The sequence below is a fragment of the Zea mays genome, chromosome 3, assembly GCF_902167145.1.
Source record: "Zea mays cultivar B73 chromosome 3, Zm-B73-REFERENCE-NAM-5.0, whole genome shotgun sequence".
Taxonomy (NCBI): Eukaryota; Viridiplantae; Streptophyta; class Magnoliopsida; order Poales; family Poaceae; genus Zea; species Zea mays.
The window spans coordinates 157,233,308-157,377,486 of NC_050098.1; positions in this window are offsets into that span (position 1 = coordinate 157,233,308).

Genomic DNA, 144,179 nt, shown 5'->3' on the forward strand with positions numbered 1-144,179 from the left:
CTCCCTTTGTTTTTCTAACGCCTTAATAGTATTTTGGTAGTATATACTTGTACTTCTACTAGGTTCACTGTCTGACCCTTTTTTACAGAAAACATCTGACATTATTTATTTAATCACAAGTGCTCTCACAGTAAAAATACAAGAAAAATAAAAGTAATAATAAATACAAACCGTAGAAAGTAAGGTACTTATGATAGATTTCTACTGTGAGAGCACTTGTGATTAAATAAACTGTAGAAACTTTATATTAATTATTAGACACAGCATGATATCTCTACTAATCCGTAACAAATGGAGGTTGATGGCGCTGAAAATAATGAAGATGACACAAAGGATGCCGATGGGGAGGGGCAAGAGGCGGGTTCAGGTGCCACTGAAGGCAGTGACAGGAGGACTTTCAACACTGGCGGGTTCAGAAGGGACGGGAGCCTGTGGATGCAGAGGAGGGTGGTGAGTACTGACTAGAGCAAAGTGTGAATGTACTATGGGTTTTATATTCATTGGGTTATATATGCTTTTGTGGAGCTTACCTTGTTTCGTTTGGTTATAGGACTATAATTCGCTGCCAGAGCCAGCTCCAAGGGAGCTTCCCAGGAATGAGGACCCGAGTTTGGTGAGAAGGAATAAGAGGATGCTGGGGCAGCTTCTTGTCGGTACATTAGAGGTAAAGCAATTCTCTGCATACTGATGAATCTGTACTTCTGCAAGAATGCATATCAACCTAATGTGATAGTTAATTTCTATTTCTGCCTTGCTCATCATAGAAGAGCTGCTTGTAATCATGACATAGTTTGTATTGTGGTCTGTTTTTCATCTGGCCAGAATGTCTTTGAAGAGTAAATAACTGCATAACTTTTATGTCATTCTTTTACCAACTGTCTGAAGATACATATGCATGGTTACTCGGTATCTCGCTACTAATAAACGAGCAAATGCAGAAATAAGCTACACACTAAGCAAATCCGGGAGGCCATCGATCTTTGCAAGAGACACAAACATGAACGCGCTGTAGTTCACCCAAGTGTAGCAACTGGAAGCCCCCTTTCATGTTAGAGTATCTCATGGATACCTAGAGGTCCTAGACTTTGCTGCTTGTATAGTGTAGTTGCTACAAATTAAGACCTGGCAAAATAGATATTGTTTGTACATATATGACATATCGATCAAGTATTTAAGCAAGTAAAAATAAAGACCTGGCTGATAAATTGAACTTGAGAATGTTTCTCTTCTTTTTTGGAGGAAACCCCGTATTTATAAAGCAACCACAGAGTCGTTTCAATTTGGCAGTGGGAAATATATGGTCAATCGTTTATGTTTTATACTAATTTTTTACTCTATAGCAAAGTACTGATACATACCTTATTAATCTTTAAAAGATGCTAATAAATGCATAGAACGACAATTCATGCTTGTAATTATATATGGTTGTCGGCATATTTGTTTGTCATTAAAAATGCTATATTGACTTTAGAAATAATTTGATATTGATAATGTTTGTCACACAGATTTTGCATATCGTAGTGATGTTTATCGTTTCGTATCCATATTTCATACAAAGTTTTTTTACTTCCGTAGCAACGCACGGGCACATACCTAGTGATTAGGTTAAGACAGTTATATGACTATCACTATCGGAAACGTGTTCTTTGCCGAATGCTCAAAGCTTTGTCGAATGCAAAATTTTGAGCACTCGACAAAGAATATTTTGTCGAGGGTCACTCTCACCGAAAAATGACACTCAACAAAGACCACATTTGCCAAGAGCCAAACACTCGACATATAAAGACGCTCGGCAGAGGCAACTTTGCCGAGTGTCCGGATCTCGGCATAGTGTGGCATTCGACAAGCTCCGTCAGCTTCCGTCTACAACTGACAACCTTTAACTATGTCGAGTGCCCAGGGAGGACACTCTGCAGAGTTATGTCTTTTGGCGAGTGTCACTAGCACACACTCGGCAAAGAAGATATTTGCCGAGTATCTTCTCCTGGCACTTGGCAAAGTTTATTTGTTTTTTCCCAAACTTTTTGTAATGTGTTCAAACAGTCTCTAGGCCTACATGTTTAATTTTGGCACAATTACCAAAATATTTGCAATACCTATTAGATTTAGTTCATTTAATTGAATTTTTTGGATAATTCATATTTGAATTGGCAGTCACTCGAAAATGGAAAACAGTGAATGCAAAAATGTTATTCATGTTATTGAGCACAAGTTACAACTTAATTCACAAAGTGACCGGAAATTTCGAACACCATGTTCACGAAACATGACCGTCGATGTCACACCCGGTTTTAGAAGGTAAACCGAATACGAACCATGTACGTGTCAGGATCAGAAATTCACGTACACAGCGATTACATAAATGACTCATCATAGCACAATGCTTCGAATTACAATAAAGAGTAAGTAATAATATTACAGACTAGAGCCATTTACATAATATAAATCAAAGTACACAGAATCGAAATGTAGCCAACGTAAATAAACCCACCACAGGCAGCTGACTGGGGGAGGTCGCTAGCCTAATCCTCGAACTTGTCGAAGTCCTGGAACTCCTGGAGATCCACCTCGACACCTTCTTCTTTACCTAAGCATAGATTGCACCAAAAGCAACCTGGTGTTTTGTGAAAGCAAGGGTGAGTACACATCAACGTACTCAGCAAATGTCCCATTTGGCAGTAGTGGACTAACTTTATGTGGGGTTAAGTCAAGCAGTTGCTTTTAGTTGGTCAGGTTATTATTACTAGTAGAAAGCCAGGTTTTAGCATCAACCCAAGTTCTTAACCCAAAGTACCCTTTCCAAACGGAAAGAATACCACTTACCATTACCATAATCATAATCAAAACCATCATCCTCATCACCACCTGCAAACCAACCATCTCTGATCAATGTGTCTCTAATCAATGGAGCTCCCTTGGCCGCTCATAACCGCGAGCACGGCTGATATATCAGTTTCATAACACTCTGCAGATGTTGCGCACTTTACCCACAAGCCGTGATTCCCTCTCTAGCCCGGGCTTGCAAGACCCTTATTCACTCCCGAGGTGAATGGCCAGGGATTCACTACGAAGCCTTTACAAAGATTCTCTGAGGCTGTAGCCGCCCGTTAGGTTTCCTAAATGCACCGCACTCCTCCCCAAGGGGCGAACCAACTTTGGCATAGCGAGCCGCATACACCGAGCCCCATTAACGGCACAACGGCGAAGCGAACTACACCCCAGTTCCTCTAATTATTCAGCTAAGGGCGTCCCATTCTACCCTCATGGTTGCACTGTTTTCCCGGGCGGTCATCCAACGAACAGGTCCTTACGGAGAGGCACTCGAGAAACCGCTCGAGCCCCCTAAAGTATCACCAGTCCAACATCATAATCATAGAGACAACATCGTATCGTAAGTGTTCACATCATGTTCATTGATTAAAGTAAAGCAATAGCATGAAGCTAACCATAATAACCCAAAAGGTAATCAAGGACAAGGTAAATACAAAGCTAGTCAATCCTTAGGTTGATCATGGTATGCGGGTTGATGAATTATAAAGTAAATGGGACATAATAGGTCAGAGGACACTTGCCTTCACCAAACAGATGCTCAGAATCTTCAGCCTTGTAGAACTCGAAGAGCTGGGTCATTTGGTCGTCGAAGCTTGACCGTCGATTCCTCGAAGCTCAGAAACGAATCGCGATCTAATCGCAACGCGACGCGAAGACGAACAGGCACAAGCAAACAAACATATACATATGCATAAGAACATTACACCATATAAGATAAAAAGCGAGCAATATAAAATAGAGAGCGCCTCTACGGTTACGCGAGGAAAAGAACCACGATAGTCGAAGCTACAGTCGAGGGGTTAGCGCGTTTACGTTAAACAAGTACTAATTAGAACATCCAATTCAACATAATTATATTAATTGATATTAATCAAATGTAAATTAATACTACTACTTAGTTTTGACTAACTTACTATTTTAATAGTTGACAGTTAAGCAAGTAACTTAATGAATATGAGTGATTCTAAGCGAGACAAATTAACGACGCACGACGTGCAAACACGATGTGCGCAACGCGTGGACACAAACGACTTAGTGCGTGGACAACACGCGATACGCGCGAACGGCACGCGGCAAGGCGCGCGACACACGCGAACGGCACATGACAACGCGTGCGAACAACACGCAAGACACTCGCGAACGGCACATGACAACGCGTGCGAACAACACGCGCGACACTCGCGAACGACACGCCACGACATGCGCGAAACAGCACCGCAGCACGCGCGGACCGACATAAGAAACTAATAAATAAACAACGTGATTAAACTAAATAATTATTAATAAATAACATTTTAGTTAAGGTTAATCATATTAATGACTAATTATAAATATGCAAATCGAATTCCTAAATTAGGTTTTTAAAATTGAAACGTCGTTCTAGTAGCCGCTGGTTAAACAAACGTCTAACTAAATTAAATAAAATGTGCCAAAATTGGGATAAATATTTCTAAATCAAGATAATTTTAATACGAATCTAACGCAACTTAAATGAATCGAATCGGATTTAAAACACAAAAGTTATGAATGTTTTAAACCATACTGTAATTTGCGCGTACTAATTTACGAAATTACCATCATCTTCCTCTCTCTTATTGCTCACGTTCAAATTCCATGGCCATGGGGCTGCGCAGGGGAGGGGGAGCTCGACCGCCGCAGGGAGCCGGCCACGCCACGTAGGGCACGCGCGCCCGCGGGTGGACGCCGTGGCCGGGAGGGGCTCGCGCGGGCAGACAGGAAGCCGCGCCCGACAGCGAGCCAGCCGGCCACGCCATGCGGATGCGCCGCCGCCGGAGGCCGCGCCCGCAGGGGTTGTGCGCGCACGGGCCGGGGGCAGGGCGCCGCGCCGCCGGGGCAGGGGTGCGGGGGAACGAGGTGCTACCTCTCCAAACCCTAGAAATTGAAGAAAACGAAGAACAAGAATGGAGGAGCTCACTGGGGAAGAAGACCCTTGCCGGAGCCGAAGTCAAATCCGTCGATTGCCGGAGATTCGGGGGTCCAATCGACGAACCGAACGCGCTGCGACGAAGCCCTCGACGAGACGAACGCAGCGGTACCCTCGGATTCGGCAGACGATGCACAGATTGGGAGTAATTGCTCGTCGGAGTTGTCGCCGGAGTTGGAACCGCTCCGAACTTCGGCGAGCAATACCGGGAGCTAGGGATCGGATTTGGAGAAAATGTTTCGTGTTCTGGAACGGGCTCGATGAGATGAAGCCGGACATATATATATATATATCTAGGGTTCGGATGAGATGAAAATTCGGTTAAAATTCGGAATTTACTATTTTTAAAATTCGGAAAATCCTAGAAATCCATATTTTGTGCTCAAAATATTATATATGGTTTAAAAAATTCCAGAAAAATTCCTATAAATGTTTTGGCACCTAATGAACTCAAAAACATAATTAGAATTTTTAAAAACATTTTAAGTTCCTCAAATAAATAGATTTTGGTTTCGAGAAAAAATAAAAATATTCCGAAAAATATGAAAATTTACCAAGCGCTTCTATAAGATATGTTAACATGTTTCAAACACATTTTGCACTTAGAAACACCATGCAACGGCATGAATGCAACAACCAAAGTGCCTCTAGGGCTCATTCCACTAGGTTTACGCTAATATAAAACAAAATAATTCTCCATTTTTAGGAAAAAGAGAAAGGAAAGAGAAGAACTGAGAGAGTAACACCTGAATTTGGTGGATATTAGAAAAGAAATTTTATACCCCAAATTCAGGGTGTTACAAATCTAACCCCCTTAATAGAATCTCGCCCTCGAGATTCAAGAAGAGGCTAGCAAGAAATTGAGATTGGTTTATTGGTATTTCATAGCTTCTTCTAACTCAACTTTGACTCTGTCGGCTTGACTTGTGGATTGGTTGCTTTGACCATCAGATGCTTGAGACCGATTGATGCAATTCTTGAGGATCTCCTAGACCTGTGGGTTAGGACCCACACACGCTTTCGCTACGCCACTCTGATCTTGTTGGTTGATGTTGATCGCATTGTCTTCATTAGGGTTTGCGGGTAACTGAGAGCACCTAGAGGGGGGGTGAATAGGTGATCCTGTAAAAACTTGAAACTTAATGCCACAAAACTTGATTAGGAGTTAGCACAATAAAGCCAAGTGGCTAGAGAGGAGTTCTTGCAAGACACGATAACCACAAGAAGATCAACACAGATAGGCACAGTGGTTTATCCCGTGGTTCGGCCAAGTCCAACACTTGCCTACTCCACGTTGTGGCGTCCCAACGGATGAGGGTTGCAATCAACCCCTCTCAAGCGGTCCAAAGACCCACTTGAATACCACGGTGTTTTGCTTTGTTTTACTATATCCCGCTTGCGAGGAATCTCCACAACTTGGAGCCTCTCGCCCTTACAATTTGATGTTCACAAAGAAGCACGGAAGTCACAACTCGAGCTCACAACACAACCCGAGGAGTTTTCTACTCAAATGGAGCTCTAGTTGTTATTACAAAGAATCAAATGCGCGGAATTGGAGTCTTGGTGCTTAGGAATGCCTAGAGAATGCTTGGTGTGCTCCTCCATGCGCCTAGAGGTCCCTTTTATAGCCCCAAGGCGGCTAGGAGCCGTTGAGAGCATTCCAGGAAGGCAATTCTTGCCTTCTGTCGACTGGCGCACCGGACAGTCCGGTGCGGATTTCTTTCCTATTTTGGCGCAGCCGACCGTTGGAGATTCAGAGCCGTTGGCGCACCGGACACTATCCGGTGCACACCGGACAGTCCGGTGCCCCCTTCTGACCGTTGGCTCTGCCACGCGTCGCGCGCGGATTACGCGGCCGACCGTTTGCCCGGCCGACTGTTGGCTCACCGGACAGTCCGGTGCACCACCAGACAGTCCGGTGCACCACCAGACAGTCCGGTGATTTATAGTCGTACGCCGCCAACGAAACCCGAGAGCAGCCAGTACGCCAGAGCCAGCCTGGTGCACCGGACACTGTCCGGTGCACCACCGGACAGTCCGGTGCACCACCGGACAGTCCGGTGCACCCAAACTGCGCAGAGTCTTGGCTTCTCAGCCAAGTCTTTTCCAAATTGGTCTTTTCCTGTTTCTAGCACTTAGACACAATACATTAGTCTCCAAAATAATGTATTAAGTCTTAGAAACATACCTTTACTCTTGATTTGCACTTCTTAAGTCTTTGGCACAAATATTACTCAAAGCATTTGTGTGGAGCACTTAATCACCAAAATCACATTTCCCTTTCAATCTCCCCATTTTTGGTGATTAATGCCAACACAACAAAAAGCAACTAAAAGAAGTGCAACATCAATTCAAATGAGAACACAATTTTGTTTTGATTCAAATTTGGCATATATGGATCATTCTTTACCACCACTTGGTTTGTTTTTGAAAATCAAACTCAAATTCCTATCTCTAAGTCAAACACACTTGTTGAGACATAAAGAGAGGTATTTCAAGAGAAATTGATCAAAGATTCAAAAACTCCCCCTTTTTCCCAAAATCTAACATTCTCCCCACAAGAGACCAACTTTTGACAAAAAAAGAGACAATAAGAGAATTTTGACAAAAGCTCTAACTCTACTATTTTCAAAATTCTCAAGCGGTAGCTGATCCATTTCTTGCTTTGGCCCTTAATTTCTCCCCCTTTGGCATCAAGCACCAAAACGGGATCATTTTTGGCCCTTGAACCCCATTACCTCACCAAAATCTGAATTAAGAGTAAAAAGGCAATAAGAGCATGAAGATGAACTTGGAATAAGTGACCCTCTCATCGGAGTGCAGTGGAAGTCTTGCATGGTCCAAGTCCACTTTTTCCCTTTCAATTCACCTTTGAGACTAAAGCAAGCAAACTCAAGCACACGGTTAGTCTCAAGGGGTCAAGTTGTAGCATGCCTCCCCCTAAATAAGTGCATCACTTGCAAATGGACTTGTGAGGTCCGGGGATTATGAGTACAACTTGAGCACCATTAATAAACAACAATATGCATAAAGGAACATGATCAAAGGCATAAAACACATGTATGCTTTAAATCAATCCAGGTTCCGCGAATCTAAGACATTTAGCTCACTACGCAGCCTGCAAAAGGTCGACTCATCTAGAGGCTTGGTAAAGATATCGGCTAGCTGGTTCTCGGTGCTAACATAAAACACTTCGATATCTCCCTTTTGCTGGTGGTCTCTCAAAAAGTGATGCCGGATGTCTATGTGCTTAGTGCGACTGTGTTCAACAGGATTATCCGCCATGCGGATAGCACTCTCATTATCACATAGGAGTGGGACTTTGCTCAGATTGTAGCCAAAGTCCCTGAGGGTTTGCCTCATCCAAAGTAGTTGCGCGCAACACTGTCCTGCGGCAACATACTCGGCCGCCGCGGTGGATAGGGCAACGGAGGTTTGTTTCTTTGAACTCTAGGAGACCAGGGACCTTCCTAAGAATTGGCACGTCCCCAATGTACTCTTCCTATCGACCTTACATCCAGCATAGTCAGAGTCTGAATATCCAATCAAGTCAAAGGTAGACCCCTTTGGATACCAGATCCCGAAGCAAGGCGTAGCAACTAAATATCTAAGAATTCGCTTCACAGCCACTAAGTGACACTCCCTTGGATCAGATTGAAATCTAGCACACATGCATACGCTAAGCATAATATCCGGTCTACTAGCACATAAATAAAGTAAAGACCCTATCATAAACCGGTATGCTTTTTGATCAACGGACTTACCTCCTTTGTTGAGGTCAACGTGTCCGTCGGTTCCCATTGGAGTCTTTGCGGGCTTGGCGTCAATCATCCCAAACCTCTTGAGCAAGTCTTGTGTATACTTCGTTTGTGAGATGAAGGTGCCATCCTTGAGTTGCTTCACTTGGAACCCAAGGAAGTAGTTCAACTCGCCCATCATTGACATCTCGAATTTTTGAGTCATCACCCTGCTAAACTCTTCACAAGACTTTTGGTTAGTAGAACCAAATATTATGTCATCGACATAAATTTGGCACACAAAAAGATCACCATCACAAGTCTTAGTGAATAAAGTTGGATCGGCTTTCCCAACCTTGAAAGCATTAGCAATTAAAAAGTCTCTAAGGCATTCATACCATGCTCTTGGGGCTTGCTTAAGTCCATAGAGCGCCTTAGAGAGCTTATACACGTGGTCGGGGTACCGTTCATCCTCGAAGCCAGGGGGTTGCTCCACGTACACCTCCTCCTTGATTGGTCCGTTGAGGAAAGCGCTCTTCACATCCATTTGGAACAACCTGAAAGAATGGTGAGCAGCATAGGCTAACAATATGCGAATTGACTCTAGCCTAGCCACAGGAGCAAAAGTCTCCTCAAAGTCCAAACCTGCGACTTGGGCATAACCTGTTGCCACAAGTCGTGCCTTGTTCCTTGTCACCACCCCGTGCTCGTCTTGTTTGTTGTGGAACACCCACTTGGTTCCCACAATGTTTTGCTTGGGACGAGGCACTAGTGTCCAAACTTCATTTCTCTTGAAGTTGTCGAGCTCTTTATGCATGGCCAACACCCAGTCCGGATCTAGCAAGGCCTCTTCTACCCTGAAAGGCTCAATAGAAGAGACAAAAGAGTAATGCTCACAAAAATTAACTAATCTAGAGCGAGTAGTTACTCCCTTGCTAATATCACCCAAGATTTGGTCGACGGGATGATTCCTTTGAATCGTCGCTCGAACTTGAGTTGGAGGTGCCGGTTGTGCTTCTTCCTCCATTACATGATCATCTTGTGCTCCCCCTTGATCACACGCCTCCTCTTGATGAACCTTGAAAGTCGCCTAGAGGGGGTGAATAGGGCGAATCTGAAATCTAACAACTTAAGCACAACTACAAGCCGGGTTAGCGTTAGAAATATAAACGAGTCCGAGAGAGAGGGCGCAAAACAAATCGTGAGCGAATAAAGAGCGAGAAACGATGATTTGTTTTACCGAGGTTCGGTTCTTGCAAACCTACTCCCCGTTGATGTGGTCACAAAGACCGGGTCTCTTTCAACCCTTTCCCTCTCTCAAACGGTCACCTAGACCGAGTGAGCTTTCTCCTTAATCAAACGGGTCACTTAGACCCCACAAGGACCACTACAAACTTAGTGTCTCTTGCTTTGATTACAATTGCCTTGAGAATAAGAGTGGGAAGGAAGAAAGCACGATTGCAAAAGCCAAGCGACAAGAGCGACAAATAACACACGGATCACTTTCTCTTTCAAGTCACTAATCACTAATGGTCACTTGTCTCAATTGTGGAACTTGGAGAGATTGGAGGCTTTGATTGTGTCTTAGAATGGATTGCTAGATCTTGTATTGAATGTTGAAGGTTGGAATGCTTGGGTGAAGTGAATGGAGGTGGTTGGGGTTGTATTTAAAGCCACCAACCACTTCCTAGCTGTTGCTCCTTTCTGCCGACCACGGACGGTCCGCCTGCCTGGTCCGGACGGTCCGCCCCTGCAGATCAACGGCTGAAAACGCAACGGTTAGCAGTAACGGCTATATCATCGGCTATATTGCATTTAATGCGTCGTCAGATGTCAGATAAAGCCAGTCGCGGACGGTCCGGTCGTGCACCCCGGACGGTCCGCGAGGACGCTATAATTCATTTGGCCGAACCCGTCACCTTCGGGTTTTTCGGTTCCTCACCTACCGGACGGTCCGCGCCTGAGCCCGGACGGTCCGCGCGTGGTCTCGGACGGTGCTTGCTCTTCCATTGGACGGTCTGCAGTAGAGACACATGTTTTTGCATTGGTTCTGTTCGAGGGTTATTTAGGTGTCGCGGACGGTCTGCCGCAAAGGCCCGAACGGTTCGCGCTTGGCCTGATTTTCCAAAAAGCTTCTCCTGTCCGGAATAATCTATGGTATTCCGGACAGTCGATTTAGTATAGTTGTAGATGAACCTTTGGCACCTGTAGAACATATAATCTAGAGCAAACCAATTAGTCCAATTATTTGTGTTGGGCAATTCAACCACCAAAATCAATTAGGAAAAGGTGTAAGCCTATTTCCCTTTCAACCCTGTTCATCGTCTTGAGTTGGGGGATGCACCATTGTTGAGGAAGAAGGTTGATCTTGCTCCTTTTGTTCCTGTGGCCGCACATCTCCAATCGCCTGGGTGCGTATTGCGGTCGTTGGAACGTCTTCTTCATCTACATCATCAAGATCAACAACTTGCTCTCTTGGAGAGCCATTAGTCTCATCAAATACAACGTCGCTAGAGACTTCAACCAAAACCGATGATTTGTTGAAGACCCTATACACCTTTGTATTTGAGTCATAACCTAACAAAAACCCTTCTACAGCTTTGGGAGCAAACTTAGAATTTCTACCTTTCTTTACTAGAATATAACATTTGCTCCCAAATACACGAAAGTACGAAACATTGGGTTTGTTACCGGTTAGAAGCTCATACGAAGTCTTCTTGAGGAGGCGATGAAGGTACACCTGGTTTATGGCGTGGCAAGCCGTGTTCACGGCTTCCGACCAAAATCGCTCGGGTGTCTTGAATTCTCCAAGCATTGTCCTCGCCATGTCTATGAGCATCCTGTTCTTCCTCTCTACCACACCGTTTTGCTATGGTGTGTAGGGAGCGGAGAACTCGTGCTTGATCCCTTCCTCCTCAAGGTACTCCTCCACTTGAAGGTTCTTGAACTCGGACCCGTTGTCGCTCCTTATCTTCTTCACCTTGAGCTCAAACTCATTTTGAGCTCTCCTTAGGAAGCGCTTGAGGGTCCCTTGGGTTTCAGATTTATCCTGCAAAAAGAATACCCAAGTGAAGCGGGAAAAATCATCAACTATAACAAGACCATACTTACTTCCTCCTATGCTTAGATAGGCGACGGGTCCGAAGGGGTCCATATGAAGCAACTCCAAAGGTCTTGATGTGGTCATCACATTTTTGGTATGATGAGAGCTTCCCACCTGTTTACCTGCTTGACAAGCTGCACAAGGTCTATCTTTTTCGAAGGTTACGTATGTTAGACCTATCACGTGTTCTCCCTTTAGAAGTTTGTGAAGGTTCTTCATCCCCACATGTGCTAAACGGCAATGCCACAGCCAGTCCATGCTAGTCTTAGCAATTAAGCATGCATCTAGATCGACCTCCTCTTTTGCAAAATCAACTAAATAGAGTTTGCCGTCTAATACACCCTTAAAAAAGCTAATGAACCATCACTCCTTCTAAAGACAGACACATCTACATTTGTGAATAAGCAGTTATATCCCATATCACATAATTGACTAACGGACAACAAGTTATATCCGAGCGATTCAACTAAAAACACATTAGAGATAGAATGCTCGGAAGAAATAGGTATTTTTCCTAGTCCTTTAACCTTGCCTTGATTCCTGTCACCGAATACGATTGAGTCTTGGGAATCTTTGTTCTTGACGTAGGAGGTGAACATCTTCTCCTCCGTCATGTGGTTTGTGCATCCGCTGTCGATAATCCAGCTTGAGCCCCCGGATGCATAAACCTGCAAGGCAATTTAGGCTTGGGTCTTAGGTACCCAACTCATGTTGGGTCCTACAAGGTTAGTTACAATGGTCTTAGGGACCCAAATGCAAGTTTTATCTCCCTTGCATTTTGCCCCTAATTTCCTAGCAATCACCTTCTTATCCTTTCTACAAATTGCAAAGGAAGCATTGCAAGCATGATAAATTGTAGAAGGTTCATTAATTTTCCTAGGAACATGAACATTTCTCCTAGGCACATGATTAATGACATTTTTCCTAGTCACACTTTTATCATGCATAATAGAAGAACTTGAAGCAAACATGACATTTGAATCATAAGCATTACAACTCCTATCATAATGAACATTTCTAGAATATCTCTTATCACCATAAATGAAAGCATGATTCTTTTGACTACTATTAGTCATAGGAGCCTTCCCTTTCTCCTTGGCGGGAATGGGAGCCTTATGACTTGTTAAGTTCTTGGCTTCCCTCTTGAAGCCAAGCCCATCCTTAATTGAGGGGTGTCTACCAATAGTGTAGGCATCCCTTGCAAATTTTAGTTTGTCAAATTCATTCTTGCTAGTCTTAAGTTGGGCATTAAGACTAGCCACTTCATCATTTAACTTTGCAATAGAGACTAGGTGTTCACTACAAGCATCAACATTAAAATCTTTACACCTATTGCAAATTACAACATGTTCTACACAAGAGTTAGATCTATTTGCTACTTCTAGTTTAGCATTTAAGTCATTATTAACACCTTTTAAACTAGAGATGGTCTCATGGCAAGTAGATAGTTCACAAGAAAGCATTTCATTCCTTTTAACTTCTAAAGCAAGAGATTTTTGTGCCTCTACAAATTTATCATGTTCTTCATACAAAAGATCCTCTTGCTTTTCTAACAATCTATTCTTATCATTCAAGGCATCGATTAATTCATTAATCTTATCAATCTTAGTTCTTTCTAAGCCTTTGAACAAACTAGCATAATCTATTTCATCATCGCTCGATTCATCATCACTAGAAGAAGCATAAGTAGTCTTTCGAGTGTTTACCTTCTTCTCCTTTGCCATGAGGCAGGTGTGATGCTCGTTGGGGAAGAGGGACGATTTGTTGAAGGCCGAGGCGGCGAGTCCTTCGTTGTCGGAGTCGGATGACGAACAATCCGAGTCCCACTCCTTGCCAAGGTGTGCCTCACCCTTAGCCTTCTTGTAGGCCTTCTTCTTTTCCCTCTTCTTCTCTTGTTCCTAGTCACTATCATTATCGGGACAATTAGCGATAAAATGACCAATCTTACCACATTTGAAGCATGAGCGCTTCCCCTTCGTCTTGTTCTTGTTGGGATGCTCCTTGCGACCCCTTAGCGCCGTCTTGAAACGCTTGATGATGAGGGCCATCTCTTCCTCATTGAGCCCTGCCGCCTCAACTTGTGTCACCTTGCTAGGTAGCACTTCCTTGCTCCTCGTTGCTTTGAGAGCAACAGTTTGAGGCTCGTGGATTGGGCCATTCAACGCATCATCAACGTATCTTGCCTCCTTGATCATCATCCGCCCACTTACAAACTTCCCAAGTATTTCCTCGGGCGTCATCTTGGTGTACCTAGGATTCTCACGAATAATGTTTACAAGATGTGGATCAAGGACAGTGAAAGACCTTAGCATTAGGCGGACGACGTCGTGGTCCGTCCATCGCGTGCTTCTATAGCTCCTTATTTTGTTGACGAGGGTCTTGAGCCTGTTGTAAGTTTGGGTTGGCTCCTCTCCCCTGATCATTGCGAACCTTCCTAGTTCGCCTTCCACCAACTCCATCTTGGTGAGCATGGTGACGTCGTTCCCCTCATGCGATATCTTGAGGGTGTCCCAGATCTGCTTGGCGTTATCCAAGCCGCTCACCTTATGGTATTCATCCCTGCACAATGATGCTAGAAGAACAGTAGTAGCTTGTGCATTTTTGTGAATTTGCTCATTGATAAATATGGGACTATCAGTACTATCAAATTGCATTCCACTCTCTACTATCTCCCATATGCTTGGATGGAGAGAGAACAAGTGGCTACACATTTTGTGACTCCAAAATCCGTAGTCCTCTCCATCAAAGTGAGGAGGTTTACCAAGTGGAATGGAGAGTAAATGAGCATTGGTACTTTGAGGAATACGAGAATAATCGAAAGAAAAATTAGAGTTAACCGTCTTCTTTTTCTCGTGGTCGTTGTCGTCGTTGTCCTTTTGGGAAGAAGAGGACTTGTCGCTGTCGTCGTTGTAGACGACCTTCTTGATGCGCCTCTTCTTCTTCCCTTCCTTCTTCTTTTGACTCGAGCCGGAGTCAGTAGCTTTGTCGTCCCTCGGCTCGTTGAAAATGGTCTCCTTCTCCTCATCGTTGACCACCATCCCCTTTCCCTTAGGATCCATCTCTTCGGGCGATTAGTCCCTTCGTGAAGAGAACGACTCTGATACCAATTGAGAGCACCTAGAGGGGGGGGGTGAATAGGTGATCCTGTAAAAACTTGAAACTTAATGCCACAAAACTTGATTAGGAGTTAGCACAATAAAGCCAAGTGGCTAGAGAGGAGTTCTTGCAAGACACGATAACCACAAGAAGATCAACACAGATAGGCACAGTGGTTTATCCCATGGTTCGGCCAAGTCCAACAATTGCCTACTTCACGTTGTGGCGTCCCAACGGACGAGGGTTGCAATCAACCCCTCTCAAGCGGTCCAAAGACCCACTTGAATACCACGGTGTTTTGCTTTGTTTTACTATATCCCGCTTGCGAGGAATCTCCACAACTTGGAGCCTCTCGCCCTTACAATTTGATGTTCACAAAGAAGCACGGAAGTAAGGCTGAGATGAGCAATGCACTCAAGACACAAAATTATAGCACAAACACGCACACAAGTCACAACTCGAGCTCACAACACAACCCGAGGAGTTTTCTACTCAAATGGAGCTCTAGTTGCTATCACAAAGAATCAAATGCGCGGATTTGGAGTCTTGGTGCTTAGGAATGCTTAGAGAATGCTTGGTTTGCTCCTCCATGCGCCTAGGGGTCCCTTTTATAGCCCCAAGGCAGCTAGGAGCCGTTGAGAGCATTCCAGGAAGGCAATTCTTGCCTTCTGTCGACTGGCGCACCGGACAGTCCGGTGCACCACCGGACACTGTCCGGTGTGGATTTCTTTCCTATTTTGGCGCAGCCGACCGTTAGAGATTCAGAGCCGTTGGCGCACCGGACACTGTCCGGTGCCCCCTTCTGACCGTTGGCTCTGCCACGCGTCGCGCGCGGATTACGCGACCGACCATTGGCTCGGTCGACTGTTGGCTCACCGGACAGTCTAGTGCACCACCGGACAGTCCGGTGATTTATAGTCGTACGCCGCCGACGAAACCCAAGAGCAGCCAGTACGCCAGAGCCAGCCTAGCGCACCGGACACTGTCCAGTGCACCACCGGACAGTCCCGTGCACCCAGACTGCGCAGAGTCTTGGCTGCTCAGCCAAGTCTTTTCCAAATTGGTCTTTTCCTGTTTCTAGCACTTAGACACAATACATTAGTCTCCAAAACAATGTATTAAGTCTTAGAAACATACCTTTACTCTTGATTTGCACTTCTTAAGTCTTTGGCACAAATATTACTCAAAGCATTTGTGTGGAGCACTTAATCACCAAAATCTTATAGAAATGTCCCAAGGGTACATTTCCCTTTCAGTAACCCCCTTAACAGGAGCATTGATATGCACTTGGTGAAGATGCTGCCGACTCTGATCTTGACTGATTTGGAGGAGTTGGAGGTTGCCAAATGGACAGGTGCGAGAGGAAAGAATAGCGAGAAAAGGTAAGTATAGACGGATTAGAGAGAGCAGGGGGAGAACCCCACTACTTAACCCTATGGAACTCACCTAGTAAACAGATTCCATTACGGACCAAGGGCCACAACACATCAACACTCATTCCAAAGAAGCAAATCAGTCATAGCAGAAGGACAAACATCATGAGCACACAACAAGAAACATCTCGTTGCTATACGTTCATTTTAATTAAATGGTGGTCTTTCCTTAAAAAGGGATACTACTCTAAGGCCAACAAAAGGCAAGGGGAATAATAAGACATGGAGGGTAGGGGCATGAGCATAATAAAGGATGGAGGTAAAGCAATGATTGTAACCGACAAGGGAGAGAATGCAACCAAGGTCAGGATAGGTAAAACACCATTCTCAAATCGAGATGGAAAAGATGATATTTCAAAATGTAGGCATAAGATAACATCATGGAAAGATCTAGAGATTACAAAGGTAAGGGAGGTGAAAGGCAAAAACACACCAAAAGATAGAGTTAGGAGAAGGCTTGCAACACGACAGAGGAAAAAGGGAACGAACAAGAGCGGGATAGGTAAGACATCACTCTTGAAATGAAATGGGAGAGGAGGCTTTAAAATGCATGTGCAAGTTAAGCATCATGGTAAAGATCAAGGGATGACAAGGGTTAAGGTGATAATAGACAAACACAACCAAGGATGTATTTTAGACAAAACTTGTGAGGCATCAAAGAAGGGGAAGCAATCAATGGTGAAGTAGGTGAGGCATTATCCTCAAACAACGATGAAAAAAGGTGGCTTTAAAGGGTAGGTTCAAAGTAGGCAAATGGTAAGGGCATAGGTATCACGAGGGTTTAAAGATAATAATGGACAAGGATGTAGAAGAGGAGGTAAATGGGTATAAGAACCAAGGATATAAATACCACAAAGGATGGAGTTAAGACAAGACCTGCAAATGGAAAAGGAGAGGGTACGTCCAAGGGCCAGATAGGTAAACTGCCACTCTCAAATTGAGGTGGAAGAGAGGAGATTTTTAAAGAGTAGGCATAAAGATAAGTATCAAGGCAAGATCGATGGATAACAAGGTAATGGTGATGGCAAATAAAAACACATCAAAGGATGGAATTAAGACAAAACTTGTAAGATGATAGAGAGGGAAAAGAAATCAAGGGAGAGATAGGTAACTCGCAGCTCTCAAACTGGGTTGAAAGAAAGGGGAGGCCTATAAAAGATGCATTCAAGGTAAGAATTTAGGTAGAAGACATCAATATCGCAAGGTTCAAAGGCGATAACAAACAAGGGTATGAGAGGAAAGATGAAGGCATTGAAGAGCCAGCGGTACAAGTACAACCAAGAATGGGGTCACGACAAGACTTGCACATGGCAAAGATGAGGTTACGAACAAGGGCGGAATAAGTAAAACACCACTCTCGAATTGATATGGGAAATTAGAGATTTTGGATAATAGACATAATGTAATCACAAGGTAGGATAGAGTGCTGAGAAGGGTAAAGGAGATGACAAACAAAACACAACAAAGGATAGAGTTAAAAAAAACATGCAGGTGACAAAGAAGAGGATACGACCAAGGGAAAAGTAGGTACAGTACAATGATCAGATTGAGATGGAAAAGAGAATATTTTAAAGACTGGTATAAGATAAACATCAAGGTAAGATATAGATGTGATAAGGATAAAGGTGATAATGATGAAAAGCATAACCATGGACAGAGTTAAGGCAAGACTGACGAAGTGGAGAAAACAAGCAAGGGTAAGATAGGTAAGATTCCAACAAAATGGTTGAAGTAATCAAAATTATTACCGAGGGAAGTTATAAAGAAATGATGATATCACCAAGGATGTGCGAAATAGAATGGACGCTCATGGATCACCAAGAAATAAGGGTGGTCAAAAGCATGTTAACCGGAATGTCTTAAACAAGCATTGAGATATAAAGGTAAGCATGTATAAAAATAATAGTATGCAAGATTCAAATGGTACGAGCGTACCAAGACCTAGAGAATAGAAAAAGGCAAAAGGTGACGGCTTCACGATGGAATAGGAAGGGGTCTCAAAAGACGGGAAGGTCATGAAAATATAAAGTGGAATGTTTAAATAGGCCACAGAGTTTTTAGAGTTAAGTATTTGAATTAAGGGATATGGAAGAATCTAAAAGATGCATCATGTCAATACCAATGGAATAGAGATGGTCAAATGGTAGCAATTTAATAATGGAAAAAGAATACCAAAAGACAAGGCTATGGTCAGAGTCATCTACAAAGATGTCGCAAGCACAAGGGTGAGATCAAATCTAATAGAATGAATGAGTAAAGAATAGACAATACTAGAATAAAAATACATTTAGCAAGGTGATATATAGAAGCATAACATAGAATTAGTCGAGGTGACTAATATTTTGAAGCAGAATCAAGGATGAGGTGAAGTAATAGTCAAGAAGTCCTTAAAACGGCCAATGCTACTCTAGGCTAGCGGTCCTACACTCAGCACGGCTCCGATACCACTTATGTCACACCCGGTTTTAGAAGGTAAACCGAATGCGAACCATGTATGTGCCAGGATCAGAAATTCACGTACACAGCGATTACATAAATGACTCATCATAGCACAATGCTTCGAATTACAATAAAGAGTAAGTAATAATATTACAGACTAGAGCCATTTACATAATATAAATCAAAGTACACAGAATCGAAACGTAGCCAACGTAAATAAACCCACCACAGGCAGCTGACTGGGGGAGGTCGCTAGCCTAATCCTCGAACTCGTCGAAGTCTTGGAACTTCTGGAGATCCACCTCGACACCTTCTTCTTTACCTGAGCATAGATTGCAACAAAGGCAACCTGGTGTTTTGTGAAAGCAAGAGTGAGTACACATCAACGTACTCAGCAAATGTCCCGTTTGGCAGTAGTGGACTAGCTTTATGTGGGGTTAAGTCAAGCAGTTGTTTTTAGTTGGTCAGGTTATTATTACTAGTAGAAAGCTAGGTTTTAGCATTAACCCAAGTTCTTAACCCAAAGTACCCTTTCCAAACGGAAAGAATACCACTTACCATTACCATAATCATAATCAAAACCATCATCCTCATCACCACCTGCAAACCAACCATCTCTGATCAATGTGTCTCTAATCAATGGAGCTCCCTTGGCGCTCATAACCGCGAGCACGGCTGATATATCAGTTTCATAACACTCTGCAGAGGTTGCACACTTTACCCATAAGCCGTGATTCCCTCTCTAGCCCGGGCTTGCAAGACCCTTATTCACTCCCGAGGTGAATGGCCAGGGATTCACTACGAAGCCTTAACAAAGATTTCCTGAGGCTATAGCCGCCCGTTAGGTTTCCTAAATGCACTGCACTCCTCCCCAAGGGGCGAACCAACCTTGGCAGAGTGAGCCGCATACACCGAGCCCCATTAACGGCACGACGGCGAAGCGAACTACACCCTAGTTCCTCTAATTATTCAGCTAAGGGCGTCCCATTCTACCCTCATGGTTGCACTGTTTTCCTGGGCGGTCATCCAACGAACAGGTCCTTACGGAGAGAAACTCGAGAAACCGCTCGAACCCCCTAAAGTATCACCAGTCCAACATCATAATCATAGAGACAACATCGTATCATAAGTGTTCACATCATATGTTCATTGATAAAAGTAAAGCAATACATGAAGCTAACCATAATAACCCAAAAGGTAATCAAGGACAAGGTAAATACAAAGCTAATCAATCCTTAGATTGATCATGGTATGCGGGTTGATGAATTATAAAGTAAATGGGACATAATATGTCAGAGGACACTTGCCTTCACCAAACAGATGCTCAGAATCTTCAACCTTATAGAACTCGAAGAGCTGGGTCATTTGGTCGCCGAAGCTTGACCGTCGATTCCTCGAAGCTCAGAAACGAACCGCGATCTAATCGCAATGCGACGCGAAGACGAACAGGCACAAACAAACAAACATATACATATGCATAAGAACATTACACCATATAAGATAAAAGCGAGCAATATAAAATAGAGAGCGCCTCTACGGTTACGCGAGGAAAAGAACCACGATAGTCGAAGCTACAGTCGAGGGGTTAGCGCGTTTACGTTAAACAAGTACTAATTAGAACATCCAATTCAACATAATTATATTAATTGATATTAATCAAATGTAAATTAATACTACTACTTAGTTTTGACTAACTTACTATTTTAATAGTTGACAGTTAAGCAAGTAACTTAATGAATATGAGCGATTCTAAGCGAGACGAATTAACGATGCACGATGTGCAAACACGATGTGCGCAACGCGCGGACACAAACGACTTAGCGCGCTGACAACGCGCGATACACGCGAACGGCACGCGGCAAGGCGCGCGACACACGCGAACGGCACATGACAACGCGTGCGAACAACACGCACGACACTCGCGAACGGCACATGACAACGTGTGCGAACAACACACGCGACACTCGCGAACGACACGCGACGACGTGCGCGAAACAGCACCGCAACACGCGCGGACCGACATAAGAAACTAATAAATAAACAACGTGATTAAACTAAATAATTATTAATAAATAACATTTCAGTTAAGGTTAATCATATTGGTGACTAATTATAAATGCGCAAATCGAATTCCTAAATTAGATTTTTTAAATTGAAACGTTGTTCTAGTAGCCACTGGTTAAACAAACGTCTAACTAAATTAAATAAAATATGCCAAAATTGGGATAAATATTTCTAAATTAAGAAAATTTTAATACGAATCTAACGCAACTTGAAAAGATCGAATCGAATTTAAAACACAAGAGTTATAAATGTTTTAAACTATACTGTAATTCGCGCGTACTAATTTACGAAATTACCATCATCTTCTTCCTCTCTCTTATTGCTCACGTTCAAATTCCATGGCCATAGGGGCTGCGCAGGGGAGGGGGAGCTCGACCGCCGCAGGGAGCCGGCCACGCCGCACAGGGCATGCGCGCCCGAGGGTGGACGCCGCGGCCGGGAGGGGCTCGCGCGGGCAGACAGGAAGCCGCGCCCGACAGCCAGCCGGCCGGCCATGCCATGCGGCTGTGCCGCCGCCGGAGGCCACGCCCGCAGGGGTTGTGCGCGCACGGGCCGGGGGCAGGGCGCCGCGCCGCCGGGGCAGGGGTGCGGGGGAACGAGGTGCTACCTCTCCAAACCCTAGAAATTGAAGAAAAGGAAGAACAAGAATGGAGGAGCTCACCGGGGAAGAAGACCCTCGCCGGAGCCGAAGTCAAATCCGTCGATTGCCAGAGATTCGGGGGTCGAATCGACGAACCGAACGCGCTGCGATGAAGCCCTCGACGAGACGAACGCATCGGTACCCTCGGATTCGGCAGACGATGCACAGATTGAGAGTAATTGCTCGCCGGAGTTGGAACCGCTTCAAACTTCGGCGAGCAATACCGAGAGCTAGGGATCGGATTTGGAGAAAACGTTTCGTGTTCTGGAACGGGCTCGACGGGACGAAGCCGGACATGTATATATATCTAGGGTTTGGATGAGATGAAAATTCGGTTAAATTTCGGAATTTACTATTTTTAAAATTCGGAAAATCCTAGAAATCTATATTTTATGCTCAAAATATTATATATGCTTTAAAAAATTCCAGAAAAATTCCTATAAATGTTTTGGCACCTAATGAACTCAAAAAACATAATTAGAATTTCTAAAAACATTTTTAAGTTCCTCAAATAAATAGATTTTGGTTTCTAGAAAATAGAAAAATATTCCGAAAAACATGAAAATTTACCGAGCGCTTCTATAAGATATGTTAACATGTTTCAAACACATTTTGCACTTAGAAACACCATGCAACGGCATGAATGCAACAACCAAAGTGCCTCTAGAGCTCATTCCACTAGGTTTACGCTAATATAAAACAAAATAATTCTCCATTTTTAGGAAAAAGAGAAAGGAAAGCGAAAAACTGAGAGAGTAACACCTGAATTTGGTGGATATTAGAAAAGAAATTTTATACTCCAAATTCAGGGTGTTAGAGTTAACTTGTGATGCACTTGTTTTAAAATTGTATAAAACACAAACAAAGTTAGAAAACCATGAAACTTATCAAGATGTCATGATATTATATGTAGATTTGTGATAAAAAGTTGACAGTGTTTCATAAAAGTTGTCACGTACGATGTGTACAAACCTAGCCTGTCTCCGTAGAAGTTTCTTGATTTCATGTGAATGACTATGAAATGATTGATAGTGATGATGAGACTTATGATTCAGCTAATCCTAGCCATTAAGATTATTTTTAATCGATGAAATATTATATTTTGTTTATTTCGCATATGTTTCTAAATACATATTTTTATCTGTGCTTATTTGCTTACTTAATTGTAGTTGATTGGACAAAGATGGTGGGCGGTGGGATGAGGCCGAGGCCGAGGATGGGGATGGGAGGAGGAGCACATGTAGGACGGAGGAGGAGGTGCAGGTGCCTCAGCAGGACGAGGACATGCACGTGGACGACGCAGCAGGACGACGATGATGATGCACCTTTGTCCAACGACGAGGCGCAGTAGGATGCCTCTGGTTCTGGCACCTCTGGTTCGACGCGAGTCTACTTGCGAGGTCACGTGAGTCTCCCTCAGCAACCGATACTTTGTGACAGACGCCTGATGATTCGACCAGAGGGAGAAAAGTATGTGACTTTAGATATTCTTACTGCTTCTTCATATTATATGTTCAAATTCAAAATAGAAGATAATACTTTTTTAATGACTTGAACATGTCTTGTACGGTTGTGGAGAATGCAGGTGGTCACAAACACAATCCCAATGGCATTCTCAGTCTTTTGGTCAAGGAACACTTCCCTGGGTTTGTTCAGTACGACGGACAACATTCTCTAGCCCCAATGCAGTAGATCGGGACGGTAGGAAATTCAACAACAAGGCAGAGGAGGTGAAGCAAGAGTTGTGGGGTGAGTCCTCCACACATTATATTGTAATATGTTGCATTCATTGCACATTCTTGAAATAATGTACGGTCGCATCGTGTTTGTATGCAGGATTTCTACAGATGCGAGCCTGGATATGAGGCCAAGGCGAATGTGGTGGCTACCACGTGCTGTAAGAAGCTCGTCGTGGACATGCACTACGAGGCACACATCCAGTCAATCATAAATTTCCACGCCTCCATCCTTGGATAGAAGGTGAGCAAAAAGGATGCTAGAACCATGTTGGTGACCTGGGACCAGTACTTGCAGGTAAATACAGAACATTAATATTGATATTAAATATGCTAAATTTTATCTTCTTATATATCGTGTACTTAATTTATTGTAGATGATTCCTTTTTGTTGTGTCGCGTATCCTGAGTGCTGGGGCGAGATGGTAAAAAGGTTGTGCTCCAACGAGTGGGACAGGGCGCACAACGCTTGCCGGGACCGGCGGTTGATGATGCGAGGTGCCTCCCACCACCAAGGCAGACGCAACCTCACCAAATACGCAAAAGCATGGGTACACGATTTATTTTATTTAGTCTAACTTTTGATTATGCATGATCTCTAACCATATCGTTGGTTTTCTCGTAGTCGGCGTCATATGGTGGCCAGCAGTGGTGGAGCTCTATAAAATTAACCCCCTAGGCCACTCTATAAAACTTGAAGGTTAGTTTAAACAGCCCCTAATATATTGTGCGGCTAAATATACCGCTAAAACAAAATATACCACAAACATAGACTAAGATAGTATTTACTTCAATTCAGCATCTAAAAATACAATAAACTTGATTAAAAATATAAAAAGTACCTAATTAGAGACGATTTGGTCCTTCCTCGCCTCTAATAACTTCAACGTTAGCACATGAATTTGAACCTACACATTGCAAGTTAATTATTTGTATAAAATGAGAGATACAACATGACAATATAACTAATGAATGCAAAAATGTATAAGTGAGTATAAAAATATACCACTTGAACTTTGTGAAGGTAGCTTTTTCATTCGACTCTTCAATTCTTGAAAATGGTATAAAATATCATCACTTTGAATACTTGCAAAGATATCTCTTTCTATATAGCATACCATTCTATGATTCAACCAATCATTTCCCATCTTATTTCTCAATTCTGTCTTGATGATTTTCATAGCTGAGAAGGCTCTTTCAACCGTGGCAGTTGTAACAGGCAAAATTAAGGCTAATTCAATGAGACGATAAACCAATGCAAAAACAAGGTGTCTCTCAGTTTGCACCATCTTAATAACCAGATTACCAAGGTCTTCACAATTTGCAAAGTCAGAATTACCCCTCTCATCAACAATAAATATATCAATCTGGTCTATAAGGATCAAGAGGTCATATTGAGAGAAGTCTACATAATACATCTTAGCCAATTCTATCAACTGAGCTTTGTCATAGCTGGCAAATGAATTTCTTGGATCTAGACACGAATTGCATCTCAATAATTGAGTAGATCTTTCAGTGAGGTAGAGGATTCATCATGTCCATGAAAAGCAAGTGCTTGCAATAAAAGGAATCTTACAACTCCCAATATAACAAGCAAGCGACCTTTATATTCCTCTTCCATCTTTTTACCCCCTCGATTCATCACGAGACACACTTTGCCTCTGATTTTTGTAGTCCTCATAGGACCTTATAAACTTATTGTGATCTATGCCATTACCACGAGCTCCAATGGTTTCACATCCATATTTCCATCGACGAAACCCAACAACCGTGAAGGCATCAACACCATAATTTTCAGCTATTGGTTGTTTAAAAAGATAGCAATAAAAACAAAAGGCCACATCCTAAGCAATGCTATATTCCAACCATGGATTATTTACATACCATTCATCATGAAAAGACCTATTGCGATTGCCTATCACTCTTTTAGGATACTTATGACCTTTTGGTTGGCATGGACCCTTCGCAATATATGCTCTTCTGACAGCATCCCTAATGTTTGCATCAATTTGATCAATTGGCATGCGAAGACCCGGATCGGCTATAACTTGATCGACATTATTGGTATTGCTATCTCTTAAACCCACCGATTCATTTGCATTGCTACCTTCTATCTCTAATGATGCTTGTCCCTCCTCAACACCTAATGTTTCTGATTCTATCACAGGTTCTTCTAGAGACGGTTGGTTTGGTGTTTATGAATCAGTTCGTATCAAAGGTGTAAGAGCCGGACAATAAAATGATCTCAATGTTTTTGTTCTCTTCATTCTCTTGTTTTGAGGTCAATCTACCATCACATAAATATTTAACAATCTAGTATTTAGCTCATTGTTCACTAGTGACAAAAAACTGAGAAAATGAGAAGTGCTTACCATAACTAGGAGTCCAGGATTGGCTAGCGGCTAGAGTGCTGGACGCCTGGCTAGCTGGCTGGAGACAGTGCTGGAACAGTGGAACTGCTGGACGCACGTCGTCACGCACGGGCGGACAGGGAGGCTCTACTGCTCTGGCCTCTGGACGCGGCTGCTGGATGCACGGCCAGACGAGGAGAAAACTGGCTTGGCTAGGCGTGGATGAGCACGAGTGGACGACTAGACGACTGGATTGGACGCCTAGTCGACTAGCTGGGCGCGGACGAGTCACGAGTGGAAGGCCGGACAGGACGCCTGGACCGCTGGACGCACGACGGCACGAGCAGGGAGGCAGTGGTAGCCGCCAGCCGACACGGTGCACGGACGCAGAACATGAACATTGTGACCTGGACAGTTAGGGTTTCATTTGGGCCAAAATCTCTACTACATTTTTGGGCTATGACCTGGGCCACGGCCCAGGTGGCCCAAGCCCAATATCTGCCCCTGCTGGCCAGCCTTGCTGCATCTTCTCGATGTACGCTATGGCCCGCAAGGGCGCCGAGACGTTCAATGTTACCTATAACTCAGAGGACGGGGCTGAGATGTACAACAACCCCACTGTCTAGAGACACCTCAGTGAGTACACCACCATGGCAAAGGAGGTCCATGGGCCATATTACGATCCATGGACCGAGGACATCGACGAATATGTCATCATGAGGGTCGGAGGAGACAAGAGGCATGAGCGGTGCTGGATTACCGACAGGGTAATCGACTCGTCCTCCACTCCCACTCAATCTTTGGTGCGATCAAGGAGCACGAACGCGAGCCCAACCATACAACCTCTGCAAGACAGCTCACAACATCGCATACAAGAACTCTAGGTTAGTGCTTATGTGCCTCGTCATTCATGAAGTTATATACCTTCTCTTTGCATCATCATAACATTAGGGTGAAATATTATAGGCCCAACTAAAAGAACAAAAGAGGGAACATTTGGAGATGGAGGCGAGGATGAGAGTGGAGCGGAGGCAGAGTAGGCTGCTCTATTAGCGGATCAACAGAGGATGATGGAGATGTTTCAGTACATGCACATCCTTGGTGCCACATCTAGTTTTACTCCACCACCTCCATTGTTCCCTGCAACTGCGCATTCTCAGTTTTCTACTCCTGTGAGTATGTAAATTTTAGTCGTGTATGATATATATTCATCTGAACTCACACATGCAATCTCTTCTATGTGTAGAATCTATCTGTCGGGGACCATAATTAAAGGTACCCCCAAGACTCCTAAACTCGGCTGGTAATCACCATCAGCACAAGCTGCAGAAGCCTGATGGGCGCAATTCAGGTCAAGGCTCCATCCACTTAAGGGACACGATCTCGCCTCGCCCGAGCCTAGCCTCGGGCAGGAACAGTAGACCCAGGCGGATTCATGCCTCGCCCGAGGGCCTCCTCAAGCAACGGTCGCACCTTTGACTCGCCCGAGGCCCAGCTCAGGCAGGCTTCACAGTGAAGCAACCTTGGCCAGATCGCCTCGCCAACCTACCGTATCGCAGGAGCATTCAATGCAAGGATCGCCTAACACCTTATCCTGATGCGCGTTCCTCAGTCGGCAGGGCCGAAGTGACCGCAGTCACTTCGCCCCTCCACTGACTGACCTGACAGGAAAACAACGCCGCCTGCCCTGCTCCGACTGTTGTGCCACCCGCCAGGGTGAGACTGACAGCAGCCGAGTCCAGCCTCAGGCGCCATAGGAAGCTCCGCCTCGCCCGACCCTGGGGCTCGGCCCCCGCCTCGACCTCGGAAGATGGTTTCCGCCTTGCCCGACCCCAGGGCAGGGCCTCAACCTCGACCTCGGAAGACGATCTCCACCTCGCCCGACCCCAGGGCTCGGCCTCAACCTCGACCTCGGAAGACGGTCTCCGCCTCGCCCGACCCCAGGGCTCGACCTCAACCTCGACCTCGGAGGAATCTTCGCCTCGCCCGACCTTGGGCTCGGACCGACCACGCTACAGGGGGTACATCATTACCCTACCCCTAGCTAGCTCAGGCTACGGGGAACAAGACCGGCATCCCATCTGGCTCGCCCCGGTAAACTAGTAAAGATGGCACCCCGTGTGCTCCCATGACGACGGTGGTCCTCAGCCCCCTACGGAAGCAAGGGGACGTCAGCAAGGTCCCGACAGCCCTGACAGATGTGCTTATACAGGGCTCAAGCGCTACTCTGACGGCCATGACATCACATGCACAGGGCACTAGCACCTCTCCGACAGCCACGTTAGCATGTACATAGGGCTCTGGCTCCTCTCTGCCGGACACGTTAGCACATTGCTACACCCCCCATTGTACACCTGGACCCTCTCCTTACATCTATAAAAGGAAGGTCCAGGGCCCTCGTACGGAGGAGGTGGCCGCGCGGGAGGACGGGCTGGCGGACGGGCTCTCTCCCTCTCCCTCGCGAACGCTTGTAACCCCCTACTGCAAACGCATCCACCCTAGGCGCAGGACAACACGAAGCCGCGGTTTCCCCTCTTTGTGTCCCGTCTCACGCCGACCCATCTGGGCTGGGGCACGCAGCGACAATTTACTCATCGGTCCAGGGACCCCCCCCCGGGGTCGAAACGCCGACAGTTGGCGCGCCAGGTAGGGGCTTGCTGCGTGTTGACGAACAGCTTCCCGTCAAGCTCCAGATGGGTAGTCTCCAGCAACCTCTTCAACCCGGGACGCTGCTCTATTTCGGGAGTCTCGAGTTCATGTCCCTCGACGGCAGCTACGACATGGTACTCCTTCCTCCGCCGTGCGACAACGACAACGACGGCCGTCAGCCTGCCCGGCGGCGGCGGAATCGACGACGTCTTCCCTCCATGGCGGAAGAGCAGCATCCGGGTCTGTCCCGTCACCTTCCCCGCCGCAGGAGGCGGCACCTCGCTGGCTGTCGAGCGAGTCGACGACGCTGGCGCCCCAGCGGGGGACACGTCGGGCGTTGACCTCGCGTCTGAGACGAAGACGAGCATTGTTTCCCCGCAACACGCCAACCCCAAGCGGACGGATGACACCAGCATGCTCGCAAAGGACTTGCTGGGCGTTAGCCTCGTACCTGAGATAACGGTGTAGTCCGTCCCCGACGCGACTTCGTCACCATCCATCGATCAAGAGGTACCATTCGTTTTCCACCCTGTGCCTTTTAGATTCAGCTTCGATCCGCCAAGCGACCCCGCTTCGGTGGACGCTTTCATAAAGGCATATCCTAACCTTCTAGGGTACCATATGTGGTCAACCTGGGACCGACTGACGGTCGTCTCGACCTACGGGCCTCCGGGCTCCGAGGAAGGAGACGAGCCCGACTCTGGTTGGGATTTCTTCGGGCTCGGTAATCCTAGCGCCATGCGAGACTTCATGACCGCATGTGACTACTTCGTCTCCGATTGCTCCGATGATGGCCACAGCCTTGACAACGAGGGTTCTGGCCCAAGTCGCGAATGTTTCCACGTCGATCTAGGGGGTCACGACGAAGGCAACCGCCTTGGTATGCCGGAGGACGACGATCCCCCTAGGCCTGCGCCTCGCGTTGACATCCTTCGGGAGCTAGCTGTGGTCCCAGTCCCTGCGAGGGGTCAGGACACACAGCTCGAGCAAATCCACGAGATGCAGGCCAAGCTCGACGAGGAAGCAGGACAACTTGTGCAGCTCCGGCAAAACATCGGGCAGGAGTGGGCAGGCCGAGCACTAGCCGGAGAAGCACGTCATCGGGCCCAGGACGTCCAGCACCGCATCGCTAACGATGCCAGAGCAAGGCTGCCCCCGGATTCCAGTGGGGTCGGCCAGAACCTGGCTGCAGCGGCAATACTACTCCGGGCGATGTCGGAGCCATCCACCACCGAGGGGCGGCGTATCCAGGGAGAACTCAAGAACCTCCTGGAGGATGCCGTGGTCCGACGAGCCGAAAGCTCTGCCTCCCGAAGGCAAGGGTACCCTGGAGCATCGCGCCGCGACTTCCCGATTCTTGCGGGAAGCCTCGGTCCACACCGGGCGCACGCGGGACGCAACGCCTGCAGCCCCGGGTCGCCTCGGCAACGAGCACCACCGCAGCGACCGTCGAGCCCATCTCGACGAGAAGGTGCACTGAGGCTACCACCCCAGGCGTGGGGGACGCTACGACAGTGGGGAGGATCGGAGTCCCTCGCCTAAACCACCCAGTCTACAAGCTTTCAGCTGGGCCATACGACGGGCGTCGTTCCTGACCCGGTTCCGAGCTCTGACTACCATCACTAAGTACTCGGGGGAAACAAGGCTGGAACTGTGGCTCGCGGACTACCGGCTAGCCTGCCAGCTGGGTGGAACGGACGATGACAACCTCATCATCCGCAACCTCCCCCTGTTCCTCTCCGACGCTGCCCGAGCCTGGCTGGAGCATCTGCCTCTTGCGCAGATCTCCAACTGGGACGACCTGGTCAAAGCCTTCGCTGAAAACTTCCAGGGCACATACGTGCGCCCTGGGAACTCCTGGGATCTCTGAAGCTGCCGCTAGCAGCCAGGAGAATCCCTGCGGGACTACATCCGGCGATTTTCGAAGCAGCGCACCGAGCTGCCCAACATCACCGACTCAGATGTCATCGGCGCGTTCCTCGCCGGCACCACTTGCCGCGACCTGGTGAGCAAGCTGGATCGCAAGACTCCCACCAGGGCGAGCGAGCTGATGGACATCGCCACCAAGTTCGCCTCTGGTCAGAAGGCGGTCGAGGCCATCTTCTGGAAGGACAAGCAGCCTCAGGGACGCTAGCAGGAAGACATCCCCGAGGCGTCCGCTCAGCGCAGCACGAAGAAGAAGGGCAAGAAGAAGTCACAAGCGAAACGTGACGCCGCCGACGCAGATCTTGTCGCCGCCGCCGAGCACAGGAACCCTCGGAAGCCTCCCGGAGGGGCCAACCTGTTCGACAAGATGCTCAAGGAGTCGTGCCCCTATCATCAGGGTCCCGTCAAGCACACCCTTGAGGAATGCGTCATGCTTCGGCGCTACTTCCATAAGGCCGGGCCCCCGGCGGAAGGTGGCAGAGGCCACGACAACGACAAGAAAGGGGCAACAAGGCAGAGGAGTTCCCCGAGGTCCACGACTGCTTCATGATCTACGGAGGGCAGGTGGCGAATGCCTCGGCTCGGCACCGCAAGCAGGAGCGCCGGGAGGTCTGCTCGGTGAAGGTGGCGGCGCCAGTCTACCTAGACTGGTCCGACAAGCCCATCACCTTCGACCAAGACGACCACCCCGACCGCGTGCCGACCCAGGAAAGTACCCGCTCGTTGTCGATCCCGTCATCGGCAACGTCAGGCTCACCAAGGTCCTCATGGACGGAGGCAGCAGCCTCAACATCATCTACGCCGAGACCCTCGGGCTCTTGTAGATCGATCTGTCCACGATCCGGGCCGGTGCGGCGCCCTTTCACGGGATCATCCTCGGGAAGCGCGTCCAACCCCATGGTCAACTCGATCTGCCCGTCTGCTTCGGGACTCCCTCCAACTTCCGAAAGGAAACCCTCACGTTCGAGGTGGTCGGGTTCCGAGGAACCTACCACGCAGTGCTGGGGAGACCATGCTACGCCAAGTTCATGGTCGTCCCCAACTACACCTACCTCAAGCTCAAGATGTCGGGCCCCAACGGGGTCATCACCGTCGGATCCACATACCGACACGCGTACGAATGCGACGTGGAGTGTGTGGAGTACGCTGAGGCCCTCGCCGAGTTCGAGGCCCTCATCGCCGACCTGGAGTGCCTCTCCAAGGAGGTGCCAGATGCGAAGCGCCACGCTGGCAACTTTGAACCAGCAGAGGCGGTTAAGTCCGTCCCTCTCGACCCCAGCAACGACGCCTCCAAGCAAGTTCAGATCGACTCCGAGCTCGACCCCAAATAGGAAGCAGTGCCCGTCGACTTTCTCCGCGCGAACACCGAGGTTTTTGCGTGGAGTCCCTCGGACATGCCTGGCATACTGAGGGATGTCGCCGAGCACTCGCTGGATATCCGAGCTGGAGCCCGACCCGTGAAGCAGCCTCTGCGCCGATTCGACGAAGAAAAGCACAGAGCCATAGGCGAGGAGATCCACAAGCTGAGGGCTGCAGGGTTCATCAAAGAGGTATTCCATCCCGAATGGCTAGCCAACCCTGTGCTTGTGAAAAAGAAAGGTGGGAAATGGAGGATGTGTGTAGACTACACTGGTCTAAACAAAGCATGTCCAAAGGTTCCCTACCCTCTGCCTCGCATCGATCAAATCGTGGATTCCACTGCTGGGTGTGAAACCCTGTCATTCCTCAATGCCTACTCAGGGTATCACTAAATCAGGATGAAAGAGTCCGACCAGCTCGCGACTTCTTTCATCACACCTTTTGGCATGTACTGCCATATTACTATGCCATTTGGTTTGAGGAATGTAGGCGCAACATACCAAAGGTGCATGAACCACGTGTTCGGAGAGCACATCGGTCGAATGGTCGAGGCTTACATCGATGACATCGTAGTCAAGACGAGGAAAGCCTCCGACTTCCTCTCCGACCTTGAAACGACATTCAAGTGTCTGAGAGCGAAAGGTGTGAAACTCAATCCCGAGAAGTGTGTCTTCGGAGTCCCCCGAGCCATGCTCCTGGGGTTCATCGTCTCCGAGCGAGGCATCAAGGCCAACCCGGAGAAAATCGCGGCCGTCACCAACATGGGGCCTATCAAAGACTTGAAAGGAGTACAGAGGGTCATGGGATGCCTTGCGGCTCTGAGCCGCTTCATCTCGCGCCTCGGCAAAAGAGGCCTACCCCTGTACCGCCTCTTAAGGAAGACCGAGCGCTTCACTTGGACCCCCGAGGCCGAGGAAGCCCTCGGGAACTTAAAGGCGCTCCTTACAAGCGCGCCCATCTTGGTGCCCCCCGCTGCCAGAGAAGCCCTCTTGATCTACGTAGCCGCAACCACTCAGGTGGTCAGCGCCGCGATCATGGTCGAGAGACGAGAAGAAGGGCATGCATTGCTCGTCCAGAGGCCGGTCTACTTCATCAGTGAAGTATTGTCCGAGACCAAAATCCGCTACCCGCAAATTCAGAAGCTACTATACGCGGTAATTCTGACGCGGCGAAAGTTGCGACACTACTTCGAGTCTCATCCGGTGACTGTGGTGTCATCCTTCCCCCTGGGGGAGATCATCCAGTGCCGAGAGGCCTCGGGTAGGATTGCAAAATGGGCGGTGGAGATCATGGGCGAGACAATCTCGTTCGCTCCTCGGAAGGCCATCAAGTCCCAAGTCTTGGCGGACTTTGTGGCTGAATGGATCGACGTCCAGCTTCCAGCAGCTCCGATCCAACCGAAACTCTAGACCATGTATTTCGATGGGTCGCTGATGAAAACAGGAGCGGGTGTGGGCCTGCTCTTCATCTCACCCCTCGGGAAGCACCTCCGCTACGTGCTGCGCCTCCATTTCCCGGCGTCAAACAACATGGCCGAGTATGAGGCTCTGGTTAACGGGTTGCGCATCGCCATCGAGCTATGGGTTCGGCGCCTCGACGCTCGTGGCGACTCACAGCTTGTCATCGACCAAGTCATGAAGAACTCCCACTGCCGTGACCCGAAGATGGAGGCCTACTGCGACGAGGTTCGGCGCCTGGAAGACAAGTTCTACGGGCTCGAGCTCAACCACGTCGCCCGACGCTACAACGAGACTGCGGACGAACTAGCTAAGATAGCCTCGGGATGGACAACGGTTCCCCCGGACGTCTTCTCCCGAGACCTACATCAACCCTCCGTCAAGACCGACGACACGCCCGAGCCTAAGGAGGCCTCGGCCCAGCCCGAGGCACCCTCGGCCGCCGAGGGCGAGGCACTGCGCGTCGAGGAAGAGCGGAATGGTGTCACGCCTAATCGAAACTGGCAGACCCCGTACCTGCAATATCTCCACCGAGGAGAGCTACCCCTCAACAGAGCCGAAGCTCGGCGACTGGCGCGGCGCGCCAAGTCGTTTGTCTTGCTGGGTGACGAGGAGGAGCTCTACCACCGCAGCCCCTCAGGCATCCTCCATCGATGCATATCCATCGCCGAAGGTTAGGAGCTATTGCAAGAAATACACTCGGGGGCTTGCGGTCATCATGCAACACCTCGAGCCCTCGTTAGAAACGCCTTCCGACAAGGTTTCTACTGGCCAACCGCGGTGCCCGACGCCACTAGGATTGTACGCACCTGCCAAGGGTGTCAATTCTACGCAAGGCAGACACACCTGCCCGCTAAGGCCCTGCAAATAATACCCATCACCTGGTCGTTTGCTGTGTGGGGTCTGGACCTCGTCGGTCCCTTGCAGAAGGCACCCGGGGGCTTCACGCACCTGCTGGTCGCTATCGACAAATTCTCCAAGTGGATCGAGGTCCAACCCCTAAACAACATCATGTCCGAACAGGCGGTGGCGTTCTTCACCAACATCATCCATCGCTTTGGGGTCCCGAACTCCATCATCACCGACAACGGCACCCAGTTCACTGGCAGGAAGTTCCTGGACTTCTGCGAGGACCACCACATCCGAGTGGACTGGGCCGCCGTAGCTCACCCCATGACGAATGGGCAGGTAGAGCGTGCCAACGGCATGATTCTGCAGGGACTTAAGCCGAGGATCTACAACAACCTCAACAAGTTCGGCAAGCGATGGATGAAGGAACTACCCTCGGTGGTCTGGAGTGTGAGGACGACGCCAAGCCGAGCCACGGGCTTCACGCCATTTTTTCTAGTCTATGGGGCCGAGGCTATCTTGCCCACAGACTTAGAATACGGTTCCCCGAGGACAAGGGTGTACGAAGACCGAAGCAACAAGACCAGCCGAGAAGACTCACTGGACCAGCTAGAAGAGGCTCGGGACATGGCCTTACTACACTCGGCACGGTATCAGCAGTCCCTGCGACGCTAGCACGCCCGAGGGGTTCAGTCCCGAGACCTCCAGGTGGGGGACTTGGTACTCTGGCTACGACAAGACGCCCGAGGGCGCCACAAGCTCACTCCTCCCTGGGAAGGGTCATTCATCATCGCCAAGATTTTGAAGCCCGGAACATACAAGCTAGCCAACAGTCAAGGCAAGGTCTACAGCAACGCTTGGAACATCCAATAGCTACGTCGCTTTTACCCTTAAGATGTTTTCAAGTCGTTCATATACCTCGTTCTCTTTACATACACAAATAGAGTCTAACCATCAAGGAAGGGTCAACCTTGCCTCGGCAAAGCCCGACCCTCCCTCGGGGGCTAGAAGGGGGGAACCCCCTCTGCGGCAAAATTTTCCTCGGAAAAGTCTTCTACCAAAACAACTTTCGTGTTTCCCGACTATATCAGTAACAGAACCCCGCGAAATGAATAAGAGCGCATGTAAGCGGCAAGGCCGACCGAGCTGAGGGACTCCTACGCCTCTGGGATATGGATACCTCACTCGTCACCTTCCGCGAAAAATAGCTCTTACTCGGATAAGTGATTCTGCTACTGACGAACAAGTCCGGATACTCGAAATAGGAGGAAAAGAAACGCAGCTTTATAACACGACGACAAAGTGTTCAGGCCTCGGCGGCCGCGAAAGACACATGCATGTTCAAAACAAACTGCTCCGGTAGAATCAGGCATCGCCCGGGGGAGGAGCAGCACCCTCGGCTTCATCTCCACCCTCAGCGACGTTTCCACCCTCGGCGAGATCCACCCCGGCCTTGGACGACGACGCAAGAGGAAGGATCTCCACCTCGAAGGACGATGCCAGCACCGCGCTTGGGCCCGTGACGGCCGCGTCAAGCCTCTGAACTTTGGCCAGGGCAGCTTCATCTTCGTCGGGAAGACAGTACCCCTCGCTGACCCGCTCCAGATCCACTTCGTAGTGGGAAGCGAGCACGGCGAAGGCCCGCCTAACGCCGTGATGCAGCGCCTCACGGAGTCTACCGCGCACATGGCCGCCCAAGGCCTACAGGCGACTCTGGGGGAGCTTCCCGAGGGGACGTCGTCAAGACTAAAGACCAGGCAGAAGGATGAGATAGCTTCGGACATGGCCACGCGGTCGGCCTCCTTCTGCTCAGCCGCCTGGGCAAGTGCCTTGGCGGACTCGTTGAGGGCTGACTCGAACTCTGCAAACAGCCAAAACAGAATTCTTCAGACACGAGTTGAAGAATGAAGCTGAATCGAAGTCTCAAAGCGACCAAGACATACCTTCAGCCCGGGCACGCTGGTCCGAGGCTGCGGCTTGGGCGGACTGGGCAGACCCGACGGCCATGGCCTGGTCCTTCGCAATGGCTCTGGCCCGAGCAGACACCTTGGCTAGCTGGCCCCCAAGGGCCTCAGCCCGGCTTTCAGCCTCGGCAGCCTAGTTCCAAGATTGGTCCCGCTCGGCGATGACCTGGCCAAGCTCCAACTGTCGCTGCTGCGCCTCTGCGCGTGCCGCCGCTGCCTCCACCCCCAGCTCATCACAAAGCAACCGAAGGTCCGCCGCCTCGGCGCTCCGTTGGGAGAGGCGCTCAGTAGCCTCGATAAGCGCGGCCCTCAGGAACCGCAGCGAACTCCAGACGTCGGCCTCGCGGCAGATGAACGACGATTTGGCGGTGCTCAGATCCGTCAGATCCTGAGAAAGGAAAACAGGGCGTCACAAAGAATGCCCTGGTCACGCTAAAGGTATGCCTGAAATCCTTACCTGGAGGATCCTGGGAAGGTTCCTGGAAAGGACCTCCATGGTCGACCGAAGCGACCCCATCGCTGCCTCGGCACACTCACGGAGCTCATCCCGAGACTGCTCCTCCCGCTCGTCATCAAGGACGAAGAGGGGCTTCGAGGCGCCGCGGGTCCAGAACGAGAGCACCTGTCCATGCCGCTCATTGGGATCGCGCCGCGCGGGGATGAGGTCGCCGCTCCCCAGGACGGGCCACAGTTCTGCGCCCCCCTCCTCCAAGGCGTCGGGACCCCCTGCAGTCGACGCATCGGGTACCTCCTCGGCTAAGGAGGCAGGCTTCCGATCACCGACCTCGAGTAGCGGCGCCTCAGCCATCTCAGCATCTGCGGCGACGGGTGGCTCCACGGGCAGAACGGCAACAGCCTCGTCAGAAGCTGGTGCCGGCGCCGGCAACACGTCAGGTGGGCTCAAGGCCGCGACCGCGCCAGCAGTCTCCCCCGGCACGACGGCCGCCTCGACGGAGGGGTCAGCCTGGGGAGCTTGCCCCATGGCAACTCGTGCCGCCTGAGCCCCCCGCTTGGGGGCATCTTGTGTGAAGGCCAGCCGACCGGCGTGGCACGGTGCGGCACTGGCTGCAGAAGCCGGCACCGTCTTAAGGGCTTTCCGGGGAGCCAGACCGGCCGAACCGTGCCTCCGTTTGCTGGGAGGAGAAGGAAAAGCAGGATCAGGACACACGAAGAAGGGCTAGGACAGAGGTATCCTCAGATACTTACCCGCTCCGGACCAAGGCCAATCGTGCCTGCGGGGAGGCCCCTCGGACCTCGGTCCCTGCAGGCATTGCCGAGGTTTGCCCCGCTGCCGGCTTCGGCACCGTCCCCACCTCGGGTGCCCGGGGCGCCGAAGGGACGGTCCGCCAAGGCGCAGTCACGACGACCTGAGGATCAACCTCCTGTGCGGCCGGCACGGGCAACTGCTCTTGGGGGACAGGCGGGTCGGCCTGACTCCCCGGGGTCACCTCAACTACCTCGGCCCAGGGGTCAAGTACCCCCTCAGCCTGCCCCTGTTCTTCGGTCCGGGACCCTGATGTCCTGGACCTAGAAACCGACGGCGCCAGCCCACTTGGGGGCTAGCTTGACGACCCCTGGCCCAGCCTCAGATCCGGGCTGAGGCCAAGGCGGGCCGCCATGTCGTCGTCTTCGTCGTCATCGTCGTCAGGCGTCTCCAGCGATGGCTCCCTCGGGAGCCCGTCCCTCTCCTGCCTCCGACGGTGCCTCTCCAAGGCGTCCCGAGCCCGCATCCGCTCGCGAGCCCGAGCCTTTTCGCGTCCTTCTTCTCCTTCTTCTTCTCCACAGCGACCCTCCGCGCGGCTCGGTCCACCACGTCCTCCGGGACCGGTGGCAGGGAAGGCTTGTGACACCCCAACTCCTGGAGATGGACGGAAATCCCGACTGTTAGAACCAAAGGCAATCTGACACAAGAAAGAAGAAGGAGCGGACACTCACCAGGGACATGCACTCACGCTCGGGACGCATCAAGGGTTGGGTAAGGGCGCCGGCGTCCAGCCTCCCTACCGTGCCCGCTACCCGCCTGCGGAGGTCATCGGCGGAGAGGGGGACCGAGGACATCTGCGAACCATCCAAGTCGACCCCCGGCATCATCTCCGAAAGCGGCAACCACCGCTCTGTCAAGGGAAGCACCCTCCAGCGATGGATGGCGGCAACCACCCCGCGGCGGTAAGCCCTCCGTCTCGCAGCTCCTGCAAGGCCTCCAGAAGGGGCTGAAGATTCTCCTGTTTCTCGCGCGCGGCCCCATAGCGCCAGTTGCTGCCGGCGGCAGTCACCACTCATTGAGAAAACGACGGGAGCCTCCCATCGTCATTCCGGAGGTAAAACCACCGGCGCTGCCACCCCTTGTTCGAAGACACAAGGATGGCGGGGATGTACTGTTGTGCGCGCGCCTGCCTCAACAGGAGGATGCAGCCACCGGCCCGCACCGCCATGCGGGCCTTCTTTTCCCCCGTCGTCAGGGCAAAAGGCTCCGCGGAGAAGAGATGGGTCCACAGATCCCAGTGGGGGTCAATCCCCAAAAAGCCTTCGCAAACCGCCGCGAAGATGGCCTCTTGCGCGATGGAGTTGGGGTTGAGATTGTGCAGCTCCACCCCGTAGTAATGCAGGAGCGCCCGCATGAAACGGCTTGCTGGCACTCCGAACCCCCGCTCATGGAAGGAGACGAAACTCAGCACATACCCCGGCGGCGGGGTCGGGGCGGCCCCGCTCGGAGGGACCATCCACTCCGGTTGCGGGTCACCAGAGAGGGGACGGAGCAAGCCATCGGTGACAAGGGCCTCCAGATCGTCCACCGTGACGGTGGAGAAAGGCCATGGGTCGCGCGTTGGAACGACGGTTACCCGGTCGGCCATCGCCAAACGAAGGGGGTGGCGGCGGAGCGGACAAGGTGCGTGGTTTTCTTTCTCTGGCTATTCCCTTGGGTTGCGGAAACCATAGCAGGAGGCAAGCAACAGAGTAAAGAACCACCACCGGTCCCTCTTCCGGATATATAAAGGCCCGGGCAAGACCCGTTCAACACTTCGCCCGAACCCGCCACGAAATTCAAACTCGAAGGCGAAACGCCTGTTCCTCGAACGACTCGCGAACGCACAACGGCTGCCCCGCGAACCACCCGTCCCGTCGCATTAACTTCGCGGCAGGGCAGGCGACACCTTTGGCAGGTGAAGCGGGCGACGTTTCACCTCCGCCATGATGACCGTGTCAAAAAAGGTGCGCCACATCGTTTAATTTCGTATCCTTTTCCTCTTCCCCTTTCTCTCTCTTGCTACAGGGACCGGGAAAGGGGATACTCCGAAAGGGATCCTTCTCCATGAAGGAAGCGGGCCCCGAGCCCCCTACTGATCAGGGGTTCGAAGGCTGGCCCCTCGGAAGGGTTCGACAGCCGCCCCAGAGCACTCGGGCTTCAGGCTCATTACTGATCAGAGGTTCGAAGGCTGGCCCCTTGGAAGGGTTCGACAGCCGCCTCAGACCACTCGGGCTCCGCGCCCACTACTGATCAGGGGTTCGAAGGCTGGCCCCCCGAAGGGTTCGACAGCCGCCCCAGAACACGCAGAGCGAGGGATGACTCTGGGTACGTCCCATACATGGCCGAGGCTCGGGCTACGCTCCCGAGGTACCCTAGGACATTTCCGAGACCGGCAGGAGCGATTTTGTAACGGAATCCCATTAGAGGGAGGCATCGAGCCCTCGGATCCTATCAAACGGGACCGGGTCCGGCAAATCACCTGCAGGTACTTTTGGAGCGCGCCTCTGGGCCACTAGCCGACCCTTATCGAACGGGGCACGGGTGTCCACTCGGATCACCCGTTAGCAACTCATTGGAGACACCATGTTCGGCGCCCTCCGAGGGCAACTTGGCGCTTTCCCCTCCTCCTCCTTGCGGAAAGGCGATGAAGGGGCGTATGATAAAAGCCGAGTCAGTTCTTGATCGTCCTCTCGCTCTGTGCAGAGGCTCTAGGGCTGCTCTCACAAACCCGGCTCCGGCCAAACCGTTGACAGCGTCAACATACCAACCCGAGAACTCGGAACCTGACCATGCACTCGGGCTACGATCAGATCGCATGAGGGAACAACCAGACCGGCCGAGGCACCACGAAAGGCATTAAGACCTCGGAGGAGTCAAACCATTCCTCCAAGGCCTCGGGGGCTACACCCGGCGGGTGTGCTCGCGCGCACCCACCGGAACAAAATGTAACCGAGAAAGGCCGGTCCCCTTGCAAAAAAGTGCGACAAAGCCTCCAAGCGAGTACCAACACTCCCTTTGAGGCTCGGGGGCTACTGTCGGGGACCATAATTAGGGGTACCCCCAAGACTCCTAAACTCAGCTGGTAATCACCATCAGCACAAGCTGCAGAAGCCTGATGGGCGCAATTCAGGTCAAGGCTCCGTCCAGTTAAGGGACACGATCTCGCCTCGCCCGAGCCCAGCCCTGGGCAGGAAAGTAGACCCAGGTGGATTCACGCCTCGCCCGAGGGCCTCCTCAAGCAACGGGCGCACCTTTGACTCACCCGAGGCCCAGCTCGGGCAAGCTTCGCAGTGAAGCAACCTTGGCCAGATCGCCTCGCCAACCGACCGTATCGCGGGAGCATTCAATGCAAGGATCGCCTGACACCTTATCCTGACGCGCGTTCCTCAGTCGGCAGGGCCGAAGTGACCGCAGTCACTTCGCCCCTCCACTGACTGACCTGACAGGAAAACAGCGCCGCCTGCCCTGCTCCGACTGCTGTGCCACCCGCCAGGGTGAGGCTGACAGCAGCCGAGTCCAGCCTTAGGCGCCATAGGAAGCTCCGCCTCACCCGACCCCGGGGCTCGGCCCTCGCCTCGACCTCGGAAGACGGTCTCCGCCTCGCCCGACCCCAGGGCTCAGCCTCAACCTCGACCTCGGAAGACGGTCTCCGCCTCGCCCGACCCCAGTTCTCGGCCTCAACCTCAACCTCGGAAGACGGTCTCTGCCTCGCCCGACCCCAGGGCTCGGCCTCAACCTCGACCTCGGAGGAATCTCCGCCTCGCCCGACCTTGGGCTCGGACTGACCACGCTACAGGGGGGTACATCATTACCCTACCCCTAGCTAGCTCAGGCTACGGGGAACAAGACCGGCGTCCCATCTGGCTCGCCCTGGTAAACAAGTAATGATGGCACCCCGCGTGCTCCCATGACGACGGCAGTTCTCAGACCCCTACGGAAGCAAGGAGACGTCAGCAAGGTCCCGACAACCCCGACAGCTGTGCTTCTATAGGGCTCAAGCGCTCCTCCGACGGCCACGACATCACATGCACAGAGCACTAGCACCTCTCTGACAGCCATGTTAGCATGTACATAGGGATCTGGCTCCTCTCTACCGGACACGTTAGCACATTGCTACACCCCCCATTGTACACCTGGACCCTCTCCTTACATCTATAAAAGGAAGGTCCAGGGCCCTCGTACGGAGGAGGTGGCCGCGCGGGAGGACGGGCTGGCGGACGGGCTCTCTCCCTCTCCCTCGCGAACGCTTGTAACCCCCTACTGCAAGCGCATCCACCCTGGGCGCAGGACAACACGAAGTCGCGGTTTTCCCCTCTTTGTGTCCCGTCTCGCGCCGACCCATCTGGGCTGGGGCACGCAGCGACAATTTACTCGTCGGTCCAGGGACCCCCCGGGGTCGAAACACCGACACTATCGACGACATCAAACAACCCTAATGGTTCGCTCAACCCTTAGCCGAACCAGTCTAGCTGGCCACATTGTTGATGTTCTTCTGAACTTAGTTTTGAGACATGTTTATGGCATACATTGGATGTTTTGGACTTATTTATGTGAGTACTTGTGAGTTTTGTGAACTATTTTGTGATACAAGTAATTTTTGTGATCTTTGTGAAGAAACTTGTGATATTTGTGGTCTTTGTGAGATAGTGGTGTATATGATGTATGTGATGATTCTGTTATATCTGTGATGTATAAGTAATGATTTTGTGATATATCTTTTATTTGTTTGGATGAAATAATAAAAACAAATATAAAACCAGGTCTCTCCTCACCTTGCCAAGTGTTATAGTCGACAAAGAATGCATTTGACGAATGCAATGGCCATAGCACTTGGCAAACAAGCGACACCTAGGAACTAGTAAAGCTTCTTTGTCGAGTGTTATGGTCGTGGCACTCGGCAAAGAAGAAACATTTGTTGAGTGCTAACCACACACTCGGCATAGAGCCTGCACTTGCGGCCCACAGGAGCTCCCTTTGCCGAGTGCCAGACCAGTAGGCACTCAGCAAAGTCTCCTTTGCCGAGTGCTAGCCCGCACACTCAGCACAGAAACTGTCATGGGTGCCCACGCTTTGTCGAGTGCATGCTGTCCTGGCATTCGACAAAGGCTCTGTCACCGTCGTTGTCGCTTGTCATGGTCATGACGATTTTTCTTTGCCGAGTACCAACTAGCACTCGGTAAAGACTTTGCCGAGTGACCGACATAAAGTATTCATCAAAGATGTCGTCGCCGATAGACTGTTCACCGAGCCCTCTTTGCCGAGTGCTATACTCGATAAAAAACTTTGTTATGGTATTGTGTATTAATACTAAACATTAGATTATGGTGGTAGGCAATTAGATTTGTTTTCTTAATTCCATCTAGTTTGATACAAGAACGACATTTGCTGTATGAAAAATGGCAAAAATAAATTGATTCTAAATTTTTATACTCGTTCACATCTTGTAAGGATGCACATATCCATCCTAAACTACTAGCACCTAACCGTGACTATGATAAGCCATCTCATGTGATTCAATCAAGGCATCTGGATATAATTGTTTGGGTCTTCTACTCATGGTGATTGTGTAATAATTATTTATAAATATTTTATTATTTTTCTCTTGTTATTTGCATGGAATTGCTCATAAGTTGGTGATATTGACTTGTTTAGGACAAGAAGATGTATTAATTTTTAGTGGTTTCACCAAATGTACCTCATTTTCAATGACCGGTGGATGCATGAGAAACACGCACACTTGAAAATGATGGGCTCCATCACCCCCTAACCATTCCCCAATGATGGACAAGAAGAAGAACAACGCATCATACGACTTGGTAATCCTCCTTTGTGTGATTGTAGAGATCTTGTTTATCTTTCATCTAGGGGCTGCTTAAGTTTAAGTGTGGTTATAAGGTCGAAGTAAATGCATCCTTGTTTATTTTGAATGTTAATTATATTTTTCCACCCAAAATTACAAAATCTATGAAGATGAGGACTAGGGTGAGGATGATAAGTTGCTCTACGAAGGCGGTATCGACTAGCGTAATATGGCGCACTAGCTTAGATATAATATACATGTGGTATATATAGTTAGAAATTTAGGCAATTACATGTTTAATTCAATTCGTAAATACATATAAAATTTATGACGATATGTATATGTATGTAATAGTACTCACGATAGTAGCTGATACATACATACAAAAAATATCGACCCTAACTAAAATTAAGCTAAATTAAATAAATTCATTGAGTGAAATATACTCATCAAATGGACCCATGCTGAAGGCGTTCAACACTAGTGGCTCCATTGATAGGAGTAAACATCTTGCAATGCTTAAAGTAGCGGACAAAATCGATGTTGACAGATGTTTGCGGTCTCATCCCTTGAACGCCAACCAAGATAAAGAGGAAGAAGGCAATCTGAGGCAACACCAGGAAGAAAACAATGATCATCGAGCAGTCCCCTAAACGCTCTCTAAAAACATAATCTCCCGCACACCTGATTCGGATGATGGTTTCTTAGACATGTTCTCCCAATACATCATGCACGGAGATGATTGAAAATAGCGAGACTAAGATGCAACTCAACTGAGAAGTAAGAGGTGATCTTTTTCACTGTTGTGTTCTCTCTCATATGTGCTACGAGAGCATGATATAATAGTAGGAGTCGCAGAAAGATAAAAAGATGGAGTAATCACGATAACATACATATATTATTTTATGTGTTATAGACACTAGTAGGAAAGAGTCTAAGCCTGCTATGGGTTCTACTTTTTATAGACGGTGTCGGTTATTGCACACCAGTGGTAATAAAGTGTGGGCCGATTAAGCAACCGCCAGTGGAAACCGTACATTTCAACTAGCGGTTGGTGTAAGGGAACCACTAGTGATAATCTTGTTTCCACTGGTGGTTCCCTTACATCAATCGCCAGTGGAATTGGATGGTTTCCACTCGCGATTGTGTTAAGAAAACTGCTAGTGGAAATGTGTTTCCACTGGCGGTTGCTTAATCCAACTGTTTGTGACCTTTGTTGTATAAATATCCCTTCATAGTTCATTCTCCTTGATAGGAACTATAGCTCGCAGCCAACTTCCATTGGAGGTGATTTTGGAGGTTCAGATTTCACAAAATACAAGGAGGTGTTGATCTTCATTTTTTGGAAGAATGTTGCTAAGAAAGGTTGGTTTATGTTTCTCTTGTCAATTTTTGTACATTCTTGCTCAATTTTAGCCATATTTTGGATCTAGGGTTTCACAATGTGAGATAGAAGAGTTATTTTCTCTATTTCCTCAAATGAGGTTGCTTAATATGGTTAGATTTTGTCTCCCCTCTCTCCCTTTTCATTTTAGTTCTCAAATTAGTTTATCCATGATATATTTAGTTATTTAATGAATGGTACATATGTTTGTATGGAGAGAGAGGAACGTAGGTTTGGTAATTAATATTTTTATTATTAGTTGCTATGAAAGGTTGGTTTAATTATGTTTCAATTGCCAATTTTTATTCATTTTGCTCAATTTCAGCCAAATTTTGGAACTAGGCTTTCACCATGTGTTAGAGAGAAGAGTATAGCTAGGTTTTTACCTATTTATTCAAATAAGGTTGCTTAAGATGGTTAGATATTGTCTCTCCTCTCTCTCATTTTCATATGTAGTTCTCAATCCAGTTTATCCAAGATATATTTAGTTATTTAATGAATGGTGCATGTGTTTGTATAGAGTGAGATAGATGAAGATATATTTAGTAATTAAGAATTTTTTATTTATTAGTTGTTAGGAAATGTTGGTATATGTTTCTCTTGCCAATTTGTGTTTATGTTACTTTTTTACAGGTGATAATAGAGAAGACATTCTAGATGTATAACTTATCAATACTACATCTATCAAACATATACTAGGTCCATAGGTTTATTGATATCGCTATGAACCATGTGTCACACCCGATTTTGGAAGTTAAACCGAATGTGAACCATGTACGTGCCAGGATCAGACATTCACGTACACAGCGATTACATAATTGGACATCATCACACATTGCTCAAATAATAGCGAAAAGAAGTATTACTTTATTACATCATGATGTCCGAAACATCCACATAGTCATTAACTTAAACAGAAATCAAAGTGCTAAATGAAACGTAGAAAGATAAGGCCTTCACAGGCAACCGACTGGGGGTTTGCAGCTAATCTAGTTTAGAACTCCTCGATGTCCTGAAACTCCTGAAAGTTCTCCGTGTTGCCTTCATCTTCTCCTGAGCAATGGTTGCAATGGAGAAAACCTGGTGTTTGGTGTTTAAGCAAGGATGAGTACACATCAACGTACTCAGCAAATGTTCTGTTTGGCTAAAGTGGACTAACTGTATGTGAGGTCAAGTGCAAAGCAATTGCTTTTAGTTGGTCAGATATTTATCATTAGTCAAAGCCAAGTTTTATCATAGAATCTAAGTTGCTATTCCAAAAAGAAAGCACCTCCTCAGAGAGGAAAGTACCAGATATCATAAGTATAGCTATCATCATTAAACCATCAACATAAATGTATCCAGAGTATCTCTAATCAAAGAGGATTCCAATGCTGCTCTTAACCGTGAGCATGGCTAATACACTAGTTTCTAACCCTCTGCAGAGGTTGCACACTTTACCCACGAGCCGTGATTCCCATTCTGCCCATGGATCATGACTCCACATTGATCACTTCCTAGGTGATCCAGCAGGGTATCACTACGTAGACTTTACAAAGATTCTTCTGGTGTATAGCCACCCGTTAGGTTTCGCCAGTCGTATAAACACAATATTCCTCCCTAAGGTGGGAGACTAACAAGACCAAATCGAATGAACCTCGGCACCCACCCTTAGCAGAGCAAGCACTATGCCCCAACCCCCATTGACAGCACAACAGCGAAGCAAACTACATCCCCAGGTTCCTCCAATTAATCAGCTAAGGGTGTCCCATACCACCCTCATGGTTGTACTGTTGTCCCGGGTGGTCTCTCAACGAACAGGTCCTTACGGAGATGTACTCGGGAAACAGCCCGAGCCCCGTAAAATGCCATGAGCTTATAATCATAATCAGAATGAATCATCGTATCATAAAGTAATTCTTATCATGTTCATTGATTAGGGTAAAGCACTAGCATGTAACTGATCATAATAACTGAGAGCACCTAGAGGGGGGGTGAATAGGTGATCCTGTAAAACTTAAAACTTACGCCACAAAACTTGGTTAAGTGTTAGCACAATAATCACCAAGTGGCTAGAGAGAAGTCTTAGCAAAACACAATAACCACAAGAGAACAATCACAGAGATGACACAGTGGTTTATCCCGTGGTTCGGCCAAGACCAACGCTTGCCTACTCCATGTTGTGGCGTCCCAACGGACGAGGGTTGCAATCAACCCCTCTCAAGCGGTCCAAAGACCCACTTGAATACCACGGTGTTTTGCTTGCTTTACTGTATCCCGTTTGCGAGGAATCTCCACACTTTGGAGCCTCTCGCCCTTACACTTAGATGATCACAAAGAAACACGGAGTAAGGGAGGGATGAGTAACGCACACAAGAATCAAAAATCAGAGCAACAACACGCACACAAGTCGCAACAAGAGCTCGCAACACAACCCAATGAGTTCACAACTCCACTAGAGCTCTATATGCTATCACAAAGAAACAAATGCGCGGAATCGATGTCTTGGTGCTTAGGAATGTTGTAAGTATGCTTGGGTGTTCTTCTCCATGCGCCTAGGGGTCCCTTTTATAGCCCCAAGGCAGCTGGGAGCCGTTGAGAGCAATCTGGGAAGGCAATTCTTGCCTTCTGTCGCGTGGCGCACCGGACAGTCCGGTGCACACCGGACACTGTCCGGTGCCCGATTTCTTTCCTTATCTGGCGCAGCCGACCGTTGGCAGCCAGAGAGCCGTTGGCGCACCGGACAGTCCGGTGCCCCCTTCTAGCCGTTGGCTCGGCCACGTGTCCCGCGCAGATCGCGCGGCCGACCGTTGGCCCGGCCGACCGTTGGCTCACCGGACAGTCCGGTGCACACCGGACGGTCCGGTGAATTATAGTCGTACGTCGCCGGTGAATTCCCGAGAGCGACCAGTTCGCTCGAGCCAGCCTGGCGCACCGGACACTGTCCGGTGCACCACCGGACAGTCCGGTGCTCCCAGACTGAGCAGACTTGGCTGAACAAAGCCATCTCATTTCCAATTCGATTTTTCCTGTTTCCAGCACTTAGACACAACACATTAGTCCATAAAATAATGTACTAAGTCTAGAAACATACCTTTTGATATGATTTGCACTTTGTCCACCACATTGCATAGATCAACACAAAAACACTTGTGTTGGCACTCAATCACCAAAATACTTAGAAATGGCCCAAGGGCACATTTCCCTTTCAATCTCCCCCTTTTTGGTGATTTATGCCAACATAACATAAAGCAAGTAGAACAAGTGCAAAATCACTTCAAATAAAACCCAAATTTGTTTTGAATCAGATTTGGCATATATGGATCATTCTTTGCCACCACTTGGTTTGTTTTTGCAAATCAAACTCAAATTTCTATCTCTAAGTCAAACACACATGTTAGGACATAAAGAGAGTCATTCCAAGAGAAATTGATTCAAGATTTCAAAAACTCCCCTTTTTCCCATAATCAAGACTTCTCCCCACAAGAAGCCAACTTTTTGACAAGAGAGACAATAAAAGAGTTTTGACAAACCAAAAGCTCTATTCTACTATTTTCAAAATCTCTCTCAAGTGGTAGCTGATCCATTTATTGCTTTGGCCTTTATTTTCTCCCCCTTTGGCATCAAGCACCAAAATGGGATCAATCTTGGCCCTAGAACCCCATTGCCTCACCAAAATCTTCAATAAGAATACAAAGGCAATAAGAGTACATGAGATGAACTTGGAATAAGTTACCCTCTCATCGGAGTGCAGTGGAAGTCTTTCATGGTCCAAGTCTACCTTTTCCCTTTCAATCCTTCTTTGAGACCAAATCATCAAACTCAAGCACATGGTTAGTCTCAAAGGATCAAGTTGTAACACATCTCCCCTTAAATATGTGCATCACTTTGCAATGGACTTGTGAGGTCCAGGGAGTGTTTGTACAACTTGACCACCATAATTAAGCAACAAAATGCATAGGGAACATGATCAAAGGCATAAACACATGTATGCTATAAATCAATCCAGGTTCCGCGAATCTAAGACATTTAGCTCACTACGCAACCTGCAAAAGGTCTTCTCATCTAGAGGCTTGGTAAAGATATCGGCTAGTTGGTTCTCGGAGCTAACATGGAACACTTCGATATCCCCCTTTTGCTGGTGGTCTCTCAAAAAGTGATGCCGGATGTCTATGTGCTTTGTGCGGCTGTGTTCAACAGGATTTTCCGCCATGCGGATAGCACTCTCATTATCACATAGGAGTGGGACTTTGCTCAGATTGTAGCCAAAGTCCCTGAGGGTTTGCCTCATCCAAAGTAATTGCGCGCAACACTGTCCTGTGGCAACATATTCGCCCTCAGCGGTGGATAGGGCAACGAAAGTTTGTTTCTTAGAGTTCCATGACACCAGGGACCTTCCTAAGAATTGGCACGTCCCCGATGTACTCTTCCTATCGACCTTACATCCAGCATAGTCGGAATCTGAATATCCAATTAAGTCAAAGGTAGACCCCTTTGGATACCAGATCCCGAAGCAAGGCGTAGCAACTAAATATCTGAGAATTCGCTTCACCGCCACTAGGTGACACTCCTTAGGATCGGATTGAAATCTAGCACACATGCATACGCTCAGCATAATATCCGGTCTACTAGCACATAAATAAAGTAAAGACCCTATCATTGACCGGTATGCCTTTTGATCAACGGACTTACCTCCTTTGTTGAGGTCGGTGTGTCCGTCGGTCCCCATCGGAGTCTTTGCGGGCTTGGCGTCCTTCATCCCAAACCGCTTCAGCAAGTCTTGCGTGTACTTTGTTTGAGAGATGAAGGTGCCATCCTTGAGTTGCTTCACTTGGAACCCAAGGAAGTAGTTCAACTCCCCCATCATCGACATCTCGAATTTCTGCGTCATTACCCTGCTAAACTCTTCACAAGACTTTTTATTAGTAGAACCAAATATTATGTCATCGACATAAATTTGGCATACAAAAAGATCACCGTCACAAGTCTTAGTGAACAGAGTTGGATCGACTTTCCCAACCTTGAAAGCATTAGCAATTAGAAAGTCTCTAAGGCATTCATACCATGCTCTTGGGGCTTGCTTAAGTCCATAGAGCGCCTTAGAGAGCTTACACACGTGGTCGGGGTACCGTTCATCCTCGAAGCCAGGGGGTTGTTCTACGTACACCTCCTCCTTGATTGGCCCGTTGAGGAAAGCGCTCTTCACATCCATTTGGAACAACCTGAAAGAATGGTGAGCGGCATATGCTAGCAAAATACGAATGGACTCTAGCCTAGCCACAGGAGCAAAAGTCTCCTCAAAGTCCAAACCTGCGACTTGGGCATAACCTTTTGCCACAAGTCGAGCCTTGTTCCTTGTCACCACTCCGTGCTCGTCTTGTTTGTTGCGGAACACCCACTTGGTTCCCACAACATTTTGCTTAGGACGAGGCACCAGTGTCCAAACCTCATTCCTCTTGAAGTTGTTGAGCTCCTCTTGCATGGCCAACACCTAGTCCGGATCTAGCAAGGCCTCCTCTACCCTGAAAGGCTCAATAGAAGAGACAAAGGAGTAATGCTCACAAAAATTAACTAATCGAGATCGAGTAGTTACTCCCTTGCTAATATCACCCAGAATTTGGTCAACGGGATGATCCCTTTGAATCATCGCTCGAACTTGGGTTGGAGGTGCCGGTTGCGCTTCTTCCTCCATCACATGATCATCTTGTGCTCCCCCTTGATCATACGCCTCCTGTTGATGAACCTGTTCATCGTCTTGAGTTGGGGGATGCGCCATAGTTGAGGAAGAAGGTTGATCTCGCTCATTTTGTTCCTGTGGCCGCACCTCTCCTATCGCCATGGTGCGTATTGCGGCCGTTGGAATGTCTTCTTCATCTACATCATCAAGATCAACAACTTGCTCTCTTGGAGAGCCATTAGTCTCATCAAATACAACGTCGCTAGAGACTTCAACCAAACCCGATGATTTGTTGAAGACTCTATACGCCTTTGTATTTGAGTCATAACCTAACAAAAACCCTTCTACAGCTTTGGGAGCAAACTTAGAATTTCTGCCTTTCTTCACTAGAATGTAGCATTTGCTCCCAAATACACGAAAGTAAGATACATTGGGTTTGTTACCGGTTAGTAGCTCATATGACGTCTTCTTGAGGAGACGGTGAAGGTAGACCCTGTTGATGGCGTGGCAAGCCATATTCACGGCTTCCGACCAAAAGCGCTCGGGGGTCTTGAACTCTCCAAGCATCGTCCTCGCCATATCGATTAGCGTCCTGTTCTTCCTCTCTACCACACCATTTTGCTGTGGTGTGTAGGGAGCGGAGAACTCGTGCTTGATCCCTTCCTCCTCAAGGTACACCTCCACTTGAAGATTCTTGAATTCGGACCCATTGTCGCTCCTTATCTTTTTCACCTTGAGCTCAAACTCGTTTTGAGCTCTCCTTAGGAAGCGCTTGAGGGTCCCTTGGGTTTCAGATTTATCCTGCAAAAAGAATACCCAAGTGAAGCGGGAAAAATCATCAACTATAACAAGACCATACTTACTTCCTCCTATACTTAGATAGGCGACGGGTCCGAAGAGGTCCATGTGAAGCATCTCCAAAGGTCTTGATGTGGTCATCACGTTTTTGGTGTGATGTGCTCCTCCCACTTGTTTACCTTGCCTTGATTCCCATCACCGAATATAATTGAATCTTGGGGATCCTTGCTCTTGACATAGGAGGTAAACATCTTCTTCTCCCCCGTCATGTGGTTTGTGCATCCGCTGTCGATAATCCAGCTTGAACCCCCGGATGCATAAACCTGCAAGGCAAATTTAGGCTTGGGTCTTAGGTACCCAACTCTTGTTGGGTCCTACAAGGTTAGTCACAATTGTCTTAGGGACCCAAATGCAAGCTTTATCTCCCTTGCATTTTGCCCCTAATTTTCTAGCAACTATCTTCCTATCCTTTCTACAAATAGCAAAGGAAGCATTTAAAGCATGATATATTGTAGAAGGTTCATTAACTTTCCTAGGAACATTGACAACATTTCTCCTAGGCATATGATGAACAACATTTCTTCTAAACACATTTCTACCATGCATATAGGAAGAACTAGAAGCAAACATGGCATGAGAGTCAAAAGCATCATAAGCATTACAACTCCTATAAGACTGTCTTTTATCATTGTACATAAAAGCATGGTTCCTTTTAGCATTACTAGCCATAGGGGCCTTCCCTTTCTCCTTGGCGGAAATGGGAGCCTTATGGCTTGTTAAGTTCTTGGCTTCTCTCTTGAAGCCAAGTCCATCCTTAATTGAGGGGTGTCTACCAATCGTGTAGGCATCCCTTGCAAATTTTAACTTATCAAATTCGCTTTTGCTAGTCTTAAGTTGGGCATTAAGACTAGCCACTTCATCACTTAACTTTGCAATAGAAGCTATGTGTTCACTATAAGCATCAATATCAAAATCTTTACACTTATTGCAAATCATGACATGTTCTACACAAGAGTTAGATTTATTTGCTATTTCTAACTTAGCATTCAAATTATCATTAATGCTCCTTAAGTTAGAAATTGTCTCATGGCAAGAAGATAATTCACAAGAAAGCATTTCATTTCTTTTAACTTCTAGAGCATGAGATTTTTGTGTTTCTACAAATTTGTCATGTTCTTCATACAACAAATCCTCTTGCTTTTCTAAAAGTCTATTCTTATCATTCAATGCATCAATCAATTCATTGATTTTATCTACCTTGGTTCTATCTAGGCCCTTAAATAAACATGAATAATCTATTTCATCCTCATCACTAGATTCGTCCTCACTTGAAGAAGCATAAGTAGAGTTTCGAGTACATACCTTCTTCTCCCTTGCCATAAGGCATGTGTGACGTTCGTTGGGGAAGAGGGATGACTTGTTGAAGGCGGTGGCGGCGAGTCCTTCATTGTCGGAGTCGGAAGAGGAGCAATCCGAATCCCACTCCTTGCCTAGATGTGCCTCGCCCTTTGCCTTCTTATAGTTCTTCTTCTTCTCCCTCTTGTTCCCTTGATCCTGATCACTATCATTGTCGGGACAGTTAGCAATAAAATGACCAAGCTTACCACATTTGAAGCATGAGCGCTTCCCCTTTGTCTTGGTCTTGCTTGGCTGCCCTTTGCGACCTTTTAGCGCCGTCTTGAATCTCTTGATGATGAGAGCCATCTCTTCATCATTAAGTCCGGCCGCCTCAATTTGTGCCACCTTGCTAGGTAGCGTCTCATTGCTTCTTGTTGCCTTGAGAGCAAGAGGTTGAGGCTCATTGATTGGACCATTCAATGCGTCGTCCACGTATCTTGCTTCCTTGATCATCATTCGCCCGCTCACGAACTTTCCAAGTATCTCCTCGGGCGTCATCTTGGTGTACCTAGGATTCTCACGAATATTGTTTACAAGATGAGGATCAAGGACAGTAAAAGACCTTAGCATTAGGCGGACGACGTCGTGATCCGTCCATCGCGTGCTTCCATAACTTCTTATCTTGTTGACAAGGGTCTTTAGCCGGTTGTACGTTTGAGTTGGCTCTTCTCCCCTTATCATAGCAAATCTCCCGAGTTCGCCTTCCACCAACTCCATCTTGGTGAGCATTGTGACATCATTCCCCTCATGAGAGATCTTGAGGGTGTCCCAAATTTGCTTGGCGTTATCCAAGCCGCTCACTTTGTGGTATTCATCCCTGCACAAAGAAGCTAGAAGAACAGTAGTAGCTTGTGCATTTTTATGAATTTGCTCATTGATAAACATGGGACTATCATTACTATCAAAATGCATTCAATTCTCAACTATCTCCCATATGCTTGGATGGAGAGAGAATAAATGACTACGCATTTTGTGACTCCAAAATCCGTAGTCTTCTCCATCAAAGTGAGGAGGTTTACAAAGTGGAATGGATAATAAATGAGCATTTGTACTATGCGGAATACGAGAGTAGTCAAAAGAAAAGTTTGAATTAACCGGTTTCCTTCTCTCGCAGTCGTTGTCGTCGTTGTCCTTTTGGGAAGAAGTGGACTCATCGCTGTCGTCGTAGTAGATGATCTCCTTGATGCGTCTTGTCTTCTTCTTCTTCCCATCTTTGCGTCTGTGGCCCGAGCCCGAGTCGGTAGGCTTGTCATCCTTCGGCTCGTTGAAGATAGACTCCTTCTCGTTGTTGTTGACCACCATCCCCTTTCCCTTAGGATCCATCTCTTCGGGCGATTAGTCCCTTTCTTGAAGAGAACTGCTCTGATACCAATTGAGAGCACCTAGAGGGGGGGTGAATAGGTGATCCTGTAAAACTTAAAACTTACGCCACAAAACTTGGTTAAGTGTTAGCACAATAATCACCAAGTGGCTAGAGAGAAGTCTTAGCAAAACACAATAACCACAAGAGAACAATCACAGAGATGACACAGTGGTTTATCCCGTGGTTCGGCCAAGACCAACGCTTGCCTACTCCACGTTGTGGCGTCCCAACGGACGAGGGTTGCAATCAACCCCTCTCAAGCGGTCCAAAGACCCACTTGAATACCACGGTGTTTTGCTTGCTTTACTATATCCCGTTTGCGAGGAATCTCCACACTTTGGAGCCTCTCGCCCTTACACTTAGATGATCACAAAGAAACACGGAGTAAGGGAGGGATGAGTAACGCACACAAGAATCAAAAATCAGAGCAACAACACGCACACAAGTCGCAACAAGAGCTCGCAACACAACCCAATGAGTTCACAACTCCACTAGAGCTCTATATGCTATCACAAAGAAACAAATGCGTGGAATCGATGTCTTGGTGCTTAGGAATGTTGTAAGTATGCTTGGGTGTTCTTCTCCATGCGCCTAGGGGTCCCTTTTATAGCCCCAAGGCAGCTGGGAGCCGTTGAGAGCAATCTGGGAAGGCAATTCTTGCCTTCTGTCGCGTGGCGCACCGGACAGTCCGGTGCACACCGGACAGTCCGGTGCCCGATTTCTTTCCTTAACTGGCGCAGCCGACCGTTGGCAGCCAGAGAGCCGTTGGCGCACCGGACATGTCCGGTGCACACCGGACAGTCCGGTGCCCCCTTCTAGTCGTTGGCTCGGCCACGTGTCCCGCGCAGATCGCGCGGCCGACCGTTGGCCCGGCCGACCGTTGGCTCACCGGACAGTCCGGTGCACACCGGACAGTCCGGTGCACACCGGACAGTCCGGTGAATTATAGTCTTACGTCGCCGGTGAATTCCTGAGAGCGGCCAGTTCGCTCGAGCCAGCCTGGCGCACCGGACACTGTCCAGTGCACCACCGGACAGTCCGGTGCTCCCAGACTGAGCAGACTTGGCTGAACAAAGCCATCTCATTTCCAATTCGATTTTTCCTGTTTCCAGCACTTAGACACAACACATTAGTCCATAAAATAATGTACTAAGTCTAGAAACATACCTTTTGATATGATTTGCACTTTGTCCACCACATTGCATAGATCAACACAAAAACACTTGTGTTGGCACTCAATCACCAAAATACTTAGAAATGGCCCAAGGGCACATTTCCCTTTCAATAACCCAACCCAAAAAGGTAATTAAGGACAGAATAAATAGAAAGCTAGTCAATCCTTAGGTTAATCATAGTATGCGCGACAGTGAATTATAATGTAAATAGGACATAATAAGTCAGAGAACACTTGCCTTCACCAAACTGCTGCTGCTCAGGAGTTTCTCCTGCAACTTCCTCAGACTCCGTAGACGGAACGTTATGTAAGCGAGTGCAAACATACATTCAACATTCTTGAAATAGAAAGGAACAGTACACCATATAACAGAAAACATTATAAAAACAGACTATACGAAATAGAGCTCGCTTCTACGATCACGCGAGAAAAAGAAACACTGAGATCGAAGCTATGATTGAGAAGTTATTGCATTTACGTTATATAATTATGAACTAGAACATTTAATTCGACATACTTGCATTAATCCACATTTATTAAATGTGACTAGAGTTTTTACCGAGTTTTAATTAATCTGCTACACTAGCAGTTCCAGTTAAATAAGCAATTTAAATAATATTAGCGACTCTAAGCGAGGCGAATTAACGGCGCAAGACGAAATGCGCTATATGCGAAACAGCACGGTAGCACCTAAACACCATGCGCACAGCACGCGCACGCGCGCGCGGACCAACACGACACGTGAGGACTATTAAATGAATAACCCATTTATACTGATCAATAATTAATAAAGAATATTTCAGTTACTATTAACCATGTTGGTGTTTATTCATAAACGCGCAAGTTAAAACCCTAAATTAGATTTTATTGGAACGCTACTTTAGTAATCATCGGTCAAACAAATATTTAAATAATTTAATAAAAAAGGTAACAACAAAGAATAATATTTCTAGCATGTAGACAATTTTAATACGAATCTAACGTGACTTGAACGGAGCGAATCAGATTTAAAATGCAAAAGATATCATATTTTTAAATTAGAACACATCTCTGTGCATAGTTTTAAAATACACCCGGGGCTTTTTCGCAAAAAAAATCTTTTTCCTCCATCTTCTTCCTCTCACCATGGCAAGGGAAGAGGGGGGAGGCAAGGGGGCCGGCCGCACAGGGGGGCCGAGTGGGGGCGTCGTCGCGGGGGAGTGGGACGAGCAATGCAGGGTGGTGGGGGCGCCGCCGCAGGGGATGGGAGAGGGAGGGGCTGCACGTACTAGAACTAAAAATGGAGAAACAAAATTGGACAACAATGGAGGAAGGCTTACAGCAGAAGACGAAGTTCGTCGGAGCCGAGAAAAAATTGTCGATTAGCGGCAAACCGACGGTCTGATCGACAAATCAAAAGAACCGGGACGAAGCTCTCGACGAGACAAACGCAGTAGTACCCTCGGATTCCGCCAACGACGCATGGATTGAAAGTAATTGTCCGCCGGAGTTGGAACTGCTCTGAACTTCGGCGAGCAATTTCGGGAATTGAGGATCGAATCTGGGGAAACAGTTTCGGGATTTGGAAAGGGTTCGACGAGAGGATTCCAGCCATATGCCCATATATATATATTGCTAGGGTTCTTATTTTTCGTAATAATACCATTTTTAAAATTAAAAGAATTCCAGAATATGGCTGAAATCAATTTTAATGTCAAAAAAATATCTCGAGGGCTCCAAAAATTCTAGAAAAATTCCTGGATATGATTTCACACCCAATAAACTCAAAAACATATTTAGAACTTTTGAAAATATTTTTAAGTACCTCAAATAAATAGATTTTGAATTTTGGAAAATAGAAAAATATTGAGAAAAATATGAAAATTTATCAAAAAGTTCTACAAGGCATATTAACATGTTTCAAATACTTTTTGCATTTAGAAACACTATGCAACAACATGAATGCAACAACTAAGGCACTTCTAGGGCTCACGCCAACATAGAACAAAATAACTCTCTATTGTTTTAATAAAGGGAAAAGAAAAGCGAAGAAAGGAAAGAGAAACGCCTAAATTTTGAGTACAAAACAAAGAAATTTTTATACCTTAATTTTAGGGTGTTGCACCATGCTTGGAGAACAAAGACAAAGCACATATATTGTCCATGCATGGACTACAAAAATCATGTTGTATTTGATGACACAAAACAAATTATTACTCATCTGGTATGTCAAGGATTTATGAAGGATTACATAATTTGGATAAAGCATGGAGATGATAGCTCTTCACCTTATACAGCTGCAAACCCTGCGAACATCGATGATAGATTTCAGTTCATTTATGATACACAACAACCTCTTCCACAGACCAAACATGTAGTGCCTAATGTTACTGATCATTGTTACGCTGGAGGAAATGAACATGATATAACTCATGTTCTACCAAATGATACGGATGAGGAAAATGCGGAGTTCTTAGATGCAATATTGCATCGTCATAAAGATCCATCGATGTTCTTCATGAGAGGTATGTAGTCCCTGATGAAGGCAACATAAGAGTCTGTACAATAGGTCCAAGGGTTGTACCAAAGAGTTCGTGATGTTGCAGTCCGTGCTAAAGTTGTAGATGTTAAAAGCTAGATATGGTACATCTGATGCTGGCTTCGATGTGTTCTTGAGCATTATCGCAGACATGCTTCCAAAGGAGAACAAAGTGTCTGCCAACACGTACTATGTAAAGAAACTAATCAATCCGCTCACTATGGGTGTGGAGAAGATCCACACATGTCAAAATCATTATATCCTTTATCGAGGTGATGATTATAAAAACTTGGAGAGTTGTCTAAAGTGCGATGCAAGTAGGTACAAGACAAATAAAGACTATCGAGAGGAAGAGTGTGTTGCATCCATGTCTAAAGGGAAGAGGCGAAAGAAAGCCCAACAGAAGACCCAACAAAGTTCAAAATCCATGAGCAAAGAAAAAGAAGTAGACAAATATACGCTCAAAAATATTCCTGCTTTGGTGATGTGGTACCTCCATGTCGTCGATCGATTGAGGTGTTTTCTCGCTAACCCTAAGGATGTGAATCTTATAAGCTGACATGCTTCTGATGAGCACAAAAACGATGGGAAGCTTTAACATTTAGCTGATAGGAAGCAGTGGCAAGATTTCAATGATAACCACCGAGACTGCTGATGAACTAAGAAATATTAGGTTCACACTTAGTAATGATGGAATGAGTCCATTTGCGGAGAGGAGAACAACAAGCATAGCACATGGTCAGTGATCCTCACCATATATAGCCTTCCTTCATGGTTGATGCAAAAATGAAAGTACATTTTGCTAACCATCCTTATTTCTGGACCAACACAACCTGGAGTTGACATGGATGTATTTTTGGAGCCCATAATGGAGGGTATGAAAATATTATAGGAAATAGGTGTTCAAATGTTGGACGACTATCATAAAGATTCACTCATGCTAAGAGCAATTATTTTTGTTATGATCAATGATTACCCTGCTCTCTTCACATTATCATGCTAGTTTAAGGGAAATGTTGGTTGCACAATATGCATTGATGGAACTTCTTACGTGTCCATTTCTGCATCTAAGAAGATAGTGTACATGAGGTACATGTGTTTTTTATTGAAAGGACACAAGCATCGCATGTAAAAGATGGATAAATACTTCAACAATAATGATGAACTACATTGCACTGCTCCATCGGGTAACAATAAAGGTCAAAGAGTTTTTGACATAGTTAGAAAATCATATTTGTTTTTGAGAAGAAGACCAAAGACGGAAAAACAAGGAAGGATGCCAAACCAGCTCTGGGGGCTACATTAAAGAAGAAGTATTTCTTCGAGTATTTTCCTTACTGCAAAGACTTAGATGTGTGGCACGCAATAGATGGTATGCATGTTTAGAAGAATGTGTTTGAAATCCTAGTTGGCACCTTGCTAGACATAAAGGGCAAAACAAAAGAAGGGCTCAATTTACGCATGGACTTGGTATATTTAGGCATAAAAATAACTTCATCCTATTTTTCAAGAAAATGGGAAGTACCATCTCCTAGCAGCAAGCTACAATCTTAATGTAGATGAGAAATATGTGATGTGAGTTTGGCTCAAGAATTTGAAAGTCACATCCGGATTCTGCTCTATCATATGGAGTATTGTGTCAATGAAAGATCTGACAGTCACCAACTATAACTCACATGATTGTCATGTCATACTGACTACTTTTCTACCTATTTCCATTAGGGCTATAAATCCCATGTTCTTAAAGATGGCAATCACATAGTTGTGCTACTTTTTCAACAAGATTTCACATAAAGTAATTGACCGTGACGAGTTGACATCTCTTCAAAATTCGTAGTGGAGACAACATCACAGTTTGAGATGAGTTTCCCTTTATCATTCTTTGATATGATGGTGCACCTGAAAGTCGCCTAGAGGGGGGTGAATAGGCAAAACCTGAATTTTACAAATTTTAAATATGCACTAAGGTCGGGGTTAGCGTTAGAATTAAATCGGAGTACAAAAGATAGTTCTCCTTGCTTAGAATTGCTCAATCAATGCGGATGACGTTTGGGAGCAAACTCAAACAATATTAACAAGTGAACTTCTAGAGAGAGGAAAGAGGGGAAACAAATCAAGTCAAGATCAACAAGTGAACACAGTGATTTGTTTTACCGAGGTTCGGTTCCAAAGAACCTAGTCCCAGTTGAGGAGGCCACAAAGGCCGGGTCTATGCCAACCCTTTCCCTCTTCACAATCGGTCACACAGACCGGTCGAGGCTTCTCCTTAATCACTTAGGTCACTAAGACCCCGCAAGGATCACCACACACTTAGGTGTCTCTTGCTAGCTTTACAAATCACTTATGAGAATAAGAATAGAGAAGGAGAAAGCAATCCAAGCAACAAGAGCAACAAAAGAACACAAAAACACCCTCTCTCTCAAGTCACTAAGTGATTGAGTTGATTTTGAGGCTTGGAGGGGATTTGATCTTTGGAATGTGTCTTGGAGTGAATGCTATTGCTCTTGTATTGAATGTGAACTTCAGAAAACTTGGATGGCTTGAATGGAGGTGGTTGGCGGGTATTTATAGCCTCCAACCTCTTCCTAGTTGTTGGCTGAGTTTGCTGTCGATAGGCACACCGGACAGTCCGGTGGTGCACCGGACAGGGCACTGTTCAGTGTCCGGTGCGTGCCACGTCAGCGGCCCGTTGGGGTTTGGAGCGGTTGACCATTGAAGCCCTTTGTCCTGTAGCTGCACCGGACAGTCCGGTGGCACACCGGACATGTCGGGTGCATTCTGACTTTGCAACCTGACATCTGACTTCTGCACTGTGCGCTTTTACTGTACACACATTTGACCGTTGAGCGCAGGTTATTGTTGCTTCGTTGGCTCACCGGACATGTCCGGTGCACACCGGACAGTCCGATGAATTATAGCGGAGCGCGCCCTGGAAAAACCCGAGAGTGGCTAGTTGGGATGGTGCTCGGCCTCCCTAAACCCTAAACCATGGGGCACCGGACATTGTCCGGTGCGCCACTGGCAGCACCATTCCAAGTCTTTGCTCCAAACATTGTTGAGTCCCCAACTTGATTTCTTTATTGGTTTATGTTGAACCTTATGCACATGAGATAAATGATAACTAGGCAAACTAATTAGTCCACGTGGTTTGTGATGGATGTCAACCGCCAAAATCGATTATAGGAAATGATTAAGCCCATTTTTCTTTCAGCACCTTGTGGTGCAATTGGTGCCATAAATAGAGGCATTGGGTCCCATGTAACTGCACGAAATGTTGATGTGTGAGTGTTTCATGTCAATACTGAATGGCTATGTATAACATGTGCTCGTCCTAAAGCATTCGTTATAGAGGGGTACTATACCGAAGAGGTCATTGAGTTCGGAGATTCATTCTGCAATAGTATTCTATAAGACCAGGTTGCAATAGGTTTGCCACCGTCATGACACAAGGGTAGACTGTATGGAAGCGGGAGGGTGGGACGAAAATCTTTCATCCCGCCGAATTACAATACAATACTAGAGGCAAATAACATGATCCTACATCAGCTATTGATAATGTAGCCATTTATCCAGCAACACATCAATAAGCTCCACGAGCAAAATCCTAGGCACACGGAAGATTGGGTAATGAAGCAACACAAGCAGCGGTTGAACATATGGCTAGTGGTGAAGGATATTCCATACGAGGAAACAATAGAAGAACAAACCATCAAGAGGTTGGCATCTAGACTATCGCGCCAGGTCATGACATGGCAAACTTATGACATTAGTGGATTCACATTTTGTACCAAGGACAAGGACAAAAAGAGCATGGCATAAAACAATGGTGTTCAACGCGAGGCCATAGATGATGAAACTGGTGAGATTAGTATATATTTTGGCTTTATTGAGGACATATGGGAAACTAGACTACGATACATTTCAGATCTCGATTTTTCGATTTCAATGGGTTGAAGACAAACATGTCACGGTGGACAACTGTGGGGTCTGAGTTTTTGATCTAAGTAAGGTAGGTTACAAAGATGACCCGTTGATCCTTGCTAATTGTGTTGCATATGTTGTCTATGCTGAATAGATCATTTCTAACAATGAGAAAAAAAGCACCGATAAATCGAAGCATGTAGTTTTTCCTAAAAACAAACTATATGAGTTGATAGTGTATCTGATTTAGATGGTTTTAACCAGTTCAACGACATGTCTCTTTTCATAGGCCATCTAACCAAGATAAGGAATGTTGAGCGAAGCATCCCACATAATTTGTTGCCCTTGGAGCGCCATGATGGACAAGGAATACCAATAGCTCCCTACATTATATATTTTCCAGTTGTCATGTAATCACTAGTACACACAGCCTCGATAGTGGCGGTTCTAGAGACGTTTTCGCTGGCGCTTTTCAGTGTCGCCAGTGCTAGGGGCCAGTGGAAATCGTCATTTCCACTGGCGGTTATTCTAGAACCGCCAGTGGAAATGCTATTTTCACTGGCGGTTTTCTTACGCAACCGCCAGTGGAAATAGCATTTGCACTGGCGGTTTTATAAAGAAAACCGCCAGTGGAAATAGCATTTCCACTGGCGGTTTGTTTTATTTAGCCGCCAGTGGAAAGTTTTCCAGCCTTTTTTTAAATTTTCAATCAGTACTGAAATTTATATATATTTACACACACAAAACATATATATATATATATTGATATTAAAAGCAACATGGAATTAAATTCTATCATACATTTATATACATCAAAGTCTTGTTTACAACCATGTATGCATCACACATTATATACATCAAAGTTTTCACTTAAGCTCTAATAACTATCTCGGCTAAGAGATAGTCTACTAATTTCTGTTAGTATTCTAAACTCTGGCAAAGCTAATGTTCCGGAAGCATCATGATATTTCCCTTCTGCGGGAATGACCTCTTTCAATATGAATGTGCACAGGTCCTCAACTATGCCATACAATGCACCTTCAGTCAAGTTCTTCAGGCTTCCTTGTTGAAATTGTTGTAAAGGAAGTTTATAAACATCATCTATTTATACTCAATAATAACACATTTGCATCTTTAATGACATAAATACATACGTGACTATTACTAATAATACCTTGCCAGGGTTCGTGATGTATTGTCCGTTCATTCTCATGAACTCGCACACGTAGAACCCACATAGGACCGATCCGGGTGTTGCTTGTGGCACTACATAACGGGAGATTGGTTATTTAGTTGCAACATTGTCCTATGTACGTACATGTATGATATGTATTCATAAATTCACATACTTACCGGCCAGTTATAATGGATGTCTAGTGGCACGCCTTTTTTGGACGTGTCGTACTTTCCACCTTGAAACTTATAAAACCTAAATGCCCTGTGATCTCAAATAGAATCACCATGTTATTCTACAATTCTCATTGATATAAGTATGCATGCATAGAAAAGGCTTACAGCTCTAAGATGCTGAGGAATTTTGAATAGGCCGAAGGCTCGGTGTGCAAGGAGTCGAGCACCAGCACCTTTCCAACCTTAGGATAAATGAAGAAGCATATCCAGTGGTCCCTGTACGAATCAAACTTGTGATACATGTGTATTGAAATTATTAATTTTATTTATGCAAAATCACACTTACTTAAAGTTGTACGGGGCCACTATGGATTCCCTGTCTTGAAATTGAAGCATTGCGTGTCCTATGTAGGTGGCGTATCTTGCTTCAAAATCCTTCTTCGGATCCTGGATACGCACCTCAATTTCTTCGTCTGTTAGCCCCTGTAATGCTTCGTTGCCTTTTCCGATTCTAAAAGTGTGGTTATCCTCGCATATCTTTATTGGGTTGAGATACCCAACCCTTTTACTGGCACTAGCATTGGGATTGGTACCATAAAGGATCTCCTGCTGATCATGTTGCATTCTGCAACGCACACGTGCATGTCAGATATTGAAAATTTATACAACTCACTAATAATAACACATATATATGGAGTATGAGTGACACTTACAATGCAAATATGGTTACAAGTTGCACGTCGAGTCTCTGAAGGTTCATCATTAACCACATGTCCTCGAATGTAACAACGGCTTTTTGATTTGAACCAATAAAAGCATGGGCTGGTATATTAACACTGATGGTGTCGATGCCAACTGAAGATGCCCGCATGTACCAATCATGCAACCTTTTAATATTAGCCGGGACCTTCTTTAGTTTCTCAAAAGTGAGTAGTGGTCTACCCGGCACATATTTTTTAGGCACGTTTTTATAATCTGCCTTAGTTGGCTTCTTTATCTTTGTGGCCATTGCCTCAGCCTTTTTTGCGGACTCCTCGAGATCGGCCAAATCAACATTGTCTGACGTGAGGCTCCGTCCAATCCCTTTCAAAAAACGAACAGTGCCAGCAGTGGATTTACTCTTCTTTTTCTTATACGGGGACACTACTTTTGGTATAGAAACTTTAGATGGTCGTGGAGATGGCTGTGGAGAAGGTGGATCCCTGAAGGGCGATGTATGTGGCGGAGACGGTGGGCCACCATGAGGATGAGGAGAAGGAGGGTCAGAAAGAGGATGAGGAGCAACATGTGAAGTTTGAGGAGGTGATGATGGATGTACAATAGGAACAACAATTTGAGAAGGCGGAGACGGTTGGGCCTGCGACGAATTCGACCAATCAAGCAATTCGACATCCCTTCGAGGCCAAAGGATAAAATTCTTGATAGCTTGTCCAAGTGTCTCGATACCTTCGGGCCCAGGGATGTCTAGCATGTCGTCCTCGTATCCTTGGACGACTGTCGTCACTTCTACCCTGCAATATTCTTCTGGAATGTCGTTTCCATGGAACTTGCGTCCTGGGATCGCAAGGCCTGTGGCTACTTTCCTTGTACGTTGATTGTTAATACCATATCTTATAACTAGTGTGCATGCCACAGGCCTTGTGATGTCATCAACTAGATAGCGGACCTTATTTCCCGTTGACGCGATAGAGCTTGGGATGGTCATACCCTCGGTGGCAGCCGGCGTTTGAGCTGCTGGAATTATTTGCATCTATGGAGTGGTCATTTGTTGAACAGACATCGCACTCGCCATCGCCAATTGCTGCATCAATTCTGGAGGAGGATTCGATAGCATTTCAGACATCAGGTCTTTGAACTCTTTCTTGGCCTCCTCCTTAAAATAATTTGCCATCTCTTCCTTGTATCGATCACGTTTCTTGTACAGACCTTCCCATTGTGGTCTGAATCCTTCCTTCCATCCTTCCTTAGATGATATTCCTCGTACACGACCAGGATGCTCAGGGTTACCGAGACCAGCCGTTAGAATGTCTTTCTCCCTTTGCGGCTTAAATGTTCCTTCGCTCTGCTTAGCTGCAATTGCATATATGTTTTTTGCCGCTTCTTCGACATTGGGATCATCAAAAGATACACCAGACTCAGTTTCCCTTGGTTTTCTAGCACGGATCTAATTAGCTGTCCTTTCACCGAGTTGCTCGGACAGCGTCGGCAACCCTGCAGCCTTCTTCTCCGCGTCTTCTTGTCTCCATTTAGGAACCTGACGCTTGTAACCACCTGTGCCAAGGTGGTGGCGGTATTTGTTCTTCTTAGACAATTCTGAATTTGCCTCACTTAGCGATATGAAATCAGGGCTGCTCCTCTGCTCTAGAAATACTGCCCACTGACCTGCTGAGATTTTATATTTTTTCGTCGGGTCTAGGCCTTTCTTTGCAAACTTTGTATTCATCTCAGACCTCCAGTTTCGGAAATTTATTGCAAACTGCTTCATCGTGTATTTTTTCACGAGTTCTTCTGAACCCCCAGGCAAAACGAACCTCGTTACTAGTTTATTCCACATTTGATTCTTGACATCATCTGATACATCTCTCCACTGTCGGATTGTGATGTCAAGATTATCTCTAACTAAGAACCCAAGTGCATTCCGAAACTTAGGCAGTGCCTCTTCTGGAGCTAGGGGCTGACCATTCGAGCTCACGTTTGTGATTTTATATGTCTTGTCAGGAAACTTGTTTAGCTCCCTGTCACCTCTGTTCTGATCGCTCTGCTTCCTTTTCCTTGACCTCTCGGTGGTTGTCTCGGTCGATTCCGGTGCGCCTTGGGTCGGTTCCGGTGTGTCTTGGTATTGTGCCGCAGCTTTTTCGAGCATCGCACGAAATTCAGACAAGACCTCCTATTCATGTAATAAAATGCACAAGAAATCATGCATGTGTAATAGACATTGTGAAATCAGCTAATTAATTAGGTACACACACGAAATTAAGGATGTGTAATTTACCTCATGTTCTTGTGGATCATAAGTAGGGTCACGTTGCAACTCACGCGCAGCGGCCCTATCTATCCTAGTGGTAGGAAAAGGGTCGCTAGGCGTTTCATATCCTTCACTGCTGGATTCTTCTTGAGCAACACTCTTGTCCATGTGGTTGGGCCCTAATCCTTGGTCCTTGGTTGGAGAACTCATTGAGCTACATATTAACATAAGCAATAATTAAATTCGTATTAACAAATACCCTAACCCTTATCGAGGAGGAGTCGTATAGAACGTATAGAGAGAGAGAGGGAGAGAGGAGGAGTCGTATAGGACGTATAGAGAGGGAGAGAGGGAGATGGAGAGTCATATAGAACGTATAGAGAGAGAGAGGGAGAGAGGAGGAGTCGTATAGGACGTATAGAGTCGTATAGAACGTATAGAGAGAGAGAGAGAGAGAGGAGGAGTCGTATAGAACGTATAGAGAGAGAGGGAGAGAGGAGGAGTCGTATAGGACGTATAGAGAGGGAGAGAGGGAGATGGAGAGTCGTATAGAACGTATAGAGAGAGAGGGAGAGAGAACTCGCTCTGGTCAAGTGGGGTTCAGATGAGTTGCTCTTAATCGAAACAACGCAAGTGTGTCGTACGTCGTCTTCTAATTTCACTAGCTAATAGTACTACAATGGAATACGTAGTTTACTAGTGAATCTAGTCTACATTTTACAATGGAATACGTTGTTTACAATGAAATACGTTGTTTACAATAGAATACAATAGAATATGTTGTTTACAATTGAATACGATGGAAAAAAAACATGCTTTCCGTTGCTCTCTCCTCTCTCTCTCTCTAATCTCCCTCCCTTTCCTCTCTCTTCCCTCCCTCCCTCTCACTCTCTTTCCTCTCTCTTCCCTTTCCCCCTCTCTCCTCTCTCTCTCTCCCCTTACACTCTCTTTCCTATATATACACTCCCTCTCCCTCCTCTCTCTTCTCTCTCTCCCTCCCTCCACTCTCTTTCCTCTCTCTTCTCTTTCCGTCTCTCTCCGGAGAGAGAGGGAAAGAGAAGAGAGAGGAAAGAGAGTGGAGGGAGGGAGAGAGAGAGAAGAGAGAGGAGGGAGAGGTCCTCTCCTCTCTCTTCCCTCTCCCTCCTCTATCTTCTCTCCCTCTCTCTCTCTCTGCAGAGACGCGTGCAGGGTCTCCCTCTCTTCCCTCTTCCTCCTCTCTCTTCCCTCTAACTTCTCTCCCTCTCTCTCTCTCTGCACGGCGGCGGCGCTTGCACGGCAGCGGCGGCGGCGGCGCGCATGCCCGAGCTATAGTCGAAGAAAGGGAGAGAGAGAGAGAAGAACATACCTACGGCGCGGGGACGACGGGGTGGACGACGGCGTGAACGATGGCGGCGCACGGCGGAGAAAATCGTCGGGCGAATTTTTGGCAGCCTGACGGCGGGAAGATGGAAAGACAGGGCGCCAGACTTAGCGAAAATTTTTCGGCCCCGCGCGCGCTCCTTTATATAGGAGATATTTCTATTGGCGGTTCTCTATGACAACCGCCAGTAGAAATCATTTATACTGGCGGTTGTCATAGAGAACCGCCAGTAGAAATGCCATCCACAGACTGTGGAGGCCATTTCTACTGGCGGTTCTCTATGACAACCGCCAGTATAAATGATTTATACTGGCGGTTTTCGTTGTGAACCGCCAGTAGTAATGTTTTTAGTATATTATTTTTTATTGTATATTCATACATTAATTATATATATTTTTATACATATTAAATATATAAATATATATTTATATTTAGTATACATAATATATATATTTACCTCTATCTCTCTCCTCTCTCTCTCCCTCTCCCCTCTATCTCCCTCTCTCCTCTCTCTCTCCTCTCTCTCTCCCTCTCTCCTCTATCTCTCCTCTCTCCTCTCTCTCTCCCTCTCTCCTCTATCTCTCCTCTCTCTCTCCCTCTCTCCTCTATCTCTCCTCTATCTCTTCCCTCTCTCTCTCTCTCCTCTATCTCTCCTCTCTCTCTCCTCTATCTCTCCTCTCTCTCTCTCCTCTATCTCTCCTCTATCTCTTCCCTCTCTCTCTCTCCTCTGTCTCTCCTCTCTCTCTCTCTCTCCTCTCTATCTCCTCTATCTCTCCTTTCCCTAGCTCCTCTCTCCCCTCTCCCTCTCTCTCTCCAAGTCCTCCCTGCTTTTATTTTACCTCTCCCCTCTCTCTCTCCTCTATCTCTCCTCTCTCTCTCTCCTCTATCTCTCCTCTATCTCTTCCCTCTCTCTCTCTCCTCTGTCTCTCCTCTGTCTCTCTCTCTCCTCTCTATCTCCTCTATCTCTCCTTTCCCTAGCTCCTCTCTCTCCCCTCTCCCTCTCTCTCTCCAAGTCCTCTGTCTCTCTCTCCTCTATCTCTCCTCTATCTCTCCTCTCTCTCCTCTATCTCTTCCCTCTCTCTCTCTCTCCTCTATCTCTCCTCTCTCTCTCCTCTCTCTCTCTCCTCTCTCTCTCCTTTCCCTAGCTCCTCTCTCTCCCCTCTCCCTCTCTCTCTCCAAGTCCTCCCTGCTTTTATTTTACCTCGCGTTCTAGGTGATAAACCATGACCGGGAAAAAGACCACGGCTTCCTCTGACGGTGGCACTCCAAAGAAAGCCAAGGTGGTGGTGGAGGATGAGGAAGAGGCGGGGTTGGAGGATGAGGAAGAGGCGACTGTGACACTAGCCGTGGAGAAGGACGCGCTGGAGTGCGACATCTGCTGCCTACCCTTCCAGTCCGAAGTTTTCATGGCAAGTCAGATTACCATGCATGTATATATAGAGTACATATTGATCGGTAGGCTCCAACATGATGTTCTGCTCTGTGTAAAATCAGTGCAAGAACGGGCATTCTGGATGTGCAAAGTGCTGCATCCGCACGGACGGTAAGTGCTGGACCTGCTCCGAGCGCATTGGCAACAATAGCTCTCCTCTCTAGAAAGTCGTGTAAAATTACATGACATGTCCTAACAATAATCAATTACATGACAACTATATAATCTAGGGAGCTATTGTTCTGCCTTGTTCATCGTGGCGTACCCAGGGCATCGAATTGTGTGGGATGCTTCGCTCAACGTTCCTTATCTTGGTTGGATGGTCTATGAAAAGAGACATGTCGTTGAACTGGTTAAAATCCTCTAAATCAGATACACCATCAACTCCTATAGCTTGTTGTTTTCCAGGAAAAACTACATGCTTCAGTTTGTCGGTGCTTTTCTTCTCATTGTTAGAAATGATCTGTTCAGCATAGAAGACCTGTGCAGCACGATTAGCAAGGATCCATGGGTCATCTTTGTAACCTACCTTACTTAGATCAAGAACTCTGACTCCATAGTTGTCTACCGTGACATGTTTGTCTTCAACCCATTGACATCGGAAAACCGATATCTGAAATGTACCATAGTCTAGTTCCCATATGTCCTCAATAAAGCCAAAATATGTAATAATCTCACCAGTTTCATCATCTATGGCCTCGCATCGAACACCACTGTTTTGTGACATGCTCTTTTTGTCCTTGGACTTTGTACAAAATGTGAATCCACTAATGTCATAGGTTTGCCATGTTGTGACCTGGCGTGAAGGTCCAGATGCCAACCCCTTGATGATTTTTTCTTCTATTGTTTCTCCACGTGGAATGTCCTTCACCATTAGCCATGTGTTGAACCGCTGCTTATGTTGCTTCATTACCCAATCAGCCGTATGCCTAGGATTTTGCTCGTGAAGCTCATTGATGTGTTGTTGGATAAATGGCTCTATTATCGCTAGCTGATGTAGGATGCTGTGATGTGCCTCAAGTACTGTATTGTAATCTGGTGGAATGAAAGATTTCCGTCCCATCCTCCCGCTTCCATACAATCTACCCTCGTGTCGTGACGGAGGCAGACCTATTGCAACCTGATCTTTTAGGATATTATTGCAGAATGGACCTCCCGACTCAATGGCCTCTTCAGTACAGTACCCCTCTATCATAGATGCCTCGGGACGAGCACGGGTTGATACATAGCCATTCAGTATTGACATGAAACGCTCGTACGTCCACATTTCATGTAAGTACATAGGACCCAATGCCTCTATTTGTGGCACCAAGTGCACCACAAGGTGCACCATAATATCAAAGAACGATGGAGGGAAACACATCTCAAACTGTGTTATTGTCTCCACTGCGAATTCCTGAAGAGATGCCAACTCATCACGGTCAATTACCTTTTGTGAAATTCTGTTGAAAAAGTAGCACAACCGTGTGATTGCCATCTTTAAAAACAAAGGATTTATAGCCCTGATGGCAATAGGTAGGAATGTAGTCAGCATGACATGACAATCATGTGAGTTGTAGTTGGTGACTATTAGGTCTTTCATTGACACAATACTTCGTATGCTAGAGCAGAATCCGGATGGGACTTTCAAATTCTTAAGCCAAACACACATCGCATGTTTCTCATCTACATTGAGATTGTAGCTTGCTGCTGGGAGATGATACTTCCCATTTTCTTGAAGAACAGGATGTAGTTCCTTTTTTATGCCTAAATTTACCAAGTCCATGCGTGAATTGAGCCCTTCTTTTGTTTTGCCCTTTATGTCTAGCAAGGTGCCAATTATGCTTTCAAACACGTTCTTCTGAACGTGCATACCATCGATCGCATGCCGCACATCTAACTCTTTCCAGTAAGGCAAGTACTCGAAGAAAATAGACTTTTTCTTGAATATAGCCCCCGGAGCTGGTTTGACATCTTTCCTTGTTTTTCCGTCTTTTGTCTTCTTCCCAAAAACAAACTTGATATTCTTGACTATTTCAAAAACTCTATGACCTTTATTGTTACCCGATGGAGCAGTAGAATGTAGTTCACCATTATTGTCAAAGTACTTATCCATCTTTCGCATGCGGTACCTGTGTCCTTCCAATAAAAAGCGTCTGTGCCTCATGTACACTATCTTCTTAGATGCAGTAAGGGACACGTAAGCAGTTTCATCAATGCATACTGTGCAGCCAACCTTTCCCTTAAACTGGCCTGATAATGTGAAGAGTGCAGGGTAATCGTTGATCGTAACAAAAATAATTGCTCTCAGCGTGAATGAATCTTTACGATACTCATCCAACATTTGAACACCCGTTACCCACAATATTTTCATATCCTCCATTAAGGGCTCTAAAAATACATCTATATCAACTCCAGGTTGTGTAGGTCCAGAAATAAGCATGGTTAGCAAAATGTACTTCCGTTTCTGCATCAACCATGAAGGAAGGTTGTATATGGTGAGGATCACTGGCCATGTGCTATGCTTGCTGCTCCTTTCAGCAAATGGATTCATTCCATCAGTACTCAGTGCGAACCTAACATTTCTTGGTTCATCGGCAAAGTCTCGGTGGTTCTCATTGAAATCTTGCCACTGCTTCCCATCGGCTGGATGTCGAAGCTTCCCATCATTTTTGTGCTCATTAGAAGCATGCCAGCTCATAAGTTTGGCATCCTCAGGGTTAGCGAACAAACACCTCAATCGATCGACGACGGGGAGGTACCACATCACCAAAGCAGGAATCTTTTTGAGCGCATAATAGTCTACTTCTTCTTTTTCTTTGCTCGTGGATTTTGAAGTCTTCTTTTTAGCTTTCTTTCGCTTCTTCCCTTTAGACACAGATGCAACACACTCTTCCTCTCGATAGTCTTTATTCGTCTTGTACCTACTTGCACCACACTTTGGGCAGCTCTCTAAGTCTTTATAATCATCACCTCGATAAAGGATACAGTGATTTCTACACGCGTGGATCTTCTCCACGCCCATAGTGAGTGGACTGATTAGTTTCTTTGCATAGTACGTGTTAGCAGGCACTTTGTTCTCCTTTGGAAGCATGTCTGCGACAATACTCAAGAACGCATCGAAGCCAGCATCAGACAGACCATATCTAGCTTTTAACATCAACAACTTTAACACAGACCGGAGCGTCGTGAACTCTTTGGTACAGCCCTTAGACTCGTCGTACAAAGGCCCTTCTGCTGCCTTCTTCAGGGACTCCATACCTTTCATGAAGAACATCGATGGATCTGTATGACGACGCAACATTGCCTCTAACAACTCTGCATCTTCCTCGTCCATAACATTTGGCAGAACATGGGTTCTTTCACGTTCATTTCCTCTGGCGTAACCATGATCAGTAACATTTGGCACTACATGTTCGCTCTGTGGAAGAGGTTGTTGTGTCTCGTGAACGAACTGAAAGCTATCGTCGATGTTCGCAGGGTTTCCAGCTGTATAAGGCGAAGAGCTACCCTCTCCATGCTTTGTCCAAATTATGTAATCTTTCATAAATCCTCGGCATACCAGATGAGATATGATTTGTTCTGTGTCATCAAATACAACAGCATTTTTGCAGTCCATGCATGGACAATATATGTGCTTTGTCTTTGTTCTCAAAGCATGGTTCTTAGCGACAACAATAAACTTATGGACCTCAGATATGTATGATGGATCTAGCCTTGATAAGTTATACATCCAGGATATCCTCTCCATCATCACCTGTAAAAAAGTAACATAAAACACATGGTGAAACCCTATATCCAAAAATGTGGCTAAAATGTGAAACCCTCTCTCTCTCTCTCCTCTCTCTCTCTATCCTCTCTCTCTCTCCTCTCTTTTAGTCGAATAGTCCTTCCTGCTTTTATTTTACCTTGCGTTCTAAGTGATAAACCATGACCGGGAAAAAGACCACGGCTTCTCTATGGAGGATGAGGAAGAGGCGGGCTTCTCTACGGCGGCACTCCAAAGAAAGCCAAGGTGGTGGTGGAGGATGAGGAAGAGGCGGGGTTGGAGGATGAGGAAGAGGCGACTGTGACACTATCCATGGAGAATGACGCGCTGGAGTGCGACATCTGCTGCCTACCCTTCCAGTCCGAAGTTTTCATGGCAAGTCATATTACCATGCATGTATATATACAGTACATATTGATCGGTAGGCTCCAGCATTATGCTCTGCTCTGTGTAAAATCAGTGCAAGAACGGGCATTCTGGATGTGCAAAGTGTTGCAACCAAAATGTGCCTAAAATGGAGGAAAAATGAACAAAATTTGGCAAAAGAAACATAAGCCAAACTTTCCTAACTACTAATAAACAAAAAAATTTAATACCCAAACCTATCTCTAACACATGGTGAAAGCCTAGTTTCAAAATGTAGTTAAAATTGAAACATAATTAAACAACCTTCCATACAACACATTCACCATTCATTAAGCAATTAAATATGTGTTATGGATAAACTTAATTGAGAACTAAACATGAAAAAGGAGAGGGAATAGACAAAAACTGACCATCTTAAACAACCTCATTTGAGGAAATAGAGAAAATAACCTAGCTATACTCTTCTCTCTCTCATGTAAACCCCTAGATCCAAAATGTGGCTAAAATTGAGCAAGAATGAACAAAAATTGACAAAGAAACATAAACCAACCTTTCTTATCCACCTTCTTCCAAGAAATGAAGACCAAAACCTCCCCCCTTATATTTTTGTGAAATCTAGACCTCCAAAATCGCCTCCAATGGAAGTTGGTTGCGAGCATACAGTTCACTGTCGGGGGGAAGAAGAGGGGTATTTATAACAGACAGTTCACTGGCGGTTGGCTTTAAAAACCGCCAGTGGAAACCTATTTCCACTGGCGGTTATCTTAACACAACCCGCCAGTGGAAATAGGATGTTTCCACTGGCGGTTGTGTAACACCAACCGCCAGTGAAAATTGATTTCCACTGGCGGTTATCTTAACACAACCGCCAGTGGAAACATCCTATTTCCACTGGCGGTTGTGTTAAGATAACCGCCAGTGGAAATAGGTTTCCACTGGCGGTTCCCAAGACGGGCCCACCTCGTTTTTTTTACTGGCGCGCGATAACTGAAACCGCCAGTGATAATTTATGGGTGCCGCAGGCTATGAGCTCTTTTCTACTAGTGAATTGGTTAATGTTAGGACTTGTATACTAAGTTTGAGATCAATATATTTTCTTCATTTTCTTCACTCATTTTTTGTGGCTAAGTTTCAATCTGCTACACACGCTCATTTAAGGTATTTATCCATATTAGAGCATAGAATTCATTTTTTGTGGCTCATTTATAATTTTATATCAATTAAATGAATTACTACATGAGTTTCTAGTGAAAAAAAAATTAATAATATGTAAATGTGGTCAGAAAAGACTGGATTTTGGCATGTACACATAACCCGAGGACAGAATCATGATGATTCTATTTGAGATCATGGGGCTTTTAGATTCTATAAGCTAAGATGCAAGGTGGAAAGTACAATGCATCGAAAAAAATCGTGCCTCTACAAATCAATCATAAATGGCCAGTAGTATGTGAATTTATGAATACACATCATACATGTACGTACATAGGACAATGTTGCAACTAAAGAACCAATCTCATGTTATATAGTGCTACAAGAAACCACCGGATCGATGCTCTATGGGTTCTATGTGTGCGAGTTCATGAGAAAGAACGGGCGATACATCACGAACCCTGACAAAGGTATTATTAGTAATAGTCATGTATCATGAGAAAGAACAGGCGATACATCACGAACCCTGACAAAGGTATTATTAGTAATAGTCATGTATGTATTTATGTCATTAAAGATACAAATGTATTATCGAGTGTAAATATTGATGTTTATAAACTTCCTTTACAAAAATTTCAACGAGGAAAGACAGAGCACATGACCGAATGTGCATTGTGCAACATAATTGAGGGTCTATGCACATTCATATTGAGAGGTCATTCCCTGTGAAGGAAAATATCATGATGCTACCGGTACCTTAGCTAGACCATAGTTTAGAATACTAACAAAAATTAATAGACTAAATCTTAGCCGAGATAGTTATTAGAGCTTAAGTGAAAACTTTGATGTGTAGAATGTGTGATGCATATATGGTTGTAAACACAAAACTTTGATGAACATAAATCTATGATAGAATTTAATTCTATGTTGCTTTAATTATCTATACACACGTGCACGTGTGTTTTTGCAAATGTATATCAAAGTCAGTTTTGTTTGAAAATTTGAAAAAAAAAGACGGAAAAAGTACCACTGGCGGCTAATGAATGTTATTTCCACCGACAGTTCGTTAAGAAAATCGCCAGTGGAATTAGTATTTCTATTGTCGGTTGTTTTAAAAAAATTGTCATCATTTCCACTGCCGGTTCTAAAATAGTCATCAGTGAAAATATCGATTTGTACTAGCCCCTATCACTGACGGTACGGAAAACCGACAATGCAAATAGATTTAGAACCAGCACTATATAGTTTATGTGTACTAGTGACATCCATTACAGTATTACACCACTATCAATTGTCTCCTCTATTAAGCTGTTCAAGTCGATCAGGTGGTAAAACAAGTCTATCTGCGTAACATAGATCACCGAACAAATTTAGGTTATGTGCTCTTTCCATAAAGGGGTGGCATTTCCTCTTTCTTGATCAATAGCGGTACAGTGGTCCACGCATGCGGTCCCATGCCCATGCAAATCGCGATCGATGGAGCTCTGTGACGTCAATTATACACGTACCGATCTACACCACCTACGTAAGTGACGTCAAAACCCCCCTAATGGACAGAGAGGCCGGCGGCCGTAGTAGCTGTAGCAGTACTGAACCGCCCCTGCCAGTGCCAGACCCTCATCGGTCCATGCATGGCATGCCGCATGCATGACATGCACAGCACGGCGCGCTAGCGGCAAGCCGGCAAGGCAAGCCGCGCACAGCACGCGACCCGACGCTCTGGTGCCGTGTGGCAGTGTGCACGCCGACCACCCCGGCCCCGATCAGCGACCCTGGACGGAGACCGCGCGCCCGCCGGCGTCGGCGTCGATGGCGAACCAGGCGAGCATTGATGGCCACACGCGGGCGGCGGATCGGAGGTCGTCCGTGGGATCATAGTACCACTACCGTGCATCCCGGGCCCCGGGTGACCGCGCCCTCGCTGACGTGACAGCTGGCAGGACCTCGACCAGTCGCCGTCGCCGAATTTAATCGCGGCGCAGTGTCTCTGGACGTGTGCGTGGTCACCACTCTCCATCTAGGCCGGGGCGCATATGCTAGGCGGATGAAGCAGAGCAGGGCAGGGCGCGGTGGTCCTCGTCCTTGCGCCCGGCCGGTCGCCGCGAGCGAGCCCCCTCGCTGGCTGGATGTGTAGCGCGTCATGTCACAGATCACACGTACTGTACCATATGCTGCTCTGGCACGCTGAGACGAGAGGTACCAGCACGACAGGGACAGACCCATCCATGTACATATGGCCCAACGCTTCCTCGCGCGTTATCCATTAACTCCTTTTCTTCGTTATCACGTAGGAGGTTGTTGAGGCCAGGGTTCATCAAGTCGGTGGGCTTCAAAAACCGGTCAGGCCGAAGTTCGCGATTTATCGACCTAAACTAGAAAGAGCAGACAGGTCAAATCAAAATTTAAACCCTTCTTTTAATCCGCTCAGTTTGACATTTTTGGCAAATAAAAGCACGCTTAGGTCACAGCGATTGAACAAAAAAATGGAACAAATGTTATCACAAGTCCACTAACAACATTTAGCAGTTCAAATACATTACATCACTATCGGAATCGAGCGCTTTGCCGAGTGTCTGAAACACTCGGCAAAGCATTTGCCGAGTGTGACACTCGGCAAAAAGATTTCGACGAATAGTATATCGGCAACGACTTCTTTGTCGAATACTTTTTATCGGGCACTCGGCAAAGTCTTTGCCGAGTGCCACTCGGTACTCGCCTACTCGGCAAAAAAAAGCGGCCGTCACGATGCCGGGTAACGGAGACGGCGCCTTTGCCGAGTGTTCTAGGTGACACTCGGCAAAGAAGTTAATTACCTTTGCCGAGTGTCTACCAGCCTGCACTCGACAAAGGGTCTATCCGCGAGCCCTTTGTCGGCTTCTTTGCCGAGTGCTCTAGGTGGCACTCGGCAAAGCTTGCTTTTTTGCCTAGTGCCAGGGCCACAACACTCCGCAAAGAAGCTTTACCGGTGTCCAGGTGTTGCTTCTCTGCCGAGTGCTATGGCTCTGACACTCGGCAAATTACCTCTTTGCCGAGTGTTAGTATACACATTTTAATTTGTTTTTGCTATTTCATCCAAACAAACAAAAGATATCACAAATACCTCACAGATATCACATAATCATCACAGATATAACATATACATCACATATCTCACAAACACCATAAATCAAACAAGTTCTCACAGCATTACCAACATGTTCGGACATAAACATAAGTATCCAACACTCAAGAACATAAGTCTCAAGTATCTCACAAAGCAATACCAACATCTAAGAACATAAGTCTAAAGAACAACAACACTAAGAAAGATAATATCTCATCGCGGTGGGCGGCTGGACTAGTGCGGCGATGGGCTGGGCGATCCATGAGGGTTGTTGGATGCCGCCCCAGATTGTCCCTGCACAGAGAAAAGATTGCATATGTTACACCAGATGCATTACCAACATCTAACTACAATTTTGATACTCATAGGAGTATGGAACAGAGCAGGGTCAACTGTAGGGAACAATGGAGGTGGTGGAGCGAAACCCTGTGCGGCGCCAAGGCTCTGCATGTACTGGAACATCTCGGCCATCCTCTGCTAATCTACCTGGCGGGCCTCCCGCTCCGCCATCATCCTCGCCTCCATCTCCTGACGTTCCCTCCTCTCTGTTTCTAGCTGGGTCTATAGTATTCCAAGCCAATGTTATAGTAACTCAAATAGAAGGTATATAACTCAAGGAATGACGACTTACAGAAGCACTAACCTCGAGTTGTTGTATGTGATGATGTGAGATGTCCTGCCAAGGTCGTACGGCTGGACTCGAGCCCGTGCTCCTTGCTCGCACCTGAGACAGAGTGGGAGTGGACGACGAGTCGATTGCCCCATTGGCAATCCAGTACCGCCCATGTCTCTTGCCTCCTTCAACCCTCATGAGGACATCGGGGTCGATCTGCTCGGTCCTCGGATCGTATTCTGGGCCATGGACCTCCTATGCCATGGTGGTGTAGTCATGAAGGCGGCTGTAGACGGCGGGGTTGTTGTATGCCTCAGGCCCGTCATCCAGGTTGTAGCGCCTTGCCCTTGTGGGCCATAGCATATGCCGAGAAGATGGAGCAAGACTGGCCACCATGTGACGCCGACTGCAAGAAACCCAATGAGATAGTTAGAAATAATATCTAATCCACTATTATATACCTAAATAAAAAAGAGGGTGTATCAATGCTTCTACGTATTGGCCTAGGCTGCGACTGCCTTGGTGGTGGGAGGGACCTTGCATCATCAGAAGCCATTCCCGGCTAGCGTTGTGTGCCTCGTCCCACTCAGGCGAGCACCACCTATCCACCATCTGCTCCCAGCACAGAGGATGTGTGGCGCACCAATATGGAATCATCTAAAAAGTAAACACGTACACTGCATATCAGAAGATAAAATTAAGGAAAAAAATAAAGTGTTGTATATTTAAGTGTTGTATTTACCTGCAGGTACTGGACCCTGGTCAACGACATAGTTCGGGCTTGCTGCTTGGTCACCTTCTCCCCAAGAACGGAGTTGTGGTAGCTGACGATGGCCTAGATTTGTGCCTCATAGTGCATGTCCACAACGAGCTTCTTACAGCTCGTGGTGGCCACCACATTCGCCCTAGCCTCGTATCCAGCCTCGCATCTAAAGAAATCCTGCATACAAAAACATGTATCTGCTCTTCTGTCCAATGCTTCTTTGTACAGTACTTCGGACAGTCGTAGGATTGTCAAGGGGATGTTGAGTTGCCTCTTCTGTCCATCACCAGAGTCTACCTCCATGAACCTAGACGATTTACACTTCGGACAGTACTTTGCCTCCGCGTATTTTTTTCCTAAATAGCACGCAGCCCTTCGGACAAGCATGTATCTGCTTATATGTCATCTTAAGTGCACGAAGGAGTTTTTGTGCCTCGTACATGCTCTTTGGCAGAACGTGATCCTCCGGAAGCAGGCTGTCAATAACCATCAACAAGCAATCGAATGTGTCTAGACTCATGTTGTACTGCGACTTGAACGCCATTACACGCCCAATGGCATCCAGTTGAGAAACCTTTGTGTGGTCGTGAAGGGGCTTCTGTGTCACGTCAAACATGTCGTAGAATGCCTTTGCAGTCGGCTCTAGCTCGTCATCCGTACATCCTCCAGCGTACTATGCCTCGTGATAATCGTTCAACATATCCGCTACCCCCACATCAGCATCATAATGCTCGACGCGTTGTCTCAGCACCTCCTCTCTCATATGATGCGCTTCACCATGAAAGATCCACTGAGTATAGCCCGATGTAAATCCATTCTTCCAAATATGTTCTACCATGGACTTCTTTGATTTTCTTTTCCGGTTGGCACATTTGCTGGACGGGCATGAGACTAGACTCGCTCCTTTAGCAGCTTCATCATATGCCCGTTCCATGAAATCATCGGTCTATCTAATCCATTTAGGGGTGACATCATTCCTTTCTACACGGCCCGTGTACATCCACTCACGGTCCTCCATCCTCTAACAGAAGCCTATCAATAGAAAATTTTGGCAGCACCTCCCCAGCACGGGGAAGTTTCGAAATCTTGCAAATAAAAGTATCAACACGATGGCTGACATCCACGTATAATTCAACGACACGATAGCCGATAATCCCATCTACATATATTCAATCCATGAGAGATAACACAACAAAACTACATAACTACATGCAAACTACATTTATATTATATATACTACATGGAAACTAAATTTATATGAAAACTACATTTACATGATTTACATGTTTCATTCACAAATTCTCAACGAGACTATAGGCTAACATCCTATCATCTAATCAATAATAAATACAAAGTGACACATAATAAATAAAATCTAGATCATGGACAAAATCATACCTAGACTGTGGAGATCGTCGGGGGGCTGGGGAACTGACAAGGCACGACGGCAGTGGTCGGGGCCGGAGACGGGCGTGGGTGCCGGCGGTGGTGCGTCAGGCGTGGGTCGCGGTTGTGCGTGGCGCCGGCGGCGATGGGGGCGGCGGTGGCGTTTGAGTGAGGCAAGAGACGGAGTGAGCGAACAGAGAAGACACTCGGTTGTAATATCCACCGGCTTTGCCGAGTGCCAGATCGCGGGCACTCAGCAAAGATTTTTTTAATTTAAAAATACATTTTGTCGAGTGTCCTGGATTTAACACTCGGCAAAGTAGTCTTTGCCGAGTGGCCACTGCCATGCACTCGGCAATGAATGTATTTAGGTTTTTTTTTAAAAAATCGCCGAGTGTCCCACGTTTGACACTCGGCAAAGAATTCTTTTGCCGAGTGTCCCACGTCTCACACTCGGCAAAGAATGCTTTGTTGAGTGCCATTCTCGGACACTCGGCAAAGTATTTTTTTATTTTTTATTTCCCTTACCAAACTTTTTGTGCTATGTTGCTACACTATGTAGACCTACATGTACCATTTTAGCACAATTATAAAAGTGTTTGCTATAACTATTCGATTTAGTTCGTTTAATTGAATTTCTTCGGATAATTCAAATTTGAACTGCAAGCCACTCGAAAAATGGAAAACCGTGAATGCAAAAATGATATCGTGTTAGTTAACACAAGTTACGACCGATTTCAGAAGCAGACCAGAATTTTCGAGCATGTCACGAAACTCTATGATTACATGTATAGGTCACTTAGGTTTCTACACATAGTGCATCACAACATTCTTGAAACATTCTCAAATTTTTATCACAGCCTCTACATATGATATCATGAGATGTGGACAAGTTTCATGATTTTCTGACTTTGATTGTGTTTTATACAATTTTTAAACAACTTGATGGCAAGTTCACGGTCATGTTTAGTGAGCATGGTGCTCAAAAATTCTGGTCCGCTCCTGAAATCGGTCGTAACTTATGTTAACTAACACAAATATCATTTTTGCATTCACGGTTTTCTATTTTTCGAGTGACTTGCAGTTCAAATCTGAATTATCCAAAGAAATTCAATTAAACGAACTAAATCGAATAGTTATAGCAAACACTTTTATAATTGTGCCAAAATGGAACATTTAAGTCTACATAGTGTAGAAACATACCACAAAAAGTTTGGTTGGGAAAAAAAAATAAAATATACTTTGTCGAGTGTCCAAGGATGGCACTCGGCAAAGCATGCTCTGCTGAGTGTCAGGCGTCAAACACTCGGCAAAGAGGCTTCTTTGTCGAGTGCCAAAGCTCAGCGCTCGGCAAAGATAACGGTCGTCAGTTGTAGACGGCCGCTGACGGCCCTTTACCGAGTGTCGCCATTCGCCGAGTGTTTGTCACTCGGCAAAGATTTCTTTGCCGAGTATCCTGCTCTCGATAAACGCGGCCGTTACTAAGAGCAGGACTTTGCCGAGTGCGGTACTCGACAAAGACTTCTTTGCCGAGTGCCCGACAAAAAGCACTCGATAAAGAGCCGGATTCTGGTAGTGCATGTCTCGGTTTCAGAGTTCACAAATAACATCGAAGATACAATGCACCCTCCGGTGAAGATTATTCCCACGGGTGCGCATTCTAGTGATCATGTGCCATAGTATACTCCTCTGATGAGAGCAGCATAATACCTTGTGCATGTATCACTGTGCTTTGTACTCCGCCCGAATATGTCTGGTCCATGTAGAAGTCGTACTTCACGACCATGAGTCCACCAACATTTAGTAGTACTCTCCTCCCATTGGTAGACCCACCTCATGCGTTGTTGAGTCTTTTCACCGAACGAATAATTCACATATGGAATAAGGGGTGAAGACGGACCTTGCCTTTCACTTCCAGTATCAAGGGTCCAATACACTTGTTGTAGGCCTTGGTGTCCCATCCCTGTGAATGTGGTCCTACGCTCCTTAGGTGTGTCATGATCTTGGTCTTGTCTACAGTATTCGTAATAGGACACCCCTACATAGCTATGAAAATATGGTTAGATACTAATCACTAATTTATTAAGAACCAAATTTAACGGTACCAATGAAATGTATTAGAGGCGCCATCTTAGACTCAGCACCACACCACTACCACTAGGGCTAGAAAAAAGCTCGAGGCTCGTGAGCTGAGCCAAGCCAGGTTTTTGAGCTCGTTGGTACAATGAACCGAGCTGAGTTGGCTCGTTCTGGCTCGCAAGCTGGCTCATGAGCTACACAAAATTAATCAAGCTACACATAATGATGAATATTGGATAATTATATAGATATTTGGCTTGTTTCTCAGCCTTTAATGATGGATATATAATATTTTATAATTTAGATTATTTGTAATGTTGCATTATGACCTATATTTCATGTTTAAAGATTATTAATTCCTTATATAATGCAATATTATTTATCAAGGTGCAACTCGTAAGCCAAGTAGAGCTGAGTCTAGCCTCCCTTTGCTGTTCATTGAGTGGGCGAGCCGAACACGGCTCAGCTCGTTTCTAGCCCTAACTACCACCATCACTGCCACCAACACCACTACCACTAGCACCACCACCACCATCAGAAGACGTCGTTGCACCACTATTGCCAGACTTTTATATATTGGACTTTTATCACCATTTTTGGTCTCATCATCGCTTGCCACCATTTCCTTTCCTTTCTTTCTTGCTTTTGATAGCATGAACTACAGCTTTCGCTTACCAATGCGAGTGTCTCCCACATTCTTCTGAGTCAACTCAACCAATTTTACACTTGAAGTGCCTTGAGCCATGATGCTTGATGGTAATGGGGGTGTCACCCTTGGTGTCCTCCTCATCCAGCACCATATCTGCATTCGAGCAACCCATTTCCATTCAATGACATATCAGATTGTTTGTGTCATATAAGGACAATCCATCAACTACCAAAATGGATCTTCCTCCCCTTGCACATTTGTGAACCCCATTGCATCCTTTAGGCATAGCCTCATGTTGTAGTTGACATATACAGGCTTATGGAGCTTCTGATACAAGATTCTATTCTAGACCTTTATGTGTACCAAAGCAAAAGTGCTCCAATTACGCTCACAACCACTGGAGGAACAACATTGTGAAACCATGAGATGAACCCACCAATTCCAACATTTGTACCTCCTTCTATTATTGTTTTACTTTTATCTTGGCCCTTGTCAATCTCCCGCCGAAAGTAATCGGCAATGTCTAACGAAACGTTGTGAAAACCTTGCACATTTCCCTCATGTGAGGCAAGTTGTTGCTTAAAACGTGTACACCGCCCCATTTCCACTATTTCCTGCAATACTTACACTTGAATCTGGGATATATGTTGTCCCCATGTTTCCAAACCGGATCAATCCGATCTGACATCCTTGAAAATAGCAAGCATATGAAGTATTATTACAAGTATTATTATCCTATATTGCAATTATTTGTGGTAATTTAAAAAGATTTCAAGTGAAAAGGGGGAAATGCCCCTAACCCTAGCTCCTACTCAGTCGCTGCCTAATTAGTCCTACACATTGAGTTATCAGCTTTGGGGAGTGCCTAATTAGTAATCCTAGCCCATTAGTCGGTTGGAAACCGAAGGCTCGGCTAAAAAACCTAACGCGCGACACTAAAGATTAGGCGAGCCACTGAAGCGATTTATTGGGGTCTCGTGGTGATTAATCGCGCGGGTGAGGGGGCTTACTAACTGCGCGGAGTGGTGGACTCCAAGGTGAAACCTCCCCTGTGGGTTTTGGCGTTTTGGATGACAACAAAATTAAAGGTCTAATCAGAGTGTTATGTGTTGAACATGTGCTAAGTGAAAAGACTAAAAATACTAAGAGGTTCATCACATGGAGACAGATGTGATGGTCCACACAAGTTGAGATGACAAGGGTTTGTTGACATCACAAGCAAAGTTGAAGGATGAACAATGTCTAAGTGGACTCAATGTACTTAACTTGGTGACAGCTGATCGAACTAAGGACAGAGGAATCGAGAGCATGGGAGAAGGTCAAGAAGATCAAGGTACCTAAAGCCAGGGGTGAAGAAGATGGCTTGCAAGAAGTCAAGGTTGGTCAAGCTAAGAAGAGTTGGTGCATCAAGTATCACAACATAAGGATATGACTTGGAACCATTGAGGTAATTTCTAAGGCTTATGGTTCAAGTCACAAGGATTAAGATCATAGCTCAACTAGTAGGACTTAGTCACAAGAAGGTGGAGAAGTATCAAAGTCAAAACCTGGAAGGGACCCAAAAGGGATAAGTTCACTTTGACTTTTAGTATGGGTCATTCTTGTGCTTGGAAATGTTATATGTGACCATTGCAGGGTGTTGGAGCTCACAAGTGGCCATAATGATCAAGTCATAGAGACTTAGAGTTTTAGAGTCCAATTCCGACCTCAAATAGACCAAAAAGAGCAAACAAAATAAAAAGGTTAAGTATACAAGTTTTGGGTGTTTAAATATGTTGCATACACCTTTTACTATGCATTTTGTGCTTTGGTTTGCTCTCTAACCTTGTTTGTAGAGAAAGTGCCATTCGGGGCCCTAATTGAGGAGAAACAGATAAGTTGGGGAGAGATTGCGAAAGAGGTAACTTTCTAGGCCTTAGTCAAGTGGATTATACTCTAATCATGTGTGTCTAAGTCACAAGAAAGTCTCCCAAAAGGTTGAAGTTGAATGGAGAAAGAAATGGAGAAAAAGGTCTTATTGCAGGCAAAGTTCAGCTAGGCGCTAGGCGGAATATAGGCGGTGACCCATTGCCTAGCGCCTAGTCGGGAGTACTTAGTCTTAGGCGCTTCTAGGCACTTTTCTAGGTGTTTTGGCAATATAGCCATAAACTATATATATATTATGTATAAAACTATATATACGTATATAACTACTATATATGAGTCACAGTAAGTATAAAAAGAAGGCCAGTAGACATATCTGATTCCTAGCTGAGCTTACTCTTGCATGTTCCTAGCTCCTGCAAGGCTACAACACATTTTGATAGCTAGTAGTTAGTAAATTAGTCAATAGATAGCTAGCTGTTCATCAAAAAAATAGAAAACACTAAATTGTGACTTCTGGATCATTTCAGCAGCCTCCCATTCATGAGCAGTTGAGCACACCATATCAGCAGCTGGTAATTACAACACAAGTGGATAGGACAGTAATACAAGTGCAGAACACAATTTATAAATAAAGGACAGCACAAGCACATAGTTCTTAGTTCAGGTCTCACACAAAAGAAGACACACAGACACAAAGTGACACAGCTGCAGTTCATAAGACCAGGGCATCACAAAAGGCTTCACTACTAGATGGAGATGGTCCAGATCATATTTCATCTTCACTGTAGCACAAATCTTCATATTCATACTCTTCTTCTTCAGACTCAAACTCTTCTCCTTCATAGAGCTCTCTCACTCTTGCACTTCTACGAGGCTCAAGCTGTTCTTCTGCTCCCACTGCCTCTCCAATAACAGACCAAGGTATCCCTGTACCTTCCATCTCATCTTCCTCCCCATCTCTAAAGACAACTTGTGCACAATCATCTCCACCCTCTTGGAGAAAACCTTGAGCTTCAGTTGTATCACTAGACAAGAGAACATCAATGATTTTCTTTGACATAATATTTTCTCTCTTTGTCGGCGTTTCGAGACCGGGGGGTCCCTGGGCCGACGAGTGAATGTCGCCGCGTGCCCCAGCCCAGATGGGTCGGCGCGAGGCCGAGCGCGAAGGGGGGAGAAAGGTGGCCGGAGACGGGCGTGAGAGAGGTGGAAATCCCGCGGCCTTCGTGTTCGTCCCGCGCCCAGGTCGGGTGCGCTTGCAGTAGGGGGTTACAAGCGTCCACGCGGGAGAGGGAGCGAGTGGCCTTACGCGAGCGCCTTGTCTCATCCTCGTCCCCGCGCGGCCAACCCTCTCTAAGAGGGCCCTGGTCCTTCCTTTTATAGGCGCAAGGAGAGGATCCAGGTGTACAATGGGGGGTGTAGCAGAGTGCTACGTGTCTAGCGGAGGAGAGCTAGCGCCCTAAGTACACGCCATCGTGGCGGCCGGAGAGGTTTTGGTGCCCGGTTCGTGTGGTGTCGTGGCCGTCGGAGGAGCGCTGGAGCTTGGAGGAAGGACAGCTGTCGGAGCTGTCGAGTCCTTGCTGACGTCCTCTTGCTTCCGTAAGGGGGCTGAGAGCCGCCGTCGTCACAGGGTGTGCGGGGCACCATCATTGCCTATCTGGTGGAGCGAGCCAGATGGGACGCCGGTCTTGTTCCCCGTGGCCTGAGTCAGCTCGGGGTAGGGTGATGATGGCGCCTCCTGTGGACATGGCTGGTCTGCACCCTAGATTGGGCGATGTGGAGGCTCCTCCGAGGTCGAGGTCGAGTCTGTCTTCTATGGCCGAGGTCGAGTCCGAGCCCCTGGGTCGGGCGAGGCGGAGACCATCAGCTGAGGCCAGGGCTGAGTCCGAGCCCTAGGGTCGGGCAGAGCGGTGTTCGTCGTCTTCCGGGGCTGAGCCCAAGTCCGAGCCCTGGGTCGGGCGGAGCGGAGTTCGCCGTCTTCCGGGGCTGAGCCCAAGTCCGAGCCCTGGGTCGGGCGGAGCGGAGTTCGCCGTCTTCCGGGGCTTAGCCCGAGTCCGAGCCCTGGGTCGGGCGGAGCGGAGTTCGCCGTCTTCCGAGGCTTAGCCCGAGTCTGAGCCCTGGATCGGGCGGAGCGGAGTTCGCCGTCTTCCGGGGCTTAGCCCGAGTCCGAGCCCTAGGTCGGGCAGAGCGGAGTTTCCTATGGCGCTTGAGGCTGGGCCTGACTGCCTATCAGCCTCACTCTGTCAAGTGGCACTGCAGTCGGTACGGCGCAGGCGGCGCTGTCCTTCTGTCAGGCCGGTCAGTGGAGCGGCAAAGTGACTGCAGTCACTTCGGCTCTGTCGACTGAAGGGCGTGTGTCAGGATAAAGGTGTCAGGCCACCTTTGCATTAAATGCTCCTGCGATTTGGTCGGTTGGCGCGGTGATTTGGTCAGGGTTGCTTCTTGGCGAAGGCAGGGCCTCGGGCGAGCCGGAAGTATGTTCATCGCTGGAGGTGGACCTCGGGCAAGGCGGAGATCCTCCGGGGTCGGCTGCCCTTGCTCGAGGCTAGGCTCGGGCGAGGCGTGATCGAGTCCCTCGAATGGACCGATCCCTGACTTAATCGCACCCATCAGGCCTTTGCAGCTTTGTGCTGATGGGGGTTACCAGCTGAGAATTAGGAGTCTTGAGGGTACCCCTAATTATGGTCCCCGACAGTAGCCCCCGAGCCTCGAAGGGAGTGTTAACACTCGCTTGGAGGCTTTTATCACACTTTTTTGCAAGGGGACCAGCCTTTCTCGGTTGCGTTTTGTTCCGGTGGGTGCGCGCGAGCGCACCCGCCGGGTGTAGCCCCCGAGGCCTCGGAGGAGTGGTTTGACTCCTCCGAGGTCTTAATGCCTCGCGCAATGCTTTGGCTGGTCTGGTCGTTCCCTCATGCGAGCTGGCCGTAGCCCGGGTGCACGATCGGGTCCCAAGTTCTCGGGCTGGTATGTTGACGTTGTCAACGGTTTGGCCGGAGCCGGGTTTGCGAGAGCAGCCCCCGAGCCTCTGCACAGGCGAGAGGACGATCAGGGACAGACTCGACTTTTTTACATACGCCCCTGCGTCGCCTTTCTGCAAGGAGGAGGGGGGAAAGCGCCATGTTGCCCTCGGAGGGCGCCGAACATGGTGTCTCCGGTGAGCTGCTGGCGGGTAATCCGAGTGGACGTCTGTGCCCCATTCGCTAGGGGTCGGCTAGAGGCCCAGAGGCGCGCCCAAAAGTACCTGCGGGTGATCTGCCGGACCCGGTCCCCTGTCGACGGGGTCCGAGGGCTCGATGCCTCCCTCTGATGGGATTCCGTTACAAGATCGTTCCTGCTGGTCTCGGAAATGTCCTGGGGTACCTCGGGAGCGCAGCCCGAGCCTTGGTTATGTATCAAACGTACCCATGGTCATCCCTCGCTCTGTGTCTGAGGCGGCTGTGAACCCTTCGAGGGCCAGCCTTCGAACCCCTGATCAGTAGTGGGCGTGGAGCCCGAGTAGCCTGAGGCGGTCGTTGAACCCTTCTGAGGGGCCGGCCTTCGAACCTCTGACCAGTAGTGGGTGTGGAGCCCACGCGCTCTGAGGCGGCTGTTGAACCCTTCGAGGGGCCAGCCTTCAAACCTCTGATCAGTAGGGAGGCTCGAAGCCTGGTTCCTTCACAGAGAAGGATCCTTTTCGGGGTATCCCCCTTTCCCGGTCCCTGTTGTAAGAGAGAGAAAGAGGAAAAAGGAAAAGGATACGAAATCGAATGACGTGGCGTACCTTTTTTGACGCGGTCATTATGGCGAAGGCGAAGCGTCGCTTGCTTCTCTTGCCAGAGGCGCCGCCTGTCCCGCCGTGGAGTTAATGCGACGAGGCGTGCGGTTCGCGGGGCAGCCGTTGCGCGTGCGCGAGCCATTCGAGGAACGGAACACGGGCGCGTAGTCTTCACGTCGTGAGAGAGGGCTCTCTCGCTGCCCCGGACGGGACGTAAGCTCGGCTGACGACGTGACCGCTGCTCCTGCCCGCCTGCCACCGCCATTACTGCCGGCCCATTTTTGGCCGTATTGACCATTGCGCCAGGCTAGTGCTGCTGGGTCGTGCGTAGGGTTGCCTCGAGTCGCGGTACTGGTTCCATAGTCGAGGAGGCGTGGCAGTGGCGCGAGTGGCGGTGCAGTTGCTCGCACGTAGCATCCGGCGCACCGGTTGCATGACGCGTGGGCTTGGGCTTCCATGCTGGGCGCGCTGGAAGTCGGAGAGGTGCGCCCACTTGGCGCGGTTGCATGCCGCCTGCATGGCTGCCCGCCCTTTCACCCGCTGGTCCGGGCGAAAGTGGAGGGACGTTTGCAACCGCTGGACGGTTGCATGCACCGCGCGCGGCGGTTTGGCTTCTTCCGCCCAGGGCCGGCTTGCATGACGCGTGGGGCCCAGCCCCCGCGCCGTATGGGGAGGACCTTGGAGCGTGCTGGAGAAGACTCAGCCCGTGACGGCTGGGGACGCAAGTAGGGAGAGTCGCCTTTAAAAGGAGGGTGACCCCCTTGAAAGGCGACCATGTCTTCGCGCTCCCTTATGCGTCGTGTCTTTCCACCTTCCGAGCCCCCGGATGGGGGATGCCCGCAGTCCTTCCGCCTTGTCGTTGGAGGAACACAACTCCGTGGGAGTTGGTACCTTTCAGCCATCGTTTGGCTTCAAGGATTTTCATCACGCAGCCCGGCTGCACCCCTCCGCCGGCGGTCACCCAAGGCGGTGACCACCAGCCCCTGGATGGGGAGAGGCAAGCCGGGCTGTGATCTTGGCCCCGCCCTCAGCTTCAAGGATGTTCATCATCCTTGCTGGGGTGGAGAGCGAGGCGAGCCGGGGCTCTACCTCCCGCGCGGGCCGGCTGGCCACCTCCTCTTCCAGCTTCTGGTGGTGGAAACCATCCTCCAGCTCTACGGAGGAGGCGTCCTCCAGCCATGCCGGGGAAGGCGAACTGTTGCTGCCCAGCTAGGACGCAACATTTCGCCCTCTTCCTCGCTTTCGTGGCGAGGACGGGAGCGAGGGCTTGCCGGTGCGCTTTGGAGCGGCCCGCTCTTTGGCTTTGATGGCTGGTTCGCGCCCCTTGAGCGAGAACGTGAACGGGAGCCTTCTGGTGGCCGCGTCCGTCCTGGGACCATGGCTGCTGCTGCAGAGGTCGCTGGCAAGTCGCCCGGAACCCGTCGCCCCGCAGGCTCCCCGGTGTGGAGGTTGTTCATACCCGCGGGGACGGAACCGGAGTTCCGTTTGTAATGGCACCTTGAATGCCGGTCTTTTGTTCATTGTGGCTGTCGAGGCCTGAACATGTATGTATTTTTTTTTCTCATTTTCGAGCACTAAGACTCGCCTGTTGGTTGTCTGAACCGCTTCACCAAGCGTGAGTCGCCCCGTGCAAAGGTGACGAGTGAGGTATCCGTATCCCGTAGGTGTAGGAGTCCCTCGGCTCGGTCGGCCTTGCTGTGCGAGGCTTCTCTTGCTTAGTTAAAGGAACCCCTCGGCCGCTCTTCGATGAGCCGAGGCCAGGGGTAGCGGTGTCAGCACGGACAGAGGCAGAGTTGGCTCGAAAAGAAGACTTGGTCGGCCGGAGCCTGGCCGGGTCGTCCGTTAGCGGGACCGACGCCGGAGTTGACCTGCCGAGGCCTCGGGCCGGGCTGATGTCCTCGGAGGACAGCCGACCGAGGCCTCGGGGTGACCAGCCGGGCCGCCTGCTCGGGCCGGATTCTCGAAGAAGACCCTGGTGGCGATGGCCCAGGCTTGGTGATGACGTCGTCCTTCAGAGTGGAGATCCTCGGACCGGGTCACCGTCCGAGGCTAGGTCGGACCTTGCCGAAGGTGTAGTCGACGCCGAGGGTGCTGCTGCTCCCTTCAGCCGTCAAGATCCGAGCCTGCAGGATCGGATTGTCTTGTAGCGTGTGTTTTCTGCAGCCGCCGAGGCCCAAACACGCCCTCGCCGTGTTGTAAAGCTGCGCTTCTTTTCCTCTTGTTTCGAGTATCTGGACTTTTTCGTCGGTAACAGAATTGTTTGTGCGAGCGAGAGTTGCTTTTCACGGAAGGTGATGAGTGAGGTATCCGTATCCCGGAGGCGTAGGAATCCCTCGGCTCGGTCGGCCTTGCCGCTTACACGCGCTCTTGCCCGTCCATGGGGTTCTGTCACCGACGCAGTCGAGAAGGCCCGAAGAACCGCTTCGGCAGAGGAGCTTTCGAGCGTGAAGACTTGTTCGGTCCGCGGAATCACTTATCCGAACGTGAGTTACTTATCGCAGATGGTGATGAGTGAGGTATCTGTATCCCGGAGGCGTAGGAGTCCCTCGGCTCGGTCAGCCTTGGCTGCTTACGTGTACTCCGTCGTTTTCAGGATCCACTTCCGAAGTGGTCAAAAAGCACGAAAGACATTCTGGCAGAAAGGATCTTTTTTCGAGGAAAAATTTCAACGCAGAGAGGGTTCCCCCCTTTTAGCCCCCGAGGGAGGGTCGGGCTTTGCCGAGGCAAGGCTGACCCTTCCTTGATGACTAAACTTTGCATGGGAGCGAGGTATATGAACAACTTCAAAACATCTTAAGGGTAGAAGCGACGTAGCTGTTGGATGTTCCAAGCGTTGCTGTAGACCTCGCCTTGGCTGTTGGCCAGCTTGTATGTTCCGGATTTCAGAACTTTGGCGATGACGAACGGTCCTTCCCAGGGAGACGTGAGCTTGTGTCGCCCTCGGGCGTCTTGTCGCAGCCGAAGTACTAGGTCGCCCGCCTGGAGGTCTCGGGACCGGACCCCTCGGGCGTGGTAGCGTCGCAGGGACTGCTGGTACCACGCCGAGTGTAGCAAGGCCTTGTCCCGAGCCTCTTCCAGCTGGTCCAGTGAGTCTTCTCGACTAGCTTGGTTGCTTTGGTCGGCGTAGGCCTTCGTCCTCGGGGAACCGTATTCTAAGTCTGTGGGCAAGATGGCTTTGGCCCCATAGACTAGAAAGAACGGCGTGAAGCCCGTGGCTCGGCTCAGTGTCGTCCTCAGACTCCAGACCACCGAGGGGAGTTCCTTCATCCATCGCTTGCCGAACTTGTTGAGGTCGTTGTAGATCCGAGGCTTGAGTCCTTGTAGAATCATGCCGTTGGCACGCTCTACTTGCCCATTCGTCATGGGGTGAGCTACGGTGGCCCAGTCCACTCGAATGTGGTGATCCTCGCAGAAGTCCAGGAACTTTCTGCTAGTGAACTGGGTGCCGTTGTCGGTGATGATGGAGTTCGGGACCCCAAAACGGTGGATGATGTTGGTGAAGAATGCCACCGCCTGTTCGGACCTGATGCTGTTTAGGGGTCAGACCTCGATCCACTTGGAGAATTTGTCGATGGCGACCAACAGGTGCGTGTAGCCCCTGGGTGCCTTCTGCAAGGGGCCGACGAGGTCCAGACCCCACACAGCAAAAGGCCAAGTGATGGGTATCGTCTGTAGAGCCTGAGCAGGCAGGTGGGTCTGCCTTGCGTAGAACTAACACCCTTCGCAGGTGCGGACAATTCTAGTGGCGTCGGTCACCACCGTCGGCCAGTAGAAACCTTGCCGGAAGGCGTTTCCGACAAGGGCTCGAGGTGCTGCGTGATGGCTGCAAGCCCTCGAGTGTATCTCTCGTAGGAGTTCCTGACCTTCGGTGATGGAAATGCATCGCTGGAGGATACCTGAGGGGCTGCGGTGGTAGAGCTCCTTCCCATCTCCTAGCAAGACGAACGACTTGGCGCGTCGCGCCAACCGCCGAGCTTCGGCTCGGTCAAGGGGCAGCTCTCCTCGGTGGAGATATTGCAGGTACGGGGTCTACCAGTTTTGATTAGGCGTGACCCCGCTTCGCTCCTCCTCGACGCGCAGTGCCTCACCCTCGGGGGTCGAGGGTACCTCGGGCTGAACCGAGGATGCCTCGGGCCGAGCTGAGGGTGCCTCGGGCCGAGCCGAGGGTGCCTCGGGCTGAGCCGAGAGTGCCTCGGACTGAGCCGAGGGTGCCTCGGGCTCGGGCGTGTCGTCGATCTTGACGGAGGGTTGATGCAGGTCTCGGGAGAAGACGTCCGGGGGAACCGTTGTTCGCCCCGAGGCTATTTTAGCCAGCTCGTCCGCAGTCTCGTTGTAGCGCCGGGCGATGTGGTTGAGTTCGAGCCTGTAGAACTTGTCTTCCAGGCGCCGAACCTCATCGCAGTAGGCCTCCATCTTCGGGTCGCGGTAGTGGGAGTTCTTCATGACTTGGTCGATGACGAGCTGCGAGTCACCGCGAGCGTCGAGGCGTCGGACCCCTAGCTCGATGGCGATCCGCAACCCGTTGACCAGAGCCTCATACTCGGCCACATTGTTGGACGCCAGGAAATGGAGGCGTGGCACGTAGCGTAGGTGCTTCCCGAGGGGCGAGATGAAGAGTAGGCCTGCACCGGCTCCTGTCTTCATCAGCGACCCGTCGAAGAACATGGTCCAGAGCTCCGGCTGGATCAGAGCTGTTGGGAGCTGGGTGTCGACCCATTCAGCCACGAAGTCCGCCAAGACCTGGGACTTGATGGCCTTCCAAGGGGCGAACGAGATTGTTTCGCCCATGATTTCCACCGCCCATTTTGTGATTCTACCCGAGGCCTCTCGGCACTGGATGATCTCCCCCAGGGGGAAGGATGACACCACAGTTACCGGATGAGACTCGAAGTAGTGTTGCAACTTCTGCCGCGTCAGGATCACCGCGTACAGCAGCTTCTGAACTTGTGGGTAGCGGGTTTTGGTCTCGGACAGTACCTCGCTGATGAAGTAGACTGGCCTCTGGACGGGCGATGTATGCCCCTCTTCTCGTCTCTCAACCACAATCGCGGCGCTAACCACCTGAGTGGTTGCGGCGACGTAGATCAAGAGGGCTTCTCCGGCAGCTGGGGGCACCAAGATAGGCGCATTCGTGAGGAGCGCCTTCATGTTCCCGAGGGCTTCCTCGGCCTCAGGGGTCCAAGTGAAGCACTCGGCCTTCCTTAAGAGGCGGTACAGAGGCAGACCTCTTTCGCCGAGGTGCGAGATGAAGCGGCTCAGAGCCGCAAGACATCCCATGACCCTCTGTACGCCCTTCAAGTCCTTGATGGGCCCCATGCTGGTGATGGCTGCGATCTTCTTCGGGTTGGCTTCGATGCCCCGCTCGGAGACGATGAACCCCAAGAGCATGCCTCGGGGCACCCCGAAGACACACTTTTCGGGATTGAGCTTCACGCCTTTCGCCTTGAGACATCGGAATGTCACTTCAAGGTCGGAAAGGAGGTCGGAGGCTTTCCTCATCTTGACTACGATGTCATCGACATAGGCCTCGACCGTCCGGCCAATGTGTTCGCCGAACACATGGTTCATGCACCGCTGGTACGTCGCACCGGCATTCCTCAAGCCGAACGACATGGTGACATAGCAGTACATGCCAAAGGGCGTGATGAAAGAAGTCGCGAGCTGGTCGGACTCCTTCATCCTGATTTGGTGATACCCTGAGTAGGCATCGAGGAAAGACAGGGTTTCGCACCCAGCAGTGGAATCCACGATTTGATCGATGCGAGGCAGAGGGTAGGGAACCTTCGGACATGCTTTGTTTAGACCAGTGTAGTCTACACACATCCGCCATTTCCCTCCTTTCTTTCTCACAAGCACAGGGTTGGCAAGCCATTCGGGATGGAATACCTCTTTGATGAACCCTGCCGCCATTAGCTTGTGGATCTCCTCGCCTATGGCTCTGCGCTTTTCTTCGTCGAATCGGCGCAGAGGCTGCTTGACGGGTCGGGCTCCAGCTCGGATATCCAGTGAGTGCTCGGCGACATCCCTCGGTATGCCGGGCATGTCCGAGGGACTCCACGCGAAGACGTCGGTGTTCGCGCGGAGAAAGTCGACGAGCACTGCTTCCTATTTGGGATTGAGCTCGGAGCCGATCTGTACTTGCTTGGAGGCATCGCCGCTGGGGTCGAGGGGGACGGACTTAACCGTCTCCGCTGGCTTGAAGTTGCCGTCATGACGCTTCACGTCCGGCACCTCCTTAGAGAGGCTCTCCAGGTCGGCGATGAGGGCCTCGGATTCGGAGAGGGCCTCGGCGTACTCCACGCACTCGACGTCGCATTCGAACGCGTGTCAGTACGTGGGGCCGACGGTGATGACCCCGTTGGGGCCCGGCATCTTGAGCTTGAGGTAGGTGTAGTTGGGGACGGCCATGAACTTCGCGTAGCATGGCCTCCCCAATACCACGTGGTAGGTTCCTCGGAACCCGACCACCTCGAACGTGAGGGTCTCCCTTCGGAAGTTGGAGGGTGCTCCGAAGCAGACGGGAAGGTCGAGTTGTCCGAGGGGCTGGACGCGCTTCCCGGGAATGATCCCGTGGAAAGGCGCAGCGCCTGCCCGGACCAAGGACAGGTCAACACGCAGAAGCCCGAGGGTCTCGGCGTAGATGATGTTGAGGCTGCTGCCTCCGTCCATGAGGACCTTGGTGAGCCTGACGTTGCCGATGACGAGGTCGACAACGAGCGGGTATTTCCCCGGGCTCGGCACGTGGTCAGGGTGGTCGGCTTGGTCGAAGGTGATGGGCTTGTCGGACCAGTCTAGGTAGACTGGCGCCGCCACCTTCACCGAACAGACCTCCCGATGCTCTTGCTTGCGGTGCCGAGCCGAGGCGTTCGCCGCTTGCCCACCGTAGATCATGAAGCAGTCGCGGACCTCGGGGAACTCTCCTGCCTGGTGATCTTCCTTCTTGTCGTCGTCGCTGGCCCTGCCACCCTCTGCGGGTGGCCCGGCCCTATGGAAGTGGCGCCGAAGCATGACGCACTCCTCAAGGGTGTGCTTGACGGGCCCCAGGTGATAGGGGCACGGCTCCTTGAGCATCTTGTCGAAGAGGTTGGCACCTCCGGGGGGTTTCCGAGGGTTCTTGTACTCGGCGGTGGCGACAAGGTCCGCGTCGGTGACGTCGCGTTTCGCTTGCGACTTCTTCTTGCCCTTCTTCTTGGCGCCGCGCTGAGTTGACGCCTCGTGGGCATCTTCCGGTGGGCGGCCCTGGGGCTGCTTGTCCTTCCGGAAGATAGCCTCAACCGCCTCCTGGCCAGAGGCGAACTTGGTGGCGATGTCCATCAGCTCGCTCGCCCTGGTGGGGGTCTTGCGACCCAGCTTGCTCACCAGGTCGCGGCAGGTGGTGCCGGCGAGGAACGCGCCGATGACATCCGAATCGGTGATGTTGGGCAGCTCGGTGCGCTGCTTCGAGAATCGCCGAATGTAGTCCCGGAGAGACTCTCCCGGCTGCTGCCGGCAGCTTTGGAGGTCCCAGGAGTTTCTAGGGCGCACGTACGTGCCCTGGAAATTGTCGGCGAAGGCCTGGACCAGGTCATCCCAGTTGGAGATCTGCCCCAGAGGCAGGTGCTCCAACCAGGCGCGAGCGGTGTCGGAGAGGAACAGGGGGAGGTTGCGGATGATGAGGTTGTCTTCGTCCGTTCCGCCTAGTTGGCAGGCCAGCCGGTAGTCCGCGAGCCACAGTTCCGGTCTCGTCTCCCCCGAGTACTTTGTGATAGTAGTCGGGGGTCGGAACCGGGTCAGGAACGGCGCCCTGCGTATGGCGCGGCTGAAAGCCTGCGGACCGGGTGGTTCGGGCGAGGGACTCCGATCCTCCCCGCTGTCGTAGCGCCCCCCACGCCTGGGGTGGTAGCCTCGGCGCACCCTCTCGTCGAGGTGGGCCCGACAGTCGCAGTGATGGTGCTCGTTGCCGAGGCGACCCGGGGCCGCAGGCGCTGTGTTGCGCGTGCGCCCGGTGTGAACCGAGGCTTCCCGCATGAATCGGGAAGTCGCGGCGCGATGTTCCGAGAGGTACCCCTGCCTTCGGGAGGCGGAGCTTTCAGCCCGTCGGACCGCGGCGTCCTCCAGGAGATTCTTGAGCTCTCCCTGGATCCGCCGTCCCTCGGTAGTTGATGGCTCCGGCATCGTGCAGAGGAGCATTGCCGCTGCAGCCAGGTTCTGGCCGACTCCACTGGAAGCGGGCGGCGGCCTCATCCTGGCATCGTCGGCGATGCAGTGCTGGAAGCCCTGGGGTAGATGACGCATTTCCCCGGCCGGAGGTTGGCCCGCCCATTCCTGCCCGACGTCCCGGCGGATCGGCTCAAGTGCTCCTGCTCCCTCGTCGAGCCTGGTCGGCACCCCGCGGATTTGCTCGAGCTTTGGGTCATGACCCCCCGCCTGAACGGGGACCACTGCTAGCTCCCGTAGGATGTCAACGTGAGGCACAGGCCTAGGGAGATCACCGTTCTCCGGCATACCAAGATGGTTGCCTTCGGATGGACCCCCTAGATCGACGTGGAAACATTCACGACTCGGGCCGCAGTCCTCGTCGCCGAGGCTGCGGCTACCGTCTGAACAGTCGGAAAGGCAGTAGTGGCATGCGGTCATGAAGTCCCGCATGGCACTGGGGTTGCCAAGTCCGGAGAAATCCCAACAGAAGTCAGGCACGTCGTCTTCCTCGGACCCAGAGGGCCCGTAGGTCGAGACGTCCGTCAGCCGGTCCCAAGGTGACCGCATACGAAACCCTAGAGGGTTTGGACTTGCCTCTATGAGGGCGCCCGCCAAAGCAAAGTCGCTTGGCGGGTCGAGGCTGAATCCAAGGGGCGTGAGATGAGAATCGGTCAGTACCTCTTGGTCGACGGGCGGTGATGAAGTCACGTCAGGGACTGACTGCACCGTCGTCTCTGGTACGAGGGTGACGCCCAGCAAGCCTTTCGCGAGCGTGCTGGCGTCGTTCGTTTGCTTGGAATCGGCGCATTGCGGGGAGACGGCGCTCGTCTTCGTCTCAAACGCGAGGTTCATGCCCGGCGCACCCCCCGTTGAGGTGCCGGCGCTGTCGACTCGCTCGACAGCCGACGAGGCGCTGCCTCCTGCTTGGCCTTGGTTGCCCCGCCTCCTCCTCCGTCGACAGGGGAGAGGACGGGGTGAGCTTGAATGTTGTTCTTCCACCACGCGGGGAAGACGTCATCGATTCCGCCGCCGGCGGGTGGGCTGTCGGCCGCCATTGCTGCTGTCGCACGGCGGGGGAAGGAGTATCATGTCGTAGCTGCCGTCGAGGGACATGAACTCAAGACTCCCGAAACGGAGCACCGTCCCGGGCTGGAGAGGTCGCTAGAGACTACCCATCTGGAGCTTGACGGGAAGCTGTTCGTCAACACGCAGCAGGCCCCTACCTGGCGCGCCAACTGTCGGCGTTTCGAGAACGGGGGGTCCCTAGGCCGACGAGTGAATGTCGCCGCGTGCCCCAGCCCAGATGGGTCGGCGCGAGGCCGAGCGCGAAGGGGGGAGAAAGGTGGCCGGAGACGGGCGTGAGAGAGGTGGAAATCCCGCGGTCTTCATGTTCGTCCCGCGCCCAGGTCGGGTGCGCTTGCAGTAGGGGGTTACAAGCGTCCACGCGGGAGAGGGAGCGAGTGGCCTTACGCGAGCGCCTTGTCTCGTCCTCGTCCCCGCGCGGCCAACCCTCTCTAAGAGGGCCCTGGTCCTTCCTTTTATAGGCGCAAGGAGAGGATCCAGGTGTACAATGGGGGGTGTAGCAGAGTGCTACGTGTCTAGCGGAGGAGAGCTAGCGCCCTAAGTACACGCCATCGTGGCGGCCGGAGAGGTTTTGGCGCCCGGTTCGTGTGGTGTCGTGGCCGTCGGAGGAGCGCTGGAGCCTGGAGGAAGGACAGCTGTCGGAGCTGTCGAGTCCTTGCTGACGTCCTCTTGCTTCCGTAAGGGGGCTGAGAGCCGCCGTCGTCACAGGGTGTGCGGGGCGCCATCATTGCCTATCTGGCGGAGCGAGCCAGATGGGACGTCGGTCTTGTTCCCCGTGGCCTGAGTCAGCTCGGGGTAGGGTGATGATGGTGCCTCCTGTGGACGTGGCTGGTCTGCGCCCTAGATTGGGCGATGTGGAGGCTCCTCCGAGGTCGAGGTCGAGTCTGTCTTCCGTGGCTGAGGTCGAGTCCGAGCCCCTGGGTCGGGCGAGGCGGAGACCGTCAGCTGAGGCCAGGGCTGAGTCTGAGCCCTGGGGTCGGGCGGAGCGGTGTTCGTCGTCTTCCGGGGCTGAGCCCAAGTCCGAGCCCTGGGTCGGGCGGAGCGGAGTTCGCCGTCTTCCGGGGCTGAGCCCAAGTCCGAGCCCTGGGTCGGGCGGAGCGGAGTTCGCCGTCTTCTGGGGCTTAGCCCGAGTCCGAGCCCTGGGTCGGGTGGAGCGGAGTTCGCCGTCTTCCGGGGCTTAGCCCGAGTCCGAGCCCTGGGTCGGGCGGAGCGGAGTTCGCCGTCTTCCGGGGCTTAGCCCGAGTCCAGCCCTAGGTCGGGCAGAGCGGAGTTTCCTATGGCGCTTGAGGCCAGGCCTGACTGCCTGTCAGCCTCACTCTGTCAAGTGGCACTGCAGTCGGTACGGCGCAGGCGACGCTGTCCTTCTGTCAGGCCGGTCAGTGGAGCGGCAAAGTGACTGCAGTCACTTCGGCTCTATCGACTGAAGGGCGCGCGTCAAGATAAAGGTGTCAGGCCACCTTTGCATTAAATGCTCCTGCGATTTGGTCGGTTGGCGTGGCGATTTGGTCAGGGTTGCTTCTTGGCGAAGGCAGGGCCTCGTGCGAGCCGGAAGTATGTTCGTCGCTGGAGGGGGACCTCGGGCGAGGCGGAGATCCTCCGGGGTCGGCTGCCCTTTCCCGAGGCTAGGCTCGGGCGAGGCGTGATCGAGTCCCTCGAATGGACCGATCCCTGACTTAATCGCACCCATCGGGCCTTTGCAGCTTTGTGCTGATAGGGGTTACCAGCTGAGAATTAGGAGTCTTGAGGGTACCCCTAATTATGGTCCCCGACACTCTTATTCATCAGCCTGTTATTGAACTGAATATAGACTAACTTGTTGAGGCGGGTTGTAGTCAGCCTATTTCTCTTCTTAGTGTGTATCTATAAATTAGAAACAAAAGCATTTTCAGTTCTGAAATTTAATCATAGATTCATAGTACTGCTGAAATGATTAATAGATAGGTACTAACCCCTTCAAACCCACTCCAATTTCTTTCACAACTAGAAGAGCTTGATGTCAAAGATAATATCCTTGTAGCCATCTTCTGTAAAGCTGGTGTTTCAGTTCCATATAACCGCCACCATGATGCTGAAATAAATTAGAAACACCTCTATTAGTTTAAAAAACAGCAAACAACCATGTTAGAAAACAGCAAACAACCATATAATAAGTACCTCTACCTGGATTGTAATCATAGTTTTGAAAAGTTCTTGCAAGCTTCTTGCTAAATGGTCCTTCTCTATTCTGAAATTTTTTCAATTCAAAGTTGGCAGCCTATTCTTGTTGGTCCTCATCATGATAATAAAATTGCTCAACACAAGATATGAAGGCTTCATTCATTTTGGGCTCATCAAAGATTGATGGGTTAGCATAGCTATAGTGTGGATTCAGCAAAAAAGCTATCAAATGCAATGGAGAATCAAGTCGTCCATTCATCTTCTTCTCAATTACAGCCATAACATCTTTGAATCAAGACTCAACATTGCCAAAGGCCTCTTTGACCTCTCTATTTGCCTTTAGTACCTCTCCATAAAGGAAACCCATGGATGGCTTCACATCCCCATCAACCAAACGGAGGACTTTGACCAATGGCTCAAAAACAACCAACATTAGCTTCACATCCTTCCAAAAGGCTGGACTCAATATAGTAGTTGTGGCCTCTTTTCCTTTCTTTGATTTCACATCCTTTAATGAGTCCCACCTGCTATGAACCACCATCTTCCTTAACTGGTCCTTCTTCTCTTGCATACTGTTCAAAGTGAGAAAGTATGAAGCAAACCTAGTCACTCCTGGCCTCACTAGCTCTTTCCCCTCTGTGAAGTATCTCAAGCACTCCAATGTTCTTGTGTGGCCATACACAAATATGGTAAATGACTTTGCTTGGTCAATCACTTTCCTGAACCGAGGCAGGTTGCCAATTCCTTGGAGCATCAAGTTGATTGTGTGAGCTGCACAAGAGGTCCAAAATAATTGTGGCCTCTTCACAAGCAATAGCTTCTTTGCTCCCATGTTGTTAGAGGCATTGTCAGTGACTACTTGCACCACATTTTCTTCACCAATGTCTTCAATTGCTTTGTCCACTAATTCAAAAATGACTTCACTTGTGTGTGACACATCTGACATCTCTTTTGAGCTGATGAAGGAGGTTCCATCAGCACAATTAGTGCATATATTCCTTATGCTTCTCCTCTTCCTATCTGACCAAGCATCGATCATAATAGAGCACCCATTTTTCATCTTCTCGGCTTCATGTTCCTGCAGCAAACACTTGGTTCTTTCATATTCTTCTTCCAGCAAACTACCTCGAAAGGCATCTTGAGTTGGAGGTGTAAGTCCTGGTCCAAATTGTCCAATTGCTTCACACATTTGCTTGAACTCATCATTGTCACATGCATTGAAAGGTATTCCTGCCAATGATTAAAAAATGAAGTCTAATTAGTGTTCAGTTCATGAATAACAGCAAATAATGAATTTTAAAATGTGAAAACAGCATAGTATACTAGCAATTTACCACGATTATAGGCCCATCTTGCAATAAACTTGTGCACCTCATGCTCTCTTTCTTTCCACAGTTCCTTGTTCAGCTGCTGTTGTTTGAAAGAATCAGCCTTGGTAGGATCAATGGCACGTGTCCATTTGTCAATTGGCCCTAATTTGTGAGGCTGTGAGCTTCCAACACAAGTGACTTCTTCTGACTCCTCTCCAACCCTAGATACATTCACTTCCTCTCTAAGTTCTAGCTCACGAACAGTATTCTCCTCCCTCTTCCTTTTTACAGCCTCTATTGCTTTCTTGCACTTCTCTTTAGCCTCTAGAGCCTGCGGTGTTGCAGACGTGCATTTTCTTCACATTCTTTCCAACATGGTGAGAGCACCTAGAGGGGGGGTGAATAGGTGATCCTGTAAACTTCAAAACTTAAGCCACAAAACTTTGATTAAGTGTTAGCACAGTTAATGCCAAGTGGCTAGAGAGAAGATCTTGCACAATATGGTAATCACAAAGAATTCAATACAGAGAAGACACAGTGATTTATCCCGTGGTTCGGCCAAGTACAAAACTTGCCTATTCCACGTTGTGGCGTCCCAACGGACGAGAGTTGCACTCAACTCCTCTCAAGTGATCCAATGATCAACTTGAATACCACAGTGTTATGCTTTTCCTTTCAATTTCCCGTTTGCGAGGAATCTCCACAACTTGGAGTCTCTCGCCCTTACACTTGAGATTCACAAAGAAATACGGAGTAAGGGAGGGAAGCAACACACACAAATCCACAGCAAAATGCGCACACACACGGCCAAGAATCGAGCTCAAAAGACTATCTCAAAGTTCTCACTAGAACGGAGCTCGAATCACTTAGAATGACAAACGAATGCGCAAAGACTGAGTGTGGATGATCAAGAATGCTCTAAGGTTGCTTGGTATTCTCCTCCATGCGCCTAGGGGTCCCTTTTATAGCCCCAAGGCAGCTAGGAGCCATTGAGAACAAATCTGGAAGGCCATCTTTGCCTTCTGTCGTCGGGCGCACCGGACAGTCCGGTGCACACCGGACAGCGTCCGGTGCCCGATTTCCTTCCTTAAACAGCGCAGTCGACCGTTGCATATGCAGGAGCCGTTGGCGCACCGGACATGTCCGGTGCACACCGGACAGTCCGGTGCCCCCTTCCGACCGTTGGCTCGGCCACGTGTCCCGCGCAGATCGCGCGGCCGACCGTTGGCCCGGCCGACCGTTGGCTCACCGGACAGTCCGGTGCACACCGGACAGTCCGGTGAATTTTAGCCGTACGCCGTCAGCAAATTCTCGAGAGCGGCCTCTTCGACCGAGGCAGCCTGGCGCACCAGACACTGTCCGGTGCACCACCGGACACTGTCCGGTGCACCAGACCGAAACAGCCTCTTGGCTGTACACAGCCAACTTTTCTCTTTTTCTCTTCTTCCTGTTTCTGATACTTAGACAAGTATATTAGTACACAAAACCAATGTACTAAGACTTAGAAACATACCTTTGCTCTAGATTTGCACTTTGTTCATCCATGGGCATTGATTCACATTTAAGCACTTGTGTTGACACTCAATCACCAAAATACTTAGAAATGGCCCAAAGGCACATTTCCCTTTCAATCTCCCCCTTTTTGGTGATTTATGCCAACACAACATAAAGCAACTAGAACAAGTGCAAAATCCCTTCAAATAAAACTCAAATTGATTTTGATTCGATTTTGGCATATATGGATCATCCTTTGCCACCACTTGGTTTGTTTTTTTTTTTTGCAAATCAAACTCAAATCTCTATCTCTAAGTCAAACGCACATGTTGAAGCATAAAGAGAGTCATTCCAATAGAGATTGATCAAAGATTTCAAAAACTCCCCCTATTTCCCATAATCAACACTTCTCCCCACAAGAAGCCAACTTTTGACAAGAGAGACAATAAAAGAGTTTAACAAAACAAGAACTCTATTCTACTATTTTCAAAAGCTCTCAAGTGGTAGCTGATCCATTTATCGCTTTGGCCTTTATTTTCTCCCCCTTTGGCATCAAGCACCAAAACGGGATCAATCTTGGCCTTTTTAACCCCATTGCCTTACCAAAATTTTCAAATGAGAACACAAAGGCAATAAGAGTCTAAAGATGAACTTGGAATAAGTTACCCTCTAATCGGAGTGCAGTGGAAGTCTTTCATGGTCCAAGTCCACCTTTTCCCTTTCAATCCTTCTTCGAGACTAAATCATCAAACTCAAGCACATGGTTAGTCTCAAAGGGTCAAGTTGTAACACATCTCCCCCTAAACATGTGCATCACTTTGCAACGGACTTGTGAGGTCCAGGGAGTGTTTGTACAACTTGAGCACCATAATAAGCAACAAAATGCAAAAAGGAACATGATCAAAAGCATAAATACATGTATGCTACAATTCAATCCAGGTTCCGCGAATCTAAGACATTTAGCTCACTACGCAACCTGCAAAAGGTCTTCTCATCTAGAGGCTTAGTGAAGATATCGGCTAGCTGGTTCTCGGTGCTAACATGAAACACTTCGATATCTCCCTTTTGCTGGTGGTCTCTCAAAAAGTGATGCTGGATGTCTATGTGCTTTGTGCGGCTGTGCTCAACAGGATTCTCCGCCATGCGGATAGCACTCTCATTATCACATAGGAGTGGGACTTTGCTCAGATTGTAGCCAAAGTCCTGGAGGGTTTGCCTCATCCAAAGCAGTTGCGCGCAACACTGACCTGCGGCAACGTACTCGGCCTCAGCGGTGGATAGGGCAACAGAGGTTTGTTTCTTAGAGTTCCATGACACCAGGGACCTTCCTAAGAATTGGCACGTCCCCGATGTACTCTTCCTATCGACCTAACATCCAGCATAGTCGGAGTCTGAGTATCCAACTAAGTCAAAGGTAGACCCCTTTGGATACCAGAGCCCGAAGCAAGGCGTAGCAACCAAATATCTAAGAATTCGCTTCACCGCCACTAAGTGACACTCCTTAGGATCGGATTGAAATCTAGCACACATGCATACGCTAAGCATAATATCCGGTTTACTAGCACATAAATAAAGTAAAGACCCTATCATTGACCAGTATGCTTTCTGATCAACGGACTTACCTCCTTTGTTGAGGTCGGTGTGTCCGTCAGTCCCCATCGGAGTTTTTGCGGGCTTGGCGTCCTTCATCCCAAACCGCTTTAGCAGATCTTGCGTGTACTTTGTTTGGGAGATGAAGGTGCCGTCCTTGAGTTGCTTCACTTGGAACCCAAGGAAGTAGTTCAACTCGCCCATCATCGACATCTCGAATTTCTGCGTCATCACCCTGCTAAACTCTTCACAAGACTTTTGGTTAGTAGAACCAAATATTATGTCATCGACGTAAATTTGGCATACAAACAAGTCACCATCACATGTCTTTGTAAAAAGAGTTGGATCGGCTTTCCCAACCTTGAAAGAATTAACAATTAGAAAGTCTCTAAGGCATTCATACCATGCTCTTGGGGCTTGCTTAAGTCCATAGAGCGCCTTAGAGAGCTTACACACGTGGTCGGGGTACCGTTCATCCTCGAAGCCAGGGGGTTGCTCTATGTACACCTCCTCCTTGATTGGCCCATTTAGGAAAGCGCTCTTCACATCCATTTGGTACAACCTGAAAGAATGGTGAGCGGCATATGCTAGCAAAATACGAATGGACTCTAGCCTAGCCACAGGAGCAAAAGTCTCCTCAAAGTCCAAACCTGCGACTTGGGCATAACCTTTTGCCACAAGTCGAGCCTTGTTCCTCGTCACCACCCCGTGCTCGTCCTGTTTGTTGCGGAACACCCACTTGGTTCCCACAACATTTTGCTTCGGACGAGGCACCAGTGTCCAAACTTCATTGCGCTTGAAGTTGTTGAGCTCCTCCTGCATGGCCAACACCCAGTCCGGATCTAGCAAGGCCTCCTCTACCCTGAAAGGCTCAATAGAAGAGACAAAGGAGTAATGCTCACAAAAATTAACTAATCGAGATCGAGTAGTTACTCCCTTGCTAATATCTCCCAGAATTTGGTCGACGGGATGATCCCTTTGAATCATCGCTCGAACTTGGGTTGGAGGTGCCGGTTGCGCTTCTTCCTCCATCACTTGATCATCTTGTGCTCCCCCTTGATCAAGCGCCTCTACTTGAGGTACCTGTTCATCATCTTCGGTTGGGGGATGCACCATAGTTGAGGAAGAAGGTTGATCTCGTTCATCTTGTTCCTGTGGCCGCACTTCTCCAATCCCCATGGTTCATATAGCGGCCGCCGGAACATCTTCTTCATCTACATCATCACAATCAACAACTTGCTCTCTTGGAGAGCCATTAGTTTCATCAAATACAACGTCGCTAGAGACTTCAACCAAACCCGATGATTTGTTGAAGACTCTATACGCCTTTGTATTTGAGTCATAACCTAACAAAAACCCTTCTACAGCTTTGGGAGCAAACTTAGAATTTCTACCCTTCTTCACTAGAATATAGCACTTGCTCCCAAATACACGAAAGTAAGATACATTGGGTTTGTTACCGGTTAGTAGCTCATACGAAGTCTTCTTGAGGAGGCGATGAAGGTAGACCCTGTTGATGGCGTGGCAAGCCGTGTTCACGGCTTCCGACCAGAAACACTCGGGGGTCTTGAATTCTCCAAGCATTGTCCTCGCCATATCGATTAGCGTCCTGTTCTTCCTCTCTACCACACCATTTTGCTGTGGTGTGTAGGGAGCGGAGAACTCGTGCTTGATCCCTTCCTCCTCAAGGAACTCCTCCACTTGAAGGTTCTTGAACTCGGACCCGTTGTCGCTCCTTATCTTCTTCACCTTGAGCTCAAACTCATTTTGAGCTCTCCTGAGGAAGCGCTTGAGGGTCCCTTGGGTTTCAGACTTATCCTGCAAAAAGAACACCCAAGTGAAGCGGGAAAAGTCATCAACAATAACTAGACCATACTTACTCCCTCCTATGCTCAGATAGGCGACGGGTCCAAAGAGGTCCATATGCAGCAGCTCCAGGGGTCTTGAAGTGGTCATCACATTCTTGCTGTGATGTGCTCCTCCCACTTGTTTACCTGCTTGACAAGCTGCACAAGGTCTATCTTTTTCGAATTGCACGTTAGTCAAACCTATCACGTGTTCTCCCTTTAGAAGCTTGTGAAGGTTCTTCATCCCCACATGTGCTAAGCGGCGATGCCACAACCAGCCCATGCTAGTCTTAGCTATTAAGCATGCATCTAGACCGGCCTCCTCTTTTGCAAAATCAACTAAATAAAGTTTGCCGTCTAATACACCCTTAAAAGCTAGTGAACCATCACTTCTTCTAAAGACAGACACATCTACGTTTGTAAATAGACAGTTATACCCCATGTTGCATAATTGACTAACAGATAGCAAATTATATCCCAAGGACTCAACTAAAAACACATTAGAAATTGAGTGCTCATTTGAGATTGCAATTTTACCTAATCCTTTTACCTTGCCTTGATTCCCATCACCGAATATAATTGAATCTTGGGAATCCTTATTCTTGACGTAGGAGGTGAACATCTTCTTCTCCCCCGTCATATGGTTTGTGCATCCGCTATCAATAATCCAGCTTGAACCCCCGGATGCATAAACCTGCAAGGCAAATTTAGGCTTGGGACTTAGGTACCCAACTCTTGTTGGGTCCTACAAGGTTAGTGCAAATATCCTTAGGGACCCAAATGCAAGTTTTGTCTCCCTTGCATTTTGCCCCTAACTTCTTAGCAACTATCTTCCTATCCTTTCTACAAATAGCAAAGGAAGCATTCAAAGCATGATATATTGTAGAAGGTCCATTCATAACTTTTCTAGGAACATTAACAGCATTTTTCTTAGACATATTATGAACAACATTTCTCCTATCAACATTTCTATCATGCACATAGAAAGAACTAGAAGCAAACATGGCATGAGAATCAAAATCATCATAAGCATTATAACTCCTATAAGCATTTCTAGTTTGTCTCATATCATGGTACATAAAGGCATGGTTCTTTTGCATACTACTAGCCATAGGGGCCTTCCCTTTCTCCTTGGCGGAGATGGGAGCCTTATGGCTTGTCAAGTTCTTGACTTCCCTCTTGAAGCCAAGCCCATCCTTAATTGAGGGGTGTCTACCAATTGTGTAGGCATCCCTTGCAAATTTTAGTTTATCCAAATCACTCTTGCTAGTCTTAAGTTGGGCATTAAGACTAGCTACTTCATTATTTAATTTAGAAATGCACTCTAGGTGTTCACTACAAGCATCAACATTAAAGTCTTTACACCTAGTGCAAATCACAACATGTTCTACACAAGATGTTAATTTACTGGATTTTTCTAGCTTAGCATTTAAATCATCATTTATGCTCTTTAAGCTAGAAATTGTCTCATGGCAAGAAGATAATTCACTAGAAAGCACTTCATTTCTTTTAACTTCTAAAGCATAGGATTTTTGTGCTTCTATAAACTTATCATGTTCATCATACAACAAATCCTCTTGCTTCTCTAAGAGCCTATCCTTTTCATTCAAGGCATCAATCAATTCATTGATTTTATCAATTTTATTTCTATCCAATCCCTTGAACAAACTAGAGTAATCTATTTCATCATCACTAGACTCATCGTCACTAGAAGAATCATAAGTGACATCATTACGAGTGATTACCTTCTTCTCTCTTGCCATGAGGCAAGTGTGACGCTCGTTGGGGAAGAGGGATGACTTGTTGAAGGCAGTGGCGGCGAGTCCCTCATTGTCGGAGTCAGACGAGGAGCAGTCCGAATCCCATTCCTTGCCAAGATGAGCCTCGCCCTTTGCCTTCTTATAATTCTTCTTCTTCTCCCTCTTGTTCCCTTGGTCCTGATCACTATCATTGTCGGGACAGTTAGCAATAAAATGACCAAGCTTACCGCATTTGAAGCACGAACGCTTCCCCTTGGCTTTGGTCTTGCTTGGCTGTCCCTTGCGACCTTTAAGCGCCGTCTTGAATCTTTTGATGATGAGGGCCATCTCTTCATCATTAAGTCCGGCCGCCTCAATTTGTGCCACCCTGCTAGGTAGCGCCTCCTTGCTTCTTGTTGCCTTGAGAGCAAGGGGTTGAGGCTCGTTGATCGGTCCATTCAAGGCGTCGTCCACGTATCTTGCCTCCTTGATCATCATCCGCCCGCTTACGAATTTTCCGAGTACCTCCTCGGGCATCATCTTCGTGTACCTGGGATTCTCACGAATATTGTTCACGAGATGAGGATCAAGAACGGTAAATGACCTTAGCATTAGGCGGACGACGTCGTGATCCGTCCATCGCGTGCTTCCGTAGCTCCTTATTTTGTTGATAAGGATCTTGAGCCGGTTGTATGTTTGCGTCGGCTCCTCGCCCCTTATCATCGCGAATCGTCCGAGCTCGCCCTCCACCAACTCCATCTTGGTGAGTAAGGTGACATCATTCCCCTCATGAGAGATCTTGAGGGTGTCCCAAATCTGCTTGGCATTGTCCAAGCCGCTCACCTTGTGATACTCGTCCCTGCACAAAGAGGCTAGCAACACAGTAGTAGCTTGTGCATTTTTATGGATCTGTTCATTAATAAACGAAGGACTATCCGAGCTATCAAATTTCATTCCACTTTCCACAATCTCCCAAATGCTTGGATGGAGAGAAAATAGGTGTGTACGAATTTTGTGACTCCAAAATCCGTAGTCCTCTCCATCAAAGTGAGGAGGCTTGCCAAGTGGAATGGGGAGCAAATGAGCATTTGAGCTATGCGGAATGCGCGAATAATCAAAAGAAAAGTTTGAGTTAACCGTCTTTTGTTTGTCGTAGTCATCGTCTTTGTGGGAAGAAGTAGACTCGTCACTGTCGTAGTAGACGATCTCCTTGATACGTCTTGTCTTCTTCTTCTTCCCATCTTTACGTCTGTGGCCCGAGCCAGAGTCGTTGGATTTGTCATCTTTTGGCTCGTTGACGAAGGACTCCTTTTCCTTGTCGTTGATCACGATTCCCTTCCCCTTAGGATCCATCTCTTCGGGCGGTTAGTCCCTTTCTTGAAGAGAACGGCTCTGATACCAATTGAGAGCACCTAGAGGGGGGGGGGGGGGGTGAATAGGTGATCCTGTAAACTTCAAAACTTAAGCCACAAAACTTTGATTAAGTGTTAGCACAGTTAATGCCAAGTGGCTAGAGAGAAGATCTTGCACAATATGGTAATCACAAAGAATTCAATACAGAGAAGACACAGTGATTTATCCCGTGGTTCGGCCAAGTACAAAACTTGCCTATTCCACGTTGTGGCGTCCCAACGGACGAGAGTTGCACTCAACTCCTCTCAAGTGATCCAATGATCAACTTGAATACCACAGTGTTATGCTTTTCCTTTCAATTTCCCGTTTGCGAGGAATCTCCACAACTTGGAGTCTCTCGCCCTTACACTTGAGATTCACAAAGAAATACGGAGTAAGGGAGGGAAGCAACACACACAAATCCACAGCAAAATGCGCACACACACGGCCAAGAATCGAGCTCAAAAGACTATCTCAAAGTTCTCACTAGAACGGAGCTCGAATCACTTAGAATGACAAACGAATGCGCAAAGACTGAGTGTGGATGATCAAGAATGCTCTAAGGTTGCTTGGTATTCTCCTCCATGCGCCTAGGGGTCCCTTTTATAGCCCCAAGGCAGCTAGGAGCCGTTGAGAACAAATCTGGAAGGCCATCTTTGCCTTCTGTCGTCGGGCGCACCGGACAGTCCGGTGCACACCGGACAGTGTCCGGTGCCCGATTTCCTTCCTTAAACAGCGCAGTCGACCGTTGCATATGCAGGAGCCGTTGGCGCACCGGACAGTCCGGTGCCCCCTTCCGACCGTTGGCTCGGCCACGTGTCCCGCGCAGATCGCGCGACCGACCGTTGGCCCGGCCGACCGTTGGCTCACCGGACAGTCCGGTGCACACCGGACAGTCCGGTGAATTTTAGCCGTACGCCGTCAGCAAATTCCCGAGAGCGGCCTCTTCGGCCGAGGCAGCCTGGCGCACCGGACACTGTCCGGTGCACCACCGGACAGTCCGGTGCCCCAGACCGAAATAGCCTCTTGGCTGTACACAGCCAACTTTTCTCTTTTTCTCTTCTTCCTGTTTCTGATACTTAGACAAGTATATTAGTACACAAAACCAATGTACTAAGACTTAGAAACATACCTTTGCTCTAGATTTGCACTTTGTTCATCCATGGGCATTGATTCACATTTAAGCACTTGTGTTGACACTCAATCACCAAAATACTTAGAAATGGCCCAAAGGCACATTTCCCTTTCACATGGGCAAGATGCTCCTTCAACCTATAAATCCCTCCCCTCATCTCCTTGTCACAGAACTTACACTTCACCTTGTCTTTGTTGTTAGCATCAACAAGAACACCATATTCCCATCCAACATCATCTGAATTTCTTTTTAGGAGATTCACTCTAGCTACTTCAGTTTCAGAAGGTGCAGCTGCAGTTTCTGATGACATCCTTAATCCTTTCACTTGTACACCGCAGGCTATTATCCTTTCTCTTGTACACCGCAGGCTCTAGAGGCTAAAAGCAGGGGAGGAAAGCAGGGGAGGCCAAGTTAGCAGGGGAGCGGCTGGTGGAGGGGGATGAGCAGGGAGGGGAGCAGCCGGCGGGGGAGGAGAACTCACCTTGGGGAGTGGGGTGGCCGGCGGGGAGGGGTGCAGCGGCTGAACTTCCTCCAGCACTGGCACTGGCAGGAAGCAGGGCCGGCGGGGAGGAGGGAGGCCGGCGGCTGAACTTCCTCCGGCGCACGCTTCCGCTAAAAATGGCGTGTGGATTAGCGTGGGGAGGAGGGAGGCCGAGCGGGAGCAGCGTGTGGATTTTCCCGCGCGGGAGCAGGACGGCCCGGCGCGCGCTCCCGCTAAAAATCGTTGCGCGCTTCCGCTAAAAAATAGCCGCGCGCTCCCGCCGCCCGGCTACGCGCCCGCCTTCGGCGCCTGCGCGCCGCAAAGTCGCCGCGGAGGCGCGGCTGAGCGCCGCCTAGGCGATGCGCCCGCCTAAACACCGCACAACGCCCTAGGCTACGCGGCAGCCCACCGATTAGCGCCTAGGCGCGCCTAACCGTCGCCTAGCCGAACACTGATTGCAGGTTGTGGGTGCATCAGACCGTCTACAGAAGGAGTCCAGTGGCGCATCTGACCGACTGAGCAGTGGGGCCAGCATGAGGCTTCAGGCAGCCTGGTGCACTATACCACCTCCGTACATTAAGAGTGATGTCTCGGGTTTTATTTTTATAAATCACCGAACATTCTTTGTTCACGGTTCGGTGGTGTACCGGACCGACCTCCAACGGCTACTTCGTGTCGGCGTGTGCTGGCCAACGGCGAGCTGGCACCCGGTCCGAAGTCGCACCAGACCGGTTTGGAGCCCATCAGCTATGGAAAGGCTCCAGTTAGACCCTGAATTGAGGGCTAAAGGACCCAGTTCGATGGCGCATGGGACCAGTCGGGTGCCCACGCAGCAAGCAAATTTTCAGCAAGTTTTTGAATGAATGGGCAACGGCTATGGGGGCTCTTTGGGCTATAAAAGGAGCTCTATGCGTCCTCCTTAAGAATACCAAGCACTCCCAAGTAGCATACAAAGTGTAGAAAATTTAGGGGGTGTTTGGTTTCTATGGACTAATTTTTAGTCCCTACATTTTATTCCATTTTAGTTCCAAAAATGCTAAATATAGAAACTAAAATTCTATTTTAGTTTCTATATTTAACAATTTATAGATTAAAATGGAATAAAATGATGGGACTAAATATTAGTCCCTAAAAGCTAAACACCCCCTTAATATGTTCAGATCAAGTTGGATTGGTCGGATCGGCCCGTGACTCATGATTAGTTCTAAGTCGCGAGATCGTCATCAGCGGCATGACCCTGCTTGCAATGGTGGCAGGTGGAAAGAAATTTCTCTTTTACAGAAGTTATCTTCTAACTTGAGAGTAATTAGAACCTGAAATGTAATATGTTGGTAGAGGAAATAATAATATACTTCTATAGAGTTTTAAATAAATTCTATACGATTTTTGATAATTCGGTCGTATGACGATTGCACGAAATAAATCCATGATCAGAAAGAAAAAAAAAGACCGTGCATGCCCAAAAAGAATAAATCATATATATAAAGTTTCTCGTATATCACCACTACCGGTGATTAAATAGAAAAAGAGAGCATAAATCCCCGTACGCTGCTGCGGCTTGTGGTGGATCCGGAACCGATGCGGAGATGGAGAACAACTGGTTGGGCCGGAATACGGCAGCCTTTTTTCCCCAACGGGAAAAAAGGGTGAATATATATGGTCGAATTTCCATGCGAATAATAACGTGATGGATCGATGCGCCGACCGAGGGGATGAGGTTACATTTTTTCTAAGACGAGCGGAGAGAGATAAAAATCACCGAATCCTTATCGCCTCTCTATCTCACTCGCACACCCGGTCGTCATCGGCGTCCAGCATTGAAGCACCGCCATACATGTCTTGAAAACCGGTCGCTAGTCTTCTTCCGTTCAAAGCTGTGCGAACCAGCCCAGGCCGTTTGGCAGCCCAAAGCCCAAAATTCCTTCGATCGCATCGAACCAATTACTAAGCCCGAGGACTTCGATCGCCATTTTTTCTCACAAAAAAATGCTAGCTCTACTAGAAAAGAAAATGGAACCATATATATATATATATATATATATAGTTTATATATTAGGAGCCCTATGCTTTCAATAACTAGAGGAAGGCTAGGTCGGACGGTGTAATCCGGTCGAGCCGGACCACATTCGGACGTCTATAAAACAGGCCCCGGAGTGCTATGGTTCAGTTTTTTACGCTCCACCCCGATTCATTAGCGACGCCGCGTGCGACGACGGCGGTTGCCTCAGAGCGTGCGCGGCGGTGGATCCCCACCCAGTGGCCGCAACTCCATGACCTCGATGCGCGGTGGCGGAGGTTCCTCGATCCGGAGTAGTGGCGGCGGCTCCCCGATCCAGAGGGCGAGCGACAGCGGGGCCCTTGTGCAGGCAAGCGGCGGCGTCCCCGAGGTCCCGAGGAGGCGGCACTTCCAAGGCCGGCGAGCAAGCGATGCCCATCGACGTGCGAGTAGCGACGGCGACGCATAAGGCACGATATTCGAGCGAGCGGCGTCACGAAAGGCCCGAGATGCGCGCAGCGATGATCGCGCGTGACATCCTCCGATCCGGCGCAGTTTTCTTTTCGATTATTGTGTTTTATGCCTACCACATGTATTATTTACGCCAAAAACTGTACGATTTTATGCTTAAACACGAAGTTCGTATATCAGTTTACTGCATGCACATTGGAAAGACAATTCCTTGATTTATGATGTTCGTAATTTGCGCACATGCAATGGAAACTCCCACGATTTTTGCCATAATTTTTGGATCTGTATAAAAATAGAAACCTGAAAGTTGCCTAGAGGGGGGTGAATAGGCAAGTTAAAACTTTTTCAACAAAAACTAGAAGCAAACTGGGTAAAACTGAATTGATCTCGAAATTCACCTAGTTAACTTTGGAAATGAGATGTTCTAAATGATCCACAGGGTTCAAAGTAGTAGATCTGAGAACGACACTTCTCAAAATCCACACACCAAAAAGATATAAACAAATCTTTCACGGAATGGTGAGAGAACGAAGAACACAAACAAACACAATGAACAAGAACACAAGAGACACAAGAATTATCCCGAGGTTCGGTCACACCACAAAAGGTGCCCTACTTCCTCGTTGAGGCGCCCAAAAAGAGCCGGGTCTCTTTCAACCCTAATCCTCCCTTCGCCGACTACAAAGGTCAATCCCACACAATAATCTTTGCTCAAACGAGTGGGTAATACAAACTTTCTTATGGTCTTCCACAAGATTTGGAGACTCACAAGAGACACCTAGTCGTGTAGGAGCTAGAAGCTCCAAGAGTAATGAATCCACAAACAACTCGATGTAGTACCAAAGCTCGAATGAAGAAGAGCAAGAGAGATTTGGAGATGAAGCACAAAAACTGCAGCTCTCAAACTCACTCAAAGATTTCTCTCCAAAGATTTGAAATGGGAGAGGCAAGAGATGTGTGAGAGAGAGTGGGAGGTGTTCTTCAAGTTAGAAATGGAGTTTGGGTCGTGCTCTTGTGTGGGGAGAGAGGTAGGAGTGAGTATATATAGGTGGGGCTTCAAAACTAGCCATTGGACTGATTTTGGCTGTGGAGGACCGGTTGAACCGCCCTAGGACCGGTTCAACCGCCTGGGGTAGGCTGACAGTCAGACTGGCAGACTGCAGGTCAGACTGCAAAAACAGGTCCTGACACCGGTTGAACTGCCCCTAGGGCCGGTTCAACCGCCTGCGGGTCAGACTGGCAGTCAGTCTGCCAGTCAGGAGGTCAGACCGGTCAGGTGACCCTGACGCCGGTTGAACCTCCCCTAGGACCGGTTCAACCGGTTTTGACCAGTGAGGTCCAGAAAAAAACCCCGGTTGAACTTTCCTTGGACCCCGGTTGAACTCGCCCTGTACCCCGATTGAACCTGCCTGGACCCCGGTTGAACTTGAAGTTCAGCTAGAGTTGAGAAAGCTCAACTCAGCTGAAGTTCAGCTTAGCTGAAAAGCTCAGCTGCAGCTGAAGAAGCTCAACTCAGCCGAAGTTCAGCTCAGCTGTAGTTGAAGAAGTTCAGCTGCTTTTTAACAAGAACACTCTAGGTTTCTCAAACCTAACCGCGGTCAACCATAGAACGTTCAAGAGATTTTTGGTTTTCAAAAATAGCTTTTGAATATAAAGGCTTGAGCTTTGGCAAACACCAACCTTCTTTTTGGGTCCCTCTTTATAGTACGACGATTCCTATACTCAAGTTAAATAAAATATAATTAAGTAAACTCCTTGAGTGATTGGTGTCTCATGTGTGATTTCTCCATGGCGTTGCTTCATAAGGATCACAAACATCTTTGTATCACCTTTTGAAGCAAATACAACTCAAACCTGTGACTTGTACCTGAGAGCACCTAGAGGGGGGGGGGTGAATAGGTGATCCTGTAAAACTTAAAAACTTAAGCCACCAAAACTTTGATTAAGTGTTAGCACAATAATCGCCAAGTGGCTAGAGAGTAGTCTCAACAAAACACAATACCACAAGAGATCAAACACAGAGATGACACAGTGGTTTATCCCGTGGTTCGGCCAAGACCAACGCTTGCCTACTCCACGTTGTGGCGTCCCAACGGACGAGAGTTGCACTCAACTCCTCTCAAGTGATCCAATGATCAACTTGAATACCACAGTGTTATGCTTTTCTTTTCTTATCGCGTTCGCGAGGAATCTCCACAACTTGGAGTCTCTCGCCCTTACACTTGAAGTTCACAAAGAAGCACGGAGTAAGGGAGGGAAGCAACACACACACAAATCCACAGCAAAATGCGCACACACACGGCCAAGAATCGAGCTCAAAAGACTATCTCAAAGTTCTCACTAGAACGGAGCTCGAATCACTGAGAATGACAAACGAATGCGCAAAGACTGAGTGTGGATGATCAAGAATGCTCTAAGGTTGCTTGGTGTACTCCTCCATGCGCCTAGGGGTCCCTTTTATAGCCCCAAGGCAGCTAGGAGCCATTGAGAGCAAATTTGGAAGGCCAACCTTGCCTTCTGTCGTCGGGTGCACCGGACAGTCCGGTGCACACCGGACACTGTCCGGTGCCCGATTTCCTTCCTAAAATGGCGCGGCCGACCATTGCAGATCTGGGAGCCGTTGGCGCACCGGACATGTCCGGTGCACACCGGACAGTCCGGTGCCCCCTTCCGACCGTTGGCCCGGCCACGTGTCGCGCGCAGATTCTGCGGCCGACCGTTGGCCCGGCCGATCGTTGGCTCACCGGACAGTCCGGTGCACACCGGACAGTCTGGTGAATTTTAGCCGTACGCCGTCGACGAATTCCCGAGGGCGGCCACTTCACGCCGAGTCAGCCTGGCGCACCGGACACTGTCCGGTGCACCACCGGACATTCCGGTGTGCCAGACTGAGCTGAGTCTTGGCTGTACACAGCCAAGCCTTTTTCACCTCTTTTCTTTTCTTCTTCTTTCTGTTTCTAACACTTAGACAAGTATATTAGTACACAAAACCAATGTACTAAGGCTTAGAAACATACCTTTACTCTTGATTTGCACTTTGTCCATCCATGAGCATAAATTCACATTTAAGCACTTGTGTTGGCACTCAATCACCAAAAAACTTAGAAATGGCCCAAGGGCACATTTCCCTTTCAATCTCCCCCTTTTTGGTGATTTATGCCAACACAACATAAAGCAACTAGAACAAGTGCAATATTACTTCAAATAAAGCTCAAATTCATTTTGATTCAATTTTGGCATATATCTCTCATTCTCTATGAGATCCTACATGTTGGGCATTTTATATCGTGTCCAGTTCACCTATATGATAACTCAAAATACTGTTTTGCAACTATATTGTTCGTAGAATGAAGTTTAAATATAAATATGTGAACAGGTAAGCTGCTTGAGATAGCCTTACCAAATACCAAGCTTAGGTATGCTATAGTTGTAGCCTTACCAGCTTAGGTATGCTCGAGATAGTTTTACGGCAGGAAGAGGAGCATTCTTCATCAGAGGAACCCGAGAGAGGACCAACATATAAGCACAGAAGACTCGAGTACTTCTATTAGCTAGGATAGTCACACATGGGTTTGTCCAGCCTCAATCAAACTATAATATAATTCTAACTATTGTATAGATATTTTGTTAAATCTAAGATTGTCTAGCTTAAAAATTGCTACAATTGCATCCGTTTTAGATGGAACTATGCTAAAATTACATTCATTTTGGATGGAGATACTTATAGTAAGAGTGAAGGCAATGCCTCAACAATCGTGTGGCGTTGTGTTGGTCATCTGTGGATCTTGATGGTGGGAAAAGGTCGATTCATACATGATTGGTTATATGTCCTCGCCATATCATCATTCATGTGTAGAGGTTCCTAAGCATAATTTGGTTTATGATAGGGCAGAATTTGTTAGAGGGAGTTATTTAAATAGCTTTAGATGGTCTATAGGGCAAAATCTCTACTTCAATTAAGTAGTCAATCTTGATTATATCCACTACAAGCATAATTCTATGATGAGAAAATTGCAATAGAGCTATTCATCACTAATCAATAACCATTCGGTTTATGATATTTTTTGGAGCTTGTTCAACTTCATGATTCATCAATGAAAATCCAAAAAGTAATGACCTACTTCAATGCCATATATATGATGTATTTTTACGACAATGCTTGTCCGCCATAACCTATTTTGGTGGCACTACATGACAAATCAATGTGTTATGAAACCATTTATTGACATAGTGTCTTCTATTATCATAGAAATGTTAGACAACCAAAAATTGGTTTTAGGATTGTATGTATAATTAATATGGTATTTGGTTAGGGACAATATAATGATTAGGACTAACATTGTGCGCTAGTATACAAGATTTTTAGTCCTATGGGTACGAGAATGATATGGACTTAGGATGAGATGACGATAATGATCTTGTGATCAACACCCGAACAGAGGACAAGAAGATGCTTTGAAGATATTAGAATTGATTCCAAAGAGCACCAGATACTCGCAAAAGAGCATATAGAGCTTTTCGGTGAGGAGCACAAGATCTTAGTGGTCTATAAAAACCAAGAGCTAAAGAGAATACCCTGACCTTAACTTCTGGTGGGTCACCAGAGTGGTGCACCAGGGGAAAGTTACATAGAGGATCTTGAAGACATGCTAGAGAAAATGTGATCATATTGAAGCTCTCTACAAGCACAAAAGCTTAATGAGGATCTTCAATAGTCAATAATGGTTAAATTTTAATTGCTAATCTCGATGACAACACCAAAGCTCTTTGGTGTTTGCTGGTCGCTACCTTTGTGCAGCCTAAAACTAACAAATGGTTTGAGTTTTTAGGGCTATATATACCTCTAGCCGTCTATTTTAGGCGTTGTTAGAGCTTGAGGCAAATTGGTAGTGGGTTGGGACTCATCCACTAGTGCTAGCTATTTAAAGTGCTTAAAGACAGATAAATATGTTCAAACACCAAGTCGGGTCGGGTTCGGATTGGGTCAAGATCAGGTTATGGTGGTGTCGGCGTTTCGACCTCGGGGGGTCCCTGGACTGACGAGTAAATTGTCGCTGCGTGTCCCAGCCCAGATGGGTCGGCGCGAGATGGAACACAAGGGGAAAAAAGGGAATCGCGGCTCGTGTTATCCTACGCCCAGGGCGGATGCGCTTGCAGTAGGGGGTTACAAGCGTTCGCGAGGGAGAGAGAGAGCCTGTTCGTTAGCCTGTCCTCCTGCGTGGCCACCTTCTCGTACGAGGGCCCTGGACCTTCCTTTTATAGATGTAAGGAGAGGGCCTAGGTGTACAATGGGGGTGTAGCAATATGCTAACGTGTCCGACAGAGAGGAGCCAGAGCCCTATGTACATGCCGACGTGGCTGTCGGAGAGGTGTTAGTGCCCTGTGCATGTGATGTCGTGGCCGTCGGAGGAGCGCTTGAGCCATGTAGAAGCACAGCTGTCGGGGTTGTCGGGACCTTGCTGACGTCTCCTTGCTTCCGTAGGGGGCTGAGAACCACCGTCGTCATGGGAGCATGCGGGGTGCCATCATTACTTGTTTACCAGGGCGAGCCAGATGGGACACCGGTCTTGTTCCCCGTAGCCTGAGCTAGCTAGGGGTAGGGTAATGATGTACCCCCCTGCAACGTGGTCGGTCCGAGCCCAAGGTCGGGTGAGGCGGTGACTCCTCCAAGGTCGAGGCGGAGTCCGAGCCCTGGGGTCGGGCGAGGCGGAGACCGTCTTCCGAGGTCGAGGCTGAGTCCGAGCCCTAGGGTCGGGCGAGGTGGAGACCGTCTTCCGAGGTCGAGGTTGAGTCCGAGCCCTGGGGTCGGGCGAGGCGGAGACCGTCTTCCGAGGTCGAGGCGGGGGCCGAGCCTTGGGGTCGGGCGAGGCGGAGCTTCCTTTGGCGCCTGAGGCTGGACTCGGCTGCTGTCAGCCTCACCCTGGCAGGTGGCACAGCAGTCGGAGCAGGGCAGGCAGCGCTGTTTTCCTGTCAGGTCAGACAGTGGAGGGGCGAAGTGACTGCGGTCACTTCGGCCCTGCCGACTGAGGAACGCGCGTCAGGATAAGGTGTCAGGCGATCCTTGCATTGAATGCTCCTGTGATACGGTCGGTTGGCGAGGCGATCTGGCCAAGGTTGCTTCACTGCGAAGCCTGCCCGAGCTAGGCCTCGGGCGAGTCAAAGGTGTGCCCGTTGCTTGAGGAGGCCCTCGGGCGAGGCGTGAATCCACCTGGGTCTACTGTTCCTACCCGAGGCTGGGCTCGGGCGAGGCGAGATTGTGTCCCTTGAGTGGACGGAGCCTTGACCTGAATTGCGCCCATCAGGCCTTTGCAGCTTGTGCTGATGGTGATTACCAGCCGAGTTTAGGAGTCTTAGGGGTACCCCTAATTATGGTCCCTGACAGTAGCCCCCGAGCCTCAAAGGGAGTGTTGGTACTCGCTTGGAGGCTTTGTCGCACTTTTTTGCAAGGGGACCGACCTTTCTCGGTTATATTTTGTTCCGGTGGGTGCGCGCGAGCGCACCCGCCGAGTGTAGCCCCTGAGGCCTCGGAGGAGTGGTTTGACTCCTCCGAGGTCTTAGCGCCTTTCGTGATGCCTCGGCCGGTCTGGTTGTTCCCTCATGCAATCTGATCGTAGCCCGGGTGCATGGTCAGGTTCCGAGTTCTCGGGCTGGTATGTTGACGCTGTCAATGGTTTGGCCGGAGCCGAGTTTGCGAGAGCAGCCCCCGAGCCTCTGCACAGAGCGAGAGGACGGTCAAGGACTGACTCGGATTTTATCGTACGCCCCTTCGTCGCCTTTGCGCAAGGAGGAGGGGGGAAGCGCCATGTTGCCCTCGGAGGGCGCCGAACATGGTGTCTCCAGTGAGTTGCTAACGGGTGATCCGAGTGGACGCCCCTGCCCCGTTCGATAAGGGTCGGCTAGTGGCCCAGAGGCGAGCTCCAAAAGTACCTGCAGGTGATTTGCTAGACCCGGTCCCGTTTGATAGGGTCCGAGGGCTCGATGCCTACCTCTGATGGGATTCCGTTACAGAATCGTTCCTGCTGGTCTCGGAAATGTCCTAGGGTACCTCGGGAGCGTAGCCCGAGCCTTGGCCATGTATCGGACGTACCCAGAGTCATCCCTCGCTCTGCGTGTTCTGGGGCGGCTGTCGAACCCTTCGGGGGGCCAGCCTTCGAACCCCTGATCAGTAGTGGGCGCGGAGCCCGAGTGCTTGAGGCGGCTGTCGAACCCTTTCGAGGGGCCAGCCTTCGAACCTCTGATCAGTAATGGGCGCGGAGCCCGAGTGCTCTGAGGCGGCTGTCGAACCCTTCCGAGGGGCCAGCCTTCGAACCTCTGATCAGTAGGAGGGCTCGGGGCCCGCTTCCTTCGCGGAGAAGGATCCCTTTCGGAGTATCCCCTTTCCCGGTCCCTGTAGCAAGAGAGAGAAAGGGGAAGAGGAAAAGGATATGAAATTGAACAATTTGGCGCACCTTTTTTGATGTGGACATCATGGCGGAGGTGAAGCGTCTCCCGCTTCGCCTGCCAAAGGTGTCGCTTGCCCTGTCGCAGAGTTAATGCGACGGGACGAGTGGTTCGCGGGGCAGCCGTTGCGCGAGCCGTTCGAGGGACGGAACACGGGCATGTCGTCTTCACGCCGTGGGAGAGGGCTCCCCTGCTGCTCCAGGAGGGGACGTGAGCCTGCAGACGATTTGACTGCTGCTTCCGCCCGCCTGCTGCCGCCATTACTGCCAGCCCACTTTTGGCCATATCGACCGTCGCGCCTTCTCCCGCGGCTGACTGACCTGTGACCGATGTGCTTGGTTGGCACTATTGGGCCATGCGCAGGGTTGCCTCGAGTCGCGGCACCGGTTCTGCAGTCGAGAAGGCGCGACATTGGCGTAAGTGGCGGTGCTGTTTTTCGCACGTAGTAACCGGCGCGCCGGTTACATGACGTGTGGGCCTGGGCCGCCATGCTGGATGCGTCGAAGTCGAAAGGGTGCATCCCCGTGGTGCAGTTGCATGCCGCCTGCATGGCGGTCCGCCCTTTCGCCCGCTGGTTTAGGCGAAGATGGAGGAGTGCTTGTAACCGCTGGGTGGTTACATGCTCCGTGCGTGGCGGTTTGGCTTCTTCTGTCCTGGGCCAGCTCGCATGACGCGTGGGACCCAGCCCCCGTGTCGTAGGGGAGGACCCTGGAGCATGTTGGTGAAGACTTAGTCCACGATGCCTGAGGACGCGAGTGGGGAGAGTCGCCTTTAAAAAGGGATCGACCCCCTGGGTGGTAGCCACGCCTTCGCACTCCCCTCATGCATTGCGCCCTTCCACCTTCCGAGCCCCCGGATGGGGAGCGCCCACGTTGCTTTCGTCTTGCTGCTGTTGGAGGAGCGCAACTTCGCGGAGGTTGGCACCTTTCAGCCATCGCTCGACTTCAAGGATTTTCATCAGGCAGCCCGGCTGCATCCCCTCACCAATGGTCACCCAGGACGGTGACCACCAGTTCGATGGTGGGGAGAAGCAAGCGGGCTACGGCCTCTGCCCCGCCCTCAGCTTCAAGGATCTTCATCATCCTTGCTGGGGCGGGGGGCGAGCTGAGCCGGAGCTCTACCTCCTGTACGGGCCGGCGGGCCATCTCTTCCTTCAGCATTCAGGGGAGAAGGCGCTCACCGGCCTAGCGGAGGAGGCGGACTTCGACAACGCGGGGTCGATCGGCCGCAAGCGTCGTCAGCTCCAGCACGCCTGGTTCACTGGCTTCCGGTGCCACCTCCCACCGCTGAGCGGAGTGTGGCTATCTGCCCGTCGTACGGGCGGCTGTTGCGCCGCGCGCACCGGGGGACCGCCCAAGACGTCGCGCGCTGTTAGGGCGGCGTTCGTGTTCTTGGGCTGTCCTGCCCTCGATCCGGCACGACGCCTCTGCGCGGAGGTCGGTGCTTGCCCGTCCGGGAGGACTTGAGTGGGGATCTGCCGGTGGGCAGGTGGCTGCCGTCGTCGGTGCTGAGGTGGTGGCAGCTGGAGAAAGCTTCCCCGCCGACGAGACCGTCAGCGCCACCCACGGACCGACCTCCGGCTCTTTGACTTTGATAGCTTGTCCTCGCCCCTCGAGTGGGGACATGGGCGAGGGCCTTGTCGCAGCAGCGTCTGCCCTGAGGTCATCGCTGCTGCTGTTTAGCCGCCCGAAGCGGACGTCGTTGTCGCTGCTGCAGTGGTCGGCGGCGAGCCACCCGGAGTTCGTCGTCCCGCAGGCCCCCCGATGTGGGGGTTGTTCATACCCGCGGGAGTGGAACCGGAGTTCCATTTGTAATGGCACCTTGGGTGCCGGTGTCTGTTCATTGTGGCTGTCGGGGCCTGAACATCTAGGTATTTTGGGTGTAATACCGTGTTTCTTCCTCATTTCAAGCACCAGGACTCGCCTGTCGGCTAGCTGGACCGCTTAACCAAGTGTGAGTTGCCCTGTGCGGAAGGTGACGAGTGAGGTATCCGTATCCCAGAGGCGTAGGAGTCCCTCGGCTCGGTCGGCCTTGCTACCTAAGGCTTCTCTTGCTTAGTTAAAGAAACCCTCGGCCGCTCTGCGATGAGCCGGAGCCGGAGGCAGCGGTGTCAGCGTGGACAGAGGCGGAGTCGGCTTGAGAAGAAGCTTCGTCGGCCCAGGAGCAGGGGACTTTCCAGGCCGAGGAGGTGTAGCAGCGGCGGCTGGGACCTGGCCAGGTTGTCCACTGGAAGGACCAACCCTGGAGTCGGGCTGCCGAGGCCATGAGCCGGGCTGATGTCCTCGGGGGACAGCTGGCTGAGGCTACGAAGCGGCCGGTCAAGCCATCTGCTCGGACCGGGTTCCTGGAGGAGACCCTAGCGGCGATGGCACAGGCACGGTACTGACATCTTCCTTCGAGGTGGAGATCCTCCGACCGTGTCGCCGTCCGAGGCCGGGCCAGATTCCGCCGAAGGTGGAGACGATGCCGAGGGTGCTGCTGCTCCCCCTATTGATGTATGAACCTGCAGGAACAGTTTGTCTGTAGTGTGCGTATGTTTTTTGCGGCCGCCGAGGCCCAATAATATCATTGTCGTGTTATAAAGCTGTGTTTCTTTTCCTCCTGTTTCAAGTATCAGGACTTGTTCGTCGGTAGCAGAATTGCTTATCCGAGTGAGAGTTACTTATCGCGGAAGGTGATGAGTGAGGTATCTGTATCCCGGAGGCGTAGGAGTCCCTCGGCTCGGTCGGCCTCGCCGCTTACGTGTACTCTTACTCGTCCGCAGGATTCTGTTATCGATATAGTCGAGAAGGCACGAAAAATCGTTTTGGCAGAAAAGTTTTCGAGCGTTAAGACTTGTTCGGTCAGCAGAATCGCTTATCCGAGCGTGAGTTACTTATCGCAGAAGGTGATGAGTGAGGTATCCGTATCCCGGAGGCATAGGAGTCCCTCGGCTCGGTCGGCCTTGTCGCTTACGTGTACTCCATCGTTTTCAAGATCCCGCTATCGAAGTAGTCAAAAAGCGCGAAAGATGTTCTGGCAGAAAGACTTTTTCCGAGGAAAAATTTGACGCAGAGGGGGTTCCCCCCTTCTAGCCCCCGAGGGAGGGTCGGGCTTTGCCGAGGCAAGGCTGACCCTTCCTTGACGGTTAGACTCTATTTGTGTATGTAAAGAGAACGAGGTATATGAACGACTTGAAAACATCTTAAGGGTAAAAGCGACGTAGCTGTCGGATGTTCCAAGCGTTGCTGTAGACCTCGCCATGACCGTTGGCCAGCTTGTATGTTCCGGGCTTCAAAATCTTGGCGATGATGAACGGCCCTTCCCAGGGAGGAGTGAGCTTGTGGCGCCCTCGGGCGTCTTGTCGTAGCCGAAGCACCAAGTCCCCCACCTGGAGGTCTCGGGACCGAACCCTCGGGCGTGGTAGCGTCGCAGAGACTGCTGATACCGTGCCGAGTGTAGTAAGGCCATGTCCCGAGCCTCTTGCAGCTGGTCCAGTGAGTCTTCTCGGCTGGTTTGGTTGCTTTGGTCGTCGTACGCCTTGTCCTCGGGGAACCGTATTCTAAGTCTGTGGGCAAGATAGCCTCGGCCCCATAGACTAGAAAAAACGGCGTGAAGCCCGTGGCTCGGCTTGGCGTCGTCCTCAGACTCTAGACCACCGAGGGGAGTTCCTTCATCCATCGCTTGCCGAACTTGTTGAGGTCGTTGTAGATCCTCGGCTTAAGTCCCTACAAAATCATGTCGTTGGCACGCTCTACCTACCCATTCGTCATGGGGTGAGCTACGACAGCCTAGTCCACCCGGATGTGGTGGTCCTCGCCGAAGTCCAGGAACTTCCTGCCAGTGAACTAGGTGCCGTTGTCGGTGATGATGGAGTTCGGGACCCCAAAGCGATGGATGATGTTGGTGAAGAACGCCACCGCCTGTTCGGACCTGATGTTGTTTAGGGGTCGGACCTCAATCCACTTGGAGAATTTGTCGATAGCGACCAGCAGGTGCGTGAAGGCCCCGGGTGCCTTCTGCAAGGGACCGACGAGGTCTAGACCCCACACAGCAAACGGCCAGGTGATGGGTATTGTTTGCAGGGCCTGAGCGGGCAGGTGTGTCTGCCTTGCGTAGAATTGACACCCTTGGCAGGTGCGTACAATTCTAATGGCGTCGGCCACCGCGGTCGGCCAGTAGAAACCTTGTCGGAAGGTGTTTCCAACGAGGGCTCGAGGCGCTACGTGGTGACCGCAAGCCCCGAGTGTATTTCTTGCAATAGCTCCTAACCTTCGGCGATGGATATGCATCGCTAGAGGATGCCTGAGGGGCTGTGGTGGTAGAGCTCCTTCTCGTCACCCAGCAAGACGAACGACTTGGTGCGCCACGCCAGTCGCCGAGCCTCGGCTCTGTCGAGGGGTAGCTCTCCTCGGTGGAGATATTGCAGGTACGGGGTCTGCCAGTTTCAATTAGGCGCGACCCCATTCCGCTCTTCCTCGACGCGCAGTGCCTCACCCTCGGGGGCCGAGGGTGCCTCGGGCTGGGCCGAGGCCTCTCTGGGCTCGGGCGTGTCGTCGGTCTTGACGGAGGGTTGATGTAGGTCTCGGGAGAAGACATACGGGGGAACCGTTGTCCGTCCCGAGGCTATCTTAGCCAGCTTGTCCGCAGTCTCGTGTACCATCGAGCGATGTGGTTGAGCTTGAGCCCGTAGAACTTGTCTTCCAGGCGTCGAACCTCGTCGCAGTAGGCTTCCATCTTCGGGTCACGGCAGTGGGAGTTCTTCATGACTTGGTCGATGACAAGCTGCGAGTCGCCACGAGCGTCGAGGCGTCGAACTCCAAGCTCGATGGCGATGCGCAACCCGTTTCGTACTCGGCCATGTTGTTTGACGCCGGGAAATGGAGGCACAACACGTAGCGGAGGTGCTTCCCAAGGGGTGAGATGAAGAGCATGCCCGCACCCGCTCCTGTTTTCATCAGCGACCCGTCGAAATACATGGTCCAGAGTTTCGGTTGGATCGGAGCTGCTGGAAGCTGGGTGTCGACCCATTCAGCCACAAAGTCCGCTAAGACTTGGGACTTGATGGCCTTCCGAGGGGCGAACAAGATTGTCTCGCCCATGATCTCCACCGCCCACTTTGCAATTCTACCTGAGGCCTCTCGGCACTGGATGATCTCCCCCAGGGGGAAGGATGACACCACAGTCACCGGATGAGACTCAAAGTAGTGTCGCAACTTTCGCCGTGTCAGAATTACCGCGTACAGTAGCTTCTGAATTTGCGGGTAGCGGATTTTGGTCTCGGACAGTACTTCACTGATGAAGTAGACCAGCCTCTGGACGAGCAATGCATGCCCTTCTCCTCGTCTCTCGACTACGATCGCGGCGCTGACCACCTGAGTGGTTGCGGCTACGTAGATCAAGAGGGCTTCTCCGGTAGTGGGGGGCACCAGGATGGGCGCGCTTGTAAGGAGCGCCTTTAAGTTCCCGAGGGCTTCCTCGGCCTCGGGGGTTCAAGTGAAGCGCTCGGTCTTCCTTAAGAGGCGGTACAGGGGTAGACCTCTTTCGCCGAGGCGCGAGATGAAGCGGCTCAGAGCCGCAAGGCATCCCATGACCCTCTGTACTCCTTTCAAGTCCTTGATAGGCCCCATGTTGGTGATGGCCGCGATTTTCTCCGGGTTGGCCTCGATGCCCCGCTCGGAGACGATGAACCCCAGGAGCATGCCTCGGGGGACTCCGAAGACACACTTCTCGGGATTGAGTTTTACGCCTTTCGCCTTGAGACACTTGAATGTTGTTTCAAGGTCAGTGAGGAGGTCAGAGGCTTTCCTCGTCTTTACTACGATGTCATCGACGTAAGCCTCGACCGTTCGGCCAATGTGCTCTCTGAACACGTGGTTCATGCACCTTTGGTATGTCGCGCCTGCATTCCTCAAACCAAATGGCATAGTAATATAGCAGTACATGCCAAAAGGTGTGATGAAAGAAGTCGCGAGCTGGTCGGACTCTTTCATCCTGATTTGGTGATACCCTGAGTAGGCATCGAGGAATGATAGGGTTTCGCACCAAGCAGTGGAATCCACGATTTGATCGATGCGAGGCAGAGGGTAGGGAACCTTCGGACATGCTTTGTTTAGACCAGTGTAGTCTACACACATCCTCCATTTCCCACCTTTCTTTTTCACAAGCACAGGGTTGGCTAGCCATTCGGGATGGAATACCTCTTTGATGAACCCTGCAGCCATCAGCTTGTGGATCTCATCGCCTATGGCTCTGCGCTTTTATTCGTCGAATCGGCGCAGAGGCTGCTTCACGGGTCGGGCTCCAGCTCGGATATCCAGCGAGTGCTCGGCGACATCCCTCGGTATGCCAGGCATGTTCGAGGGACTCCATGCAAAAACCTCGGCGTTCACGCGGAGAAAGTTGATGAGCACTGCTTCCTATTTGGGGTCGAGCTCAGAGCCGATCCGGACTTGCTTGGAGGCGTCGTTGCTGGGGTCGAGAGGGACGGACTTAACCGCCTCTGCTGGCTCGAAGTTGCCGGCGTGGCGCTTTGCATCAGGCACCTCCTTGGAGAGGCTCTCCAGGTCGGCGATGAGGACCTCGGATTCGGCGAGGGCCTCAGTGTACTCCACACACTCCACGTCGCATTCGTACGCGTGTCGGTACGTGGATCGGACGGTGATGACCCCGTTGGGGCCCGACATCTTGAGCTTGAGGTAGGTGTAGTTGGGGACGACCATGAACTTGGTGTAGCATGGTCTCCCCAGCACTGCGTGGTAGGTTCCTCAGAACCCGACCACCTCGAACATGAGGGTTTCCCTTCGGATGTTGGACGGAGTCCCGAAGCAGACGGGCAAATCGAGTTGCCCAAGGGGTTGGACGCGCTTTCCGGGGATGATCCCGTGAAAGGGCACCGCACCGGCCCGAATCGTGGACAGATCGATCTGCAAGAGCCCGAGGGTCTCGGTGTAGATGATGTTGAGGCTGCTGCCTCCGTCCATGAGGACCTTGGTAAGCCTGACGTTGCCGATGACGGGATCGACAACGAGCAGGTACTTCCCTGGGCTCGGCACGCGGTCGGGGTGGTCGCCTCGGTCGAAGGTGATGGGCTTGTCGGACCAGTCTAAGTAGACTGGCGCCGCCACCTTCACCGAGCAGACCTCCCGGTGCTCCTGCTTGCGGTGCCGAGCCGAGGCGTTCGCCACTTGCCCACCGTAGATCATGAAGCAGTCGTGGACCTCGGGGAACTCTTCTGCTTTGTGGCCCTCCTTCTTGTCATTGTCATGGACTTTGCCACCTTCCGCCGGGGGCCCGACCTTATGGAAGTAGCACCGAAGCATGACACACTCCTCAAGGGTGTGCTTGACGGGACCCTAATGATAGGGGCACGACTCCTTGAGCATCTTGTCGAACAGTTGGCCCCCCCTGGAGGCTTCTGAGGGTTCCTGTGCTCGGCGGCAGCGACAAGATCTGCGTCGGTGGCGTCGTGTTTCGCTTGCGACTTCTTCTTGCCCTTCTTCTTCGTGTCGCGCTGAGCGGACGCCTCGGGGACGTCTTCCTGCTGACGTCCCTAAGGCTGCTTGTCCTTCCGGAAGATGGCCTCGACCGCCTCCTGACCAGAGGCGAACTTGGTGGCGATGTCCATCAGCTCGCTCGCCCTGGTGGGAGTCTTGCGACCCAGCTTGCTCACCAGGTCGCAGCAAGTGGTGCCGGCGAGGAACGCGCCGATGACATCTGAGTCGGTGATGTTGGGCAGCTCGGTGCGCTGCTTCGAAAATCGCCGGATGTAGTCCCGCAGGGATTCTCCTGGCTGCTGGCAGCAGCTTCGAAGATCCCAGGAGTTCTCAGGGCGCACGTATGTGCCCTAGAAGTTTTCGGCGAAGGCTTTGACCAGGTCGTCCCAGTTGGAGATATGCGCAGGAGGCAGATGCTCCAGCCAGGCTCGGGCGGCGTCGGAAAGGAACAGGGGGAGGTTGCGGATGATGAGGTTGTCATCGTCCGTTCCACCCAGCTGGCAGGCCAGCCGATAGTCCGCGAGCCACAGTTCCGGCCTTGTTTCCCCCGAGTACTTGGTGATGGTAGTCAGGGCTCGGAACCGGGTCGGGAACGGCGCCCGTCATATGGCCCGGCTGAAAACTTGCGGACCGGGTGGTTCGGGTGAGGGGCTCCGATCCTCCCTGTTGTCATAGCGTCCCCCACGCCTGGGGTGGTAGCCTCGGCGCACCTTCTCATCAAGGTGGGCTCGACGGTCGCGGCGGTGGTGCTCGTTGCCGAGGCGACCTGGGGCTGCAGGCGTTGCATCCCGCGTGCGCCCGGTTTGGACCGAGACTTCCCGCATGAATCAGGAAGTCGCGGCGCGATGCTCCGGGGGGTACCCCTGCCTTCGGGAGGCAGAGCTTTCGGCCCATCGGACCGCGGCATCCTCCAGGAGATTCTTGAGTTCTCTCTAGATATGCCGCCCCTCGGTGGTGGATGGATCCGGCATCGCTCGGAGTAGTATTGCTGCTGCTGCCAGGTTCTGGCCGACCCCGCTGGAAGCCGGGGGCAGCCTTGCCCTGGCATTGTCAGCAATGCGGTGCTGGACGTCCTGGGCCAGATGACGCGCTTCTCCTGCTGGTTCTCGGCCTGCCCACTCCTGCCCGATGTTCTGCCGGAGTTGCACAAGTTGTCATGCTTCCTCGTCGAGCCTGGCCTGCATCTCGCGGATTTGCTCGAGTTGTGTGTCCTGACCCCCCGCAGGGACTGGGACCACAGCTAGCTCCCGAAGGATGTCAACGCGAGGCGCAGGCCTAGGGAGATCGCCGTCCTCCGGCATACCAAGGTGGTTGCCTTCGTCGAGACCCCCTAGATCGACATTGAAACATTCGCGACTTGGGCCACAGTCTTCGTCGTCAAGGCTGTGGCCACCATCGGAGTAATCGGAGAGGCAGTAGTCACATGCGGCCATGAAGTCTCGCATGGCACTGCGGTTACCGAGCCCGGAGAAATCCCAACCAGAGTCGGGCTCGTAATCTTCCTCGGAACCCGGGGGCCCGTAGGTCGAGACGGCCGTCAGTCGGTCCCAGGTTGACCACATATGGTACCCTGGAAGGTTAGGATATGCCTTTATGAAAGCGTCCACCGAAGCGGGGTCGCTTGGTGGGTCGAAGCTGAATCTAAAAGGCACAGGGTGGAAAACGGACGGTACCTCTTGATCGACGGATGGTGACGAAGTCGCGTCGGGGACGGACTGCACCGTTATCCCAGGTACGAGGCTAACGCCCAACAAGTCCTTCGCGAGCGTGCTGGCATCATCCGTCCGCTTGGGGTTGGCGTGTTGCGGGGAAACGACGCTCGTCTTCGTCTCAGACGCGAGGTCAACGCCCGAAGTGTCCCCCGCTGGGGCGCCGGCGTCGTCGACTCGCTCGACAGCCAACGAGGTGCCGCCTCCTGCTTGGCCATGGTTGCCCCGCCTCCTCCTCCTGCAGCGGGGAAGGTGACGGGACAGGCCCGGATGCTGCTCTTCCGCCATGGGGGGAAGACGTCGTCGATTCCGCTGCCGTCGGGCGGGCTGACGACTGTCGTTGTCGTTGTCGCGTGGCGGAGGAAGGAGTACCATGTCGTAGCTGCCGTCGAGGGACATGAACTCGAGACTCCCAAAACGGAGCAGCGTCCCGGGCTGGAGAGGTTGCTGGAGACTACCCATCTGGAGTTTGACGGGAAGCTGTTCGTCAACACGCAGTAGGCCCCTACCTGGCGCGCCAACTGTCGTCGTTTCGACCCCAGGGGGTCCCTGGACTGATGAGTAAATTGTCGCTGCGTGTCCTAGCCCAGATGGGTCGGCGCGAGATGGAACACAAGGGGGAAAAAAGGGAACCGCGGCTCGTGTTATCCTGCGCTCAGGGCGGATGCGCTTGCAGTAGGGGGTTACAAGCGTTCGCGAGGGAGAGAGAGAGAGCCTGTTCGTCAGCCCGTCCTCCTGTGCGGCCACCTTCTTGTACGAGGGCCCTGGACCTTCCTTTTATAGATGTAAGGAGAGGGCCCAGGTGTACAATGGGGGGTGTAGCAATATGCTAACGTGTCCGGCAGAGAGGAGCCAGAGCCCTATGTACATGCCAACGTGGCTGTCGGAGAGGTGTTAGTGCCCTGTGCATGTGATGTCGTGGCCGTCGGAGGAGCGCTTGAGCCATGTAGAAGCACAGCTGTCGGGGCTGTCGGGACCTTGCTGACGTCTCCTTGCTTCCGTAGGGGGCTGAGAACCGCCGTCGTCATGGGAGCATGCGGGGTGCCATCATTACTTGTTTACCGGGGCGAGCCAGATGGGACGCCGGTCTTGTTCTCCGTAGCCTGAGCTAGCTAGGGGTAGGGTAATGATGTACCCCCCTGCAACATGGTCGGTCCGAGCCCAAGGTCGGGTGAGACGGTGACTCCTCCGAGGTCGAGGCGGAGTCCGAGCCCTGGGGTCGGGCGAGGCGGAGACTGTCTTCCGAGGTCGAGGCTGAGTCCGAGCCCTGGGGTCGGGCAAGGCGGAGACCGTCTTCCGAGGTCGAGGTTGAGTCCGAGCCCTGGGGTCGGGCGAGGCGGAGACCGTCTTCCGAGGTCGAGGTTGAGTCTGAGCCCTAGGGTCGGGCGAGGCGGGGACCGTCTTCCGAGGTCGAGGCGGGGGCCGAGCCTTAGGGTCGGGCGAGGCGGAGCTTCCTATGGCGCTTGAGGCTGGACTCGGCTGCTGTCAGCCTCACCCTGGCGGGTGGCACAGCAGTCGGAGCAGGACAGGCGACGCTGTTTTCCTGTCAGGTCAGTCAGTGGAGGGGCGAAGTGACTGCGATCACTTCGGCCCTGCCGACTGAGGAACGCGCGTCAGGATAAGGTGTCAGGCGATCCTTGCATTAAATGCTCCTGCGATACGGCCGGTTGGCGAGGCGATCTGGCCAAGGTTGCTTCACTGTGAAGCCTGCCCGAGCTGGGCCTCGGGCGAGTCAAAGGTGTGCCCGTTGCTTGAGGAGGCCCTCGGGCGAGGCGTGAATCCACCTGGGCTATTGTTCCTGCCCGAGGCTGGGCTCGGGCGAGGCGAGATCGTGTCCCTTGAGTGGACGGAGCCTTGACCTGAATTGCGCCCATAAGGCCTTTGCAACTTGTGTTGATGGTGATTACCAGCCGAGTTTAGGAGTCTTGGGGGTACCACTAATTATGGTCCCCGACAGGTGGGTCGTTTGACACGGCACGTGCCTAACCCGTGCCTAATGTCAAGTCGGGTTGGTCCGTGACTCCCTGTTGGACGTATCAGGTCGGTTTTTTTTGTGTTTGGTTGGGTTTTTTGGCTTTGAGTCAGATTTTTTTTGTGTTTGGTTGGGTTTTTTTTGGTTGGGCCAGATTTTGGGTAAAAAATCATGGCACTTACCACATCCCGTGAATTATATGGGTCAAAAACTATGGCTCATACCTGATTTTACATTGGTCGGGTCGGGTAGCCCTTGCCTAACGAAAGATTAAGTGTGGTTAGCAAAGATTAAGTGTGGTTAGCAAGAATGTTTTGGTTAGACTAGTGTTTTAATTATTGTTAGGATCTATTTTATTCAAAGCGTCATCTGAAATTTAACATAGAAACCTATTTTAAGGTTTAGTTTGTAATAATAATACTATGGTCGTACTCAGCGTGACGCGATCATTGTAACAAGATTTCCACACTGTTTTCTATGCACCATGCCACCATGCAATCTCACTAGAATTGTGAATTTTTGACTGCTCATCATTTTTTTTAAAGCAGCCCAATCCTCAAGGCCTCAAGCCCTCAACCCAATGGGCACCTGCAGGTAGCAGCCCTGCACCTCGCAAGCGCTGTAGGAAAATGTTGTTTTACCTGAGGCCACTCTGTCTCCGTGGGTCACTGGGCGACAGACTGACAGAACGACAGATTGCAACGGTTAAGAACTACGTTATTATGGATCTCTAGATCCGCTTTCTTCCCTCCCGTCAGCAGATTAGTGCGGAGAAGCTGTAGATCTCGCTTCCTTCCCAAAAACACGACAGTGAAAACACACAAGAAACATGATATAGGGTTTGACCTTTGGCCTATTTCTGTATTGACAATTATGAGAGGGTACATGTTATATATATATATAGAGATCGTGAGACCATTCAAAAATATATTCGGTACGTAATCCTTTCTTAGAGTTTCTTAACACCAACAACCCCACTCACACTCCTCAAGACTCTGGTTCTCAGGTTTTACACGTCTTGGGCTTGGGCCTTGGCCCTTGGCGTGGCGACTTGGCGCGTGATGCTGTTGATACAAGATGACAGATGTGGCCCAGCAGACAATTATAATTATTGTAAATTCTTTACTCGTGTGTATAACGTTTGGTAACATGGAAGGTTATTGAGAGCTCACGGCTTCCAACAGTTTAAACCTTAACTAGACGCGTCCTCTACTAGATATAACATGCGGGGCGTGTACTTTCACCACGCATATGCATGCAGTTTCTATTCCTACAGTAGATACAAAAATTATGGCAACCAATCAGAACATACATATGGTTTCTATTTTTACAGCAGCTCCTAAAATTATAGCAGGTAGTGAGAGTTGAATAAGAAATTTGATTTTTTTATGGCAATCAAGGACAATATAAATCAAGGGATTCTCTTTTGTGCACACGGGAAATACGGCATGCAATATACTAGTGGATGCACTCCATGTTCGAGCGTAAAAATCGTCAGATTTGATAGTGAAAATCCCCAGTTTTGACAGTAAATACCAAGCCAACGTGAGAGACGTTGATATCTCTGATGTGTTGTATACATGATCGTAAAAATCTCCAAATTTAAGCATAAATAGTGTAACATATAACGTAAATGTCGATTCACTACAAAACAACAACCTCCCACGGCCATTCGTCCACCATAAATTAAGGGATTTTGATTTGGAGATTTGATTAGAGGATTTAATTAGGAGGAGTTGATTAGAATATTTAATTTTTAGACCGTCACAAACACCATAAATCAAGGAATTCTCTTTTTACTGTGCATATGGAAAATATGGCATGTGATACACTGATGGACGCACTTCATGTTTAAGCATTAAAATCTTTAGTTTTGAGCATAAAAATCTTAGGTTTGACGTAAATATCAAGTCAATGTAAGAGACATTGATAACTCCGATGTGTTGTATTTATGATCGTAAAAATCCTTAAATTTGAGCAAAAATGGTGTTAGATATAGAGTAAATGGTGATTCACTCCTAACCAATAGCCCCACGTACATGTGGCTATCATAAATCAAGGGATTTTGACTAGGAGATTTAATTAGGGATTTTTTTACGGTAGTCACATACACCATAAATCAAGGGATTCTCTTTTAAATATGCACGCGTAAAATATGACATGCGGTACACTGGTGGACGCACTGTAGGTTCGAGTGTACTTTGGTTTTGAGCGTAAAAATGCTTAGTTTTGACCGTAAATACTGAGCCAACGTGAGGGACGAATCATGATCATAAAAATTTCAAGTTTGAATGTCAATAGTGTTAGATATAGTGTGAATGTTGATTCACTCCCAATCAACACTTCTCCACATTCATGCGACCACCATAAATCAAGGGATTTGATTGGAGGACTTGATTAGGGGAGTTGATTAGAGAATTTGATTTTTTATGCCATTCACAGACACCATAAATCAAGGTATTCCCTTTCCATTGTGCGCATGCGAAAATATGGCATGCGATACAATGATGGACGCACTCTAGATTTCGTTGTAAAATAGTTACAGATATAGCATAAATAATGACATATATAACATAAATCCTCACTGAATTGTCCGCCACCTCCTCATCGAGCTATCGGGGATCCAGACACCAGGGACACCTCCCTCGCTTGATCGGGCCGCCATCTCTTGGTCGAGCCACCACACACATATCCTGCAGTCGTCGCACGTCGCCGCTCGCACCTCGTGCAGTCGTCGCCCACTCGTTCGAGCCTCGTGCGACCACCACCGCCACTGGGGCCTACAAATCATTTTTATAATAAAACTGCCACTACAAATCATTTTTATTCTGATTTTTTGTGATGTTCAAATGAGCTCAAATGGAAAAAACCACCAAAATAAAAGTTATAACAAAAGTTATAGATCTCTAAAAGTTATGAAACTTTGTAGCTGACAACTTTTTATTTGAAATCATTTCGGCTCTCAAAAACTGCATCTAAATTTGTCAAATTTAAAATACAAATTTTGCAATAGGCCTTAGATGGGAAAATATCAAAATAAAAGCTGTAGAACTTTAAAAGTTAATCAACTTTATAGTTGACAACTTTTTAATTTGAATTTGTTTATGACCTCAAATAATTAATTTACACTCAGTTGGTTATAATATGTGGACAACAAAACTGCAATATAGACACGAAATTAGTGATGAGTGGATTGGAAAAAGAGGGTACACGTGAGGCTGAGGTCGTCTGTTCGATTCTCACCGGCCGCGTAGAGTAAAATTGTGCGCGAAAAATTTTGTGACTTGTGACTTCGTCTTCATTGGACGGGCCGGACACAAGTAAGGCCGCCTAAATAAAAAAAATATGTTTTGCTAATTTTAAAGCCTCATTTATGCTTTTAGGAAAAGATTAATATTGACGTTTTATTATCTCAAACGCCAGTGGAAATCGATTTCCACTAGCGGTTTAGTTAAAACAACCGTAGTTCTCGGTGGAGCAACTGACATTTCGCCTCAATAGAGCTTCTCTGTAGTGTTTCACGTGGTATGGCTCTGATTCACTGCAGAGCAGCTTCACTCCAAAACTCTGGGTGGAGCAACTCTGTTATAGAGTTTAAATTGTTTTCTCATAATCTATGGTAGTGGCGGGTAAATAATCCCAAACTCTATACTTATGTTGCTTTTAAAGTTTTCGGAGCAGCAAGAGGTACTATAAAAAAACTGTACTACAACATTGAAAACTCCACGAAGTTTGCAACTCATGAGTTAAGATGTTTAACATGCTCTTGCCAATTCCTGCTTGGAGTTCTACTATAGAGTCATGTCAAACACTAGAGCTGAAAAAGGCTTGAGCTCAATGAGCTGGCTTGGGTTCGCAGCAACTCGACTCGACGCTCCGAACGAGCCCGAGTCGAGCCTGTTTTGTGGCTTGTGAAAAGAGCCAGCCGGCTCGGCGCTACGGCTCGCGGCTCAACCCATCAATAATTTGTTACATAAAATTCTAATTAGCATATAATGTTAGTACCAAATAGATAATTAATTTATATTGTTTGAGATTACTGATCACCAAATCAGCTGTCATTAAAATTCAGTTTGGCCGTGTCCGCAACGAGCAGACACGCGGAGGACAGACACGCGGAGGACGCTGCCGAAGGGGAACGGTCACGCGATTCGACTTGCCTCTTCAGTCGCTTCATATGTGCCGTTTGCTTTGCTACACATCCAACAACTCTCGGCTTCTTGCTTCTTTGCGTTTCCATTTGTCCCTTCCAGCTCACTTGGCTTTAATCCGTAACAGCTTCTACTGCTTATATAATATTTTTGTCTTTATAGATTACAGTTGCAGTAGTTCAAATAACCGACTTTAATCTGAAACGAACAGTTTTTTTTCAGCCCAACGATGGATTGCAGCTTTATTTGTCGTCGCTGGCACTGAAGTCTGTTATTTTTAGCGTCATGGCCAGCAACAGAGGCGTAGGGCCCAGTATGGTCCAGTATTGCCTGGGTAATACATTAGACCGACTTAGTAAGAGATTAGGGCAACCAGGCACCAGTATGGGCGCCAGCCGCCAGCCACGTCTCCGAGTGGACCAGGAGTAGAGGTAGTCAAGCAGAGTAGGCGAGCAGCCCAACGAGGCGTCCCGCACCGACGTGGCGGCTGCCTGCGGCCTGGCCGCCTTCGTGGACCACGGCTCCGTCGGGCCGCCTGACGCTCGACCGCCACGCGCCTGGCCGGCTGGCCGCTTGGCCGCCGCCCACCTGGACGCAGCCACATAGGATGCTCGACCGCCACACGCCTGGTCGTCTGGATCCTGGTATGATAGGGTTGTAAATTGTAATGTCTTCCAATTTTCATTGTGCAGATTTTTCAATTTAAATAGAAACAAAACAACGAGCCTAATCTAATAGATTTTTCATTGCAGATTTTTCAATTTCCAAATATCAGACATGGATAGAAACAAAAACAAGGCAAAGAATGTGGCCCAAAAAGTATCTCTTTATTATGTGAACACTCCCTATTGTAATGTCTTCTAGTTATGCAATACATGTTATATGCTTCGTAAAATGATAGATGTGAAGAGCTATTTCAGTCAAGCTTCTAGTGGAAGTAGACCAAGCACTCACGCTAGTGGAGTTTGCAATGAACCCGAAATACAAGTTGGAGTTCAAGAGAATAATAGTGAAGAAGTTGCACATGTTCTAGAAGAGAATGGACGTATTCCAGATGCCAATGGCGAAAATATTAATGGTCAAGTCGAAGGTATAAATCGGTTCAACCCGGATCACATTATTTCTGATCCGAGACTTCGTATTCCAATCGATTATTTTGCTCCTAATATTAGAGATGATGTTATAAGGGCTTTGATAGATAAAGGTCCGACTCAACCAATTGGTCATAATTTTTCTCAGTCACATTACAAAAGGAGCTTTCAAAAACATTGGTTTAGACAACATAGTTGGTTGGAATGTAGTGTGGAGAAGAATAAGGATTATTGCTTCTATTGTTACCTTTTTAAGCTTGATCAAATGGATGATATATTTTGCCATGATGCCTTTACAAAAGTTGGCTTCTCAGAATGGAGAAATGTTTATACGACATTTCCAAAACATGTTGGTGGGCCTAATAGCATACCACAGAGCATTTTTATCCAGTTGATACTTTCTATGCTGCTATAGATTCTATCACCACATAGTTCGATCATCACTTTAATAAGCTATCTCAAGAGTTGCTTGTGTGTTTTTCATGTCTTGACCTAAGGGATTCGTTCTCTAAGTTTGATGTGGATAAGTTTGTGTGGCTCGCGGATATCTATTCTGATGATTTTTCTTTTGATGATCGCAAGACTATAAAAGATCAATTAAGGATATTTATTATTCATGTACGAAGAATTGAAGAGTTCAAAGCTTGTTGTGATCTTGCTAGTAGGGATGGTGTTGGGGACCTTCGGCTTACGAAGGTCCTCAAAAACAGGATTTAACAGTATTTCTGGAGTATAATGTGTGAACAGGTATCTTCGGACTCGAGTCGGTATCACAGTAGGAGAAGCCCAAAACAATACGAAGGTTGATACAGCGCCGAAGATGTGAGCGGGAAAGCTTCGGCGTGGTAGCAGAAAATGAAACCGACTTAAAGATGAAAAGGCTATTTAGACCTCGGTGGATTACTATAGAATTATTATCAAATGTAAAGGGCATGAATGTAATTTTGTATGGGCTGTGTCCCGTGCCTATAAATAGGTGAACAGTACCCCCGTACTGTTCACGCTGATTTGGCATTTACTTTTGCGTCACACTTGTACTTTCATTCCCTTCCAAGTTGAAGGTACATTTGTAATTCGATATTATTTCTATTTCTCTGCAATAATAATAAATTGATAATAAGATATAATTATCTATGTAATCCTTCGTATTCTTTATGATTCGTTCTTCGTCATCATATGCTATGTTTATGAAGGTACGTCCTTCATAACCTTCGTCCAAAAACCATTATATCCTAAGGGAAATAATGCTTCGAAGGACGAAGGACTTTATCAATTAACATTTTCTGTGTTGTCTTGTTCTTAATTCATAGCATTTGAGAACAAGTCCCCAACATTGGCGCCCACCTCCGGTGAACTCACTTCCACTCTTTGAGTTTTCTGAACACCTTCGGCGATCATAAACCTTCGCTATGGCGCCGAAGAAAGCTTCAGCAACTGGCACTGCAGCTCTTCAACCGCTGGACCACAATCAGGAGACTGTCTCTCTTCGGGAGGCCCGAAGCCAGAAAAGGAAGGCTGTTAGCCCGACACCACCAGAGGATGAGATAGACCAAGAAATCAGAGACATGGAGATGCTTCACCAACAGGTGCAGAGGAAGAAGGAAAAGATGGCCAGGCTAGCTGAACTACAAAGGCAGATAGACGAAGCCTCTGAGGAAGTTCGTCATCTTACTCAGGATGAGCAACACCGAAGGCCTCAGCACCAAGACCTTCATCAGGAGGGTTTCCTCAATGAAGATGACTGGTATGACAATTTCCATCATGGGAATTTTGTTTTTGATGATGCTTCTCCTCTGTCCGCTGAGCTGCAGGCTACACCTTGGCCTCCGTCCTACAAGCCGCTTCAACTTCCCATATTTGATGGCCACTCAGACCCGAAGCAGTTTTTGATGAGCTACGAAGCAACAGTATCTTCGTATGGTGGCAATGCTGCAGTCATGGCCAAATCTTTTGTTATGGCTGTCAGGAGTGTTGCTCAAACCTGGTACTCCTCCCTTCGACCAGGAACGATCACTTCATGGCAAAAGCTGAAGGACTTGCTGTTAACCAGCTTCCAAGGGTTTCAGACGAAGCCGGTCACTGCTCAAGCTCTATTCCAGTGCACCCAGGATCACGAAGAGTACCTTCAGGCGTACGTCCGGAGGTTCTTGCGTTTGAGGGCACAGGCACCAACAGTGCCCAATGAAATTGTCATTGAGGCCATGATCAAGGGGCTTCGGCCAGGACCTTCAGCTCAATACTTCGCTAGGAAGTCTCCTCAAACTTTGGAGAAGCTGCTCCAGAAGATGGACGAGTACATTCGGGCCGATAATGATTTTCGCCAAAGAAGGGAGGAGGCTTTCAGGTTTTCTGAAATGACCAGGGGCTTCGGAGGGAGGTTCTATCCGAGGCACGTTAGATCAATTCATAACTCTACCCAAAATGATGATAGGGGGAGCCAACAGCAGAGGCCACAGTGCTCCTCACAGACTTCGGGGCAACAGCAAGGCTCCTTCCGACCACCAGCTCCGAGAGGCAGAGGCGCCAGGGGCTTCGGCGGAAGATTTGGCGATCAACCGAGAAGAATCTTTTGCTTATTCTGTGGTGAGAACAAAGGTCATACCACCAGGATGTGCCATGTTACCATCCAGAAGCAAAAGGAAATAGCCGAAGCGGCAGCACAACAGGCTCAGCCGAAGCAGGTCATGCACACTGCTTCGTATCATTCGCCTTACATCCCAGAATATGTAGGCAACCACCCTGCAGTTTCTGTTGCTTCGGCGAGCCAACCTCAAGCTTCCTGGCAACAGCCTCTGCCTCCACCACCGATGCAACAAGGCCAGCAGCCAGAAGGGAGCCAATATGCTCCACACCAGAGGGACTTCAGAGAACAGTCCGAAGCTCGCACAGTCAACAGCACTGTGCCAGAGTCAAAGCACATCTATTGACAAATATCCTACCTTGATAGAGGTCTTTTTCATTCAGTTTTATTTTCTGCGTAATAAAGGACATTGTTTAGATTTCATGTAATAGTTTCGTTGTTTGCCACAAGGAAAATATATTTTCTCCACAGGCTTAAGTTGTTGAAGCTTAAAGATTCGAGATAACAAAGAGGACCTTCGAATTATCAAAAATTCTTCGAAGCAACACAAAGTCGTTCTAAGGAACGCAGAGTAAGTTTGCCGAAGTCACAAAAAGTCGCTCCAGAGGGAGTGCAGTGTAAGTTTTCTGCTCCAAAGTCGTTCCAAAGGGAATGCAGAGCTTACAGCGAAAAGTCAACGCTGATACCGCCTAAGTAAAAGGCGAAGCGCGAAAAGTCAACACGAATACCGCTGAAAGTAAAAGGCGAAGAAGCTCCTAAGGGAGGCTTACAGCGAAAAATAAACGCTGATTCCGCTGAAGTAAAAGGCGAAGAAGCTCCTAAGGGAGGCTTATAAAAGATTATGTGTTTTATTGCAGGGATGTGTGTGTATCTTCGGAATAAACACCACCTCACATAACATAACATCATCGCATCATTTCGCATAGCATAAGCATCATACATCATGTTGCATATGGCACAAGAGGCGGACACTATATCGATCTGCAGAAGAATGTTTTGAAAAAAGGGAAAAATCATGATGTCACAACGAGATACATTATTGATCTTCGGAAGTGTAGCTTCGGAAAATATCTTCACGAAGCCTGGATATTATTCATCAGAACACTATGGATATTGTTGTGACAAAGAAAAATTCTTCTTCACGAAGCATGAAAAGAAGGGAAGGTGTTTTTTCGTCAAAGACTCAAAAACGGTACGTGTAAAATTTCATGCATCGTAAAGAATTGAACAATAAAAACAGGTATATTACATTCAGGGTTACAAAATGTTACAATATATTACATTTCAGAAGTTTTTACAATAATACTTAATCTTCTCTCAAAACAACTTCTGCAGCCTCGTTCAGGAGCCGATTAACAACTTCATCCATGATAGCTTCAGCCATCTTTTTAATTTCGTCGTCTCCTTTCGGGGGAGGTCCCGAAGACGCTTTAGTAGGATCTGAAGGAGGACAGGATACGGCTACATTGCTATTACAAATTGCGAACGAAGTTTAAAATCGAAAATTACAACACAATAAAAACCATTAGTTGATACCTATTTGCCCTTCGGGCTCTGCGCTTTTTTCAGCAGCCTCAGCCACTTCTCTAGCATCGTGAATGCCCTTTTCGCTTTTTCGAATAATTTCTCGGGCCATTTCTCGGCCACCATTATCCCAGACGTCGGTGAAAAATTTTCCTCCTACCATGCTAGCTTCGGTCGAAGGATCTCTTGCATCTTCGAAGGACAAGCCAGCTTCGGATTACGCTAAAATCTTTACATGCTCGCAGCCCTTTTTCTCTAAAATGGTGGCAATTCCCGTGGCACCCGAGAAAGCACATATGTCTCCGCGGCTGTTTAAAATTTCCTCGAAAGCCTCAGCTTCGTGATCGATCCATTCGATAGGGCCTTCGGGGTTGCCTCTTGTAAAGTTTTCTTCGCTCGAGAATGCGCCGACACTAGCGAAGCTAGCTTTCAACTTCTTGACACACTCTATAGATTTGTTATAACATCTTTTCTTGAATGAACGAAGCTCTTCAACAGTTCCCTCTAAATGATTTGCCCATTGGTCGCTGAGTTCTCGCTTCGTTTCTTCAAGCATGCGTTCCTCTTTGGCTTTGGCCAGTTGTTTTCGAAGATCTTCAATTTCGCGCTTCTGAGCTTCAGCTTGACCTTTAAAAGTAGCTTCGTCTTCCTTTATTCTATTTATTAATGAATGTAATATTTTATCTTTTTCGAGACCTTCGTTCCTCAGTTCAATTACTTCGGAACGAAGGTTGCTCAGGGCTATAGCACACCCTTCCTCTTCAGCATCTTTTTGGGCCCTGAGGGCATTGCTAAGTATCAGGCCCTGCAAAGAAAAATATGTGTACGTCATTAGATTTAAGCAAACGAAAAATTTTGGTCTCAACAAAAAATACAAAGATCCCATTTGTTGCACCTTTAAGCTATTATATGCCAGGCTGTCGGCCAGATCGTTCTTCAACAGCACCGAGAGCCCGTCTTCTAGTGTTGGGAATCCGAAGCTCTTGCTCATCTCCCGACAGACAGAAATCTCCTTGCTGTCAGGGAGACAATACAAAAAGTCTTCTTCTCCACTGCCATTGAATATTAACGCCCCCTTTGGATACTTCAGTTTTTGGGCGTAGCGCTGGGCCTCTTGCTTTTCTTTTTCTGATAATTTTTTCCCCGAAGCATGACGAACAATATAATCAAGGACTTTGGGGGATGCTTCGGGGGCAATAGCACTGATTTCTTCAGTTGGCTCTGTTATTTTTTCCTCCTCGGTTTCCAAGAATTTTACCTTCGTGGGCTCTGAAGGCCCAGCTTCAGCTTCAGTTTCTTGCTCTGGAGTCTTAGTATCAGAAATTTCAGTTTTTGCTTCGGGAATGGCAACAGTTTTCTTCGGAGGTGTGCTTGAGGATTTAATTGTTTCTAGAACATCTAGCACATTGGCCATTCTCTTTCTTTTCGGAGTCACTGCTGGCACCTTTTGATTTTTTACTGTCTCAACATTCGCTGCAAGACTTAAAACTTCTGATGTTTTTGATCCTTCAACTGACCTTTTCGCTTCTTCCATTTTTTCTGACGATGGCGCTTCGGCCATCTCTTTGGTTTCTGATGACAAATTCTTTGGTTTTTCCAATTCTGTTTTTGTTGGCGCTTTGACCGTTTCTGCGACCTCTGGCAGCAAGGTTGGCTTGATTGGTTTTTCAGCTTCGGTGGCCGAAGAGGTCTCTCCGGCGAACTCAGGCACCGAGGCTGGTTCAATATAGCGTGGCCGATGTGTAAGGACCTTTATCCTTTTCCTTTTCGGTTCTGGCTCACTAAAAGCAGTAGTAGCTTCTTCTTTCGCAGAGGTTGTATTTTTTCTTTTCTGCCCTCGAATGGGATAACGATAATCAGGGTAGACAAACCCGATTGCATCAAACACCCGATTCAGCCTCTTCTTTTTTCGGCCTCCGAAGGCTGCTGACAGTGCAGTATCTTCGGCCTTCGAATAAGCCCCAAGCAGTTCATCACTTAAATTTTCAATGCTTTTTAACCAGTCATCATCTGGCTCAACGAATTTATCTCCGAACTTAAAAGTATACTTCAGCCTGATAAGTCCACCTTCGTCGGCCTCCTTTATGGTTTCTTGCGGCATTTCCCATTTCTCCGCGAGCGGCCATACCCTGAAGGCAATATGCTCTTGTGCCAAATCTCTCGTTCCAATAAAAGAACAGATAACGTCGAAGGCTCTCTGGCATTCTTCGGCAGCTTCATTCATTTCAACCTTCGGCCTCCGAAGGCCGAAGCTTTGCCAAATAGGGCGCATAATTATACCTTTGATATCTTCTCGTACTGTCAGGTCATTCTTCACATAAAACCATTCTGTCATCCAGTCGCCGGGCCATCTCTTCCGAAAGGTTGGCACGGGACAGCTTGACCCGGACCGAGAAACAAAACTGTAGCAGCCAAAATTATTGTGATACTGTTCCTTACCCCAAGGTTTTGTTTCGTATGATAATTCGTGTATATTGCAGAAACTTTTCGCATCAGGCTCCAGACCTTGGCTTCTCACGGCCCACACGAAGATATTCAGCCTTATGATTGCCTCGGGGGTAAGTTGGTGAAGATAGACTTCGAATATTTTCAGCACCTCTACGACAAAGTTGCTTAGGGGAAATCGTAGTCCGGCTTTCAAAAAGCTTCGGTACACTACGACTTCATTCTCTTTAGGGTTTGGACAAGTCTTTTCTCCTTCGTCGGCCCTCACCACGGACAAATCCCGGAAATACCTTCCTCTCATGTTGACAAGATGATTTTCTTTGATAGCTGATTTGCCGAAAACCGCATGGCTTGGTCGCCAAGGGCGATCTTCGGAGTCTTCGCCACCACTGTCCACATCATAACTGTCGCTGTCACCAGTATCTTCAGACAAACCTTCTAGAATCTCCTTGGTGATTTTTTCTGTATTGGTCTTCGACATTGCTATAAGAAACCCCAAGTTCTTCTCTTCGTCGAGACTCAGCTTCATCTCAGCAGCAGCCTTCTTATCTTCAGACATCTTCGGAAACACTAAAAAACTGTTTTCAAAGCCGAAGCTTCAAAACTTAAAGCTAAGCAAATCTTTGTGTGCAAGAGCTAAAAATCGAGTGAGCGGGAGCAGATGGCAAGAGAGCGTGCCAAATGAGCTTGTAGTATGATCTTATTTATACGCCTAGTGCGTTGAAAATTGAAAGACCCCGCCCGTCAGTGAATGTTGCTATTCTAGCAAAGGGAAGGTGTTTTTTCGGACCTTCGGCTTAAAGCCTTCGTCCATGTCGCAATCTAAATTTATTATTTTATTTTAAACAAATTTATATTGCGAGGGGCTACTGTTGGGGACCTTCGGCTTACGAAGGTCCTCAAAAACAGGATTTAACAGTATTTCTGGAGTATAATGTGTGAACAGGTATCTTCGGACTCGAGTCGGTATCACAGTAGGAGAAGCCCAAAACAATACGAAGGTTGATACAGCGCCGAAGATGTGAGCGGGAAAGCTTCGGCGTGGTAGCAGAAAATGAAACCGACTTAAAGATGAAAAGGCTATTTAGACCTCGGTGGATTACTATAGAATTATTATCAAATGTAAAGGGCATGAATGTAATTTTGTATGGGCTGTGTCCCGTGCCTATAAATAGGTGAACAGTACCCCCGTACTGTTCACGCTGAGTTGGCATTTACTTTTGCGTCACACTTGTACTTTCATTCCCTTCCAAGTTGAAGGTACATTTGTAATTC